Source organism: Leptidea sinapis, chromosome 33, assembly GCF_905404315.1.
Source record: "Leptidea sinapis chromosome 33, ilLepSina1.1, whole genome shotgun sequence".
NCBI lineage: Eukaryota > Metazoa > Arthropoda > Insecta > Lepidoptera > Pieridae > Leptidea > Leptidea sinapis.
This window is the reverse complement of record NC_066297.1, coordinates 9,332,464-9,476,642: the sequence shown is the minus strand read 5'-3', so window position 1 is coordinate 9,476,642 and position 144,179 is coordinate 9,332,464. Positions and strand designations below refer to the sequence as shown.

Sequence of the window (144,179 nt, the reverse complement as noted above, 5' to 3'; positions counted from 1 at the left end):
ACCTAAACAAATGTAATATCGATATGCAAAGTTCATTCCAAAATATAAAATCCTATTTGTGAATCACGAAGTGTGTACAAGTTCAATTATTACAATCATTGTTTCGTTTTTAGGGTTCCGTAGCCAAATGGCAATAAACGGAACCCTTATTGATTCGTCACGTCCGTATCCGTATGTCACAGCCAATTTTTTTTCGAAACTATAATAACTATACTGTTGAAAGTTGTTAATAAGATGTATTCTGTGATCCGCATTTAGATTTTCTGAATAGTTTCCGCGAGATACACTTCCAAAGTTGTAAAATGTGGTTCCCCCCCCCTAGAACTTCTAAAATAAGAGAATGATAAAACTAAAAAAAATACTATGTACATTATCATGCACACTATCACCGAAAATTGGTTTGAACGAGATCTAGTAAGTAGTTTGTTTTATGCGTCATAAATCGTATCAATTACTTAAGTGAAAAAAAAAATACGTTATTATTAAAACATTGATCAAAGTTACAACGAACTACAAGAACTTTTATACAATGTTACTTACTGCTACGGAACCCTTCATGGGGGAGTCCGACTCGCGCTTGGCCGCTTTTTTCCTGTTCTTGTAACAAAATAATTTAATAGCAGAACTGTCTAACTGTGCGTCGAAAAAAATTCTTATACAATTATTCACACAGAAAAAAATACATGCCCGTTTTGTATGGAGTGTGGTGATTTAAAACTTCTATGCCTTTCATAGAGTAACAACCTTTATATAAAGGATAAAAAATACCAGTGAATGTTATTTTTAAAATTAAATATAAAATTCATCGACCCAAAAAAAAAATATCGCAAAAAATTTGTTTTACTGATTTTTAATTTTTTTTTTTAACAACGCATAACATATTTCAGCAACACTTGTTGGTAAACGTCATGAAGCTACATCAGTTCGTAAAGAGGCTTTGACGTGGAGAGAAGAACTGATAAGAAACTCCCAGCACATCTTATGAATCAAAAATAACACAATTGCTTTTTAGGTGGCCTGCGCAGAATGAATTCAGTCAATGTGTTAATTTAACTTGTGCAAACTTCCTGAGATCAACCCATGGACGATGCATGTAGTCCATTGGTCAGTGACTCTGCTCGCTTCGTATCCCGGTGATACAAACATTTATATACACTTAAACCATATTATATCGCTTATCTGTACATTTACTAATTGCGCGACTTACTCCGTGTAAAATTTGTGTTCGCGCTCCATAGGAATAAATAAGAATTGTGTAAAATTTCATGAAGGTTGATCGAGTAATTAACGCGTGAAAACCTAACAAACAAACAAACTCACATCAAGTAAGAACGGTATATCGTTATTCAGTCATCTTTGGTTTGATACCGCTCCCAATTTATAAAATATGCTGTAACGCAAATACAAAGAAACTAATCTTGCCTCATTAAAACATATCAAACTTAAAAAATACCTTCAAATTAAACCTTCAAATGACGTCACTTATGACCTATAACAATATATAATGTGAAAACAGTGGGATGTTATTAATTGCAAAGAATATGTAATCACCAATAGTTCGGTCGACAATCTCATTAGTTTATGGTTACGCTGTTCGGTCAAAGGGTTAAAGGTTAGGTGTCATGTTACAATATTATGTTTACACGGTTATTGATGGCTAACAATGTGTTAGGAATGTTATAAAAAACTAAATAAAACTGGCACACTAACCAAATCTATATTTGTGCTTTAATTTATGGTGCGTTATTGAACCCGCGACCCCGGAGTTAACTACTGCATAGTTCTAACCCAAGGGGTGTTACCGATTAGCTAACCGTCCTTTAGTCAAAGTCAATTAAACTTTATTCAAATAGGCTTAAACTAAGCGCTTTCGAATCGTCAATAAACTATTTCAGTAATTTGAATTACTGAATAAATGATATGTTCGGAAAAATCCGCGCTTTTTTTTTCAATTTTAAGTAACTTTCTTCCATGTACTACAAAGCAGTGGAATGAGTTACCTTGTGCGGTGTTTCCGCGACGATACGGCATGGGTACGTAAGTTCCACTCAGTAAATCTTCTTAGTAAATAAAACAAACCCAAAAACGTCTTCTCAGACCTTTAAAATACAATTGTTATGTAGTATTCAATCATGTTGTATGTTACACAGTACAAAATGATTCCAAGTTTACCTTCTATCTTTAAAAGCATCATCAATCTCCTCTGTCAAAACATCTACATTATTTCAACTAAAGAATTTGCTCTGTTATGTCATTTCGCATAGCTTTCTTGTATAAATATTTCTTTGTGACCTCTTTACTACTGCTTAGTTGCTAAGCCAGTTAGGACTTGCTAATTTTAAGCCTGGTAGTTGTTATATAGACGACAGACGACTATTCTTTTGAAACATTAATTTTTAGCAACGATCACGTTTGAGTCACATTACCAAAATTATAAATTCCGATCATACAGAAATCTAAACCTTTTCTTTCATGTTATTATGCGCTGAAATTTGGCTTATGCTATATTCAAATGCTGCCAGTTTAATGTTATATAACGTGGTAAATATTATAATAACAATCGTACGGAAAAAAACATTTTTTATTTAAATAATAATAATAATACGGTTTTTCCGGGACGATACGACATGGGTATCTTCCAAAAAGCGCGAACACGTTCCCTTCGTGAATTTTTTGTCAAATTTTAGTTCAAAAAAGTCTTCGGTAATTTAATTTTTTTTTCATTTATTTTAGGGGAAATTAGGACCAATGAGCGTATGGGTCACCTGTTGTTAAGTCATAACCACCACCACCATTCTCTTGAAACACCAGACAAATTACAGGAGCGTTGCTAGCCTTTAACGAAGGTACCTATGTCGATTACTCCGGAAACACCGCACAAGGAAGCTGGTTCCACAGATTGGTTGAATGTGGAAGAAAGTTCCTTGAAAAACTGCACTTTGGAGGACGCACACGTACAGTGGGGATGAAATTGAAATGTGTGTCATGCGAAAGTGGAGGCGGCAGCAGGAATCAGGTCAAGCAGCTCTTTGGAAAACTCCCTGTGACAGATGCGGTAGAAAACACACATAGAAGTGACGTCTCTACTCAACGCCAAGTGATTGAGCCGTTCACAGAGCACTGGATCCCCGACAATTCAAGCAGCTCTGCGTTGCACGCAGTCAAATGTTCAAATGGTTCGAGTTGATATTGGGGTGCGCTAGACCAGGGATGACAGCAATACTCAAATTACCTTAGGAGACCAATAGATTAACGACGTCAGGGCCAATGGAATGCGGAAATAAACTATGGTTATCGTCTCTTTGTGCTATATATACAGCTATTATATTAATAAATACATCTTCTTAAATATTTTGCTCTTTTCCCGTTTCATCATCAACCAAACATGACTCTATTAACTTAGGCTGGAGTCATGAAATATTTGGTGCACTTAAGGCGACACTAAATGCCAGCGACCTTGTAACAAATCATCAATCCATGTAACAAAGCCAATATTTTCAAAATTCTTGGGTGGAAAACAGTTTATATGCTTACAATCCTCGTTATTCACTACTAATCTGTATAAATGAACCTACACAAAAAAGAACAAGCTACAAGGATAACTTTTCTGAGAGAAGTACCAAAAAAATGCGTCACGCCATGCCAAAAAACTTGTTTAACTTCAAAGAAAAGTGGTACTTCAAAAAGGATCGGCAGTGTTAACTATAACCAACAGCAAGCATTAGCAACCTACAAATAAGACTTAAGGATATATGTAACAGGATTAAGTAGTGTTCATAGCTCGAAATGCTATACTTTCACCACAAAACTTGTCTAGAAACACCATGTTTGCGTGTATCCTGCTTACTCTTCGCCTTAAGTCGTGATTCAACTTCAGTGACGCATTTGTCTTTTTGCCCTTTGAACTGAAATACAACAATGCTTGCACATTACTACTTCACAGCAGAAAAACGCACCGCCGTGGTACCCACCTAGCCGTTTACCTGTGTAAAAAGCCTCCCACTGGTCTTAAGTACACTAGTACCCTCGAAAAGATCAACACAGTCGATGTGGTATAGTACTGCTCCGGACAAATACTGCATAAATATTAAAATAAAATACTTTATAAAGGATTAAAACGCATTTTATTATAACTTTTTTTTACATTAGGTATTTGCGTACAAGTTATGTTTTTATTTTATTTATTTATATAACCCGACGTTTCATGACCTTTTCACGTTTTCAAGGAAACTGATACTTTGTGTAAAAATACTGTTACAATTACACGCGTTTTAATCCTTTAAAAAGTATTTTATTTAAATGTGTAACACTCGCGTTAATCATAGAAAATACTACTGCAGAAATTTATAAATAAATTAATAATACAAATAAAATTAATTATGCGGAAGCTCCGATACTTATTTCGCTACTGTCTCAAAACAGTACAGTGTACTAAACAATGCGAATGCAGCATTGTTTGTTTAAGATTCTGACCTTACCTTGACATGAATTAGTTGACTCATGTATCTGTAAATTATATGTCATAGCGCGGTAATGATTGAGATGTTAACAAAACCGATTATTCAAACCGATATCGATACAAAAAACCGATTACGAGTGAAAGGCGTGTCTTTTCTGTCTGTCTTCAATTGTATGATTGAGATATTAACGCTTATTTGGATAACAATACTTTCGTATTTATTGATCTTTCTTGACAGATGCTTTCAGTGAATTGCTTTTGTGTATTAATGGGCGTTGCTTTCAGATATCGACAGGAAATTTTCAAAATATAAGTATGTTGCTTTAAGAATAATAATAAATATATGAAAATATTATTTCCTCGGCCTCTACTGTAAATACTGTACAGTAAATTTTACAAACAAAATAGAGATTCTATAGATAATAATGAATGGTTAAAATATCTAAAATATGATGATACAGAAAAACTTATAAATGTACTAAACTAAAAATCAATTATTTTAGAGTTACTATTATATAATCAGAAAATACTAGCGCATAGACGTTCTGACAGCTCGAAAATGCGTGACTAATTTAATGTGTGCGTTAAACATTCAAAATACTAATAATGCCAAGCGTGGTTGACTGTTTACGACTTGTCAATCATAATCGGTTACAGTAACTTTAAAATATTCGTAAAAACATGTCTTTTGTGTCTCGCACACTTTGTTGGTATGTTTTTTATTTATTAAGGCTTACCAATTAGATAAATATCTACGAAAAAGATAAACAAAAGTTTTAATATTTACAGGTAGGTATATCTAAATTAAAGCTATTACATTACTAAACTGAAAACTAAAATCAATTCAAAAAAAATAAAAATAATGAATTAACTACTAATTAGGTACTTAGTTACTAATCTATATTTATTCTTTTTAATGCTAAGGACACCTATTTTTAAAAAAAGTAAATTTCCGAAAATATATCAGTTTTAGTTATTAGATCATCTAATTTAGATATTTTATTATAGTTTACATACATGAGTCGAATGCAAGACTTTAAGCCGTAGTTATTTCTATAAAATTTAATAAATATTGGGGAATAAATACCAGTACCAGTGCGAGGCTCCTTTGCACAGGATGCCGGCTAGATTATGGGTACCACAACGGCGCCCATTGCTGCCGTGAAGCAGTAATGTGTAAACATTACTGTTTTTCAGTCTGAAGGGCGCCCCAGCTAGTGAAATTACTGGGAAAATGAGACTTAACATCTTATATCTCAAGGTGACGCTCAGAATTTTTGGGTCTTTCAAGAATCCTGATCGGCACTGCATTGTAATGGGCAAACCGTATCAATTAACATCAGCTGAAAGTCCAGCTCGTCTCGTCCCTTATTTTCATAAAAATAACCTATTTGACATTAAGATTCTGGTACACAAATACAAAAATGTTGGAGAACATATAATGTTGTTTAAGAGGTCGTAAAGGAAAATCATCTGGGCGGCCTTTTAAGCTTAAGATTAAGATTATGATGGGATTACAAGATGTAATTACCATCCCTTAAATTTCCAGATATTATCGACATCGTGCGACATTACCAAATTAGTATGATCGGCAGAACGTGACTCAAAAACAATAAATAATAATGACTCAATCTTTATCCTAAACGTTCAAGGATCTATGAATACATTACACATATTATTGACTCATGACTTCTTCCAGTCCAATTTAAATACATTAATTGTTGCGAGACATTTCCGAAAATGATGAATATACGAGTATGCCGGAATTATTAAGTTTCTTTTACTCATGTGTCCTTTACTCATGACAATAATAATGTTAACACGAGGAAAAACAAACTTTTACCAGTGGGAGGCTCCTATGCACCGGATGCCGACTAGATTATGGGTACCACAACGGCGCCTAGTTCTGCCGTAAAGCAGTATTGTGTAAGCATTACTGTGTTTTGGTCTGAAGGGCACCGTAGCTAGTGAAATTATTGGGCAAATGATACTTGACAACTTATGTCTCAAGGTGACGAGCACAGTTGAAGTGCCGCTCAGAATTTTTGGGTTTTTCAATAATCCTGATTGGCACTGCATTGTAATGGACAAGGCGTATCAATTTACATCAGCTGAAAGTCCTACTCGTATCGTTCCTTTTTTTTTCATAAAAAATAAAAAAGAACTTGTTATGCCTACAACTCGGTTAAGTCGAGTTAGGAAGTCTTTTATTTGGCGATGTATATGCTTCTACAATATGATCCCAGTACAAAAGAAACGTGTTACGAAATTTAAAGGAATTGTTAAAAAACGTTTGTGTGGGAAAGGTTACTATAGCATAAACGATTTTCTTAATGGTACCACAGACTGGGAATGAACCGAACACCCTCAGGCTCTTTAATTATAAATGTTTTTTTTCGATATTACATTGTAATCCATGTTTTTTAAAAAAACCCCGCTGCTTCCTTGCGCCCGTTCTTCTCAGGTTCAATAAGTGATTTTGAATCCTATTTTGAATAATTTTGACGTTTAACATCAATCCTCTCGATTACTGGATTAATTTTGTGGGAGTAATTTCGTGAGAAGGGACGGAAATGTGTTACAGAAACCGGAAAAGTACGCGCTATTTGAATAGACCAATTAGCGTACGACGTGGCGGAGATGATTATGTGTGAGGTAGAGATGACTGTGATAATTATATGTGAGGTTGTGTGTGTATGCGTGTGTGAGATGAGAAAGAGAAATAGAAAAGCCGAATGCATCATCTGTGCATTTATCTACAGTTATACAGTGTTGTCCTGCCGCCAAATTACACCTTCGCACGACACGCCACAAGTTACGATATCTTCCCCACTATCTGGATGTGTGGCGCTGTGCGCTTTTCAAGGAGTTTTCTGCATGTACTACAAAGCTGTTGAATGAGCTTCCATATGCGGTGTTGTTGCGGGACGATACGACATGGGTACCTTCAAAAAAAGCGCGTACACCTTCCTTAAAGGCCAGCAACGCTTCTGTGATTCCTCTGGTGTTGCAAGAGTTTGTCCTCCTTTTTCCATAAAAAAAAAGGGAAAAAAATTAATATATATCTGATATATTTCTAAAGTATAATATCAGCATTTATTATTCCATAATTATGTATTCAATGAAAGATTTTTGAAAGGTGTGAAAGGCGATTCAATAATATAATTGGCCACTACTTATTTTTTTTTTAATTATCTCTAGTAGGCCTAATAGAGATAATTACAAAAAATAACGTAACATTAATGACATTTTAATAAATGGAAGGCACACAATCCTCTAATGTACAAGCATTGGTGTCTGGATGTGAAGAGTGTGGTAGCTTGTAAAATTTCTGGAATAATTGAGGTAATTGCGGCCAATACAGGGAGTATTGGCCGCAATTTCATTTCGTTCATTTAAAATTAGTCTTATGAAAAAAAAAAAACAGATACCTGTAGAATCAAACAGTGGGAACTTAGGCTATAATGGGCAGGTCGTATCAGGTCAAAGTTTTGATCATCTCGTCTTTTTTCCCATAAAAAAAATTGTCACATAAGCAGATACAGTTCCATTTCATGTATTAATTTTGTGTTTCTCTTATATCATCCAATTTGTAGTTACGACGTAGTGTTAACATTTATTGTAATATTCTTAAGACAAAAAAGCGTCAGATTAATAATTTACACTGAACTTGTAACGATGTATAAAAATAATGTTACCATTGTGTTGTCACAATTAATTTGTATTACATAATTATCATTTTGTAATTACAATATAATGAGCGGGTTACACGCAATTTATAAAAAAAATGGTATTTAATTGAGCCGGTAATTAGTTGGAAAATATTGCCGATGCTTCTAGATAAATATTGATTCTTTTGAATTTGTATAAATTTTGTAATTTGTGTAGTTATATCCGTGTTTTGTTGACCAACCATATTATTTGTGTATGAAAGATTTCAATACCTATAATCTAAATACAATAAAAATTATGCTATATCAAAAGTGGGTCAACGTTTATTTTGAGTTAACAGATTACAAATTTTATTTTCATATACAAAAATTGTCAGTAAGTATAAAGACAATAATTAATATGTGAAATATGTAATGCAAATAACAAATATGTACGAGTAGAACTTATTGGTTTTTTAAGCTAAATCTGCTCAACAACGTCGATCGAGTCCAACTATCCAACCTGATTCCTGCCGCCGAATTCCACCTTCGCACGACACGCCACAAGTTAGGATTTCATCCCCACCATCTGGATGTGTGGCGGTCCTCCACAGTGCGGTTTTCAAGGAGCTTTCTTCCTCGTACCACGACGCTGTGGAATGAGCTTCCGTGTGCGGTGTTTCCGGGACGATACGACATGGGTACCTTCAAGAAAAGCGCGTACACCTTCCTTAAAGGCCGGCAACGCTCTTGTGATTCCTCTGGTGTTGCAGGAGAGTGTGGGCGGCGGTGATCACTTAACACCAGGTGACCCGTACGCTCGTTTGTCCTCCTATTCCATAAAAAAAAAAACTATACGTTACTCATCCATAAATACCCCTTTAATAAGTACAAAACATATTGAAATAACACTTGGTAAACGTCATGAAGTTACATCAGTTCGTAATAGGGTTTTGACATGGGAAGATAAACTGAAACTCTCAGCCAATCTTTTAAATCACAGAATAACAAAATTGCTTTGAGCATTTTTGCTAAGCTTCGTTTACTAACGCCTTCCAAACACGACACATTTTGCATTGTACTTTGTAAATTACGTCTTATACATATATAGGTATATAGTACGAAACCTTTTTTCTGTTATTTCTTTTATTTCAAAAGTTTTGGAAGTAAGCACAAGGTCTTCGCTCAAGAATAGCTGTCATATTACTTTCTGACTGAAACAGTGCCAAATTCTCAAAAACCCTAGGAAATACCGCTATGAGTCAATGCGTAGTAAGAAGTCGTATTGCAAATGTAATAGAGGTCAAATTGCTTATTGAAGGTTGTAACTACGTCATCCCAGCCCGTTGTTTCAAATTACATCATATTATGAATTTAATAATGAAAGTCAAATTCAATATTAAATTTTGTCTGGTGACCAACTCATTATTATGAACAACAATATTTGCTAGCCCCGGTTTCACCATTGAACAAGAACGCGATTATAACACTTCAGTGTTAGTCACTAAGCTTACGTCTGTAAACGAGTGCACAGATTCTATTCAGATTTCAGCAACACAAACTAAACGTAGTTATATCCTAAACGCCTTTAAATGCTGTCTACCGAATATTGTACGTTCAACATAATATTTGATCGTGTTTAAGAGCTGTCACTGTCGTGACCATAATTATTAGAAATTGACATTTAACAATTTTGATTTCGTTCATTCGTATTGATGACAGTTTTGACAAGTATTTGATACATTTTATTCATTACTAGCAATGCTGCGTGGTTTCACTCGCTTGATACCGATCTCTAGGTAGTGGAAAGTCTTCTAAGTCGGACTATAGATTAATTTTTGTTGACATAAAAGATTTATTTCACTTAGTTATTATTTTATTATTGCATTAATTTCTTTCGATTGTCATTTTTATATTCGTTATATCTTTTGAATGGAATGTCCAATTTTAATAATTTAAAAAGTATTTTACAGGTATCAAAATATATTAAAGACAATAAAATATTAATTGGAGGTATAAGGATTAATACAAAGAAATGAATAATATGGTTTGATTATTGTCACTTTTTTTCTTTTCAAATGTAAAAAAAATAGATATGGTGGCATAACAACAGTATCAGACACCTGGTATCGCAGCCTTTTTTTTATAGATATTGATACGTTCTATAATACTGTTCAATATTTTTTTGTTCTATGATCAATAGTTTCCGCAGCGCACGCGATGACAAATTTTTTCACATTTTGAGTTTTTATGAATTTTTATTTAGGATCCATATTTTTTTTGAAAATGTAATATAGCCTGTGTCACTCAGTGAAGATGCAGCTTTTTAATGGTGAACGAATTTTTGAAATCGGTCCAGTAGATTTCGCGTGAAAACATTACAAACATACATTCCTACTACGGTTCCATTCGTTTCGAAGTTTCGTCCCGAACGTCATTGATATTTCGAATTACTAAACCTACTCTAATTTATTTACGTTCCGAACGAAAATATGACGATGACAGCTGTTTGTCGGAATTCTAACGTCCAATTTGACGAAACCCAAGATACCACTGGAATTATTAAAAATATTTCATTTTAAATTAAAATGAAAATATGTCATAGTTTTTGACTGAACCACAACCAATGGACGAGAATTAAATAAATTTAAATTATTTATATACAAGTTTTAAAATAATTTCTCTCCAATCGCTTAAAATATTTTAATGATATTTAAATTAACGTTATTCAACTAAATTATCCCGTATAATAATATTTTTATTGTTTGTATTTAATACCTTCCTTATTACAATATTGTTTTTCTTCAAAGTTAAATTGACGACGAATAAATTTTTGTAAGTATTTTTGTTTTATTACGCAAAAGATACAGTTTTACCTAATAATATTTTTGTTACAACATAACTATATGAGTTCTAAACATCATATGTATTAACACATTTAAAATATCAATCAGATACAAATTAATATTATAGGCAAAAAGTTTTATTGTTCAAATATAATTCCGAAATATGATGTCAAATCTTTGAGTATTTACCTTCTAGAGTTGCATAAATATTTCATACGAAATGATTAGGTATCGATACTGTATAAAAATTTAAACATGGTAATTAAAAAAAAATAAACAAAAAAACAACCGACTTGTAAAATACTATTCCAAAATAATAGATATAATATGCACTAAAAAGTATAAAAATAATTGCGTATATTTATACAATTTAATTAATAAATCTAATTCTAGTTACGATTTTTGTTATTTTTGGAATCGGTGTCCTCCTGCCGCGGCCCCGCTCTCGCCTCTCGCATCCTCACGACTCAAGCACATCTCACCTATAGTTACAAATCTATCTTGGCAGACACCGACCACGTTACAATGGGACTACATGGGAAGCACCAGCTTTCAAATAAAAAAAGAATATCAAAATCGGTTCACCCAGTCGAAAGTTTTGAGGTAATAAACGTAAAAAAAATACCGACGAATTGAGAACCTCCTCCTATTTTGAAGTCGGTTAAAAAGTAATATTATTTATACAACATTATGAAGTTGGGGCTATGAGATAAATAAAAATTACGACATACTTAAATATACTTAATAATACCTCATTTTATTACAATACTAGTGGACCCAACAGACGTTGTCCTGTACACATGTTTTAAATTTGAAAAATCGGTCCAGCCGTTAGGAGCAGTTCACTAACATACACATGAGCAGGAAAATTATATTATATGGGCGGAATTGAGAATCTAAACCAATCTCAAATTCACTGAAACAAACAAAAAAGTCATCAAAATCAGTCCAGCCGTTTAGGAGGTAGTTTAATTGTGAATCTAAACCATTTTCGAATCCACCTGAAGACACACACCAATCTCAAATTCACTGGAACACACAAAAATATCATCGAAATCGGTCCAGCCGTTTAGGAGGTAGTTCAGTGATATACACACGCACACAAGAATTATATATATAAAGATTAAATACAATGATGAAATCTGATTTGATTGACTAGGACCGGCCGATTGTGGTAGGGGTGAGGTTTTTATCATTAATTTCAACTAATGCTTTCATGACAGTTTGTCCGCGGTATCTAAGGCGCCAAACTTAAGCTCTGGTTCCCGAGAGGACACATTATATTATATTTTTATTTTATGAATATGTAAAGGAAAATACATATTTTTTTATATGCTAATATTGATATGTTATTTGGAGAAAAATTTTTACTTGCATCGTGGTTTCATAAAACACAAAAGTATTTTAATTATAAATTGTTAATCCTTATCTCAATTCCCTTAATGTTGAGTGTGTGCCCATTTCCTGATATCATATTTTTATTTTATGTTATTTTGTATGTATAATATATTTCATGTGCTATATGTCATGAATAAATACTTAAACATGTGCTATGTGTCATAATACTTATTTTTATATATATATAATACTTATTTTATATACATATCGGAATAAATACTTATTTTTACTTTACTTCACTGTACATTAAATTGGTGCATAAAATATGAGGTAACAAGCAAATGAAAAAAAATATTTAAAAGAGTCAAATTGAGAATTTCATCCTATTTTTGACAATGATTCTATCACAATTATAATTTATCATACATATATTAAAGAAATTTAGAAACCACAATGTAAAATGGCCCTGGCTCAATAAATGGCCGTATCTTTTCTCGTCGTTTACTTTAGTAGTTTGATTTTTGAAGTTTGATTTCACAACTTCAAGAAACTGAAGACTTGAGTACATCGTTTCAATTTCAACTCGATACCTTCACGCGTTCCCGAGATAAAGGGTCTTGACAGAAAGACGGGTGGCTGGACGGACATACAACAAAATGATTTTATAAGAGTTCTGTTTTCTCCTTATGAAGTACCAAACCCGAAAAATGATCGTCATGCTTTTAAACAAAACAACAGTACAGCAATACTTGACGCCGTCTTACATTCTAGCGCTCTACAAAGTCCGGCCTGGCCACATATGAAGTATTGCTGTCATCTCTGGTCTGGCTGAACCCAGTATCAGCTAGAACCATTTGACCGCATGCAACGCAGAGCAGCTCGAATAATATCGGAGACCCAGTGCTCTGTGAACGGCTAGATTACTTGCCGTTGCGTAGAGACGTCTCATCATTGTGTGTCTTCTACCGCATTTAACACGGGGAGTGTTCCAAAGACCTGTTTGACCTGATTCCTGCCGTCGTATTCTACCTTCGCACGACACGCCACAAATTAGAATATCATCCCCACCATCTGGATGTGTGGCATTCTTCCGCAGTGCGATAATTAAGGACCTTTCAACCACATGTAACCAAGCTGTGAAATGAGCTTTCTTGTGCCGTGTTTCCGCGGCGATAAGACATGAGTAATTTCAAAAATGTGCGTACTCCTTCCATAAAGGAGCGTTGCCCCTTCTGCGATTCCTCAATATGTGGGCGGCGGTAATCACTAGATCTTAAATCAGGTGATCCGTGCGCTCGTTTGTTCTCCTCACCCATAAAAAACATACACACTTCGATATCAGTACATTTTTAATATTCCATACCCGAACGGTAGTGGTAAAGACTGTCCTTCCCTTAGTTATAATAGTTATAATCTTATAAGGGAATATCACTACATCTTATAAGCCACAATTAGTCTTATTTAGTAATACGGCTTTACTCACGTTTTATCAGTGTTGGTACCGACTAGTTTCGGACCATTTGGAGGTCCTTCATCAGTGTAGTGGATTCGTGATAACGATTACTGAGGTAAGAGACTTAATTTATAGCGTTAGTTAACAATGTATCACCAAAGTTTTAACGATAAGTCTTTTTTTGAAACCAACTACTAGCTACTTTAGCGGATTTTCAAGTATAATGTGAGCGAACCCGAAGAGCGGAAACCTGCAATTTGCCCACTTGGAAGACTGCATATAATAGTTATCCTTTTTATGTACGTTGAAGCTTGCAATAAAACAGATAAAACGCATTCACTGAAGAGGTACAAATAGAAAGGGCGGTCACAGAAAAAATTTGTTTACGGGTGAGATTTTTATACAACTGAGCAACATTTTAACAAACAAAATGAGCGTATCTATGCTGAAAGCTCTAAGGAAGCTTCCCAATTATTCTACAGAGTGCAACGTGGGCACTATCCAACTTAAGTGATGGTTTGGTGGGGTTATTAGGTATGAAGGAGTGACTGAGCCATACTTTTGTGAAAAAAGTTTCAAAAATCAGCACGAGTGTATCAAGATAGCATTCTTTCGAAGTAAGTGAAGCTCCTTAACAATAACATGTTCAATAACCAGTGGAATGGTCCTTCTAGCAAGACTCGGCGCCGGGTCATAAAGCTTGGTCTATACAGTCTTGGTTGGAAACGAACGTTTCGGACTTCATAAGAGCTAAAGACTGGCAGTTGTCTAGCCCCGATCTTAATCCGCTGGATTATCGATAATTTGGAGTCCCTAAAACAATCCGTACGATTGGCAGTGAAGAATTTTTCCATGGAAAGAGTGCGTACTTCTATTGATAACTGGCCTCAACGTTTAAAGGACTGTATTGCAGCCAATGAATACTCCACTTCGAATAAGTTTTTAATATTTAAATTGTTTTATATTTATGTATTAAACTAACACACTGTAAACGTAATAAATGTTATTTGCGATAGAAAATTTCCTTTTTCTTGTTTCAGTATTTATGGAAAGACTAGGTATATAAAATGTGTAATATGTGCATTAACTGTACGGTTACGTCTTTATTATAAGTATATTTATAATGAACAAGGTCATTCAAGGTTGAGCGATTGGTGAATCAATCATCTTTTTATTGTAACTGTAAGTGACTAAACAACTAAGATATTCGTCTGATGATAATGCGGATAATGTTAGTAATTGTTTTCATACAGATATGTATGAACTTGCGTCGAGTTAACACGCATAGCATCTCCATTTGGTAGAATTCTCTAAGTGTCAAGGTAAATCTATATCCGTTATGGATGTTTCATTACCGTGTATGGCCTGAGGTGATTCCTATGTATTGTTGGTATTTTGTTCCGGGTTCATATGATATTTAATTAAATTGTAATTTCAGCTATTTTTATTTAGAATTGCTAAGAAGAGGATGCGTTTTACACAATAACATAATATACTTTCAAACTCGTTAATGGAACTCTGCTCATAAAATAACAACATTTGCCAAGACATGTAAAGATTTCCATTTATTTATATATGTAGTTGTGTAGTCTTAATGTATTGAAATATTTCATTTTTAATTTGAACCTTCTATTCTGATTAATTTATTCTGAATATGCACTTTCATGTCTAAGGCTCATGTCGCACCTACTCCCGTAACAGTTAGGAACAGTACTCTTGAAATTGTTAACGAGTACGTCTGCCTTGGACAAATAATCCGGTTGGGCAGGTCCAATTTCGGGAAAGAGGTCAATCAGATGGGAATCCAACTCGAATCCAACTCAGATGGGCAGCGATGGGAAGCTCCGTAAAATATTTTCGTCCAAAATACCACAGTGTCTGAAGACGGTTTGTAACCAGTGTTTGTTGCCAGTGATGACATACGGAACGCAGACGTGGTCGCTAACTATGGACCTTATGAGGAAGCTCATTGTCGCTCAGAGGGTATTGGAGAGGGCTATGCTCGAAGTTTTCCTGCGAGATCGAATCAGAAATGAGGAGATCCGTAGAAGAACCAAAGTTACCGACATAACCCAGATGGTTGCGAAACTGAAGTGGCAGTGTGCAGCGCACATAACTCGACGGACAGACGGACTGTTGGGGCAGTAAAGTCCTCGAATTGCGACCACGTACCGTAAGACGTAGTGTGAGTAGGCGCCCAGAATATGGACCGACGATATGGTCAAGATCGCCGCAATAGGTTGGATGAGGGCATCGCAGGACCGGTCGTCGTGGAGATCTTTGGGGAGGCCTTTGTCCAGCAGTGGACGTCTTCCAGCTATTTAAAAATGCACTTTTTAGAATAAATGATGCTTATGCTATCTCATCTCGGAAAGTGCTTTAATACCGTCGAGCCAACAGGGCCAAAATTGCGGTCTTTACATCGTACAAATTTGCGAGTGTAAAATTTGTATGCAAATTTATTAATTACGTTATTTATCGGATAGAAATATCTGCCAACTGTTAAGTAAGTGTAGATGAAGAAAGCAAGGAAAAAGTCTTGGCAGTTGACCAGGATCTGGCCGTTGATAGTGTAGTGTACAAGGCGCTTCTCACAAAACATCCATCATTTAGGCTTTTGTTGCAAGTCTTTTGTTGGGCGATGTATATGCTTCTACAATATGATCCCAATATGATCCTAAACAAATGTGTTACGAAGCTTAAAAGAATTGTTAAAAAACGTTTGGTTAATATTTCCATTGGTTTAGTTAAGCCTTCGTAGATTCAGATAATATGTGTCATCAGCGACAATTGCAGATGTATATTTACACATTCCAATCGATAGTTCTGGAACCCTTCCGAGCGTCAACATTCCGCATTCATAAAACGTAAGAATGTTGTTGACATAAAAATGGTAATCGAAATTCTGCAATAGTACAGTCATATAGACATTGTTTCATGATATTAATATGCCGGAAATTTGTTAGTTAAATTTATAAAAAAAACTCAAACATCTATAAAATATGTAATTTTCTTCGGTTTTTATTACACTTATATGTTTTTTGTTAACTGACTTAAAAAAAGGAGGAGGTTCTCAATTCATCGGTATGATTTTTTTTATGTTTGTTGCCTCAGAACTTTCGAATGGGTGAACCGATTTTGATTTTTGATTTATTGGATTTTGATAATTCTTTTCTTATATTTTTTTGTATTTTGCTTAATTTTCAATTGTATTTTATCAAATTGTGACTCTAATCTTTATTTTCTAGTTATTGTATTATTATGTCTATTCAACGAAAGCTGTTTACTTTCCGGTAATAAATAAATAAATAAGGACTTTTACTTGTTCACATAGTTTATTTTAGTTTGTTTAAGTTAAGAACGTAAACATAACAGAAAATGTGTTATAAATGACAGAACGACAACACTTCCCTACAGCCTCGCCTAGTATTGGAATTCTGGGTCTCGAGCGATTGCCATTTCCGTGGCCATCTGGAGAGCAAAGCCAAATTGGCTTCGAAGAAACTGGGCGTCATAAATAGACCACGGCAATACTTCAAGCCGGCCCACATTCTAGCGCTGTACAAAGCGCAGGTCCACATATAGAGTATTGCTGTTATCTCTGTTCTGGCGCACCCCAGTATCAGCTCGATCCATATGACCCCGTGCAATGCAGAGGAGCCCGAATTGTAGTATATAATGGGCTCGGTGTCTGTCTGTGGCTTAAGAAGTCAAGTCCGCTAATCATACCGACGCCAGAGGATTCACAGGAGCGTAGCTGATATGCAAGGGTAATAACAACACTTTTTTTTAAAGATTACTTTTTATAAAAAATATAGCTTTAGCAGGTAATCGGGGATCTACTCCCACTCAACACCTCAGGGAGGAGGGGTTAGCTGAAAAACAGCGCTGCATGGAAACATAAATCCATGTGAGGTGAAACTGAGCCTTTTCCTTCCGGCTCAATCAGCTGAATGTCCTGCTCGTCTCGTCCCTTATTTTTTCATAAAAAAAACTATGATGTTGACATTGGAATTGTTTAAGATGATACCGGACTGTACCAGTTTTAAAACAGTACATTCATTTCATTTCTATAAATAAACTTGGTAAACAACAAAGACGGTTAAAATATGCACATGAGTGAAGAATGAACTTGAAATTTTTATGTTATCTAGTAGATCGGATACACAATGAAGAACTGCGAAATAATTGCTGATATTAACATTTTACGTCTTAAAATATAATATTTACGTATTTTAAGTATTTAACTTAAATATTTAAATTTAAGATCTGTTTAGAAACTAATTCATATTTCGTTGGAAATTCGTTTAAATCAATCGAGAAATTCTCCTATTGATACTTTTCAAATTATTCTGAATACAAATAGAAATTAGATACAAGGCACAGCTGTAGCCATTTAAAAAAAAGTCGTTATTACTAAATAACATCATGCCGACATAAATAGAGCACGGCAATATTTCAAGCCGGTCCACATTCTAGCGCTCTACAAAGCGCAGTTCCAGCCACATATGAGTATTGCTGTCATCTCTGGTCTGGCGCATCCCAGTATCAGCTGGAACCATTTGAGCGCGTGCAACGCAGAGCAGCTCGAATTGTCGGGGACCCAGTTCTCTGTGAACAGCTGGATCAATTGGCGTTGCGTAGAGACATCGTTTCATTATGTGTCTTCTACCGCTTTTATCACGGGGAGTGTTCCGAAGAGTTGTTTCACCTGATTCCTGCCGCCTATTTCACAAGTTAGGATATCATCCCTACCATATGGATTTGTGGCGATCCTCCACAGTGCGATTTTCAAGGAGTTTTTTTCCACGTACTACAAAGCTCTGGAATGGGCTTCCTTGTGCGGTGTTTCCGGGACGGTACGACATGGGTACCTTCAAATAAAGCGCGTAAACCTTCCTTAAAGGCCGGCAACGCTCCTGTGATTCCTCTGGTGTGTGATCATTTAACACCAGGTGACATATATTCCTTGTTAAAAAATTGTCAAAGTAGTCTGAAATGAAAATCAATTATTGTAAATGTCATTTAGTTCTTGTTCTTTATATATCTTAGACAAGTGCTTTATTAACAATATTATTTTATCGATACTTTTTCATTTGTTTTTTTTATTTTTTTTTTCATTGTGCGTATCATAGTATATCAATGTACACATTCACGATAAAACTTAAAGGTGTTTTTTTTATATTTTAATATAGTTTGCTGTCAACATCTAAAAACGGCATGCATCATAATTTATTAATTGGTATTGACTCTATCAAGTTTTCAAACTAAAACGTTAAACTTACAAAAATATCCCATACTCTTTGGGAGATTTTCGGTCTAGGTCGACCTTTTTGGACAATTGTAGTAGGAACTTCAAGTATATACTAATCAAATCAAATCACATTTTACAATAGGGTTACCACCCTATTGTAAAAATTAATTAAATTTTTATTATTTTAAATATATTAATCATTAAATGGGTTGAAAATATGTGACGCCCTACAAAGACACAGCAATGTTTTACATAAAATAAATAAGTCTTGTACATTTTATACATTCTTATGATATTAAAAATACAAACAGCACCACTATTATTGTTAGTATCACTATTTATTTCTATATTATAACTAATTCTCACACTTAGTGTACCAATAATAACGAGAATATGATAAGCGTAAATAAATGAAGATTAAAGAAAGAAGAGTTTTGATGATGCGAAACAGAATGAATTACACTCTGCTCTACCATAATTTCGAATTCAGAAACTTGATGATAGTTTTCAGCCTGGTCTTTGCCTAGGAATTCTATAAAAAAATAGATTGAAATACGTAATAAAATCCCTTATAATATTTAATTATTATGAAAATTTAAAATCGCAATGAGAATAATCTTTTTGAAAGTGCCATTTACTGGGTGTTTTTTACCCTATCATTTCAGCCGGAAGACGTCCACTGCTGGACAAAGGCCTCCCCTAAAGATCACCAAGACGATTGGTACTGCTCTTGTTAATACCATATATAGCAACGGATAGTGTTTCTTATCCCTTCAAAACAACCGGACAACTGTTCCATATCTGAGCTACTAGACCTTCCGCACACACCAAGCAATTTATTACACAAATAATTCTGCAATGGTTCTAGAGTAAATGTAGATGTTACTCTAAGAAGATGAACTAAAACTCTACTTTTTAAAGTTGGTTAAAAAAGTGAATCAACTATAGGACAATATTTTCAATAAATACTTTCCAAGACAAGTCCATGAAAGTCAAAACACGTTTTGTCACAAAAAGCGCTTTAAAGCAACGTAAAGTTGCATACTTTAGTAAAACCCGGACCTAGCGTAGGAGCCGATTAGCATATTTTAACCTTTTTCGGTTCAAGCGCTTGTTGCTAGGAGATTAAGGCGTCTTTATTGCGAAAGTTGTCCTTTATATTTTTGTTTTTCTTTGTTGGTACCCAAAGTTGTCCCATTAAAATTCTTCACTATAATTGTGTGGGTTGGAATATCTATGAACTGTTTGTTTTTTCAATTGGACTAGCAATTGCAGATTATCTGATGCAAATATTTACAAACAGTCTCCGTCGAGTCTTAGACAAAAATTATGCCAAATATATTTTCAAGTCAATGTACAATTATAGGTAGTATACATAATAAGCTTGTACAGTGGGAGGCTCCTTTCCACAAGACGTCGGCTAGATTACGGCGCCTATTTCTGCCGTGAAGAAGTAATGTGTAAGCATTATTGTGTTTCGGTCTGAAGGGCGCCGTAGCTATTGAAATTACTGGGCAAATGAGACTTAACATCTTATGTCTCAAGGTGACGAGCAGAGTTGTAGTGCCGCTCAGAAAAATTGGGGTTTTTCAAGAATCAATAAGAAGTAATGGGCAGGGCGTATCAATTACCGTCAACTGAATGTCCTGCTCGTCTCGTCCCTAATTTACATAAAATAAAGTCTCTTTAATACTTTAGTGTGCGTGACAAGCAATGTCTTACACTCTGGATTTGCATTGCTTTGCTCAAAATAGAGGGTATATCTAAATTCAATTTTTTTCGACGTTAGTAGTATAGTCTATCTAGACGTATAAATGATCTAATATTGTAAGTGGAATAATTTATAAGCTATTGTGAAAAAAATTTTTAGTTAGTGTAATGTTTACATTTTTGAGAGTCTTCAGCATTAAAGCTGAAAGGGTAGCTGTACTGTTGTTTGTTTTGAGATAAATTAAAATTGTCGCTTTCATCTTACTGTCAAAACTATGTGGCTATCTTAATCTAATATATAAAATTCTCATGTCGCGGTGTTTGTAGTTAAACTCCTTCGAAACGGCTTGACCGATTCTCATGAAATTTTGAGTGCATATTGGGTAGGTCTGAGAAACAGACAACATCTATTTTTCATTCCAATATATGTTAAGGGTGGTCCACGCCAATTTTTTTTTTATTTGTTTGACATTTTTTTTAAATTTGTTTGATTATGAGTCAGCATTAAAAAATACATACAACTTAAAATTTTTACCCATCTACGATCAACAGTTACTTTTGTGTCGCGATTTTAATATCGGCAATACAACGTTTGCTGGGTCAACTAGTAATATATATATATATATTTCTTTTGTGCGTCTGTTGTAACTGAACTCCTCCTAAACGGCTGGACCGATTTAAATGAATCTTTCAGCGTGTCTTCAGGTGGATTCGAGAATGGTTTAGATTCACAATTGAACTACTTCCTAAACGGCTGGACCGATTTGATGATTTTTTTTGTGTGTTCCAGTGAATTTGAGATTGGTGTGTGTCTTCATGTGGATTCGAGAATGGTTTAGATTCACAATTGAACTACCTCCTAAACGGCTGGACCCATTTTGATGATATTTTTGTGTGTTCCAGTGAATTTGAGATTGGTTTACATTCTCAATTCCGTCCATATAATATAATTCTCCTGCTCATGTGTATGTTAGTGAACTCCTCCTAACGGCTGGACCGATTTTTCAAATTTAAGACGTGTGTACAGGACAACGTCTGTCGGGTCTACTAGTATATATATATATAATATGTCGTAGTCAAGAACGTCGAGCATATGAAGCGAGTACGATGATGATTTGGTATTCGTCTTAACTCGGGTGTCATCAGCGTGCGGTGCGAGAGCGGCCGCCAAGCAGGCATTCAAGGAACAACTATCGAGCGAGGCGGTTGTGTCGCACGCGCGTAACGGGAACACCACGTTCTTACTACTCTTAAGATTGTAACGTTTGTTGCTGATTACTACACGCTTTTTATTAGCTTCACCTGTATGTATGTTTGTTTGTAACCGACTTATTTGGGCGTGATTTTGACTTATCGTGGACTGATGACTATACATTAATTTGATAAAATTATTCCATTTATCAAATATCGAAAAAAAAAATAAGATTTTTGTTAATTGATATAATTTTCATCAATCGTCGCTAAGGCAGAAATTGATGTTAATTTTAAATTTCAACCAATGTCTTTAACCGATTTATTTAATATTAGGAAATTTTCGAATACCAAAGAGTATTTTTAATTCAACAATGCAAATAATAGTCTAAAATAACCAAACTAAAATGTAGCAAATATTTTCTATTTTTTATTTCGGTTTTCTATAAAAAGTGTGTTTTTTAGTTTTTTAACTACTGTTTAATACACCGTGTGTTTGTAAGAATGTTTTTTACTTGCTGTGGTGTAGAACGCCCACAATCACACGAGGCGAAGCCAAGTGTGATAATAGTATCACATGAGTGTTTTAATACCTAATTATCTATAGTTGCATACAAGACTTTATCTACACCCAGAATTTGAATCCTCTAAAAGATTCTGAAACAGTTTGCTTACTGCTAACATTAAAACAACTAGGCCTAGTAGTAACTTAATATCATCCATTACTAATTATATACAAATAAACTAAGTATTAATGAAATAATTATTTAGTACTAATTTACATTTTGTATAGTGCAATTATTAAAATTCACTTGAATATTTTCTTTTACAGTGTTTAAGATATCTGGCGGTGTGCTGTCAAAACTTGAATCGCTCAGATTTTGTAAACAAAACAATAAAAATATCGAAGAAAAATGGCGGGGATTCGAATTACCTACTTTTTTTTACGGCACGCGACGTTCTGGTAGTGTGGAACGCGCGTAAACGAAAATGTTCTTTTTTTGAAATTCATACAGATACCACGCATCGAGCAATAAGAATGTGGCTGTCTGTTAAAACTCTTTGCGCATGAAGGGATAAAAAAAAACATAGGAGTGTTGTTATGAAATTCAGTACAACATTACAACACTCATTTGGATGATGTAATGGTTATTAGGACATTGGGTGTTTTAATGTTGGCAATAAGCTAACTGTTTCAGAATCTTTAATAGAGGATTTAAAGCAGGGGTGTAGATAAATCACTTTTACCTAACTAATAAGTTGCTCAAAATGGTTCTTAAAAATACCAGCCTGTATATCTGAACCATAAAATATTCTAGTGTATATCCGACTTGACAGCCTGATAATTGGTGACTGTTGTCAGTGATGTTTGTGGTTTATTAATCAAAATACTAACAAGCTAATACCAAGCGTGGCTGACTGTTTACGACAAGTCAATCAAAATCTGTAACATTAAAATAGATTCGCTTAATATATCTATCTTATTGTCTTCATTAAAGATGTCCTTCTCTTTCATACACTTTGCTACTTACGTACGTTACTATTACTATTGTACGTCCTTGAGGTGTAGTATAAATAGAATATTGAAGAATAACAATGTTATGTTTTTAAAGCGATAACTCTCACTTCTAGGATTAGGCATAAAGGCATAAAGACAAGATTTTATAGCGAGGCGTTAGTCGAACTGTTAGCTCAGTTGGTTAGAGCACCGGCACGGAACGCCAGAGGTCGTTGGTTCGAGTCCCGCATCGTTCATAAAATTTTGATTTTCAAATTTTGTTTGTGTATTAATCCTAGAAGTGCGGGTTATCACTTTAAAAACATAACATATTGTTTAGATTTACAAGAGCGACATCTCAAGTCAATTTCCTAATATGCAAATATTGGGGTTGAGCAGGTTGTCAACTGTAAAGTAGATCCTGTAGATAAAGCCACAATCTGAGAGTTGAACAAAGCAAACAAGATTTTATAGCGAGGCTTTACTCGAACGGTTAGCTCAGTTGGTTAGAGCACCGCCACGAAACGCCGGAGGTCGTGGGTTTGAGTCCCGCATAATTCATAAAATTTTGTTTTTCAAATTGTATTTGTATATTGAAGAATGCTATAAAATAATTAGTATAATAAATCAAATTCTTAGTTTCTAACAACAAAAATCATAGGCCATACATTATATTATTATCTTAATACACAGAATAACTTGGTAATTACTCACACTAACTTGCCTGATTGCCTTCTTTTACCATAAATTGATTTTTTTTTGTACACACCTTTTTCATTGAATATCAAACGACTGTTAAAATTAAATTATTTATTTTCTTTTCTCATCAACATCTATCCACGATATATTAATAAATTAATTTATTTTATATTTACATAAAATTATAATTGGATATAATATAAAGAATTGATTAAAGACAAGATAAGAATAATCTACTAACTGCCGTTCCCAATGTACTATCTACAGATAGAGATAAATTACTACCTTCTACTGTCAGTAATTAGCTGTCAATAATCTGAAGCTGTCTCAATATACCCGATAAGTCATTCTTATAGCTTTATATTGGGACGCGTGAATTGCAATTTCCATACAAACTTCTATCGCTGGTAAGCTATACGTCGTCTCATTGACAGACAGCGTGCACGGACAAGGTGAGTTACCGTCGATAAGTTTATTATTGGGACAGTAAAGTCAACGATAGTTACGATTTTATCTCAAGTAAGAGATAGACTGAATATTGGGAACGGCCGTCAGTGACGGCCCCAAAATCGAATACGCACTCATAAATAAAATAAATAGACATATTTAAGTATTCATTATTTAGTAAGATCCAGACAGCATTCGGTTTGAGTAATATAATGTCATAATGTCCTCAACTATCTATTTTATGTTTCAATAAAATGCAAATGCAGATTGCTTTCTGCTAAACTTTGTGCCAGTGCAGCATTGATGCTTGCCTTGATGTAGTCAGAGAGATGTCGTATAAAATGTAGTTTATCTAAATAAATATTTAAATAAAACATTTTTTACAAACTTAGACGCATTTTAACAAGGATTAAAATGCGTCGAAGTTATAACTATGTTTTTACATTAGTTTTGCGTAAAAAAATATTTTTTATTATTATTTTAATTGTGTTACTATATAATTGTTAAACATTACATATTTTGACAAATAAAAATTATATGTTGTGTGTCTTCAATTATTTTCGAAGCGCATACTCAATAACAAGTTGTATCTGGATATTTTTGATACCTTGGGCTATATTGCAATTTTAGTAGTTCCGAATCCCATGTAAATTGCATATAATATAAATGGAATTACTTTCAAAGTCGATAAAGAAATTTTAGTTTATATATTACTAAAAATGAAATCTTTCTCTTATTAAAATCAAGTTCAGATTGATTGGGAGACCTAATTTCATGTCAAATTATATAATTGTAGATAATTAGAGATTTAATTTACTTAGTCCTAATGCCCGTTTATTGCCGTAAGTTTTGAATTAAAGGGCTTAGAAGATTGATATTTTACAGTTTGTGTAAAGTGATTGTACAATTTGATAATTTTTTAACAATTTTTGAGAATAATAGACTTGACAGGAGGATAAATGGAAAACGACGTGATCCATAAACGGTTCATTTTTACGTTTAATTGGACATTTAGTTATTTTTTCCATAATATAAACTACATATAAATTTATTTATATGATCTTACGATTAACGCACAACATTTTTTTGGTATCACTAAAATTTAAACGTCTCCTAAAGTCATGTTATTTTGTCATGATACCATCATATTGTAAAAGGTAGATAATTCATAAAGGTTATATATTTTATATACTAAATAGATTGGTATTGGTATTGGTAAAGGACTCCTGTTTCCGCAATTAGACCGCTTAATTGGGTCCATTTTGCGTGCAGTGTTGGCCAGTCATTCCAACCAGCCCAGCTCCTTCCAGAAGTTCAGAACACTCCTGGGGTGTTCGCAGACTTCCTGGAGCGACCTTGTATTTACTAAGGTTTGTGCCCGTTGGTTGGCCACCCCAGCACATTCCAGGATTACGTGAGTGACCGTTTCATCATCGGTTAGACAGCCCCTGCACTTAGGACTGTCCGTAACGCCGATTGTGAATAGGTGTTTGTTCAGTGATGTGACCCGTTAGGGTGCCGACCATAATTCGGATGTCATGTCTGTTTAGGCTAATAAGTCGACGTGTCAGTTTGGGCGATAGTGCAGGAATCGCCTCTTTCGACTGTCTGCAGCCTGAGACATTTGTCCATCGGGTTCCATGTAGGTTGTTGGTGAGAGAGCGTATCCATGACCGCATTTGGCGGAAGGGTAGCGGCAGGACTGGCCCTGGGCCAGCCACTTGCGTTTCCGACCCCCGCCTTGCAAGTTCATCCGCTGCATCGTTCCCCAACGAACCGCTGTGTCCTTTGATCCATTGCAGAGTTACCCAGTTGTTAGAGGCAGCTCGTTCTAAGGATCGGTGACACTCGTATATCAGCGCTGAGTTATAGGTGTTGCTCCCCAGCGCAGTCAGTACTGCCATACTATCGGATAGAATACGGATATAATATCCGTGTATTTTCCTTCTTAGTATCGCGTCTGCAGCTTCCTTGATGGCTATGCATTCGCATTGGAATATGGAGCTGTGTATGCCTAAGGGTATAGAGGTGTGTATATTCAGTTCCTGTGAGAAGATGCCAGCTCCAGTTCCGGCTGCCATTTTGGAGCCGTCTGTGTAAATTCTGAGTTCATTTACACCTGCCTGGTCTGCTCCCACTTCGAACAGTTGAATAAGGTAATTCTTTTGAAAGATGTGTGTTTTGGGTGTTCTATCACAGGGTGCCTCACAGAGTGGGAAATCCTTCCTTACTCTGTCCCAGAGGTTTCCTGTGAGGCAGTCGTCATTCTTGCATACACTCATCAGCTTCAGGCGGAGAACCGACATTGTCGCCTCATGTTGGATATGTATATCAAGCGGTGTGAGCCCTAGAATGGTTTCTAGGGCAGATGTTGGCGTAGTGCGCATGCAACCAGTTATGGCTGTGCAGGCCAGCCGTTGGAATCGCTGCAGCTTGGTTTGTACTGTTGTTAGCTCTGTCCTGGGCCACCAAGCTATTGCTCCGTAGGTGATAATTGTTCTAATAACTGTTGTATATAGCCATTTACATATCTTTGGAGCAAGACCCCAGGTTCTCCCTACGAGTCTTCTACACTGCCAAAATATTATACACGCTTTTTCCAGCTTGTGGTCTATGTGTTTATTCCAAAGCAGCTTACTGTCCAGTATGACCCCCAGGTATTTAACTTCTTTAGTAAGGCTTATCTCGGTATTGAACAACTTAGGTAATGTAAGATTGCCAAAATTGCGTTTGTTAGTGAAAAGTATTAGCTCAGTCTTTGATGGATTAGCGGTTAGCCGATGTTGTGTGCACCATTCCTCGATTATCTTAAAAGCAGATCTCATGAGATTACATAGGACATTCTCGAATGGACCTGTTGTTAGAATGGCGAGATCGTCCGCATAGCCTACTGTGTATAGTTTCTTTCTGTTTAGCTCCGCGATGAGCTCGTCCACCACAAGGTTCCAAAGGAGTGGTGAGAGTCTCCTTGTGGGCATCCAGTTGCCACCACATATCTTGTGCTGGTGTTCACAGTAAAACGTAACGCTCTGTGCCTCAACATGTTGTCTATCCACCCGGCAATTGTAGGATTGGACATTGTGTTCAGCTAGCGCTCGGCCTATGCTAGTAAAAGGAGTTTTGTCAAAGGCGCCTTCAATATCAATAAATGCACCTAAAGTTGATTGTTTACGTGATAGACCTTTACCTACAAGTGATGTTACGCAGTAAAGGGCAGATTCAGTTGATTTGCCTTGACTATAGGCATGGTGGTTGATGTGTAGTGGTTTGTGTAGGAGAGCATTTTCCCTAATATCCCTATCGCAAAGTCTTTCTAAAGTCTTCATCAGAAAGGATGTAAGACTGATTGGTCTGAACGATTTGGGATTCGTGTACTCTTGCCGGGCTTAGGGATAAATCCTACTTTCACCTCCCTTCATTAGAGTGGCACGTATCGGTGTGCTAGACAGGCCCTGTATATAGCTGTGAGATGCAGGGCCAGCACCCCGGTGTCTCCCCATTGTAGCAGCCCCGGAAAAATACCGTCAAGGCCACCTGTTTTAAATGGAAGAAAGCTATTGATTGCCCACATTACCTTATCTGTGTCTACCACCCTGTGAGCTGTAGTCCAATCCGTCTGATCCGGTGTACTACTCTGCGACGCCTCATTCCACGACTGGTTGTTGGTGATGCGGCAGCCAGGGAAGTGAGTTTTCAGGAGCAATTCGCAGGTCTCGGTGTCGCATTTGGTGTGCGTTCCGTCAGATTTTTTCAGGCAACCTAAGTCTCGCTCTGGGTCGCGTGAAAGTATGTTTTTAACTTTAGCCGCTTGATTAGTGGATTCTATACTGGTGCAGAAGCGTCTCCATCCTTCCCTCTTCCTATCGCGGATACGCTTCTTGAACCGGTACTGGGCTTGCTTGTACGCGTCCCAGTCGTCTGGTGCCCGGGTGTTCTTGGCTCTGTTGAACAGCTTCCTTACTTTGCCTCGCAGCCTTTCCAGCTCTGGACCCCACCACGCAGATCTGTTGCTTGAAATGGACTTTGTCGAAGTAAGAGGGCACGTCTGTTCATAGCTGTTGATTAATGCATGAGATAAGTCAGTTATATGTGTGTTAATACCCGCCGTGTCGTTGTATTCATACGGTATGGTGATGGACTGAAGCTCATTCCTCACCAATTTGCTGTACTTGGCGCGGTCCGTTTTGCGCGGATTGCGCCTTGGTAGGGCAAGTTTTATGTTTATGTGTAGGTTATACCTTATCCACCTATGGTCCGAGCATGAAAGTTCATCCGACACGTGCCAGTCGGTGATGTGTGTGGATACATGATCGGTTGCTAGCGTTAGGTCAATAACGGTTTGGGCTCGCGTTGTAACAAAGGTCGGCTCGGAGCCCCTGTTTAGTATATTAAGGTTGGTTGAAAAGAGAAAAGTAAGTAGATCCTCACCTCTTTTGTTGGTGTTCTGGCTGCCCCAGATGGTGTGATGCGCGTTGGAGTCTGCGGAGATGATGAGCTCGAGATCCTCTGTCTCGCAGTATGTCACCAGCGCAGAGAGCTCCGACGATGGTACTTCTTCGTCGCCTGGCATGTAGACCGATCCTAGGACCACACTTGGCAGGCCTAGGCGATCATCTGCTTGGAGCTTGACAGCGGTTAGATCTCTGGAACATAGCTCGTTTATAATGGTAGTCGTTACATGCTTTGGTGTGTAGATACATGAACGTGGTTTACCTTCGGTGGCAGTGTCCACTAGAATTTTGCCTCCGATGTTATTCAGACCACATATTTTGCCATGTCTAATCCACGGCTCTTGGATTAGGGCTATGGTCCCGGTGTTTTCCTCCAGCACCCTTCGCAGGTAAGCCGTTGCGGTTATAACTGTGCTGGAGGTTTGTTTGTAGAATTTTAAGGAGTGGAGGTGGATGGGTCTGGGCTGCCATTACTATGCGGCAGACTTTCCTCCAGCTCCTTTAATTGATGGTCTTCCCCGACTCCTTGCTGCCACCAGTCCTTGGAGTGCAGCTTGGTCTCTGTGGGAGCTCCACCCTCTTTAGGAGTGGTGTGTGATACTAAGTAGATAAACAAGCGAAAATAATAATTTTTATAAAATATCAGCTATACTTTAATTATGTAAGCTCTCGGACTACTTGTATTTGTTTCACATAACATAATATGATATAGAGTTACGGGTCACTAATTAAATGGGCCTAAATAACATAATTTAAAAAAAAAGTTCTGCATCACAGAAGTCCTCTAAAGTTATAAATAGGGTCAGCTGATGAAGTCTAACAGCTCCGAATTACATATTTTTGTTTATGTTTAAATTTAATCAGAGTCGGGCTGCTTAGGCTTAGATTACCTTTATAGATAATCGTTTCAATCTCATATTGATAGTGTCTGCGCTTGGCTAAGTTATATAATTTAAATTTACCCTATAGAACTCTTACAGAAATTAAATTTTACCCGCGACCTCTCGAGTTTTGTGCTCGGCGTGGCGGGTTCGAGTCACGCATCGTTCATGAATTTTGTTTTTAAATTTAAATTTAATTTTTCCCAGAAGTATCACTCTCAAAAAATAACAAATCTCTTAGGCTTATCTATATGGCATTAGCAGACTCAATAGTTAATTATTGCTTGAGTAGTTTCGGTCGTACTTATAACAGTTATATTAGAACATTTAGAACATTTACAAATTACAAGTTATAACTTTATAAACTATAGTACCGAACATATAAGAAAGAAATACAAAAACAACGAAATGGGTTTGTTCAAATTATCCAGAATTGTAAAAGTGTACGATGTGATAAAAAATTCTGTTATAATGGTAGAATAGAATAGAAGTTTTTTTTTCTTTATTTATTAAGGGGGCTTTTATGTCAGCTCCATTATAATCTAAGTACATTAACACTAAAACAAAAGAAAAATCTCCATGACGATTGGTCCTGCGCTGTCCATCCAACCTCGTATCGGAAGACGCAGTGTTAGCTCCCCACAAGATGGACTGACGATCTGGTCAGGATCGCTGGAACAAGTTGGAGGAGCCACCATATCGTGTGACGTAATTGACGGATGATTCCTAACTTGTATATACAAATAATTGTTACTTACAAAACTAAGTATTAAACTGCACGTTAAATGAAGAATTGTTAATAAAGCTTCTATAAAAATGATTATCAAGACCCTGTCTAGTCGATTTGGTCCATATTGTGTTATAAGACATCAATAATATCTGTTATATAAGTGGTGGTACCCCACCTTATGTTAACCGATCAGCAGCCAGTCACTAATTTGCATGCTAATAAATGAATTGGCTAAACATGACCAACACATGAAACCATAAGTAACACCTGTATACTTAACATGTTTGACGCAAATAAAAGATAAAGAACAAACGAGAACAGAACCTTTGTGACGTCAGAAGCTTTATGACATCATTTGCTAAAATCTAAAATACTAAAACACTAAATAATAATATGTTTACCAAAACCTTAAAAAATAATGTTAATAACTCGATACTTAGATCATTAATACGTCCAGATAGTCAATGGCAGCTGTGAAAGCGTCGAAATAAATTGAGTTTAGAATTAACCTCTATTTTGAGCAATCCACGCAAACTAACTCAAGGTGACATCGCGAGTGTAAGACGTAGCTTGTCACTCATCCTCCTCCTCCTCGCGTCGGTTTCCTCAGTGCTGAGGGTCGTGATCATCTCGACACAGTACTTTGTTGCGTATTATTTGCCGCCATCTGCCCCTGTCGGAAGCAGAGTGTAAAGCGTCGTGGACAGTGGTTTTAAGGGCAGTGCGAATCTGATCGGTCCATCGCATGGGGCTCCTTCCTCTTGTCTTGTCACTCATACTAAAGTATTAAGCCTGGCCTGTTTTTATCCAAACACGAAATTTATCCTAGATGGTTTATGGCTACTTATTTTTTTACTGTTTAATTTATTTCCTTTTAAAATTTGCCCAGCAAAGCGGACGGGAACGGCTAGTACCTAATAAAAATAAAATTGAATTAAAGAGACGTCACAGAAGAGAGATAGGACATCTGTGACCAACTGAGGCAACGATGCCCCCCCCCCCCTATCAATGACCCCCCGTGCCAAGAAACCATAAAATATATGACATAATTTATGAAGGCCCGTTATCTTAAAATGACCAAAAACAAGGTAGTTTAAAAATAATCATCAATACGAAATATATATTAGTTAAATAATAATAACACCAGGATCCATAATGTGAACATCCGGATTAAACTTGTTTTGCCTACTACTCGGTTAAATCGAGCTAGTAACTCCTTTGTTAAGCAATGTATATGCTTTACAATATGATCCCAAAAAATTAAAAAACATTTAATGTATTAATATTATATAATTAAATATTTTGAAATGGTAAAGGTTACTGTATCATAAATTACTTTCTCAGTGATACGACAGTTTGGGAATGGAGCGACCTCCCTCAGATTTTATATAAAAAAAATACCCGCTGAGTTTCTTAATATCTAAGTTTGAATAAATACACTATAGTTCTAATTTATGACAGTGCCAATTATTGCTTTACATTAAAAGCCTCCAAAAGATTATTCCAAATATTTCTGGCTTCATTTGGATGCTAGATCCTCTTTGATCTTTTTTTTGACTCTATAACGTTTTTAACAAGAAAAAGCAGGAAACTTATCCAATATGTTAACTCTACTTCAAAATAAAAAAATATTATCTATTGTACAACTTCTTCCAGATTGGTCCCGTTATTAAATAAAATTCTGACGATGGGACACGTAGTAGAAGTGAAACTTCAACGGACAAAGTTTAAAAACAAATATTTTAAAAATGAATATTATTTGCTAAAATTAAAAAAAAATATACACATAAAAATAATTTAAAAAATGTTTTGTTTAAAAAAATATTGCGAAGAAATATTACCAAACAAATACCTCATTTCTGATTCGATCTCGCAGGAAAACTCCGAGAATGGTTTTCTCATCAGGCCCAAACTAACAAACTTATTCAAAAAAATATTTTTTTAAACATACAATATGTTATCAAAACTGAACCTCCGTTCGCCTCGCCCGATGACACTTTTCGTAAAGCACTCGTCACGCATTCATCAGCTTGCTACAAGTTTAGCGTCTGTAAAGAAGTCTTACTTCAATAATACAGAATAGCGCTTTTCGGTTTTATGAATTTGTATATAAAGAGTATCAACTCTTATAGAAACGTCAAATGACCATAGACACTTTTCAGCGATATAATTTGACACAAGATTATGATGGTGACAAAGTTAAAGCCAAAAAACTTTATTCGAATAGGCATTATCTAAACGCTTTTGAATCGTCACTAGAAACATTTAATTTACGAGTAAATTACTGAATCTACCGTATGTTCCGAAAAGTAGAGCTCGTGAAAAGAACATACAAGAAACTAAACGGCCACACATATAAATTAATTAGTTATTTTATGCTGGCTGTAATATACATAACAAATTAGTTTGTAAGGTGTTGCGTCAAATATTTGATTCATGTTCAAAGTTGAAACATACATACATATAATCACGCCTCTTTCCCGTAGGGGTAGGCAGAGGCCACTTCATTCCACTTGCTAAGATCCTTCCTCTTACATTCAATGTAGCAAAGCGGCTCTCTATGGGCCGTTTTTCGCCCCCGCGAGTTGAAAAGCGTTTTAAAAATGACATATTTCATAAAAACTAATAAGAAATAAACTGTATAAAATATATAAATTATATATTGGATGCATCGATCATTAGAGCTTGAATTCATTGTAAATCAACAATAATGTTAGTTAGCTTAATACAATTATAAGCAGTAATTATTTTATAATACAAACAGAAAAACAACTAAGGGCCATTCCCAATATTCAGTCTATCTCCGGTTGCGGCCTACTTAAGATAAAAATCGTAACTATCGTTGAGTTTCCTGTCCCAATAAACTCATCGACGATAACTCACCTTATCCGTACACGATAGAAGATAGAATCTGTATGGAAATTGGAATTCACGCGTCCCAATATAAGGCGATAAGATTGACTTATCGGGTATATTGGGACAGCTTCAGATTACTGACAGTAGAATGTCGTAATTTATCTCTATCTGTATATAGTATATTGGTAACGGCCGTTAGACAGAATATGAAACTCTTGCTGCCCGACAACCGATTAAAATAGGTCAGGTTGATTACTCTAGTGTGCGTGACAAGCTACGTCTTGCACTCGCGATTTGTATGTAACGTTATGTTACTGTGCGTGCATTGCTCAGAATAGAGGTTAACAGTCAACCTCAATTTTTTCGACGTTTTCACAGCTGTCTATCTAGACGTATAAATGGTCTAAGTATAAAACTATAACTATCAGTAAACTAAAGTGTACTCTGTACAGGGCATACAACCAGGGGAAATGAAAAATGATCTAAAACTATAATGTACTGGTTTACAAGGAAGTGAGGGAGTAGAACCAACCACAAGTAGATGGGTTTGATGAGCAGTCAAGATTGGTTAGTGACAGTGGAAAATGGGCACAGTTGGAGGAGGTCATTGTCCAAAGAGGCAAAGACACGAAGCAGTAATGTGTAAGTATTATTGTGTTTCCGTCTGAAGCCCTTCAGACCATAGCTAGTGAAATTACTGGGCAAACGAGACTTAACATCTCATGTCTAAAGGTGACGAGCGCAATTGTAGTGCCGCTCAGAATTTTTGGGTTTTCAAGAATCCTGAGTGGCACTGTATTGTAATGGACAGGGCGTATCAATTGCTATCACCTGAACGCCCTGCTGGTCTCGTCCCTTTTTGTCATAAAAAAAAGGTTTTTGAAGATCTTTTTAACAAAGCATCATCCTCAGATTTTACGATTTTTTACTATTACGAAACCTATGTTGCAAATCTGTCAAAATGAATGATGGAAAGTCAGAATGAATGATGTTATGAGTACAAAAATAGGGTACTTTCAGTTGACCTAGAACACCAGAGCTTAGCAAAAAGCAAGGTCACAAAACATACATAGCATATGTTTTACTACAGCAAAATTTACATATGCATTTTAGAATCAAACCTGCTATAATTCGATGTATGGCGGGATATTTTCTTAAATTCTTAGTTAACTTTACAGTTTAATGCATTTTTTTACAACCCTTGAAATTTTTGCTGAAAGGGAATCATATTATTGGTAGATACTAATACTATACGGGGTATATAGATAAGTGGGATAGCAGGCTCAGTATTAAATTGTCATTAAGCGCTTAAATCGCTGTAAGGTCAAAAGTGTGTTTCATAAACGTTTCTATATAAGAATGAGTATGCGAGAGCTTTGGTTATTGAACGAGCATCTTCGGTAGTGACTCGATGCGACGTCACAAAACTGTTAAATAACCGCCATAGTCTGTGGACAGAGTCAGTGTTGTGTTGTGTGTGCTGTTTGACAGATCGCGGCAGCCATTTTGTGAGTTTTAAATTTTCCCGCTTATTTTTGTGTTTTATTGCAGGCAATGAATTTAGTGGCTTTAAACAAATATTAATATTTATAATAGTAGTTGTTGTTCAATTTAATATAAATAATATATTAATTATGCTTTTCAAAATATGTTTTAGTTGAATGTAAAATTTACTGGAAAATAATTTCAAATACGCAATCGATGTTGACGCAAAAAATTTGGCATTTTATAAAAAAAATGTTTTGATTTATAAAAAAAAAGAACAAACATGCTCTAATTGACTAAAATATTATAAATCTGATTAAAACCACTTAAACTCCGATAAGCTTTGATAACTTTTTAATTTTAAGTATCTCGGTATAAAGGTTTGAAATAATTAAATATTGGAGTATTTTATAATAAAAATATGGTATTTATTTTGTTTATCTCTCACTTTTCATGCCTACAATAACCGAATTTTGACAGAATTTAACATGGAAAAAGATTAAAGTATGGGGATGAATAAAGTCTACATTTTGCTGAGCTGATTCCACCCACCGAAATCCACCATGACTTACTTGGATATCATCCATACCAACTGGATATGCGATATTTCTCCACTGTGTGGTTTTCAAGGAACCACGTACAACCAATGTGTGGAATGGGGTTCCCAGCGAATTTTTCCTGGACAGTTCCACATATAACATAGGTACCTTCAAAATAAAGTACGTTTACCTTCCTAAAAGGCCAGCAACGCTCCTCTTTCCTTTCATAAAAAACATCCCATGAAACGATATTAGGTAAGAAACTTACTAAAATCTTGAAATGCACAGTGAAGACATTATGTGTTTACAAAGGGTAACTGGTCAAACGTAGCAAACTTGTTGTCAATTTCTTTGTTATTATAGGACTTATAGGTGATCGTAAATATTTGATAGACTATTAGGTTTTATTATACCCTTTAAATTCAAGTTTTCAGAAATACATAATATAAAATATTACAAGGTCAAACCGCTTCGCTCCCGTTGATGTCTCTTACTAATAGAACATACTCCGAGTAAGAAATATGTTTTTGAAGTGAAAACTTCGATAGCGGCGTTGAGCACATTTCTTGGGATGGGTATAAAATGTTAAACTCGCGTCAGGACACGTGGCCTGATCGAAAATTCGTAAGACAGTCGTTGAAATTATGCATGAAATTTGATTTTTCTGATAGATAAACTTTTTAATGTAAAATAATTGTAATGGTTCTGAATCATTAAATTTTTTATGAAATATAAATTGTATATTTTGTGTGTGTACTGATAAATAAAGCAATTCGTGAGAAAATATTTTCTGGTCATTTCATAATATTCTTAAGAATTAAATGCACAACGTTAATGTTCAAGTTTTCACTTATTTCACTCCCGTAGTGCAACCCGTTATTTTTTTTCTTTTCGGCCTAAGTTTAATGTGTTAGAAATGTCTCAATAATAATTTCTAAAAGAACTACGTTCTTCACGAAAAGTAAGGGCTTAAAATGATGATGAAACATTCCTAAAAAACGTAATTTAAAAAAAAATACGCTTAAAAAGTTAAAAAAAAAATATTATGGAGAGTTCGTTTTATTGCGACTAAAATCCACTGGATTATTTAAAGAACAATTTTGATTATTTTTCTCTCTGCATCTACCGCAATTTACTCGTATCACGGGGAGTGCTCAGAGGAGCTGGGTTGATTCCAGCGGCTAAATTCGACCACAGGGCATTACGTCACAATGCTAAACATCACCCGCATTATGTTGACGCCTGGCTTTAGCTGCACGTTTCAATTACTAGCTGCAGTTTTTCGCACCGATACTACGTAGAGGCCTTTAAGCTTAGGCTGAGATATATAGAGCGTACTTAGACTATATTCAGACTTTACTTAAGTAAAACTTAGCTGAGTGTAAGCTTAGCATAATCTTTGATTTCGTTTTTATAGTCATTTGACAGCTAAAATTATGCTGAACTTTAGCTAAGACACGCCAATGCAAAGATCATGTTCATGATTTGTCACTCTCGGCTAAGTTCTACGTAAATAAAGTCTCAGCAAAGTCTAAGTCAGCTATCTGAGCCTTAGAGTATACTCCTAACTCAAAGGATAGCATCTCTTTAACCCTGATGTTGCGGATGTCCATGGGCGGTTGCGTAATAAGTAAGTAAAAATTGTAATTTAGTTTGAAATAATAGTAGTAATTACATTTTCACGACGAAGTATAATCCGGCTAAGTTTGTAAGCGAACAGTTGCTTAAAACGTAGTGGATTGTCGTGATGTCTTTACAAGATTATAGCCGTCATCAGTCAATGACTGCACGTTTCATACAATCGAGAGAATTGCTTTTTTCTTAGAGAGTTTCGCTAGGCTGACCCCTACGAGTAGTAGTAAATTTTAAAGATTGAGTGATAAAGATATAGGCGATCATTCCCCATGTAATTCAAATTAATCCGATTGTTTGTATTACCAAAGGTAACAGTTGAAAAATTACAATAAATTAACATCTTCAATATAGATTTAGATTTAAAAATAAATGACCACAAAACATAAGAAGCATTTAACACTATTAGATCTCATTTTATTGCAAATTCTTATGATTATATTTGTGTGAAACTTATTTTTAGAAAATGACTAAAGCGTATTGAATGTGTTTCGCTGTGTTGCGTGTAGATGTCGCTTCGTTATGTCTTCAACAGAACTTATCATGGGAAGTGTTACAATTTATTAATAAGAGATATTTTCAAAAAAATTCAAATTATAATTCAGTCAACAGCCAAACTGTTCAAAATTTGTTTAATTGTTGCTTATTTTAAATTCATTTGAATTAATATCCTAATATTTTTATTCAAAATAGGATGTAATATAACTTATTGAAAGTAAGCACTACCCACCCATTCGAAATAAGATGTCTCAGACCTGAGAATAACGGGCGCATGAAACTCAGCAGGCCTCTTCTTTTTATAAAAAAATTGGTAACAATGTAAAATCGGACAATAAAATTTATTATTTAATGAGGGGGCAGAGAGGGGAGCCTGGGGGCAGTCACTCCATTCCCAATCTGTGGTATCGTTAAGAAAATCATTTCTGTTATAGTAACAGGACGCTTTTAAACAATTCTTTTGAATTTCGTAATACATTTGTTTTGATCATTTTTTGGGATCATGTTGTAGAAGCATATACATCGCTTTATATTAGCTTGACCTGTAATTATGTGTGTAATCTTTGGACACGGCTGTCATTAACTTTAAAATGTCGGATTGAATTGAAAGTTATCTAAGACCGATGATAATACAACAAGCAGTGCGTTCCATATTTTTAAGCATGGTATGTAACAGAATCTTTTAAGGCGCGGTCATACCTCAATATCCACAAAAATTGGTTTCTTAGAGAGTCGATTACAACATAACGCAATGAAAATATTCGCACGCAAATAATACATTACATAAAGAAAAAGACAAAGAAAAATTTGAACCGAGTAGAATATTTATATATAATTTGAAATATATAATAAGAAATTTGGAAGTTGCTTCCTAAAAATAAACTTTGGAGTTAAGAGTCTCTGAATTTACAGCGATAAAAACATTCTTTTGTTAAAGAATAGAATAGAATTAGTATTTTTCTAAAACTTAAACCGAACAATTATTCAATTTAATATGTATATTTTGAATCAACATAAGAAAACCAGAAAAATAAATGCCCATTTGCAGCTTAGCCACATGATCAACACAAATATTGTACTATTGGTTGTAGCCCTTACAATCCCAGTGAGTCCACGCCTTAACGTGATTTCCTATCCCTTAAAAACTTTGCACACGGGTCAAGGACTGATGTCAATTTAATGTTAGTCACATTACCTGTATCTGCCTTTTATTTAGATCATTCTTTGGAAGACTCAGGTTTATGTTTTTACCACAGAAAAAATCCATTTGCCGTATCATCGCCCTTCGAGAACGCTTCCTAATCTTCACCTACTTGGCACTTGGCAAATGATTTTATTTTAAAACTTTTAAGGTTTAATTTTATATAGTTCATACGTATAGATAGACTGTGATAGCTGTGAACACGTCTAAAAAAATAGCGGACAACTGTTAACCTCTATTTTCAGCAATGAACACATACTAGTGACTGATGTATCGCGAGTTCAAGACGTAGCTGCCATACTAAAGCAATAAGCACAAGCCTGGCCTGCTGTCGTTGCCTAACAGCATAAGGCTCTACCTAGACGTATAAATTATATAAGGTTTTAATATCTAATATACATATATATATATATATATATATATATATAAAACTCTCATGTCGCGGTGTTTGTGGTTAAACTCCTTCGAAACGGTTTGACCGACTCTCATGAAATTTTGAGTGCATATTGGGTAGGTCTGAGAATCGGACAACATCTATTTTTCATCCCCCTAAATGTTAAGGGTGCTCCACGCTATTTTTTTTTTTTGACATTTTATTTAAATTTGTTTAATTATGAATCAGCATTACAAATACATACAACTTCAAATTTTCACCCATCTACGACCAACAGTTACTTTTGTATCACGATTTTAATATCGGCAATACAACGTTTGCTGGATCAGCTAGTATATAATCTAAAATCCTATAAGGCGCTTTCCTTTGAAGTGGGCAAATGGGACTTAACACGTCTCAAGGTGACGACTGACGAGTGCAATTGTAGTTCCGCTCAATTTTGGGTTTTTCCAGAATCCTGAGCGGCACTGCATTGTAATGGGCAAGGCGTCTATCAATTACCATTAGCTGAACTACTTATTTGCAAGGCTTGTTGAAATTCGGAAAACTTCAAAATTATCATTTGTATTGACAGTGTTGTAAACATTTTGCATATTCTTGGTTAATTCTCTTGTATAACTTTATACCAAGCCTATTTGTAAGGCTGTATGAGTAAGAGTATTATAATATACTAGCTGACCCGATAGACGTTATTCTGTATATAATAAATAAAATAATGTTTTTATATGAATTTGTCAATAATATATCATAACATGAAAATTACATCGTAAAATATGCACCCTGCTGTCGTAATGAAATTGTTTCACAGCAGAACTGTCAAACCGTGCGTCAATAAATTCTCTCATAGAAATTATGTATGGACACATCAAAGGAAAGACAAATTTGTTGTTTTTATTTAATTTAGCAGCATTGTCCTATTTATTCGCCTTTTAAACCTTCTCTGGACTTCCACAAATAATTCAAGACCAAAATTAGCCAAATCGGTCCAGCCGTTCTCGAGTTTTAGCGAGACTTACGAACAGCAATTCATTTTTATATATATAGATATATATTATTAGGTACAATTGTACAGAACCCCTGGTGTCAACTCGCTCTTAACTTTTTGTATAAGACATGTGATATTTTAAATTTTTTGTCAAAATAAGTCTCCACGGCCAGAACAATGATTCACAGCAAACAGAAGTTGTTTGTTGAGGTTTTGGTTACGAAAGAAATGACGCTATCAGCCGGATACAAGAATATGCAAATTACGGAATCTTGGGAAAACCCTGTATTGGACGGTTTTATATTTGATCTGAATACAAAATTCATCTTATTTATAAACTATGAGTATTACTTCGCCGTGCGTATCTAACAAGTTATATATTATATATCCTATTCTAAATTTATACAAAGAAACGCAGATCAAATTTTAGTTTAAATGAAACATAATATATTGACCGAGCTGATTTTAAAATATAAAGATAATATAATCGAAAATAACTGACGTCACCAACAATTTAACAAAAGTCGCATGATGGGGGAAGCTTACGGAAGAATTTAATCGTTAATGCTGCCTAAATCATCTAAGCAGTCAGTAAATTAACATATTTACAGCTCAGTAATTTTACATTGCTGCTTATTGATCAAGAATATTTTATACAACTGGAGTAAATGCGGCAATGTATAGTTAAAGCAGTGAAAATATATTATGTTGTAATTTGTAGAATGTTCCATAGTTCGGCTTTGTTTTTATATGACGTGATTTGACTATATATGTTCTATACATTGGAATCAATGACAAAAGTTGTTCATTTGATAATAAATATAAAGCCCTTGAGAAGAGTTGCATGTTTTGAGAATAATTTGAAATACAAGTATACGATGAAATAACATCACCTACTCGTATCATCAAGTAACACGTATTGATGATTCGATAGTACATTTAGAATTCGCTTTGTTCACTATAGAAGTTCATTAACGGCCGTTTTCAATAACGTATCTCTAGTTACGGATACATTGCTGTCACCGTTTAGTGACAAGATTATCTATCCATAGTTATGTCCAATATAGTTATAGTCTAATGCTTAATGTCGATAGGTTATTGATATGTAAGTAAGCGTAAAAGGATAGATTTGTCTACCTCTAGTAAGTTAAAGTAAGGATAGATGGGATATTGAAAACGGCCGATAGTCCAATGCTTTATGTCGATAGGTTATTGAAATGTAAGTAAGCGTAAAAGGATAGATTTATCTTACCTTTAGTAAGTTAAACTAAGGATATATTAGGTTAGGATTATGTTAATGAAAACGGCCGTTAATGGGCTAGACTCTAGAGTAATATCTACGATCAAGTAACATTATCTGACGTCAAGTGTGGCTTGAAACATATCCATTCCAGTTGACCACTGACCTTATACGTAGCTTGAAACATTAAACTCATAACTATAATATTTACTTATTATAATTTTTGTCTATTTTTACGTTTTTTAGTGCCCATCATGTATGGATTGAATCTTTAAATATTCTATTTAATAATGATATCTAAACGATAAATCTGATATCATTTATAGCATCGGAAAAAAAGAAATTTTTTATTTGACTTACATTTCAACATTGAACTCAAATGTAGGCAATACAGAGACTTTTACTCTTCGACCCTGTTGTTTTAATGATACTGTAATATTAGGATCGTCTTAATGAAGGTGAAAGTCATTTAAGTCGAAATGTATTTGACCGCCATCAGGATATTTAAATTATTAATTTGATTACATCGAAATTTTATTACAAAAAAAAGCCTGCTGAGTTTGTTGCGCCCGTTGTTACCAGCTCTGAGGTACTCATTTCCGAATAGGTAGTAGTTTTGAGTTTCAATAAATGAATGAATGAATAAAACATTTGAATTAGAGTTTTACAATACAATAAGTAGTCTAGTATTCGTCACGTGTATTCATAATCAAGTTTGCCACGAGCGCTGCCAAAGAGGTCGCGCTTACATATGTGTGAACTTTCAAAATTTTGTCAGTTACGAAATTATTAAAACAAGATGCGTTAAATGTGTGACACAAAATTGATGTCACATAAGGACGATATTGGCTGGATTTCGAAAATTTTTAGTCTATATCGAGATACCTAATAGCATTATAGTAACATTGCAGTACATTTTTAACTTTTAAAGTGTTTTTTTATGACAATAAGGAACGAGACGAGCAGGACGTTCAGCTGATGATAATTTCTACGGACTGCCCATAATAATGCAGTGTCGCTCAGATTTCTTGAAAAACTCAAAAATTCTGAGCGGCACTACAACTGCGCTGGTTACATTGAGACATTTTCCCAGTAGTTTCACTAGCTACGGTGCCCTTCACACCGAAACACAGCAATGCTTACACATTACTACTTCAAGGCAGAAATAGGCGCCGTTGTGGTACCCATAACCTAGCCGGCATTCTTTGCAAAGGAGCCTGGTGATAAACGATACCACTGACAAAAAAATGTACTGAATTTCTGTTGACTTTTAAAATAACTACACTTGTAATAAATAACCTTTAACACCATATTTGAGATAAGTATTCCTAAAATTATTTGTAAAAGGTACATCGCAAGTAGCTGATGTTCATATTATAATGAATTACGCTGTGCTTAAGATCATATTACTTAACACTGAGTGTACAGAGTTAAGCAAATAGCATCAAGGTCGATAAAAAGATTTTAAACTTTATCATAATGAACTATGTATATCTATACATACATACAATCACGCTTGTATTCCAAAAGGTTAGACAGAGATTTTGCACTTTTATATGCCACGAACTTGACTCCTCCTTATCGCGTCGTTATCCTCATTGCTGAGGGTCGTGATTTCTCTAAGGGTTCAACTTTTTGACAGAAGTTGTGTGTGTCTTTCGCTACGTGCAGTTCGTCATGAAGTCCGGTATCCAGAGATGTGCTGATTTGGTCGGACCATCTTATAGGGCTGCGACCTCTGGGGCGTTGTCCGTCTACCTTCCCAGTAACCATCAGATGTTCGAGGTTGTGATCTAACATTCTACGATCTTGCCATACTTGCCTTTTTCTTCTTCACACGAGCGGTTCCGCTACTCGACGTCATATGCGCATATATTTAGCGTGCGACTTGATGAGATACCAGGCGCCCAGGATTAGGGATATATCGAGGCAAATGAGGTCGTACAAGGTGAGCTTGAAGTTGACGATGTCGGAGCGTGCGTCTCGTGAACAGGATGTGGTGACTTTTTAAAAGTTACATTATTATTATTATTATTCTATTTTTAAGTAAGCCCGACGTTTCGAGAAAATAATAATAAAAATGTAAATTTTACACAAAATCTCATGTAGAAACACGGTTACACGCGATTTAATCCTTTAAAAAGAGTTTTATTTAAATGTATAACATTAGCGTCAATCAAAGAAAAACCTATGCTTATAATAAAATGAAATGTTTGTATATACCTATTTCTTACATAAGCCACGTCGTATGTTAGTAACAAAAAATATTATACATGGCTAACACTAGTAATAACAACAAAAATATTTCAACAGCAAATACGGGTAGTAATTAGGTTACATTATCTCTGGCCCTAACGTCAATGACGTCACATCGTCGCTTTGTTACGGTGTGCAAAACAATCATTACTACGATATTATTATTAATAAATGAACTACAATTAATTTCTTCTGTATTATTGATTGAAGTAAAGGTATTGTGATGCTGATTATAATAACAGAAACTACATAACAATACAAGTCAAAACAGTAAAAACTTCAAAAAACAAAGCAGTGATAGCACGAAATTATCACGACATGTTTTAAAACGGTAATGAAATTGCAAACCGTACTGACATAACAGGACAGTGCGAGGAGGTGAGAGGGGTACTTGCTTCACGTTCCAACGATAATGTGGGCCTGAAATAATATAATGATAGTTCTAAGTGAGCTTTTGTAAGTAACCTTCAGTCTTTTAGAAAGAAAGAAAGATTCATTAATAATCGGTGATTGGTGTCTCGTTCACCTTGATACAAATATAATGCAAATTAATAGAAATGGAACAAATATTTTACAACATTTCTTGCTTCAGCTATTGCCTAACTCTAAAGAATTTATCATAAACTAGCTGTTGCCCGCGACGTGCTCCGCGTAGAAGCTATAAGCAGACACATACAATATCTGCATTATTTAGCTTGATAATATTTACTAACGGCCGTTGCCAATATTCGATCTGTCTCTTACTTGAGATAAAAATTGTAACTATCGTTGACTTTTCTATCCCAATAAACTTATCGACGGTATCATATCACCTTATACGTGCACGCTGTCTGTCAATGGGACGACGTATAGCTCACCAGCGATATAAAGTTTGTATGGACATTGCAATTCACGCGTCCCAATGTAAGGCGATAAGAATGACTTATCGGGTATACCTATTGGGACAGCTTCAGATTTTTGACAGCTAATTACTGACAGGAGAAGGTAGTAATTTATCTCTATCTGTAGATAGTATATTGGGAACAGCCGTTAGCCTATATTATATCGTCCCTATTTTTCTGTCTCTGTATTCATGTAAAATTTTTATTAAATCTATTCGGTACTTTTTTACCTGCACATCTTTTTTTCTGGGGTCAGTCCCTCATGTCTGAGGATCCTGGTCAGTATTAAGGTTGCATCTAGAGCAGATGATCTGCCTGCACCGGTTTCTGTCTAGCGCGTCTGTTACATCAGTGGAGAATTTGGTTGTCGATTCTTTAATTTGGCCAACCCACTTTGTTGGAGAATTTGCTTTGGGTATTTCCAACCCTAATTATTTTTTACCAACTTTCTTCGCCTCTGCGCATTGTCTGGCCAAAATATGAGAGAATATGTTGATGTATATGGTGGACAATCGAGTTTTTATTCGGAGCTGGTTCTGGATCGACGCATTGGTTCGTATGACCGTCCAATATATTCTTAACATTCGCTTTGAACACATCTCGAATACATCAATCCTTTGCCTTTCTCGTCCAAAGATTGTACCTGGACATAAATACAAGCAAACCGTCAACGGACAAACAGACAAAAATTCTTTAAAGTACTTTTCTGACTTTGACATTCTTTAAAAAAACATTCAATATTTATACATTGTTACGATTTCATTATAATGTGTAAAATAATCCGCCGCTATCAGGTTGTACTTTTTCTTTCTAACTTACAAACTAACGCGTTTAGTCCTATTGTGTCCTATTTACATAAAAAAAACAACAGTAGTATAATTAAAATTCGCACATTAAACTCGCATAAAATCCCACAAAATGTATTGATGCTTCTATAAAACTTTTATTGAGTTTTAAACTCTTGAGTTACTGGCCTTGTGAAAGGTAAACAGGTTCAAACCAGTTTTAAAGAAGATTCATTTAAATAATTATTGATTTGACTTTTACTTAGTATTGCGAAGGAGTTTACTACTTTTTACGATGGGTTTGCATATGGATATATTACTCTGTTGGTGAGTAATATCTGCCAGTGTAATATCTTCTTTGTTTCTATTGATACAGTAGATAAAATTGAGGTTTACAACTGGAACCAAAATCACCCACATAAAAATAAATCTCAAGCCTCGAAAAAATTTAGTTTTCGACACTACATGTAAATGAAAGTACTGCTGATAACGTATATACTGACGGTAACATACCAGTGCCGGATAAAAATTTATCTGTTATCGAGTTTTCTTCGTCCTTTATTGCCCCGCCTAGTACCGGAATATAAGGTCATGAGATTTCTAGGACAGTCAAACTCAAATTGGCTTCGAATAAACTGAATGTCATAAATAGAGCGAGGTAATACTTCAAGCCAGCCCACATTCTAGCTTTACAAAGCGCAGGTCTGGCTCAGTATTATCATGTCAGCTCTTATCTAAATATGAACCATTTGACCCCATGTAACACATGCCTGTCGGAATTGCCGAGGATCTAATGCTCTGAGAATGGCTAGATTACGAGGAGAGACTCAAAGAGGTGTTTGTCGTGATTCCTGCCACAAATCTTCACCCCACGATATGCCCCAGATTTGAATATTATGCTCCTCACCTGGCGGCGTGAATATCATCTCCACAGTGCGGTTATCAAGGAAATTTCCAGCACGTATAACCAACCTGTGGAATGAGCTTCCTCTTCCTGTGATTCCTCTGATGTTTCAGCCATGATCACTAAACATCAGTTGACCCGTTCAATCGGCTTTCCACATCTTCCAGCCACAATAAAATAGAAAATGTAATATGTAAGTATTTGCTCATATGATTTACAAATCTAGGCGGGGATGATAGGCCCTATTTTTCAGATATATTATACAAGGCGCAGGGAATGTTCTAAGTACAATCTAAGTGCCTCAATAAGGCTACTGGTGACCCAAGCGCTGGCAGCTATTTCGGGCAGCCTAGCTATCCAATGCAAAAATACTGCCAGTATTCTTGGCACACCAATAGTGATAGTTTTAGCTTAAACTTACACTTTAAAAACATGCAAACAAATTGTTAACTTCATATAATCACATAGAATGAATGAATAATAAAAACTATTTTTTGTTTTTATTACTCATTCATTCATTTGTTTGAAAATGTATCGTATAACTATTACATAAATATATAGATACTTTATCTAATTATTTTTGTAGTTGTTTAATCTTACATTTTTCTCCTCTTTTGTGCGTAAAGCTAACACGTGTTTATTTATATCATATACTATGTTTATTTATTGTCTATTGTCAAGTTAGAAATAAAATCACCTACACCTTTAGATACATTTGTTTATACCGAGATCGAATCAGAAATGAGGAGATCCGTAGGAGAACCAAAGTCACCGATATTAGCTCGATGGTTGCAAAACTAAAGTGGCAGTGCACATAGCTCAACGGACAGATAGCCGTTGGGGCAGTAAAGTCCTCTCGAAATCGGGTCGTTGGTAGGCCCCCCATAAGATGGACCGACCATCTGGTCAAGATCGCCGGAATACGTTGGATGAGGGCAGCGCAGGACCGATCGTCGTGGAAATCATGGAGGGAGTTCTTTGCTTTTTTTTTTGGACGTCTTCCGGTTGATATGATAATGATGATATATATCCTATATATATGTAAATTAATCGCCTTTGTCAAATTATGAATAAAATCTCCTACATCTTTAAGTTACTTGCAAAAGATCGCTGAGTACCGATAAGGTCTCCTAATTGCTACCATAACTATTTTATATACAATTGTAACATTATTTTAGTGAAATATGGAATTTTAGAGTTATAAGTATAGTTCTATTTTGAATAAAAATGGCAGACTTCTATTTCCTTTACTCAAATACTTTGAATGTCACAAATTATTAAGCTCTGTATTATGTTAGTCACAGTTCAAAAGGCGCGTAGGCTGAAGGTTATTGAAAGTGAAGCGATGACATAAGAAGTCAGTAAGCTGATAGGTGGGCGGTGGCTCCAAATTAACACTACAAAAGGCGAAATATTTGTGTAGCAAATAGCCTCGATAGCTAGTTTGAAATAGGTTGTTTGAACTACGGACAAATAATCCTTGATTCTTTCAATTTATACTTCTTTAGGAGCGTTACACAAAAATGCATAAAAATACATGCTAATTCGACACCCTGACGTTAGCTAGACCATTTGTGACATACTTCAGCTACTTATAGATGAAAATTTAGTAAACTTCAATATGTATAAACAACAAAAAAAGAAAAATAAAATTTCTAATTGGACAAAAATAATTTAATTATATCTAAAATAAGCATTATTTAATTGAAATACGCGGTATAATAATAGTTTGTTCTTTTGACATTTATTAAATAGCACGAGGAATAATTTTTAGTGATATTTTTTTGGTTATGTTAAAGAAGTATAACACACACAATTAAAAAAAGGTTTAAGGGCCAGCTGATAGCATTTCAAATGTATTCTAAGACCGAAATCATATTGAAGATGCGTGAATAGAAAAGAAAAGAAATATATTTATTAACTACATAAATTGTGACAGTGACACACAAAACTTGGTAGTCATTAAGCTACATCAGTTCGAAAAGGGACTTACGACATCTAACAACAACAAAAAACGAAAATATGAACTTGGAACCTGAAACAAATCATCTAATCCCGATAACTTTTGACTGACTGTATTATAATATATACTAGCCGTTTCCACCCACTTCACTGGGCGAATTTTAAAAGAAAATAAATTAAATTTTATTCATCTTATTACAAATATAATAAAAAAAGTACCCATAAACCATTTAGGATATATATATATATATATATATATATATATATATATATATATATATATATATATAAATTTCGCATCAAATGGACCACCAAACTACCAGTTTCATGTCGATACGATCAGTTGATTAGGCGTGATTGAGCCTCAAACAAATATCATTATTATTATATTATATATTTAGAAAGCACACAGACGACGTTGGTAATTTAATCTTCATCAACCACCATAGGTTCAGACATATAATATATCGTTAGAAAGTTATTGATAATAAAAGCTTAAAATTGAGTTTGGATTTCTAAGTGATAGAGGGCAAAAGCTATTTAGGTTCAAACATTTCACGAGTAACATTGAAAATGAGGATTGTTCACTAGAACTTGACAATCTTATAGAATTTGTACATCTAGATAGATGCTGTAAAGAAAACCCATGAAAACAGGCCAGGTTTACTACTATAGTGTGCGTGACAAGCTATATCTTACACTCGCGATCTGTGTGTCACATTGTGTTAGTCTGGATTAATTGCTTTAAATAGAGGTTTACTGTCAACCTCAATTTTGTTCTGCCACAGTCTATCGAGACGTACTGGTCCAGAATGTATTGAGAGGCAATCGTTAAAATGAAAATAATTTAATAAAGTCATACTGAACTTTTTGCAGTTTTAGGAACAGTACTCTCTTCAAGAAGCTCCGTAAAATCTTTTCGTCCCAAATAGCACAGTGTCTGAAGACGATGGTTTTTAACCAGTGTATGTTGCCAGACATTCGGAAAGCACACGTAGTCGATAACTATGGACTTGTGAGTTACCTTATGGTCGCTCAGAGGCTTTGCTCGGACTGTCCCTGCGAGGTGGAATCAGAAATGAGGAAATTCGTAGAAGAACTAATGTCACCGACAAAGCCCTGATGGTTGCGAAACAGAAGTGGCAATGAGTGGGGCACATTAGCTCGACGGACAGATGGTCGTTAGGGCAATAAAGTCCTCGAATGGCGACCACGTACCGGGAGACGTAGTGTTGGTAGGCCCCCCACATAATGGACCGACGATCTGGTCAAGATTGCCGGATACGTTGGATGAAGGCAGCGCAGGACCGATTGTCGTGGAGATCTTTGAGGGAGGCCTTTGTCCAGCAGTGGACGTCTTCGGGCTGAAATGAATCAATTTGCACTGCTTTCCATTAAAATGTTGACGGCTTCCTTTGATGGCCGACTAGAACATGTAAGGTTACAATATAAGGCCTATATTTTCACAAGCGAGACGTAACATATTATGTAATGCCTCAAGAATTTGTATATTTGTCTTGACACTTACAGAGGTCGAAGTTAATGAATCTGATAAATATTACGGCAAAATATCAATGCATTTTGTTTTCAAATCAAATTGTTTTGAAATAAATTAAACTAGGCTTAAGTAAGTTTTTTTTGTTATTTGATCACCGCCGCCCACATACAACAACACCAGAGGAATCAACAATCGACACCACATAAGTAAGCTTTATTTATGAACGAGGAATCACAGGAGACTTGCGAATAATACCTTGGTCGTACGTGTAAGAAAAGTAGGTGAAAACCGTACTGTAGAGGACTCTTATTATGTTGAATGTAATTTATAAAACGCACAATATCAACATTCTGTTATATCATCTTTGAATCCGGACGTATATTTTAATATTCATGTTACATTTTAATTTTATCTATGCAGAGATTTTTGCGTTTTGCCCGGACATACATACAGACAAACGGACAAGCAGACAAAACTAGTATTAAGTACTTTTTTGTATTCAGTATTGTTTGTAGAACACACAGAAAGTATTGTTCTATAAAGAATAAAAAATAAATTATTGTATTTTTTTTAATTTCTATAAAAAATAAACTCTTTCATCGGAAAGATGTAGAGTATTATCATGAGAGATGTTCTTTCTCTGTCTCAGTTTTACAGGAACTTAAGTCATACCATTTGTGTAGTATCTATGGATTACTAACGCAAATATGCACCAGAAGCCTTCGAAGCCTACGCTCAGCCTTATTTGGATATACCTATTAACATATATCTGACTCATTCTAAGTTATAGGTTATCGTTAATTTTAACGGTTGATATTTAAGGATTGCTTTTGAGACAATGATTTATTTTAACCCTGAAAGTTGGGCTAAGAATAATAGAATACTAAGCAATAAAGAAAATAATCCGAGATTCGCGAAAACACAATACAGTTTGTAAAAAAAAAATACCAGTCGGAGTCTCCTTTGCACAGGATGCCAGCATTTGTATATTTTGGTCTGAAGGGCGCGTAGTTAGTGAGATTACTGGGCAAATGAGACTTAACATCCTTTGTCTCAAGGTGACGAGCGCAATTTTAGTGCCGCTCAGTATTTTTGGGTTTTTCGAGAATCCTGAGCGGCACTGCATTGTAATGGGCAGGGCGAATCAATTGCCATCAGCTGAACATCCTGCTTGTCTCGTCCCTTATTATCATAAAAAAAAAAAACTAAATTTTGTCAATAATTATTTCACTATTCGTTTGCTCTAAGGATTTTGAGTTAAATTCATTTAAATTTGATTTTTAACAGATATTTTTATGATTTGATATAAAAATATCTTTCATAGTTCAAATGTGAATATGTTTCATGCAAAAATAAATAAATTCTTCAATGATATTCTAATGTAAATATAGAGAACAGAATAACTCAATGTCACCAATCATTTGTTTCATTTAGATTTCTTTTGTAAATTTTACATACCTGTACTTAGTTTAAAAAATCCTTATAGGATTAAAATGCGTGTGATTATACCTTATTTGTACATTGATGGTGCAAAGCACGTGGAACTAAATATATACTGTATTTGCTGTTAATGTATGTAATAATTATTACACTGTATGTGATTTCTTAACAGAAGCCTTAGATAATTTATATGTTTAGCTAGCGCCTCTAGGCAACGCATAACAAAAGACCAAGTTTATTGCTTTAGTGTGCATGACAGCTACGTCCTACATATACTACATATCGCGATACGTCGGTCACTTTGTTTTAATGTGCATGCGTTGCTAAAAATAGTGTAGTAAAAATAGTGTTGAGTTTTTCGATGTGTTAATTTATTTTAATGTGCATAAATTATCGAAGACAGGGTATTTTATTTATTGAGTTATACTGAGAAAACTACTGAACTTATCGGAATAATACTTATTTCATAAGATGCGGCGTGTTTCGGAGAAGTTTTTAGTATGTAACTTACTAGCTGCCCGGACAGACTCCATCCTATGAAAAGTTCGTAGACTGCAATACTTTATAAAGTTGATGATACTCATTCTAATGTTTTCCCGGCCGGTACTCCCGGGACCGCCGCAACCGCTATGTCCCTGCATTTTAAATCTGTGATATCTTATACTTATTTGGATAAAGTTTCATGTTGTATTGCTTAAAATGTCGAAGAAAGTAAAGGATAATAAAATTATGTCTCGTAAAAAGTAAAAGATAAAGTTATTCCTAAGAGATAGACAATATTCAATCGAGGACTTTTTTTAAACCTTATTGGGATGTACAATACTGTAGTTACATTATTAAGATTTATCTCGTAGAGTTCAGAGAGCGTTTGCAATGTAAGCGCAAAAAAAATATGTTCATTTACGATATGACATTAGAAAACTCTACAATAATTATCAGTGTTTCTCTACTATATTATGTATGTATTAGACATAATATAACCCTTCCCCTTGGATCACTATATCTATTGAAAAAAGTCTCATCAAAATTTAAAAAGTCTCATTTAAAGATCTAAGCATACATACAGACAGACAACGGGAGGCGACTTTGTTTTATTTTATTGTAATAATATGTAGTGATGCGGATTATTTGTCCGGACCCTATATTTTATTACTTAGAAATATCTATATATTAACAATGAATTATAATCAAATAGACAACATCTCTTAAAATCCTTATCGAATATGAAAAAGAAACCCTTGTATCAATTGGTCAAGTTAAAACATCTTTTAACTCAATGTTGTAAAGTTCAAATTGGACTCGCAAATATAATTGACAATCAAAACTCGTCTCTATGTCATTATGATAACGCCGAATCATGTGTTAAACTTTGCCAATATAGCCTTGAACTATTGGTTTAAGAATACACTGAGATTTTTTAAGTAACCTCCAATTTTGTTTGACTCAAACAAGTTTACAATTCATTTGAATTAACACAAAGGACATTTCCATACAAATAAATAATATCTAATTGCCTTTAAGTATTCATTAAAATATATTTTATGACAGACAAAAAAATCCAATATTCATATCGAATAGTTTTATTTTTATAGCCTGTGGCTTCTATTATAACAGAAATCATTATGATTATACAATATTTATAACTATGACTTGATTCGAAAATATATTATATAACCCTCTTATAGGTGTATCAGTAATTATTTTATTCATAATAAGGTATAATATGAATATAATATGCAATTATTGGGGTTGAGCCGGTTATCAACTGTAAAGTACATCCTGTAGATGGAGCCACAACCTGAGAGTTGAACAAGACATACCAAGATCTACGAACGATACGTCACTCGAACGTTTGGCACAGTGGAAGAGTGCTCGGACTGATATGAATATAAATAATATGAAGTCATAATAATATTATTATATATTTAAATTGTTAATACACATTATTTTCTATATGTCACTTCTTAACTGTCACTTTCATGTTACATGATATTTTATGACATTTAAAATGTCAGTGATCTTGGTCATAGGGTCGGGTGACCAGGGCGGACGAGTCATATTTTAGGGTTTAAAGTATAATTATTAATAGTAATTGGTAACTTAAAAATTTGACAATCACCTATGTAATTTTCTGTATGTAAATATAATTTGCCTTTCTTCATTTTTGGAAACAAAAATTATGTTATTTTGAGTAATACTAACCGAACGTTTAAGTTTAAAGTGAATAGGTATTCGGATGTCAATTGAATATTTTTAGTAACAACTATAAATTATTATTTTAAATTTGCTAGTTGTACTAATTTAGAGAAAAGCAGTTATAAATAGAGTAAATTTTCGGTATTCAAATCCAATTCATGTCTTAAAATGTACGAAAAAATATAATAGCTTAAAACAACTTCTTTCGATTAGGAAATAAAAACAATAATTTATTTATTATTAGTTTTACCGCAACAACTTTGGAATCTGAGTTAACTAGAATAAGAGAACAGCATTTGATTTTTATATTTTTTTATATACTTATTTGTATTTTCATCTAAATTCTAAAAGAAAAATTTCTAATATTGACTAATGTAATATTTTTGCTTGTTTCAGAAAAATGAAGCCACTGCTTTTGTCAGTGGTAGCGATAAGCTTTTTCCTGGCTATCCAGGCACACCCAGAAAACATTGAAGATGTTAAAGAATTACCTCAAACCAAAGAACCAGTAGTCGAAGCTGAAGAATCAGATCCCCAGGCGAGGGTTGAAAGATGCACCAACTGTGGCTCACTCAATCTTAAGCTTAAGTCTCCCAGAGATGTACTTGCATCTTTGCAGAACTACCCAGGGGCTGAAGTGCACACACAACAGTCCTTCGAAGGATGTTCATCAGAAAAAGGCTGTGCTGGTATCAAAGTAAAAGATGGACGAGTTATCGAGAAATACGGGAATGCAGATAGTTTCAAAGCCGCAGAAGCTTCTGATAGTAATAATGAATTTAATTTCATCACAGCTGCTTCCTTAGCTAATAAAGCACTTGCTGGACTAGGTGATAGTCCATTCTGGTGGATGAACCAAGAATCACCATTCAAAGGCTCTGGAGGTAACTTCCAGAAATTCAGCAAATCCAGTTCCAGTTTTTCTAGCAGTGGTGCTGTGGGAGGTGCCGGTGCGATCGATGGCTCTTTGAATCTAGGTGGTAATCCATTCCTAAACGGAGACTTTGCTAAAGGTTTCGCTGGATCTAACCTAGCTGGAAATGATAAATCATCTTCATCCTTCCAATCATCATCTTTCCAATCGTCTTACTCATCAGGAAATGGAGAGATGGATCTTTCTAAGAATCCGTTCCTGAATGGTGATTTCAAAGTTGGACAGAGTGCTCAAGGTGGTTTTGGAGCCCAAGCTGGGCTAAGTAGCTATGGAGCTCAGAGTGGATCTGTATTCGGTTCAAACTCCAATAGCTTCTCTGGTTACTCAGGATCCTCCCCACGCCCATTTTCAGCTGGTTCTGGAGTGAATCTTATCCAGAACGGACAGAAAGCGAGTGCATTTGACTTTGATCAGCAACAAACACAGCAAAACATTGATGAGCTGTTCCAAGGAAGTGGAAACGTCCAGGAAGTGACTGGTGGTGAGCTGCAGCAGACCTGCGCTGGCCAGGGATACGTGTGTGTGCCAAAAGCTCAGTGCAACAATGGAGTAGTCAACTCGAACGGAGCTAACCTGCTTCAGGCGAGAACTAAGGTAAGAGAATTATTAATTTCTTGATTGGTTGTTTATTTTTTAAACTGATATAATGAAAATTATCATCAGTTGTAGCAAAAATTTGATCGTAAAATTCAATTCACTTTAAAATGACGAGCCATATAGACCAGTGGTTAGTGACCCAAACAACTGTATTCCTGGATTTATATATGTTGATATATATATATATTGTATTAAATATATGAGGTCGAGCATAGTAGTACAGGCTTTGCCTAGTTTGGGGCAAGATAATTTATATTCAAGTGTGTCGACTTATATTACTATAAAGAAATACATTAACACAGGTTCTATAATATACATATAATTTAAAGTCTCATTACATATCTGTTGTTACATCACCGATATTTTGACTGCAACCTCTCCTATTCACTATTCATTTGTATTTACTATTGTAAGGTTGACCTTATGATGTTAAATCATTAATTAACTAACGTGTTACTTCTCGAGAACCACAGAACACTTGTAACAGTTATAAGATATTTAAATTTAATTATATTACAAATAATATCCAATGTTGTATGATGGTCGACAGTATATATACAAAACGATACCGCAATGAAATCAAATAGAATTATTTAAGTCAAATTCTTTTTTTATATTAAGGCCACGTCGAGGCAGCGATACGTAATTCTTAAATAAATGTTTCGTTGGTTCACTTTTTTGTTTTTTCTTCTCGTTTCGTCGTTAATCTTTAGTTACGTAAGTTATAAAGGAATGCTTGAGGATTCGTTGTATAATTCATGCAATTTAAAAACATCGTAGGAGTAGTTTTTCAGAAGAAATAGATTCCGAAGTTATTTCTATAATATACTTAGTTCAGCGTAATTTTGTTTGTTTTTCACAAAATCACACTTATAGGTTATAGTTTATTAGATAAATAATTATTATTTTCATCTCTATAATGTTATTGTGAAGTGTTTAGTCGAGAAATTATCATTTAATATATATTTGTACGAATAATTTAAACTTTGTGTTTTTTTTAATAATAGCAAACTGTTATCGATACACTCTACCGACCTTCCAAATTCACGGTGTAATAAATAAATAATCAAAGTAACAGAGGTCACATTCTGAGATGTCATAATCAAGTGTGAAAAGGTCTTGTAGGTTTGTGTTTCTCTTTGTTGCGACAAAGACTATATCAATATTGGAAACATAACGTACAAGTCTATTTATCTCTATATATTGTTATCCAACATAAGAAATCCAAGAAAGTAAATTAATTATTTAATCAAATGCAATCTAATAACCAGAGGGTAAAGATGGATACTTACGTATAAAATATAACTAACTAAAAAAAAACTTAAATAATGCCCAAATACTTACGCATATTCTGAAATATAAATTTAAAAAGGCTTCAATTATTAATTACTACATATTTATTTATTTAAAAATAATTAAAATAGATATATTATATTTTGTACAACCTCGAAGTTTATAAATATTACTGTAAAAATATCGTAATTATTTTTAAACATTCAATATAGGATCATCAATCATGAAAATTCAACATCAAATCAAAGTCAAAAATGACACTTTTAATGCATTTGAACAACTATTTCAACGTAGGTATTAGCGAAATGACATTTGTATACTTGTATCTACCTACCTACATCCTTACAGTGGTCAAAATGTATTACATTACTGTTACGACACGAGTTATGTCAACAAGCCTGGTGAGCGTTGACCCGGTCATCTTTTATTCAATCACTAACAATGACATTGTTTGAAACTAGGCAATATTGTGGCTTTTGAAGTATTCAATATGGACTGATGTAGTTGTGAATAAATAAAATGCAGTCAAAACGTCTTAGGGTTTCTATGAATTATTAATGTGAAACCACACAATTGCTTTATACTAACTTATGTTACGTTTGAGTATTTTTTTGAATTACTTTGCACAGATTGTGTATATGAATAAATCCTTAAATAATAAAACTCTGAATATTGTTTTAAAAGTGTGGCAATGACGTATTGTTCCTCATAGCTCCTCGTTCTCATCAAAGTTTCCCGAGGGTGACAAATGATTAATGTACAGCTTTGACATTCATAAGAGTAATTTTTGACCTACCTGAATGACTATATTAGTATAGATACATCATTGACAACTATGTCTATGCATGTTATTGTTTCTCTATATACATTTGTCATTTCTCTGCTCTGTGGCGTGATACCGTTAATGTGGGAGTCGCATAACCGATTTTTAAACAAAACTGGAAGGCACAGTTTTGATACTTTTGTCACAAATTTTATAAATCAGATCATAGGGTGTTAAATCAGAAATATTCAGTGTTCCGTACATAATAAGTAAATTACTATTTTTTATTAATTTGTCAATAATATTTCATAACATCAAGAATTATTTCGTAAAATATGGTCAGGCCTGTTGTTATAATGAAATTGTTTCACAGCAGAACTGTCAAACCGTGCGTCAATAAATTCTCTCAAAGAAAATATGTCCATACAAAACAAATATTGAAAATAAAAATAATTATGAGTCCCAAATCGAAATAAAAACTATCCTATCTCTCAAGTTGGAGCAAACTGCACTCCATGAAGTAATTCCCATTTAAATCCGTTCATTAGTTAAGGAGTCCATTGAGGACAAACATTGTGACACGAGATTTATATATATTATTAAGATTAATACTTTTTAGGGTCCGAGCATATGATAACGAACAGATTAAATACTAACTAAAATATATTTCCGTAAAACAATTACGTTTTATAACCCAGAGAACAACGAATATGAAAATTATTCAATAACATTAATAACAGTATTACCGACCCCTTAAATAACAATTTGTCGTAATAGTGAAAGTTCAACGTGTTTTTTTTGGATATGGCAACTCGCGTGGAGACGTTAATAAAATATAATGAAACGGAAATGTTTTCGCCCTCATTCAGAGTTCCTTATCGTTAAGGTTCAAATGGGTTCTATCAGCATATTATTTTACATATATTATTATAATACAAAAGCCCGCCATTTATTTTTTGTCTAGCAGCCTAACTAATAACCTCAAAACATATTATTATCATGCGTTTGTGCTGTTGTACTCTAAGTTATTAATAAAGAAGGTTTGTTATTTCTAAGTGATTTTCCTCACTTTTGGGATTAAGTATACAAATGTATACTGTACCAAAATTTATGGACGATCCGGGACTCGGACCCGCGCCTCCATAGCCAACATTCCGCATGATGCATGATTCGTAAATGTTGGTTTTAGCCACCAACGTTGGTAAGAGCGCTGGGACGTAGCTCGAGAGGCGCGGTTAAGAAAATATGCGACATTCAATTGATTCATCATCAACAGATTGATGACAGACGCAACGTTAATACAATCATAGTACTAGAATATAGTAGCGTACCTCTGTCAGGTTGTCGGTATGCCCGATGATGAGGAAAATAGTTAATGTAACATTTGCAGATAGCTGGTTGCTATGGGTAACTGGTTGTCGATTATTATTTAACAAGTTGCCCGTGCAGACTTCGTTCTGTCAAAAATTAAAACTAAAAATTAAATAAACATAATGTCACTTCCGAGTGACCCCGTTATTTATAGCTCAACAATAAACGACAAAAACACAATAATAAGTTATCTATTTCGTAGACTACAATGCTTTATAAACTTGATGATACTCAGTCTAAAGCTTTCCCTGCCGGTACTGTTATTAAATCTGTAATATTTTCGAAAATATTCATTTAAATTACATTCTGTAAAAGGCCATATTGATCTATATTAAAACAAAAATGTTTTTAAGATACTTAATTGGGTGAGGATTAATGCTGTTTAGCTTAAAAACTCGTAAAAAGTACAGGATAAAGTTATCCCTAAGAGATAGACATAATATAACATCGTGGACTTTTTTGTAAACCTCATTAAGATGTACAAAAACTGTACTACATTATTTTGATCTATCTCGTAGAGTTCAGCCAACGTTTGCAATGTAAGCGCAAAGAAAATATATTCATTTACGACATCATATTAGAAACCTTTAAAATTATCCGTATTTCTCTACTATATTGTGCATGTTTTATACATATAACCCTTTCTCTTGAATCACTTTATCCATTAAGAACATCCACGAATCAGAACGGGGGTAAATTTTCGGAGTTCGGATTAAAAAGGTCACGCGTGGCGAGTGTAGGTACTTGCTGCTTTATTACAATTGGCTCTGTACCGACTTCAAAGATATCAATATGTAGCACATACAAATAATAATATTTCATTAATATTAATCGTATTGGTTTGCATGTGAGATGTATTAAAGTAAACCATTACTAAGTTATTTTATACTTTTTGATTTTTGAAGTTGGTTTTATAAAAAGTATTTTTTTATTATTTTACGTTATCTTAGAAGTTTGAATTTTTGCACATCTTCAAGAGACTATAAACTTGAATATATTTTATTAATTTCAACTGGATACCAACACCCGTTACCGAGATAAAGGGTCTTGACAGACAGACGGACAGTTGAGGTACGGAACCCTAAAAGTATTTCTAAAGTGTATTTTAAACACGGAATCATTGGTGTTTGCTGCCGTTTATTATCAGGTTTATCAACACGGCTGCACCTGGTGGCGTCCGTCCATATAGCGAAACTTATTTTTAAGGCTTCTTATTTTTAAGAGAAATCGCTATGCAAATAAGGCGAAGGCTTAATCAAACGTCTTTATCTTGAAATATCGGCTCACATATGGCAACTTATACTCAGGATATATTATAACGTGCCCAATGCTGTAAGTTATTGCTTATTTTAAGTGTCTTACATAAGAAGCAGATATTTTAGTCGTCATTCCTTACAAAATAAGTCTAGAATGCTTTAAAGGCTTTTTGAGAAGATTAGTATTGTACGTATTAGCCTGTTCATAGCTGTTACCCGCGACTTCGTCCATTTCCGCATTTAGTTGTGTGGAATGGTCATTTTTAGGTTTAAGTTTTTTCTATTTTATTGCTTTATTACAACTTTGTACTTAGCAGTAAGTATTTTTGCGAAAACGTTGTAAAAAAGGGATTGAGAAACATAACTAAAATAACAGATGTTTATGCGGGGGTGAGAAACCAAGGTAGTAAGCAAGAGCTCCCTAACTACCGATCGATGTACGACAAACCTCTGACATTTAACTCTGTAATTTTTTAAATAAACACCAGTTAAGTCTGAACCGCCCCGTGATTCCTTAATTATAGCATCATAATAAATATTAGTATCCTATCCCACAATATCCGACACTACAGTTGTAACCATATTAATTTTTGTTCCAAATTACAATGCCATATTCATATAAAGGGTGTAATCGTTATGTGTTACCAGACGATTATTCTATGTATATATGTATCTGTATAGCCGAGTGGTTAGCGATCCTACCTTCTAAGCTAGAGGTCCCGGGTTCGAATCCCGGTAGGTGCAAGCATTTATATGATGAATATGGATGTTTGTTTCCGAGTCATGGATGTTTAAATGTATTTATGTATGTTTAAGTAAGTATATTGTATTAAATATATCATTGTCTTGTAACCCATAACACAGGCTATATATGCTTAACTTGGGGCCAGATAATTTGTGTAAAAAGTGTGTCAATATAACTATAACAGATATCAATCAACTTTAAATATCGAAAGTAGGTACGTTACCTAAATAGTAAAATGACATCAATAACTTATTAGAAATCAAATGAGAAGTATCCAAAATTAGGTATTATACACTCCCATACATATAGTATGAGATTAGTAGAAAGGCCATTTTATCGCACAACAATGTCGTAACTTCGAACATCTACTTTAAACACCAAATTTTATATTTACTAAGATTAAAATATTACTCGATGAAAAGGTAGTTTTATTACTTTGTGAGTTTAATAAATAGTATCATTTAATATCAGTAAATAAGCTAAAATAACCTTTTGAAATAAGAAAACTAAAACCTTTCCACTAATCCTATACTCAGTGAATGGGAGTGTTTAATATCAAAATTTTGGATACTCTTGCGATTATTCTGGGTTGACTTATAAACAGGTTACCCTTAAGTTTTTGATCACATTTTGTATATTTTCGTATATTAACATTTTCCTATACAAAGATGAGCAAAATTGTATAGATTTAACTAACTAAAAAATCTCTTTATTCATGTAGATCAAGGAAATGACACTTTTATTTTTCTTTTTACCAGTTACCAAGATATACGAAATCCTAACAAAAATATCAATTAAAATCAATAATATTTTTGATGCCGACCGTACAATGTCAGCAACAATAAATCGGTATTTAAGTATATTTCATAATATCTGACACTTGGAACTGTTAACGGCTCTTAGCATTCATTTGTTTTTCCAGTTATCAATCAGTTTCGGCAATTATTGAAAATAAGTGTTTCTAATTGGTTGCGATTTTGAATAAATGTTTTATAAAACGATTAAATATGCGCATTCATCTGCATGCTGATTTTAATGGTAGAGCAAACGAGATTAGGACTGGGATTGTCACTAGGAACCACTGTAGGTTACTTATTTATTTATTGGTAACACCATAGATTTATTACAATTTATACGTCTAGATAGAGTCTTTTGCTGTTATACAACCGATAAAAACAAGCCAGCAATATAAGTTTAGTGTGCGTGAAGCTACGTCCATTCTTGCCTAAGCAACTGAATAGAAAAAACAACTCAAAGTCGATAATCGAACATTGCACATTTTTTAAAGAAGGTACCCACCATGTAAAAAAACTTTCACACAAAAATCTCAAATTATGACAAAACCATTACAATAAAATACATATACCCTATAATCCCATATAAATCACCATTCCATATTCATGGTTTCTGTATAGCCATAGATAATTTATACGTTTAGGTACAGTCTCTTGCTGTTAGACAACCGATAAAAACAGGCCAGGAATATTACTTTAGTGTGCGTGATAAGCTACGTCTTACACTCGCGATTGAGTTATTGTGTGTGAATTGTTCAAAATAGAGGTTAGTTCTAAACTCAATTTTTAATCTAGAATATAGTTATCTTATGAATTAATATAGTTTTTATTTTTAAGATTTTTCAAGAATGCTAAGCGGCACTGCATTGTAATGGACAGGGCGTATCAATTACCATCAGCTGAATGTCCTGCTCGTCTACGAGTTCTCGTAGTTCCTTATTTTCATAAAAAATATTTTTTTCCGATTGTCAAGCAGCCTTGAAAATCTTTTGGTTTATTCTCAGATATAACTTAAATCCCAGTTTATTTATAAGTCAGTTAGATTATTATGGAAAAATAATTGCAAAAAGGGTTCTATTTGTTATGTTAAATTAGATTAACTTTTGTGTTTTTCGTCAACGTAGCTATTAATATGGATATATTATTAATACGGGTATGGGGATCCATACCCGTTAAAAGTAGTTATTGAGAATAAGATTAAACAAATTATATTTCTACAATAGCTTAAACCACGGAAGTGCTAAAATTATTTAATTATGTATCAACTAAAGAAATAACAATGGATAGGTAGGTAATATTAATTCACACGCGATTTAAACTATGTTTGACATGAAACTGTTTTTTTTATATAGAATATTATACTAACGTCATTTAGATTAAGTGGGAACTTTAAATACAAATTTTGCGTTAAAATTTTTAAAAACTACTCGATTATTTTATATAAAAGGGGCAAGAGCAAGCCTGATGGGAAATAAGGAGGAAATAGATGATAAAAATGTATGGATACTGAGGAAACTGTTAAAGGAGGAGAAAACTTGACGAGTTTCTTGCCGGTTCTTCTCAGATCTAGGCCTCCTGGTAAACTCTTGAACCGAATCCATCAAAATTGACTTTCATAAGTGTACAAATAGTACCTACATGAATAAGGAATTTTCATCTGATTCCAACCCGCCATTGGACATACCGAATATCAGGTGTGAAGTTATGCGTTGCCGGCCTCCTGCCACCTAATTTTACCTTTACACGACGGGCTACAAAATCTGGTGGTGTGGCATTCCTACACAGTGCGGTTTTGAAGGAGCTTTCTTCTACGTACTACAAAGCTGTGGAATGATATTCCTTGTGTGGTGTTTCCGGGACAATACGACATGGGTACCTTCATAAAAAGCATGTACCTACACCTACACCTTTGCAAAAGACTGGCGATGCTCCTGTGATTCCTTCGGTGTTGCAAGAGAATGTTGGCGGCGTTAATCATCTTTTTCACTTTACATGTTTGTTTTCCTCTTCCATAGTGGATTAAAAGTATTTTATATCTAACTTAATAATGTTAAATAATATAATGCGAGTTGGCTGTCTGAAAATTCAACCGGAATTAAAACCCAATTATCACAACGTAATGAATTGACCTACAGTAGACAACCTGACAGTCCTAAGCGCGACCAATATTGATTTTTGCCCACAGTCTCCTGCATCATCAAAGGAGTCACACAAGTGTTATTAGTGTGTCCGTACGCCTCGTATATTCCAATCTGTTTTGTGAACGGCTGTACATTTTATTTTATTTATTTATTTATTCGAACCACCAGTGATAATTACATTAATTCACGCGACAATAACAACATTCAACGGTACGTAGACGTGGTCGCTAACTATGGGCCTTATGGTCGCTCAGAGGACAATAAAGAGGGCTATGCTCGGAGTTTCCGTCAGAATCAGAAATGAGGAGATCCGTAGGAGAACCAAAGTTACCGACATAGTCCAAATGATCGCGAAGCTGAAGTGGCAGTGGGCAGGGCACATAGTTCGACGGACAGATGGCCGTTGGGGCAGTAAAATCCTCGAATGGCGACTACGTACCAGAAGTCGCAGTGTTGGTAGGCCCCCAACAAGATGGACCGACGATCTGGTCAAGATCGCCGGAATACGTTGGATGAGGACAGCGCAGGACCGATCGTCGTGGAAATATTTGGGGGAGGCTTTTGTCCAGCAGTGGACGTCAGCTGATGATGATGATAATGAAGCAGCAATACAATATTTAATCTAAACTTAATTCTCAATCTTTTAAGGCAGATACAGCATGCAATTATTATGAAGCTTACAAATATTTATATGATGTTATTAAATGAAGTACTTATACATAATTTAAAAACGCATGTAAACGCACACTTAATACCGAAAAATAACCACATTGGAATAGTTCTAAGTCGCTATATTTAAATAAGTAAAATGCATTTTGTTAATATTACAAATTAGAGAATGTTTTTGTGATCAAATCGTGAAGTTTTTTAGCGACTCACGCCGAGACAGAGTTGTATGTTAAACCCACTTTGTATTTATTACGCATATGGATACCTATAGGTCTTTACGCACGCACAGAACTTTCAACCTACCGACTCCTAGAACCAATATTGGGTTTCGCGCGCCTCTTCACAGAATGTGTTCATCATTGGATTCTCACATTAATGTCGACCTGTTTTCGCACTCCTCTACTGCTTCATTTAAGACTAAGTTAAAACAACAATTACTGTCCTTATCTTAAACCTTGTATCTTTATTCATTATTATATCCCTGTCTGTGTCTTTATTTATATAATACTGTGTATTCGCCTAAATATTCTATTGTTTACTTATCCTATCGTTCTGTTGTCATGTATGTAAAATTGTATTCTTTTGTGTTCTCAGTGAAACTGTTCTAGGATATATCTAATATTGTAATTTGTATATTTATTTAACTTTATTTGTACTATAGTGATGTATCTGTTTGTTTCCTTAATAAATAAATAAATATACTAAATTTACGTACGGTTTTCACCGGAAAATGATATAATTTATACTTACGCATAGATTTCAATAATTTATTTAATAAGGTCAAAATGACACGTTTGTCACACACATACAGTCAAAGATTTACAACCAACTCGGAAATGTTGATCTGAGAAAAAGTGGCAAGAAACTCATTGCCACTCTTTTTAATCAATATTATTAAGTACATTTTTCAGCATTTTACCTACATTTTATTTTATATAACGTGTGTAAAGTGCACCAAAATTACACAAACGTGTTGGCTTAGCTACTTGTGTAAATAAAAAAAGAGAAAAAGAGGTTATTAATCTTACAAAAAAAAAAAACGTTTTACACTCAAATATTTTTAACAGCGTCGGTTATTTTTTATTGAAAATTAGAATTTATACATTCGAAAACATATGCCTCAGAGCTGTGAAGAATGTGCCTGGCTTAAGTCCTACGATTGCTTTTAACACTTATATTAGCATGGAGTACTTGTCAAAAGATAGTGTATTCAATACATTGAATAGAATTGACACTGATAGATGAATTCTTGTCTATATAGCACATCGCATTATGCAAAGATCTCAAAATTAGCTAAGTCTGTATTGTGCAAACGTAATGTATTTATGTACCTAGATGTAATTTAGTATCTATATATCTAAAAATTTTGATATCGCAATAAAAAACTTCAACTGTTACTAGAGATAAATTTAAATTAAATCCATTCAAAATTTGATAAGTTTGAATATCCATAAAATTCTTTTTCTTTTTCATTTTTAGTAGTATTTCGTCGCTGTACGCGCGCACCGTACTAAATTCAAACTCATGTTTTTCCGAAACGCGTATAGAAATAGCGCATATAACTTCAAAAAATAACTCAATAACCGAGCATGCCACAATAAAAAAAACATTTAGTGGAAAATTAAGCGGATTTTTGAAGTAAAACTTCTTTAGGCGTGACTTGGGGGTAACTCAGAATATTTTTCTGACGGAAGTAACGTTAGTACTTCCGGCAGAAAAAAGTCAATTAAAGCAATTTTTAACCATTATAATTTAATGATTAAAAATTGTAGTCAGCTTTGTAGAACGTGGAAGAAAGCTTCTTGTAAATCGCACTGTGGTGGACCGCCACACATCCAGATGGTGGGGATGATATCCTAACTTGTGGCGTTCGTACGAAGGTGGAATTCGGCGGCAGGAATCAGGTGTAACAGCTCTTCGGAACACTCCTCATGATAAATACGGTAGAGAACACACAATGAAGCGATGTCTCTACGCAACGCCAAGTGATCCAGCCGTTCCCAATTCAAGACAATTCGAGCTGCTCTACGTTGCACGTGGTCAAATGGATCGAGCTGATACTGGGGTACGCCAGACCAGAGATGACAGCAATACTCCATATGTGGCCGGACCTGCGCTTTGTACAGCGCTAGAATGTGGGCCGGCTTGAAGTATTGCCGTGCTCTATTTACGACGCCCAGTTTCTTCGAAGCCAATTTGGCTTTGCTCTCCAGATGGCCGCGGAATTGGCAATCGCTCGAGATATCGAGATCCAGAATTCCGATACTAGGCGAGGATGTAAGAGAAGTGTTGTCGAAGAGCGGTGATACGACAAATTTTGTACAGTATCTGACATTATGTTGTAAAAGCATATATATCGCCCTATAAAAGCTCGACTCTACCGAGTAGTAGGCATAATAAGTTTATGTATGTTCCTCGTGCTAACATTATGATTGTTCTAGTTACTAGTTATCTATTCCGTCAAGACATTCAATTTTATAAGTACAAATGTAACAATAAGTGGTCAGATGTAAAGTCTCCCAGAAATCGATTAAAGTGTCGCAAAAAAATATTGACAATGATCCAATTATCTACACAATTGTCTTCCCAAGATTTAGACGCACGATGTTCTTACAATTGTGCTCTTATGCAACTGATCATTACAATAATGGCAATCGTGGGATTTTAATCGAATGATAGAAGGTTCTATTGTAAATAAATACACCTCTTCAATCAGTGTTATTAATTAAGGAATTATCTGCATGTTAATTAATCTGTGTTTATTATAACAAGAAAAATATCTACATTCTAGCTTCGAGATCCTTCTTTAAGCGCGTTATGAAAAAATGATGAGAGTGAAATTTTAAGATGCGAGCGCATCACTGTAACACAACATTTGCTACATTCGTTATTTTTTTTGTTTCTTCGTCCATTATTAGGATAGGCAAATGGTTCAAGCCCGTACAGCCGTATTCGTTATTTAATAATTAATTGTCAAAGCCATCGTTGCTAGATTTTTACAATATTGTTCTTTCTACAAACGTAGAATAGCACGAGGAATAAATAATTTTTTTAAAGATTTTTGCTTTGTTAGGCCAAAGAAGAATAACTTCTTGAGTGCATACATAAGTATACACACACTTTTTTATTGGAGAACAAATGAGATAAATTACCTCTAATACAAGTGTTAGAAATAGAAATATATTTATCTGTCATAGGGAGTCCTGAAGCTACATCAGTTCGTAAAGGGGCCGCAACATAGGGAGAAGAACTGATGAGAAACTCCCAACCCATCTTTTAAATCCAATGACGTTCTATGTACATCACTGTTCATTGTTTAAATCATATAACAACTTAGCCTACCTAATATATTATATAATTTTTGCGGCTGAACTAGACAAGAACTGTGCATCATTATCGTTCATATAATCTGCTGGAGTATTAAAATCAGTCTTCTCTGTCAAAGAAGCTTTAATATATTTCTTTACTTTGTGCTCAGTAAGTCCTAGTATACTGTGGTATTTTATTGTAAAATCGAATACCAAGAATAATGAAGGAGCCCGTTACTCTAGGTAACTTAATAACTAATTTATTAATTCAAATTTTCTTGAATTCAGTAATTTTTTTCTAGCATACATTATATTCATACAAATATATTTTGTTAGGGAAGGGTTGGGATGTTCATCAACTTAGATATTTCCCAAAGCGATGAAACTGTTTCCTCTGATACTTTGTACTCTTAATCAGCCCTTTTCCAGAACATTCCCGCGTTGATTCAAAATTTTTACGAAATACATACCTTCATAAGATAAGACAAAGCATGTTGCTGGAAAAGTTATTTATTCAAATCACATAAATGAGGTTTATAAAAATCATATATGTAGAAACTGAAGTAATTATCTTAAATAATTAATTAGCGCCATCAAATTAAAACATTATATTTCATATCTAGCAACCCTATTTGATAAATGGTAAACGCTGTTACAAGTCGTATTTACATAAACATTTATACGCAACATTAATCCTCCGTAAACCGGAATTTACATTATGATAAGCACTGAGGATTATCAATCAATGGTTTTTAAATGCTGCCGTGTTGCAATTGCCGCCAAGCGCCATCTTGGTTGGCAAAGGTTCTTCTTAAACAGCCAATACTTGTTCACGCAAGTTCTTTATGGTCAATCATTATATTTTTATATATTACTAGCTGATACCCGCAACTTCGTCCGCGTATACACATGAATAAGCACGTAGTACTTATAAATATCTTTATTTCTTAAAACTTTATTAACTTTATATTAAATAAAGACATCGCCATATTTTATCAATTTACATAAAAATAATTTGATAGATAGTCAACAACTGTAAGTAATCCACCAACTATAGTTACATAAAATTAAGTTTATTTTTTACCTCCTGAGAAAGTTAGAAAGATATAAAAATTCTAATTAGTTATTCACTTTTAAACTATTATTTTTATTTGATTTCTGAACGACGGGGGACACATCAAAGGAAAATCAAAACTGTTATTTTTATGTAATTCCGAGCATTTTTCGTATTCATTCAACCTTCCCTGGACTTCCACAATTAATTTAAGACCTAAATTAGCCAAATCGGTCCAGCCATTCTCGAGTTTTAGCGAGACTAACGAACAGCAATTCATTTTTATATATATAGAAGATGTCCGTGACAATATTTATAAAACAATGAATTAAAATTATTTGTTTTTAATTTCAGTAATGAGAAACGTTCAAAAATACAAATAAATAAAAATATTTTAAACACATGTATTATACAACGCTATAAAGAGATTTATTACCGATTAAGTGCGATGTCGTTCATTATTTGTAAGTATCTTTTATTTGTATTCATACAAATATTAATTTGTATTCATACAAATATTAATTTGTATAGTTTCTCAGAGTTTCCCTGCAAGATCGAATCAGAAATGAGAACCTTGACCATAGGAGAACCAAAGTTACGGACATAGTCCATATGATTGCGAAACTGAAGTGGCAGTGGGCAGGGCACATAGTTCGACGGACGGATGGCCGTTGGGGCAGTAAAGTCCTCGAATGGCGACCACGTACCGGAAGACTCTATAGGCTCCCTACAAGATGAATCTACGACCTGGCCTTTCGACGGGAGGCCTTTGTCCAGGAGTGGACGTCTTCCGGCTGTTGAAGAAGAAGAAATATTAATTTGTTTATAGTTTATAACAAAATAAAATCAAATGACCATTTAATGATAACAATATGGTTTATAAGCAGTTGCGTATTTTATCCATAATAATTTTTGTTAACATTTTACACCCCTCCAAATTAGGTATCTACCTACTCTATAAAAATTCGAACGATACGCATTCTTTGTTAAATAATATTCACAAGGATTATACTAATTACATCTTTCCCAAGACAACTCTATCAAAATTATGAGATGGTTATTATTGAATTATAAGCAACATCATTACCGCCGAAGATCTTAAATCAAAACGAAACGTCTTACTAAGTAAAATTTATCGACACGCCGCCATGTTGATTTATTTGACAAGTCGCCATTTTGTAATACGGCTCTCTAGGTTGTTTGCAAAGGTAAACATTGCTTTATTGACATGTAAAATTAGTTAATTGACGGACGATACTTGCTGAAAGATTTATAATAGCTAAATACATATGAGTTAGCTGATAAAATATATTATGTGTTTTAAAATATAAAATAAAAGTTTATGACATAATATTTAAATATAAAAGACGTTTATATGTGGTAAAGGTTACAATAACCTAGATGACTTAATGATACCACAGATTGGGAATGTAGCGACCCCCCCTGAAAATGCCTGACATTTTAAAATATATACATGATAGATATATTATGTATTATATAAAATATTAAATTTAAATGTAACAAAACTTTATAAAAAAGGAAGAAGTCCTCTGAGTTTCTCAGGTCTGAGGCATAAATTTTCGAATAAGTGGTACTGTTTGACGGTCAATAAGTAATTTATAGTCCTATTTGGAATAAAAATATTTGAATGTTAATTTATATTTTTGCAAATATAAACTAAAACTCATATTTTGATAGATTGAGAAGAAACGATAACAGTGTTGTAATTTTGTCATTGCTATAAACTAATGATAATCTAGATCCCGTCCAATTGTTACGATAGTGATATCTAGTGATAGTGTGATAGTGTAGATGAGAAGATTTACAGCGAAACCTTTTTTTTAAGAAAAAGCTTTAAATTTATTTAAACATTGGTCAAACATCAGCTGGGACTTTATTACGAAAGTGCACTAACAAAACAAGTTTCTATACTAACATAATTTGTGCGTGATTCTTATTGCATAGGTGCTAACAATCGCTACATAACATAGTAGATATTGCAGCAGAAATTATGTTATAATTCTATTTCGAGTCCCAAACTAAGGGTAAAACACAGTTTTTGCATTCAATTATTGTAAACGGTATTTCGCATGCCACTGGAATTTATTTGTTAGGAATTATAGCTTGCGCTCGTATTTTAATGCGTGTTAAATTTTGTGTCGCACTCTAGAATTATCGTAGGTACTTTTATATACATTTCTGTGTTATGTTTAAGTATCTATAGTAGTGAGAGATCTTTAAAATGTAACTCACATTTACCATTTTACAATATTAATTTGGATATACACGTTATGAAGGCAAATTAAACTCAAAAACTTAGATAATTTATAGGTCTAGATAGAACTGTTACAGCTGTGAACACGTCGACAAAAATAACGGCGAATGGTTAAGCTCTATTTTCAGCAACGCACGCAGACCAAAACAAAATGACTAACAAATCGCAGTGTCGAGAGATGTAAGACGTACTCGTATATATGAAATGATCAGGAAACGTCGGGTTAACTAAAATAATAATAAAAATGTAACTTTAACGTAAAATCTAATGTAAAAACACAGTTACAATTACACGCGTTTATACCTTTATAAAAGTGTTTTATTTAAATGTGTAACACTCACGTTAATCAAACTAAACTATTGATTTTTTTTCAGTGTAACTGTTAAATAATTTTATCTGATGGATATACAGCTCTTATCCATTTCATCGAGTGAAATAATCAGCGAATGTTAATTAAAATACGTTTAAAACCGATTACAGCGCGTAATCGTGACCCGGCGCTCATTAATGAACTTTCAAACCTGAAGCTAGACATTGACAGATGGACGTGTTGAACATCGAACTGGTGTCAACCGTTTAACCAATAAGTACTGTCGCATTCAAAATACAATTTGATTACATTGATTTACGGCCGTTTTCAATAACGTTTCTCTAGTTACCGATACGTTGCTGTCAACGTTTAATGACAAGATCTTATCTATCCATAGTTATAGTCCAATGCTTTATGTCGATAGGTTATTGAAATGTAAGTAAGCGTAAAAGGATAGATTTATCTAACTCTAGTAAGTTAAACTAAGGATAGATAGGTTATTGAAAACGGCCGTTAAAGGTTTTATTGTATGACCTTAGAATAGTTCATAACAATTAATCAGTAATAAGTTTTTTTTATATTTATTTTGTATAAATTATGAAGAAAATTTAATCAAGTATGCGAAAAGGTTCCCTGACCATCATAAATGATAAAATTACTACCTATAATCCAAATATGTAACTTATCTTTTTATTTCCATTAATTTTGTACCATTATAATCCTAACTTTATTACACATGGGGCATTAATTGGTTATGACATCATTAAGTAAGCATAAATAACAAAAACTTTCATTAATAATAGGTTTACAAACAGGGTTACATTTCGATTTTGTTGTATATTAAGGAGATACGCTGCTATCTTATTTAGCTCAAGTGAGAGAAGATCTAATTAAATATATTAATAACACCACACCACCACCACACTAACTATTTCCTTCAGAATAGAGTTAGGTCAATAAGAAATTGTTGGTAAAAAAAATAATTAAGATTGATAATCACACTAAAGCTTAATAAATCCCCTAATTTGGTAGTAGTTCGAGTAACATTTCAATTCATCCCTTGATGCAAGTGAACAAATGTAACACTAGTCGACTAATATGTATCAGGTTACCCGGACGCATATATTGCATAGAAACATTTAGATACAAATTTTAAATGAAACCCCAATCTGATATATTACAGAGTTTTTTAATTTATTAAAAACAAACATTGTAATATGTTAACTATAATTTATGATAACTAAAACCAACCTGCATAAATAAATGGTATAAAAAATAAAATTTACGCGTTATCTTCTCGTCTGTACTCGAGTTAACAAGTCCACGCAAATGTGTGTCAGCATTTGACCTCTTGCACCCTGCCGATGAAAAATGAACCCTAGCTAACATCAATTTAAGTTGATATTACACCAACAAGAATATTTCGTCACAGTACTTTAAGGATTGCACACGTATTTTGGAAATAAAAATTAATTGATACAGCTATGGTAAGATTTTGTAGTTAGACGCGTATGGGAATCATTTTATATTTGCCTAGAACATTGGGTGTTAGATTTTTACCAAGTCTAGAATTAATCTAATTTTCTCTAAAGGAAGGATTAGGGTAGGCTTCAAAAATATCAGTTAGCCACAGTTGTTTGACCGGAAGTGTGGAATTTTAAACCGCTAAAAACCTTACCTCTCTACAGTACCTGCTATCTGCTATCTGAAGCTCTTCACCTCAATACCTCCATATCTTTTACCTCCCATTTCTTCACCAGCAGGTATTCCCTAATAAACCCCGTCATTACAGTCTAGCTTTCAATCGATAATGATGGTTTGGATAATGTTAATTTAGAAAAACATTTTTTCTTTTTTGTTACAGAAACAATACTGCAACTTGGGCTCAGAAATCTGCTGCAGACTAGAAGTATCCTCCATCGGAGTATCCAACACCCAGGGATCTCTTGGCATCGGAGGAGCCACTTTCGCTGGTCAAGGAAACCTCTTCCAATCCAACTCGTTCGGGGCATCCCAAACTGGCCAAACTACATTAGGAAAACCGACCACGAGCCAAACGAACTTTATCGATACCGACTCTTTCACAGCTGGAAGTGAGAATGCTGGTGTTTACCGGCCTGGGTCTGTTGGTTTAAGACCAGGTATCCCATATCTACCACCTGTCGATAACACTAACAGTGGAACAGTCATATCAAGCACTGCAGTCCCGAAACCCATTATTGTTACGACTCCAAGACCCTATGTGACTCCCAAGCCCACTTATCTACCACCTGTGACCTCTACTTCAGCACCAGGATACTTGCCCCCAGTTGCTGAGCAGACAATCAACAGAGAGACCATAGTTCCACCAAATCCCCCACCGAAATACGACGAGGGTCAGATCATCCTTGATGAGACTAGAAATCCGAGGCCAAGACCTCGACCAACACCGAAGGAAGTTGCAAGTAAGTATATTAAAATTAAAATGAGAAAAAAAAACATCAGCAGCAAGACTCACATGACAGTAGCTGTACATGAGTTTGATGAGTTATATAGAGATTCATAAGTGAAACCCGATGAAAGATGGTTCTGTTACCCCATCGGATTATTCATAATTGAATTTGCAAAAAATATTTCGGACGTGATCCATATTATGATCAATTACGCAGATGAATTATTGTTAACAGTGTTTTACGTAAAAACGAATATAAGTAAATTACAATTATGACTACATTTATCAGAAATATTTGATAGAACATACTATAACAAGTCAGCTTCAAGCGACACGTTGATGATTACTGAGCCGATACGTCATTTTTCACTCTGATTGGTGTTTCAATTAACAACTTATTAATCTTAATGTTCATATCAAAGTTGGATGTTTAAGTAACTTTTGTTTTTTTGTTTGTTGAAAACAAAAAAAAAACTATTTTAAGGACCGAACTTAATTGTTCCGGAAAGTCTAGCTAGATGCTCTTTTCACTTCAAAAATTGAATCTAAATTGCTTAAGTGAGTGCAATATGCGACAAAAATCAGGACCGTATGTGGTGGTCGTTGTTGTCTGTTTGCCTGGGAGACAGGTGTGACTATTATATATCATATTATGTTCTAACATGTGTCTTTTTGCCATACCTAGATGACATTCCTGCCGGATGTGCCGCTGCTTTGAAATGTACACCAATTGAGTTCTGCACAGCTGAAGGTGTTATCTCTAATACTTCTGTGATCCTCACCAGAGACCAGGATGCATACAGAGTTCCGCTTACTGTGAGTTATTATTTTCTATTATATAAAGAGCAATAAAGTTGAGCAAATGCTAATGGTTTTATAATCAAAATACTATGGAGCTAATTCCAAGCGTGGGTGACTGATGACCTGTTAATCAAATTTGGTTACAGTAAAATACAGTCGCTAAACTTTTCTATCTTCCTGTATCATCTCTCGCTGTTAGAATTTTTCTTCTCTCTTGGACGCTTGGTTTTCTCAGCCACACTATCACGCATGCCACAATACAAGTAATAGAACAATTTCGTAACTCAGCGGTCTCCTTTAAATTTATACCTGGGCGAAGGCCTAGGGTTGGTACATACAAAAAAATTGAAACGCGGACGGCGCAGCGCAGCTAATTCAACTCGGACAGCGACCAGTCTGGGTGGCGCACGGCGTGGCATTCAATAGTATTATCCTCCCAAGACTGCTTCTCGGTCGTGTAAATTGTGTGTATGTGTGCGTGCGTCGATTTAGGCTCTCTATTATGAAGTTAAAGTACTATTCTATTCCTGTATTGTGCGCATGCTAGCTACTCGCTCTAAAACATTAACATTATTTGTAAATTTAGTTTCCCAAGTGGGTACACATTAAACTATTGCAATCAATTTTCTGAATTGGGAGAATATGCCTAGTATCTATATTACATATAGTAACGTATTTATTAACTTATTTACTTTAGCCTTTACCAACAATTATATAATCTCCAACAGGATTGCAAGGACTTAGAAACTGGTCGTATTGGAAAGTGCTGCCGTGACCCATACTATACCGACCCCTGGCCAACGAACCAACTTGGAAAATGGGTTCCTGGAGTGTTTGGTGGCAACGACGGTAAATACGTCCCAGATAGCAGAGGTAGCGCTAACAACGCTGTGCCAGTTACTCCTCCCTCCACTGGTTCTGTACTTTTTGGAAACTTCAGGTGATTAGAATTTTACCTAAGAAACTTTTACTTTCATTATCATCATCATATCAGCCGGAAGACGTCCGGTGATGGACAAAAGCCTCCTCCAAAGTTCTCCATGATGATTGGTCCTCCACTACCCTCATCCAACGTATTCCGGCGATCTTGATCAGATCATCGGTACATATTATGGGGGGCCTTCCAACACTGCGTCTTCCGGTACATGATCGCCCTTTACAGCCCCAACGGCCATCTGTCAGTCGAATTATGTGCCCTACCCACTGCCACTTCAGTTTCGAAATTTGGGCAGTATCGGTGTCTTTGGTTCTCCTACGGAACTCCTCATATCTGATTCAATCTCTGTAATTCTTTTTTGTTATAAAATAAGAAAACAAGTTATCGTACGAGTCACCTACTGATGAGTGATAACCTCTTGCTCTCTTGCAACACTCGAGGAAAACATGTGACAAGAAAATTTATTGAAATGTATATGTATCATACAAATGCAAAACAAAAAGTATTTGATTTTGGTGTCGTTTATGAACATGTTCGTTGATATTTCACACTTACCAATTTAATAGTTAATGATATTTAACATACTAATAAAACGGAGTTCACAAAATGGCTAGTCAGATTTAGCATATCAATTTCTGAAATGTTTAGATAATTATTTAACCAAAAGCACCTAGTTAACTTCAAACGTTTATTTTACCTTATTTTTTCATTTAAAAAACAAATTACAATGTTTTTAAATTATTTTGATAGGACTACAGCCAAACCAACTATACCAACCTTCGTAACTAGTCCAACATCACAAAGGTTCCCAACAACAATAGCACCTACATACAGCAAGCCTACCCCTGGAATAAAGCAATTCACTAAAGGAGGAAAAGGACAAATCGGTGTTGGTGGTCAAGGACAATACGGCCAATTTGGTCAAGGACAAGTAGGAATTGGTAGCCAAGGTCAATATAGTCAGTTTGGCCAAGGACAATACGCTCAAGGTGGGCAGGGACAAATTGCTGTAGGAGGACAAGGAGAATATACTCAAGTTGGAAAAGGACAAATTGGAGTGGTTGGTCAAGGCCAATACACCAAAGTTGGACAGGGACAAATAGCAGTTGGTGGGCAAGGAGAATACGCACAAGTTGGTAAGGGACAAATTGGTGTTGCAAACCAAGGACAGTTTACCCAAGTCGGCCAAGGACAAATTGGTGTTGGCGGACAGGGCCAGTACACTAAGGTTGGACAAGGGCAAATTGCAGTTGGAGGGCAAGGTGAATACACTGAAGTTGGGCAAGGACAAATTGGTGTTGGAAGCCAAGGACAGTTTACTAAAGTTGGTCAAGGACAAGTTGGTGTTGGCGGTCAGGGCCAATACACCAAAGTTGGCCAGGGACAAATTGGTGTTGCTGGGCAAGGCGAATATACACAAGTTGGTCAAGGACAAATTGCTGTTGGTGGACAAGGACAGTACGCTCAAGTTGGAAAAGGTCAAATAGGAGTCATTGGAACAGGTACGTAAATGTATCCGGGTTCTTTTGTGACGTCTAAACGACATCCTGTTGAGTCAAATGTTAAAACAATTATGGTCATAATTGCAACCATTCTTGATGAGTCTTTATATGAAGGGGCGACTTTATTGTGTGTCATAAGATAATTCCTATTACATTATAATTACGTTAGCATCATTATGTTTTATATTTTTACAAATTAATTCAATTAAAATGTCGGAAGCAATTGAATTACTAATGGTTATATGTATATGTAACGTTAAAGTTGTACGTGAAATTGTCAACATATCTTTTGTTTTCAGTTCTGCTTAGTAAAATATTTTATAACTCATCTTAATTATCAAATATTGTTGACGATGTATCATTTAGCATTATTTTCTCACTGAAATACAAACAAAGGTTACCGAATGAAAATAGGAAAGATAGAAACTTTGGTGGATAAGTTTCCGTTAAATGTGTGAATAAATTCTCGTACCTCGTCGAGTACTCTTACGTACGTTCTTCTTTAGACTAAGACGAGATTTGCTAGAAGATGACGATAAATAAACTTTAAATGTTAACTTCATGAGTGAAAGTTAGTCAAGATTTTTTACTAAGGTGTTTGGCGTCACTAATTTTTCAACTGAATACTACTTTAGCCCCACTGAGCACTTTATTTTTTGGGTATTTGATGATTTAAACTCACTCACTTTGATGAAATTTTCTGCTCTATCATGTGGTTTTAGCGCACAACATTTTGTATGAAATAGAAGTATAAACAATACCTTGCAATTCAAATTCGAATATTTTTATTGAATTTAGGTTATGATATCTCTTTTTGCACATCAAAACCTATTCGAAAATTTATGCATTAACACCTAAGGGAGCAAGAAACTCAGCGGGTTTCTTCTTTTTATTTTATAAATTTCGTTATACTAAAATTTATAATTTAAATTGCCTGATCGTTCGGTCGCTCGATTCCCAATCTGTGGTATCATTAGGAAATTGATAAATGTTGCAGTAACCTTTACCATAATAGCAGAAGAATCACAGACGTGATGCCAGCTTTTAAAATGATTGAAATTATTAAATTTTGTTTTAATAAAATAATGATTTTAGGACAAATTGGATCTGGTTCCCAAGTCAACACTGCAGTCTCCAAGGGGCAATTCGGTCAAGGGGCAATCGTGTCTCAGGGTCAAGGAACGCTAGTGAGCACTGGCGAGGGTCAACTAGTCACACAGGGTCAAGGTACATTGGTCAACCAGGGTGTTGGTCAAGTTGTAACGCAAGGAAAAGGACAGTTTGGTATTGGCGGTGGACAAATTGAAACTCAAGGACAGGTATGTTTTAAGTAGTTGCATAATATTATTGATTAAATTCAAGAAGAAGCAATTATCTATACGTGCCATTTAATAGATAAGCTAAGGTTAAGGGCTTCTTCATAGCTCATGGTATTCAATTTTACAATAAAATACAAGAAGTAGTACTACGACTCACTGAGCACAAATTGAAGAAATATATTAAAACTTCTTTGACAAAGACTTACTATAGTATAGTAGATTATTATATAGAAGATAAAGATGCATGGTTCATGTCTGATTCTGTTCCGCTTAAGTTGTAAAATATTATAGAAAGTAGGCTAATTTATTAAATGATTTAAATGGGCTGGAAGTTTCTTATCAGTTCTTCTCCCATGGCAAAGCCCATTTAAGAACTGATGTAGCTTCATGACGTTTACCAAGCGTTGTTGCAAGTTTTTCTTACCGGAAAGGTAAGTAAAAATACTGCCATCCATGGACATCAGTTATAGGTCCGCCTTTAGGTCACGAGATGTGTTGTTAGTATTTAAGTCGGGAGTATGCTCTATCATATTGGTTCGGGAATACAGCTGCTTCCTGATGATTCCATAAGTGCTTGTGGGAGGCAAAAAGTATCAGATAGAATACTTTGTTGTGGAATGCCAGACATCAGTGTTTTGTGGGTGGAATATCACATTTTGACTTAAAGTGGTGGTGAAAATACAAGACAAATTAGATGTGGCCCATGATTTTACTGCGTTCCTACATTGCTTATAATAAATCAGATTATATTTTCGTGGAGAATTTGTATTAAGATAATAATGCGTATATAGTTCAGCAATTAGTTCTCGTTGGGCAGCAAAATCTGTTATTTTGCCTTATTTGTAACTATGAACCATGAGGACAAAAGCATGCTATAGTATGTGATCCGACGCAGTTTTTTTATACAGTTGTCCTAGGCGGTGTCACTCTCATCTTATACATTTTTGCCATTAAATACTTAATAGGCAAATAATGGTAGCACAATTTTTAAGATACAGATAGGTAATCCTATCTGAATCTAAAGAAATATATACCAGTTATGGACCCTAGCTCAGACGCAATTAAAATTATTATTTAAATTCCCTAATAGGGTGTGAAGACACAATTTGGACAAGGCCAGATCGTTAGTCAAGGACAAGGAGCATTTGTCACCCAAGGAACTGGTCAAACTGTCTCACAAGAGTTTGGTACCGGCATCAGACAGGGCCAAGGATTCGCTGTGAAACAGGGCGGTGGGTTCGGAGTGGAGAATGAGTACGGAGAGTCAGTTCAAAGAGTCTTCCTGCAGAGATACAATGGGAATGGACAGTGTGGAGTATTGAATGTAAGTTGTATTGATTAGTTTTATTATTATAATATTTTAGCTTATTAAGCTATAATATTTTTTATGTTATATAAACAGGACCGGATCTATACGTGTAGTTTCTAGCCTGGGGCCCCGTAAATGCAAAGGAACTTGTGGACCCATATATAACAAGTACAATGATCTATCCTCGATAGTGCCTAAAAATCGTACTTCTCAGATATTGTCAAATTTTTTACATTGAAAAATAATTTTGAGTTGCTTACAGAACTAAATCTAGATATCTTTCATGATTGAAAAGATGTTTCAAGCATATAAATTTGAATTACAATAAAACTGTTAACAGTTTACCACATTGACATCGGTACTATATTTATAGTACCGATGTCAATGTGTGTATGGTCTAAGGTACTGATTTTCATTACATATGACAATTGAGTGAGCGCAGGGTACTTCATTTATATGACATATAAATTGTCAAAACAACTGTTGCTTGGTCCAGCACTTGTACAATATACAATGTCTCAAGCAAAGTATGAAATCAGGTAAACAATTAAATCTTTTGATAAGCTAATTTTTGATTTGCTAGTAATGACTTTTCAAGAAAACCAAAAAAGTTTAACCACAGAGTAGCGATGGATACTAACGTATGTTTACTAAATAACAAGAACGTCAATTAGATGACATACTTAAAATTAACCGTAATCTTAAACTGACTGAAGGCTAACAGAACATATTAACATTTCATAGAGTTACAAAATTTTCTAATGATGACACTCTTGCGAAAGGCTCCGTCGAAAATGATAAGGTAGAGGTCATTTTGCAACTTGAATTTGTATTCCCGGGCAAGCAGCTTGATTTACAGTGTCGAATTGCCCTCGAAGACATCTAAATGCCATTGACATTGTGACAGGTTATATACCTGTCAAATTATTTCATCATGGTTAATGCGGTAGCCACTGTTAATTAATAATGGATTGTCTTATGTTTGCTTTGTTTTTTAAATAATACCAAAAGAATGTGGAAGCAAGCCAAGTAGTTATTAAATTTTTTTTTTTAAAGAAAAACGTTAGTCGTCATCTTCCTTAATCTACGAGAGACAGATATATATATATGCATATTTATTGCAGCAGAAAAATTAAATTCCCCACCACAAATCAAAATATTTTAAATATTTTCATATTATTTATTTCTTGTTCTTCTTTTAAGGAAGCATAACAAACACATCACACTAACTGAACAATATAAGAAGTCATACAAGATATAATTAATATAAATGCGTGCTTACAAATCTTTCACAGATACAATAATAAAAAAAAGAAAAATCAAAGTGGTACATAGTCACCCATGCAAACATTTACAAGAATAACATCTAACATCTCATTACAAAAAATAACACGTTGCACTCCGGGAGTGCCGGCAGAAGTGAAAACTTGAACATTAGCGTTGTGCATTTTTGAATATTTTGGAATGGTTAGGGAATAATTTCGCACTAATTGCTTTATTTTATCAGTATAAATGTACTAGCAAAAGCAATATAGTGGTGTAATACAATATTCATTTTTTGCGCTATCGTACACCAAAATGACAATTGATATTACATACAATATTAAACACTTCAGAATTATTACAATTATTTTACATTAAAAAGTCCATAATTTCAACGACTGTCTTACGAATTTTCGATCAGGTCACGTGTCCTTACGCGAGTTTAACATTTTATACCCATCCCAAAAGTTCTCAACGCCGCTAAAGAAATTATAACTTTAAAAATTTATGAACTCATCTTTTATAAAAAAAGGATTGTGTGGTTTTAAACCACGGTAAAAGTGAAACTCTTTTCCACATTATAGACATTTAACTAAAAATTTTTGGAATAATATTCCATTAAGGGTATGAAAATCGCTTTATCAATCTTAAATTTATGCTTGGAAAATTGGAATGACAATGGGAAATAATAAAAGTTGACTAAATCTCCAACTAAATGAGAAATAGTCTATGCACTACACGGTCAGCTGCTGCTAACTATAGGCGCTGCCCGACCGTCACGCGACATGCAACACACAGACGAAAAAGTTTGAGACGATGTAATAAAAGTTTCACTTTAAAAATCATAAATAAAAACTTTGTGTATATCTATTACGATATAGACGATTGAAATCTTGTGTGAAATCCTTTAAAGTCAGTCAAACATTGAAATCCTTCTTAAGTCACACTCCGCCATTTAATTTAAATACATTTAAGGTCATGTCGTGATAAATGACAGCTAATAGATTTATCGTAATACTTAAATAATTCAGATATTTCTATAGATTCGCTAGAAAGGCCACGCATAGATGCATATCTTGTGCATCAAAGAATGACAGAAGATAAATCACTTTGAATACAACACTCCCAGTTATAATCCAAGCCTGATCTTTCATAAAATCTTAAACTATTGAAGTAAAAATCCGCTTTGGGCACCTTTTGGTAGGGGAAAATCTTATAGGGTTCGCGTCACCGACAAGCTAATGACTAACACACGAGAAATGGGTGAAATTTCATGAGTTCGCGTCACCGAATTGCTTATTGCGTATTGTGCAACATTAGTGCTGTGTATATCTTATAAGTGAAATTGAATGGATTCAGTGAAATGTTCAACGTGTATATACTGTGCATTGTAGAAATATTGATTTTGTTTGATTAAGATATTATTGTAAATAAGTTTTAAAAATAATTTCAAATGAATAATTTAATTATTTTTAACTATTATGAAATATCAAATTTTAATACGAAAACTTCTAGTTTTCACTTCTATCGGCACTTTCTACAACTACCCACCATTTTTTATCTACTAAGGTTGATCTACCTTTGAGATAATTTCTCAAGTATTTTTTTGCATCACCAACGTCCAACGCGCAAGTAACCAACGCGGCTAATGAAGTTTTCACTTCAATAATTATAGTAGTAGTAGTAGAACTAGCTGCGTGCGTAGTATTCATAAGAAGAAGTACCACACTTATCTGTAATACAAAAGTACTTTTACTGGTTTAATTTCGATATGAAGAGACTAACAGCCGTTCCCAATATTCAGTCTAGCTCTTACTTGAGTTAAAAATCGTTGACTTTTCTGTCCCAATAAACTTATCGACGGTAACTCACCTTATCCGTACACGCTGTCTGTCAATGGGACGACGTATACCTTACCAGCGATAGAAGTTTGTATGGAAATTGCAATTCACACGTCCCAAAATAAGGCGATAAGAATGACTTATCGGGTATAATGGGACTGCTTCAGATAATTGACAACCAATCACTGACAGTAGAAGTTAGTAATTTATCTCTATCTGTAGATAGTATTTTGGGAACTACAGGCCGATAGGCGGCCATTATGAGAATTGTCATCGTCTGTGACAGATCAGTTTGTGTCTCAATAAAATATTTTAAAAATGCCGTCGTGCGTTGTGAATAAGTGTAAAAACGATACTATATAAGTATTTGTGGCCATATATGATTATTTAAGGGAGAAAAAATTTTGTAACTAGTATCCCCTGTAACCGCACACACACTAGCATAACGGTGCTTCACTTGCTAATATCACGGCGCAGAGACCTTCTTTTTTTACTCGTCTGTGGCTCATACTAGCGAATTCTATAGAGGTTATGATAATCATAATGCTAACACGAGGAACAAATATAAACTTGTAATGACCAAATTCGGCTAATCGAGTTAGCAAGTCTTGTTGGGCGAAGTATTTGCTTTTACAAAAGGATCCCAAAATATATACTACATACATATGTTGTAAAATAAAAAATAAGGCAAAGGTCACTTTGACATAAAATACTTTTTACACAGACTATTTAATTAATGGAATTTAAAAAAAAAAAAAATTGGCGAGTGTAGGTACATTTGGCTTGGCACCGACTTAAAACAAAACAGGTAGCACATACAAATAATAGTATTTTATTAATATTATAGGTACTTATATTAAATTAAAGTTTTATTTATTTGATACTTTTCAGTTTATGAAGTCGGTTTTTTTAAAGTAGTTTTTTTTTATGTTTTACTTTTTATTGTCAGTTTATAATTAATTATAATATATAATCAACCTGAATGAAAACTCCTAAAAAACCGTACACAAAAAACAATTATATCATCGAGGTAAACAAAAATTTTAATAAAATGAAAACTACTGGGCCTAACTAACTATGTCAAATTTTTATGGGACCAAATGGCATCTATTCTGCATCGAACTAAAGTTACGTAAATCGGATCATAAATCTCAGAGTAATCGGTGTACATAAAAAAAATATTGATCGAATTGATAACCTCCTCCTTTGTGAAGTCGGTTAAAAAAGCATTTTTTATTAGTAACTGTTACCATTTCATTAGACAGTATTTTTATGCAAATTTGAACCTGTTAAGAATTATATATGGCCATATATATTATTTTTATCGATGGTACAGCAAAACTTATGTAGCAAATTTTTCCAGCCTCAAAGACCGTACGGAAACCGTAACGACCTGGAGGTAGACTTCGCTGAGATCCCCTGGCAAGCGATGGTGCTCCTGCAGACCAACAGAAGCCTGCTATGTGGTGGTGTGATTACCAGACCTGATGTGGTGGTGACTTCTGCGGCTTGTGTTGAGGGGTAAGAGTTATGTTTACTTCGCTTAGTTTAGATATGGCTTAATCAGGCTGGCTTATATCATATACCAGTGGGAAACTCCTTTGCACAGGATACCAGATAGATTATGGGTACCACAACTTTTCCTACCGTGAAGCAGTAATGTGTAAGCATTATTGTGTTTCGGTCCGAAGGGTACCGTAGCTAGTGAAATTACTGGGCAAGTGAGACTTAACATCTTGTCTCAAGGTGACGAGCGCAATTGTGGGGCCGATCAGATTTTTTGGTTTTCCAATAATCCTGAGCGGCAATATCAGTCGGCATCGGCGTATCAATTATTATCAGCTGAACCGTCCTGCTCGTCTCGTCCTTTTTTGTTATAAAAAAACAGGCCTATTCGCTACTATTAAAACATAAGTGGGTGTAAATTATTATTATATATATTTCGCTAACTTAGTTTCTGAAAGTATTTGCTCTCTAATAGATTCAGGCGGGATTATAAGGTTTACTAGATTTCTTTTGAAAAGCTTTCGTTTATCTTGCCGTATTAGCAGTATATAATGTGAATCAAATATTTTAACTGAGTATTGAATCTATTTGAATGACAATTTTTATGATTAATTTGAGCTCCTTTTCTTTTGGTCACCTTGGTAAGTGATCACCAAAGCCCATACTCTCTTGTAGCACCAGAGGAATCACAAGATCGTTGCCGACCTTTGTCGAAAAAAAGAGTCTACGAAGTCTTCTTCGTAAACCGAAAACACATTGATACGTGGCGGGCGAGGAGCTCGAACCAGGGGCTCTGTCGTGGGAACCAAAGTTTCTATCTATTACGAACAAAACATCATATACATAATATAGTTTGCCACCATAACATGGCTACTGACCTCAAGGCTTCTATTATTATTAGAATTTTAGTTGACCTGCATGATATAGGTATTAAAAAGCCTTTACTGTAATGAACAGGTTTTTTCAAGAATTTTTTAAGAGTTCGTAGAATACCGGGACATAGGCAATTCTATTCTAAATAAATTTATTTACTTGAATTTCATGAAATTTATTTTTATTTTTCGAGTTTTTATAACAACTTGTGTCGAGATAGGGGAGATAAAATAATTGAGCCGAAACGTGAATTTCGCAATTCAAGACTATTTCGACATTTACTCGGGACATTTATGAAAGGTGACTGAACACTATATTGTCTGTTTATAATATCATAATAACAGCGTTTTCTAAATCCTTATAAATGTTAAACGATAGCTTTAGCGAAACATTTCAAAAATCACCAATCACTTGCTGACGTCACTCAGAAGCTAATATTTTGAGATTCGATTCCAACGCGCGGCGGAAATGGGGACTGGCCACCATCTTATTCAGATTCAGGCATACACTTTAAATCATTAATAAAAAATTACTGACAGCAAACTCACAATTGCTTACTGACATAACTCAGTCGATAAAATGACAATGTTCCGTCCCGCATGCGGTGAAAATTCGCCACCTTAGTGATAGGGTGGTGACGTCAGGTTCAGGCATACGCTTCCAAAACCACAATTAAAAAAATTACTGATACAAAACTCACGATTATTTGCTAGCGGAACGGAGACGTTCATGTGAAAAGGTTCCGTTCACGCGGGGTTATCGAGTGAATTTCCATAGGTCAACAAATGCTATAACGTCGATACTAATAAGTCTTTTAACTTTCAGCTTAGACGCAAAGAACGTGCTCATCAAAGGCGGTGAATATAAACTGGGAATCGACGATGAACCTCTGCCGTTCCAAATAGTCCAAGTGAAGACCATTCTCCGTCATCCATTCTACAAGCGAGGCAGCTATCTATACGATGCCGCCATCTTGGTTCTGACAGAGAATCTGCGATTGGCCAAGAACATTCAGCCTATATGTCTCCCCAGCGCTTCTGATAGTTTGGACGCGTTTTACAACGGAGCGGGTGAATGCATCGTCACTGGATGGGGAAAGATTGTCTTGCAAGGTAAGTTTCTTAGCTCTTTGAGGAGATTTTTTCCAATTTCAAATGCAACATCATATCTTATCGGCAAGTCCGTTTTGTAAATAAAAAAAGTGTTAAACAAGACTTTTTCCTTAATAATTTGATATAGGAATATCTGAATGCTTTTGTAAGACAAAGTATAATTTATTTTATAGTTTTGTCTTGCGTAATTGAGTGATGTTCAGGAAAAACCCATTGGGTATATTTTATATAAATTGCAACTATGTTTCGCGATCTTTTTGTCATTCAAATGGACAAATTTCACACAAAACTGAACCCCGACCTCCAAAACCGTGTCAACAAGTTAATTTTTGACCTCATAGTAACAAGTGTTGCTACAGCGATCGATTTGCAATTAATTTATTCAAATTAATTCAAAACTTATGCCAACTTGCGAAATATCTACATAAGCTTAGTTGTAACTAAGCAAAAACAGGTTTTTATGGTCGGCTTTATTTATATACTAACTTATGCCGGCAGTTGCGCCTGTTTAAGCGTCTGGGATAACTAGCGGTACTCAGACGCAGGCCTTATGAGAAAGCTCATGGTCGCTCAGACAGAGGGCAGTGGATAGAGCTATGCTCTGAGTTTCCCAGCAAAATCGAATCAGAAAAGGGCATATCAGGCAAGCTCTATCTGTGACTATCAATTGTTACTATGGGAGTGAATCTCAAATCGTTGTATGGTAAAAGTTATAGCTAAAATAAATCTATAAGAAATATAAAAAAAAAAAAAATATTTTCCTCTATTACTTAAAAGACAATAACTTATTCAAGTGTTTGGTGATCTCAAAAGGCTAAAATTAAGGAAATAAAGTTTAATATTGATAATAATAGTTTATTACATAGATATATATATACATAGTCTTTCAAACGAACAATAACAGTTTATGGGTTGTCCACTATCACATCATTCAGAAACTCTGCTAGCCCGTTTAAAAACTGATGCCTCGCAAAACCCCGTACCATATTATTGAAGTTACAAGGGCACAACTGCCTACAGTCCTACGGCCAATTGAACACGTACAGTAATAATGACAGATTGCGTTTATGACAATTTCTTCCCTGTTTATGAAGAAGCTTGATGATTTCTGTTAATATTTAATATAACCATGTTTGTGCAAAATACTGTATGTAAAAGATAAAACGAGTAAAAAATATCAAAGGAAAACTTGTTGACTAGTCTGAATTTTAATTTTTTTCCCGAAGTCTCTGTTGTGGGGCCTCTTTCATGTAGGCTCCGGGACTGTAGCCCCGGTTGCCCTCCTCAAAATCTGGCCCTGTCAATCACAAACGAATTTGAAAAAAGTTGATAAAATTATTATGCTGATGAATTCATAACAATAATAATATACATTATAATATATTGACACACCGCACACCCTCCTTAAAGGCCAGCAACGCTCCTGTGATTCCTCTGGTGTTGCAAGAGAGTATGGGCGGCGGTGATCACTTAACAACAGGTGACCCGTACGCTCGTTTGTCCTCCTATTCCATAAAAAAAAAAAAAACACACTCTTACACAAATTATCTTGCCCCAAACCAGGCATAGCCTGTACTATGGGTACAAGACAACGATAAAGTATTTTATTATTATATTATACTAGCTGACCCAGCAAACGTTGTTCTGTACATAATAAATAAAGTACTGTTTTTGATGAATTTGTCAATAATTTCATTTCATTGTAACATAATATGCTCCTTGTTGTTATAATGAAATTGTTTCACAGCAGAACTGTCAAACCGTGCGTCAATAAATTCTCTCACAGAAAATATGTCCATACAAAACAAATATTGGAAATAAAAATTATTATGGGTCCCAAATCGAAATAAAAACTATCCTATCTCTCAAGTTGGACCAAACTGCACTCCATGAAGTAATCCCCATTTAAATTCGTTCATTAGTTTAGGAGTCCATCGCGGACAAACAACGTGTCACGTAATTTATATATATATATATTAAGATTATATATACTTAATACGATACACAAATACTAAGATACGAATTTTATGCTTTTGCTAATAATATTTTTGCAGCCTTGCCTTAACAAATGTAATAATATACATACATAAATATTTATGAACCTCCAGGTCTTTGTTAAGTAGATTTTAGTGCATAAAGTGTACTTTATCTTTAATGTATGACTGTATGTGTTCTGAAAATTGAAAAAAAAAAAGGATACATATTATACAAATCATATTAATGTTAAACCCAGGAATATCTCGTCGGCTAAATTAAATGTGGCAGCACAATACAACAATAATTATTGTTTTCAACACACGTAAAGTGAGCCTTATTACATCGTTCTTAGGGTCATAAATCAAACTATAACACATGTCCATAATAATATTACACACTAGTGCATAATGGAATTATCACTACAAAGTTAAGTTAGTACCTAACTGCAAATCATATCAAAGTAAACAGAGTATTTTCATTTTAACCGGGTAATACAATTTTTACAACATAGAGGTTTCCATTCATGTACATTTTTGAAATTACTAAATGTGTCCCTGATTAAGAAGAAAAATCATTTATTACTATCAATTAATTTAAAATTCACAATAATTGTTATGAAATATATGCATTTTATCACTAATTTTTAATTATTACTTTGAAGTAGGCTGAATGGCTATATGTAATAAATCAGTTTACATTTGGTGCGTGCAAAAAAAAAAAAAAAAAAAATACATGTTTGTTTATTTCTCGTAAGTGTGTTGAAGAAGTGCGTATGAAACTCGTGACCAACTTGCTCAATAGAAATTCAGCTTATTAACAATTACTGCAACCCACAGTATCGTGTATAATGAACAACCTAGGTCCCTTATATCGTAATATAATATATAAAATTGTCATGCGGTGTTTGTAGTTAAACTCCTTCGAAACGGCTTGAGCGATTCGAAGGCTTAATTCGATTAAATTCGACCCCTTAATGTTAAGGGTACTCCAGTCCACCCCTAATTATTTATTTTTATTTTTTAGATAAATTTATTTTTTTATGATACAACTTTAAAAAATACAAACAACTTCAAATTTTCACCCGTCTACGATAAACACCTATTTTTCTATCGCGATTTTTATATTATTCTGTTACATCCACAGATCCGCAGTAGGGTTGCAAGATGGCAATGGATATTTTTATTTATTACTTCATATGGCAATGCAACGTTTGCTGGGTCAGCCAGTATACTAAAAAAATCCAATAATAATGAACAGTAATACGATACTAGTTGTAAGTACACATTGCATATTACTTACACTCCAAGCGTGCTCACCTTTTCCTAGAGGTCAGTCTGTGACCCATTCGCTTGTGACATAAAAAACCACATTCCATCGCATCTGACCGCGGAATCAACGTTTCAATAACTGCAACATTATCAACCAACTTTAAAGAAAGGTTCTCAACTCGATTGTATGTTTTCGAAGTGAAAACTTCTTTAGTAGCGTTGGACACTTTTTGGTATAGCAATTCTTTTGGGTTCGCGTCACCAACATGCTCACGCACGCGATAAATAAATAATAAAAAAAAAATATATATATAGTAACATACTTTTAGATCGTGAAATCTCGTGAGTTCATGTCACCGAAATGCTTATTGCAGTATATCTGTAGCTACCTTGGCTCTACCTTCCTCGTAATAACATTATTATTATCACAGTTTTTAGAAAATTCAGGCCTTGATATGTATATACATTCAAACGTGAACGACAATAACTACCGCCCATTGGAAATAGTCCCTCAGACCTGAGAAGAACTGGTGCAAGAAACTCAGCGGGCTCTTTTTTCATAAGAATATGTTTACAATGTAAAATCGTACCATATACATTTATAATTAAAGAGCCTGAGCTCCATTCCCAGCCTGTGGGATCATTGAGAAAACAATTTACGTTATATTATAGCATAAATTATTAAATCTTTACCACACAAACGTTTTTAACAATTCTTTTAAATCATGTTGTAAAAGCATATACATCGCCTAATAAAAGGCTTACTAACTCGACCTAACCGAATAGTAGGCATAACAACATTATCAAGAACATATTGTGATGTTCTAATGATTGATATGTTTCAATTCTTTGACGATAAACAACTTCATAACAACAGGGACGAGTAAAAAAAGAAGGACCCCTCGCCGTGATATTAGCAAGTGAAGGACCGTTATGCTAGTGTGTGTGCGGTTACGGGGTATACTAGTTACACAATTTTTTCTCCCTTAAATAGACCAGGGTCGATAATTTTTGAAACCAAACTAAATTACAGTAGGATGAAACCCATTGGTAAAGGACGAGAATATAACAAAAATTAAGGGAAAAATAAATTACGGGCGATCTGAGGTCGGGAAGTGGAAAACGGGGGGTGTTTTAGGGTAAAAAACGGTTTATCTCGATTTCCGGCAAAACTACAAGACCTATGGCAAAAAGTTGATTCGCAAAGTTGTAGGTAATAAAGGGATCTACAACTTTTGTAATTACACTTTTTTCACATAACCTCAAAATTTAGGTGAAAAATTCAAAAAATCAAGTTTTTGGTTTTTTATTTATATCTTATTCAAAAAAAAAATTTTTTTCTACGAAATTTGGTAAAAAACTTACCTCTTATGTCCCAAATACACTGTAATTTATTTGATTTAAAATATTTATTTTTTCGCCTTATTTTCACTTAATATCAAAAAAGCACCATAATTTTCAATCGAAAATTCTGACGTCAAAGTATCATCTTTTTTCAAAAAGTTTGGGGGCTTTTTGTTCGTTGAAATATCTACTTTCTGATGGCCGCCTATCGGCCTGTAGTAGTGTAAGTGTGTGCGTGAGACTATGTATTTAAATGTTAATCGGCTTGTTTTGGTGCTACACTGTTATGTAAAGTGACACGGAGTCCTTATTTTTTACTAGTCCGTGCATAACAATAGTAAAATATATTTAAATTAAGAGACGTCAGATTTGGCTTGTTACAATAAACACATGTTTAAGGCGTGTCGAAATAAAATAACATAAGCTTACCGAACACATATTTAATCAGTTTTAAATATTGTTTTGTTAACATCCGGGTCGTTTTAACAATGTTACGTAGGCCAAATATGTACTCTATCGATTAAACAGTATAAATATAAGCTTACGTTTATTAAAGCTTTTTGATACATTGAAATAAAATACATTTCAATTGATTAGAACGCGTATAGTTGAGGGTGTATTTTACATTAAGTTTTTGTGTAATTTGTTACATTTTTAATATTTATTATTTAATCTGATGTTTCGTGGCCATGGTCACGGTTTTAATGGGGACTTTTCAGGCACAGAACTCAGTATTACACGCGTTTTAATCCTTTAAAAAGTATTTTATTTACATAAATGTATAACCTGATAATCACAGCAAATACTATATTCCTAATAATTTATATAGTTACTATAAAAAATGTTTGTTTTTGTTTAATGCGGTAATCACTGGATCTATCAAACGGGTTAACTAATTATTTTTGTATATTATGATACCCAAATTCATAAGAAATAGTATGATATATCTAGCAAAGCTTCTTAGACAAAGAAGTTTTACTTTAATATTGTAGATTATATATAAAGGATAATGATGGATGGTTCTTGTCTGGTTCTACGCAGGCCAACTAAAATTTTATAATATTATATTAAGTACGCTAAGTTGTTATATGATTTAAAAGATGGTAGATCGCAAGTCATAAACAGACAGCCAAGCTAAGGAGCTGATACCAAAGCTCCTTAGTATTTTTATATAATAATAAGGGACGAAACATACAGGACGTTCAGGTGATGGTATACAATTGCGCTTGTCATCTTGAAATATAAGATGTTAAGTCTCATTTGCCCAGTAATTTCACTAGCTACGGCGCCCTTCAGTCCAAAACACAATAATGCTTACACATTACTGCTTCACGGCAAAAATAAGCGCCGTTGTTGTACCCATAATCTAGCCGGCATCGCTAACGCACACATTTACATATATGAGTCACACATAATTGGTCTGTCAGATCGTTTATACGATATTTTAATCTGAAAGGAAGTATTTAGTGACAAAATTTTTATAAAACTTATGCCTAATTGCCAAGCAACGCTAAAGAATAACAAAAATACTGACGAAGGCATAATTTATATAATACACAATTGAAACTTAATACCTTTGTGATATTAATTTGGATATAGTTTTAATTTTATTACTTATACACAAATTAATTTACGATTTAAGAGCTTTATCTCACGAAAGAATTTTTGAACTCATTTAAATATTCATTCTATTTTAATTAATTAATCTGAGTAATATAAATTTAAATTATAAAAAACTTATCTCAATAATTTGCAATGCTAAATTTTAAGTAATAACTTAAGGCTTTATGGAAAATATAACAATTGAGTTCACTTTAAAACGAAATAATTCTTTATAAATGTGCTCTTTTGCCTGTACCCACGGTATAAAAGCATATACATATTTGTATTACTTATATAGTTAATACGTATTAATGGTTAATTTATTAATTAATTTCAGTAATAAATATAATAATTTATACTAGATCGAGCCTCTTGCTGCTAAAAAACCGATGTAAACAGGCCCAGGCTTATTACTTTAGTGTGCGTGACAAGCTATGTCTAACACTCGCGATACATATGTCACCTTGTCCTTGTGAGCGTGCATTGCTCAAAATAGAGGTTAACAGTCGACCTCATTTTTTCATGACGTTTTCACAGCTGTCACATTCTATCTGAGCAGAAATCTAAGAGCGTTGCCGACCTTATAAAGCGTCGAATAACGGTACATATGATTTTGAAAACCGAAAACACATTAGTATGTGGCGTGCGAGGATCGAACCGGGGACTCAGTGGTGAGAGTCAACGATCCTATCTATAATGCCACCGACGCTTTGTATATTCCTAAACTTTCGACCCCTAAAATACATGAAACAAGTATCTATGTACGCACGTAAGAAGTTATTTTTCTTTAGCGTAATAAAACCAAAATCCTTAAGAAAATTATTCCTCGTGCTATTTTAGGTTTGTAGAAAAAACAATATTGCAATAAAGAAGGTATTAAATACAACCAATGAATATATTATTCTGTGTGTGTAAATAAATATCATTAAACTATTTTTATACAAGTGGAGAAAAAAAAATATAAATTTTAAAAGTTGTGTATAAATTCAAATTATATATTAAATTTATTTTATTCTCACTCACTGGTTTTGGTTCAGTAGACATATGAATTACAAGAGGCTTGGTAGCTAAAATATGATACAATGGTCTAATTGACCAACTAACGTCGGGGTGTCGAATTTGCGTGACGGTGTGCGCGCATCGTAATAATTCACTCTGATAGCTTTTTCCGAACGCACCAAAATAAGTATTACTTCAAAAATTACAATTTACAAGATTGGATTTCGATCATTTATCGTGTAAAACGACAAGTACTACAGTACTCATAACACATTTCTTTTAATATATTAATATTTTCGGACAGAGAACTGTGTGTCTGGTGAGCTAGTAACAATATGCACTCAGTGACATGCCGCAGATGTTCCAAATATATTAATTGGTGGCTCGTTTATAAATAAACAAAACGAAGAAAGCTGGGAGAGTCTTTTTGCGGGTCAATGCCGATCTTGTAGCGTCAGCATAAACAATACGCAATGTAATTACAATTAATTTTTTGTGTTTGAATAATTTCAATCAAATATGTAATAAAAAAGTAAACTATGTCAGTAATATAAGTATATATGTGTTAAATATTTATATTATGAGTAATACAATTATTTTTTCTTTACAAAAGAATCAAGCAATAGTAATAATAATTACTATACCTATTATAATTAATTAATTAATTAATTAACATTATGAAAATACACAGCGAAGTGTTTCTATAAAGATTACTTAGAAGCAGGTTACCCTAAAACTTAACGCTGAATCGATGAATCCGATCCATTAAAATTTTGTCATTATAAATGACATAGCAATTGGATATTTTCTCAAAGTCAAAGTTCTTTTTTTGCAAGAAATATTTGTAGCTAAAGCTGTTACAAATTCAAGACCCGGCATTTCTCCCCCGCTGTTTCACTGAAATTCAATTCTAAAATTGGTGATTGTTAATTTATTAGGATTATCTTTTCTGTGGCGTTTTTGATAGTGGGACTGGATTATTTTAATCACCATTATGGTGATTAAAACAATGTGTTGTGAGCAGACTTCTTAAAGCTGGTTTTCCAAACGGTCATTCAAGAAAGCAACAACATTTCAATAAATATGTAAAATAATTCATTATAATTAATGACATAGCAACTGGATATTTTCTCAAAGTCAAAGTTCTTTTTTTGCAAGAAATATTTATAGCTTTAAATATTACAAATTCAAGACCAGCATATCTCCCCCGCTGTTTCACTGAAATCTTAATTCTAAACTTGGTGACTGCAAAATATTACGCATTATCTTTTTTGGGGCGTTTCGTGAGTGGGAATTGGATTATTTTAATCACCATCATGGTGATTAAAGAATGTGTTGTGAGCAGACTTCTTAAAGCTGGTTTTCCAAACGGTCATTCAAGAAAGCAACAACATTTCAATAAATATGTAAAATAATTCCATGACGATATCGGACTCCGAATAACAATTTATAGTCTTGTAAACTATTCGAAATCACATAAAATACATATGTTAATATCTTTTAAATACATTAGGTAAGCCTGATAAATGTAAATAAGTTTTAATATATTCTATTAAATTTGATACAAGCCAAATTTTTACAAAATTTTTGCACTGGAGCACTTACAAATTTATCTACTTAGCTTTATCTTATTGTTATAGTGAAAGTTAGTACGTTTAAGAGATTTTAACTTATATGAGTGGCATTTATTACTGTAACTTATGCATACTTTAATATTTTTGTAATCTTTAAGGGATATTAAAATTCTTAGAAACTAGTTGATCTGGTCCTATTCCTTTCAATATGCATATTATGTCCCATCCTATAGTTATAATGCTGGGAGCATTAATCGGAATTAGGTCGCTTCATTGCGATTCTTCTCCCACTTTTACTTCTTTGAGTCTTCCAAAGCTGTTACCCGAAATATTGCTGCCGAATTCCACCATACATTTAACGTCACAAACTGTCCTGTGTATAGAGAGTATGTTGTAGTAAACAATAAATCTGGCGACCCTTTATCCTCTTATTCTATATAAAATAGTTTGTAAAAGACCACGTCCAGTTCTTCTCTTCCTTATACCTACCTGAAGCATAAATGAACTAAATTAATAAAAACGTTGTCATGATAGAAAGTATAACTTCATCAAGGCGATGTAAATAATACGAAATACAGATATTTTTGTTTTGGATTTAAAAAGTAATATTTTAGAATTTATAGTATATTCAAGTTGTACGTAGAATTATATATATATATATATTGCTCTGAACTCTCGCGCTCCCAACTCCAGCCGATGTTACCCGAGCTTGGGTTATTTTGTTTGCAAAGTTTGACAGCTCAGTATCATTCACTATCCATATTAAAGTCCTTAAAGAGCGCATAAAGCAGTATTAACTTCAAAAGTTATTCAATATCTTTATAAATATGACAGAGTCGTCAATTTTGTTAATAATAATTGACTAAAAGGTCGTAAATCGTATTTGACGTTTACAAATGATCAAAATACCTCACCTCTGTGCCAATTACAGTGAATTTTATTGGACTTGTCATAATATTAACATTGAATATTAATTAATATTTGACAACAAACATCTTCGTATTCATATTTTTAAAGTATTTGTTCATTAGAAGACCACGATTAAGATATTTCCTTGTTAAATAAGAATTTGTATCATGATTAGTTTTACGATACTTTAAATACAAATTTGAAATGTTAATATTACATGGATAGATTGAATATGATATATTAAATTTAAATTCAAATATTATTATTCAGAATAGGATATGAAATCACTTATTGAAAGTCGAAAAAACTACCACCCATTCCATAATGAATGCCTCAGGCCTGAGATGAATGGGCGCAACAAACTCAGCGGGCTTTTTTTCATCAAAAAATATGTTTACAAAGTAATATTGTATAATTGAACTTATTATTTAATAGTCTGAGGGCGGTCACTCCATTCCCAATCAGTGGTATCATTAAGAAAGTCATTTATGCTATAGTAACCTTTACCACACAAACTTGAAACTTGTAACTTAAAATTGAAAATTTGTTGACATTCTCTAACATTTTCCAGAAGACTCGGCACCAAATTGTACAAACATTAGTATAAAACGAGCCAATATAACTGATATATATATATTTATCAGCGAGTATGGATACTATGCGTAAACTGAGATTTATAGTCGATTTATATCCTTTTCACTTTGATTGCGAGAAATTTAAATTTAAAATTGTTATTTGATTTTTTATTCTCCATTATTCTATATGCTTTTGCATACTAATCTGATAAAGTGAGGTAACTTATGTAAATGTAATATAATGTCCTTATATAAAAGACTTTCCAACGGTCTGATTGCAATCGCTATTGTCCATTAACATTAATCAAAATCTACGCGGCTGAAGTCGAAATCAGCCATTTGTATTATATATCCTTACTCGTAACTTTACTTATCTCGCAGTTCTGGTTCGGTTCATATTCTTATAAGCCTATATATATTCTTACTCTACTCTATAACTACACCTTTACTCAATTTCATCAAAATCGCTTTAGTTATCTGCCATAAAAACCACACCATAAAAAGTATTTTAGAGAAATCTCATTTGTAACAAATATCTTTATTTATTTATTAATAGATTAAACTATTAAATGTATGTATTGTACTATTAAATCTGTGTATCTATCGTGTTTTTTCTCTTATTATTATTCATTTTTCAGTTTTATACATATAATCCATTATGCAACCAACACAGGCACTATCAAATACTTTTTTTTTTAATTTCTCTGATTATGTTAATCATTGTTCATTTTTTTCTTTATTATTGTAAACACTGCTGTTCCTTCCATTAGGTAAACTGTGGTAGACTATAATTGGCTATGTTTTTGTATTTAGTTATAAGTGATTATTTTGTATTAAGCTTTTGTCAAGCCCAATAAAATAAAATATAAAAATAACCAAAAATACACTCCCTCTGCTCTCTTGCTCTAAATGTATGAATTACTAGAATGTATCATGTATTTGAAATTACGTTACTAGTCTCTGAATACGTGTCGAGATATTTATAACGAGTTGAAGAGATACTGTAATTTTTTTGCATTAAAATTAACATTTAATTTTTAATAAATCAAATTAACTATTTTATCTTTCAAATTAGATTTAAACACAAAAAAATTCGTAACAATTCAGCGAGAAGTGATGTCATGTATGATAAATATGCTTTAAACCAGTCTGTACGTCCGTTCAAGGTCACCGTTTCAAGTTCCCGGGCTATCGTCAAATTTGCATACAAACATACAAGATGAATAAATTTAATCTTCACCATATACGCAATGATTTAAGATTCGGTGAATCTATTCTTACGATTTTTAAACGTATATTTATCATTGCTTTTTACTTTTATGTTTTAGATATGATAATTTTGCCCACGCTGGAAAATATTATTAATGTCTGTTTAAATCAGCTCTGATAAGATCAAAGGTAAATTTTAAATTAAAACTTAGGTTATCCTTATAGTTTTGGGTAATGTTGTGTTGAATTTGGTTAAGATAAAATTATTTTATTAAATCGCTTGGCTTAAGTTTGAGCGAGCATATTGTTAGCTATAAGTCATTAAATTGAAAGACCTGGAGTTAAATTAAGAGAGATGCTCAGGACCGATCGCGATGGAGATGCACTGTGGATACCCTCTGCCCCAGCTAGGGAATACAGGAATTTAATGAAGTCATTCATCAATTGAAACGACTATTTTTAATTAAAGACTTGTATTTGTTGAATCTAATTTTAAAGCATTTATAAGGCATTTCTTACACAAGTTTAGAGATATAATACCGATTTACTGAGTTACCTTTAGAAGGTATTTATCGATACATAGGACTATTTTGTATTTTGTGTACTTGTTTTATGCAAATATATAATTTTAAAATCTGCAGAAATTAAGAAAAAAATCCAATACTTTTATTTGAAATAGGATTTTAAAATCACTTAACCTATCTGAGAAAAATTAACTCATGCTTTGACGAGTAATTGGTTAGTTTTATATAAAATCTTTATATAGTTATTTGTGTATGTGATATTTTCAACTTTGCTAGCTAAAAACTTTAAAAAAAATTTACATATTTTCATAGTCCTTTGCCTATACATATCTCGTAAATATAAAGTTTTTTGATAATAAGACTGTAGGTTCCGATTATTTCTATGTTCATCTTTAGGTAGTAATCATGCAAATAAAAAAAAATACAAAATAATAAGTCTATTAATGCGTAGAAATCTTTAAAATTTGTTATTATTATAATTTATACAATGATTATGCAAAGATTTAAAAGCTAAAATTATTCAATATTTAATATTGACCCTGTCAATCAAAAATTACACTATTCCAAATTATCATATCAGAAAATAAATAATTTATCAGTTTATTTTGCTATCCGTACTTCGACCGGTTTGACCAACATTGTTGCAATCACAATTGCATAACTCAATTTTTTAATTGACTATAGGTTTGATCTTAGGATTAAAGCTATACTTTAAAAGCAATACATATTTTTCAATTAACATATAATTTATTAGTGTTCGCTTTAATTATCATTTTGACGTTAAATTTATTGTAGGTACGAACCGTCGCTTTTTATCTTCCATGAACTTGAGCACACCTATCTACTTTTTTTTAAAAGGACAACCATGATCATCATTATCATCAGCCGGAAGACTTCCACTACTGGGCAAAGGCCTTTCCCAAAGATTTCCACGAGGATCAGTCCTGCGCTGCCCTCATCCAACGTATTCCGGCGATCTTGACCAGATCGTTGGTCCATCTTGTGGGGGGCCTACCAACACTGCGTCTTTCGGTACGTGGTCGCCATTCGAGGACTTTACTGCCCCAGAGGCCATCTGTTAGTCGAACTATGTGCACTGCTTACTGCCACTTCAGTTTCGCAATCATTTGGGCTATGCCGGTGAATTTGGATCGGATCTCCTCATTTTTGATGATGTCCCTATATTATACTTTGCAGCTAAAAGTGCATGCACCTTGCAGACGAATAGTGTTTGTATGTCGCGATACGTACAAGGCTCACATCGTTTTTCAAATGTAAGCCTATATTGTAATCAAATGAAAGTGATTTTGATAATTTTAGAATAATCTAGAATAATTATTCTAAGGCTCTGATTGATAAGGCATATTGGAAATGATCGAAACAATTCTAGATTGATTCAGATTCCAGAATAATTGAGAAAGCTCTAAAATACATGCCTCAGTTTGTTAGATGATTTAAGTTAAAAATATCTACTTAGTAGTAAGATATTAATTAAAAAAAAAGTTAGATCAATAAATTAATAACAAAAGAGAAAATATGTCTTTTATATGAAGAAAATGTGATGTAAGTTGTTATAGATTAAAAAAACTATACGATTAAAAATTACCTAGTGAACTGGTATGCACAGCTAGCATGCTTTATTATGCATACATTTGACACAAGCTGTTAATGATACACATAAAATATAATAATCAATTCAATAATTATTGCCAACAAATTTTCTAAATTATTAAATTTGACACTGCGAAGGTCCTATTAACATATTCTCGCCAAATTCTTACATAAGGTCACGTGCAGCCCACACTAACGACAATGAAGTTATTTATTCTAAAATGTTAACAGTACACTTGCAATTTGTTGCATAGTGTGAAGCCAATTTAAAAGCAAACGACAAGGCTTCGTGTAATGAACCCTCACGATAGTATGCTAAAAATGACGGTGACATTCTTAATGACCATGTCAACACTTGGATAACTGCTTGGTTAGAGAACGTGGTAAATAAGCCTTCTATAATTAAATCTTAATTAATATTTTAGTAGACAAAGTCAACAACTACTAGTTTTAATAATTCTTTCACCTAATTACTATTTCAGCAAATGACACATTATTGAAAAATAATTTTTTTTAGCCCCTAATGTGAATATGAATTCGAAAACCCAAAACACATTGGTACCTGGCCTGCCATGAACTATTCATTATAACCTTCTATACAATCTGCTAAGCTATTGTAAGCCTTCTTTGTCAAGGAAGCATTAATATTATATTTCTTAAATGTATGCTGAGTGTGTCCAAGTACAGTGCCTGGTATTTTATTGATAATTTAAAATACCAAGACCTACGAAGGAGTACTTAACCCTAGCTAACCTATTAAACGGCACGTAAAGTTTATTCTTCCTTCTTTAATTGAATGAATTCAAATCAAGAAGTTAAACCCATAGACTCCTCATAAAGGGTTGACACTGATCTTATATAAAACCAAAGCAGCCAGTGCCTTATTAACGATAAGTTGTAAGTATAATCTGACCAATTAGCATTTATGACGCCCGCTAACTTCGGATGGTTGATTGCATCGTTTGCATTGCGAGATTTGGCTGCTTCAGATACAGAACCCTAGAAAATCTCCTAGATTACTTCTAACTTAACTTAACCAGACTGTCATGATAGGCTTTTACGGTTTCTCTTACTATTTTGATTATTAATATTTAATATATAGTGATTTTGTTTTGAATGTGTTTTTCTATCTATTCTTCTATTACTATCTAAACTTTACGGTCCTACAAATAAACTTGGTATGAAGATATACCTGAGAATAAATAAGAATATTAAAAATGTTGACTACATCGTTGACAAAATTGTCAATACAATGATAATTCTGAAGTTTTCCGAATGTCAAGCAGCCTTGCAAATAAACGCGGGAAACGTTATACGTCCGAATAAACCAATGATGAGCATAATTATGTCTATTTGTAAACATTTTGCATATTCTTGGTTTATTCTCTTGTATAACTTTTTACCAAGTTTAGTTGTCAGACAGCTAAAGACTGTCGAAATTGACAAATGGCCATCTAATGAACTAAAGTAAGGCCAATTTAATTAAGAGATCCTAAATTACGAAACGCAATCAGAAGTCAAAAGCGATTAAGTATTACGAGAAATTAATTGATTATTAAATATTTGTTGGACCATTAGGCTAGGTCACCAAGGATGTGCAAGAACATCTTTAAAATAAACTTTTAGTAGGTCATCCTTTATCTATTACAAAATTCATTCTCTACCAGCGTACGATAAAATGAACATTATATTGAGTGTAGGGGCATAATTATCTTACAAAAATATGTGTACCAGAGTACACAGGTAAGAAGTGGAACTATATTTCTTCTTTCTTCTTCTTCTTTAGCCGTTCTCAACCTCTAAGGTGTAGGCCTCCTTCAGTTTATGCCATCTTTTCCGGTCTTGAGCAGTTTCCAACCACTTTGTTCCAGCCAATCTTTTGGTATCGTCGTACCAACGCATCTGCGGTCTTCCTCTCGGGCGTTTCTCACCCCACGGTCTCCATTCTATCACTGCCTTGCACCACGAGCCATGCTTGCGGGCGACATGGCCATTCCACTCCCATTTCAATTTCGCAACACGTTTGGTTACATCGCTCACTTTGCTTTGCTCTCTGACCCATTCGTTTCTTTCACGGTCTCTCAGTGTAACTCCTACCCAGTTTTCTCTCAATTGCCATTTGAGCCACCTGAAGTTTGTGGAGGATCTCCTTAGTAAAAACCCAAGTCTCAGCCCCATGCGTGAGCACTGGCAAGATGCACTGGTCGTGAATACGAGCTTTTTGGTCGGCACTGATTTTCATGTTAAACGCGAACTTGAGTTTGGAGTAAGCTCCCACGAGAGTCTTATGCGCCTGTCAATTTCTTTGGCCTGATTGTCCTTTCCCATTACGACCTCTTGACCAAGATACACATACTTTTCCACTTTTTCGATGAAAGTGCCATTATCGCTGATGTTTGGGGTACTATTTAGTATGTTGGTCATGATCTTGGTTTTGTCGAGGTTCATTTGTAAACCACACTGCTCAGATGCTTGATTGAGATCCTGTATCATAGCTACTGGAAATATATTTATGACATACCATTTTTTTTATTTTTTGCAACTTCACAGAAATTGGGTAGATAAGGCTAAAGAAAAATTATCTATTCAAATTAATACAAGTAGTATATTGATAACAGTTAATCTTGTAGACTTGTAATAACCAACTCATCTAGCTCATTTGGTTAGAGCACTGGCACGAAACGCCAGAGGTCGTGGGTTCGGGTCTCGCATCGTTCATAAAATTTTGTGTTTCAAATTTTATTTGTGTATTAATCCTATAAGTGAGGGTTATCACTTTAAAAACATAAAAAATTGATTAAAAAATATGTACGTATACACATTTTTATCTTATAATTGTGTTTTGTGTTAATTTTAAAATAAGTGTTAAAATAAAAACAAACTAAATATTATTATTATTTTAACTAATATATTATTCTTTACGACACTATACTGAACACGGAATGAACTTTGCAGCCTAGCGAAACTCTCTAAGAAAAAAGTCATTGATAGATTAACAGATGACGGTTATAATCTTGTAAAATCGGAGATAGTCGATATCCATAACCATTTTAGCAACTGTGCGCTTTCAAACTTAGCCGGATAATACTTCGTCGCCATATTGTAATTAGGTACTATTTCAAACTTATGTTAAAACTGAATTTAAATTTTTATGTAGCCAGTATTACGTAGTAATTACATCTTCTTTGGAACTTAAAAACAGAGAAAAAAAAACAACACGGCGCGGTATCGAAAATCGCATTATCAAATAACAGCGGATATTATTTATGTAGGTATGTGTGATATCACTTGAGGACAGGCGCATGTTTCAGGATCTCTCTTTCCTTCTCAACATTGATAAAGACGTATTTCCTACAACCTGGTTAATTCCCTGGTTCTTATATTGTTATAAATCTTGTTAATCACCATGATTGATGCCGTTAGTATTTGTATTCATGTATATATATATATAAACATATCGTATTAAATATATCGTTATCTTGCAACACATAGCACAGGCTATGCCTATTTTGGGGCAAAATAATTTGTGTAAGTGTGTCAATATTATTAAAATAGAAAAAAAAGTATTACTCGCCTCGTCATTTAACTTCACCACTCGCAGTGGAGTTTTTCCTTTCTACAAAGCAATCTCAGCTATTAAATACAAGTTTATTGCAATATCTAATGTTTCTAGGAAACATGCTTAAGACTGCGTTGTAAAATCATACGTATGTATGATAATTTGCATGAATTCAGTCACTTAAGAACATTCCGAGGATTTTATGTATGTACATAGTAATGACAAAGTTGTGACACTTAACTAAGCCCCGTTTTCACCAATGACACTTCAAACTGAGTTTAATAAAACTCAGTTTTATGTAAACGAGTTCAAATGTCAGTCTTAATCTCGATGAAACACAAAGTGATTTGACCAATACTTTTGATCGTGTTCACGTAAACTGAGTTTACATGTCATAAACAATAGAATGTATGAAATACCTGTCAAAACTGTCATCGGTAAGTATGAACAAAATCAAAATTGTTATATGTCAATGTTTCTTTTACGATAGTGATAGCTCTTGTCCGCGATCTAATAATGTTGAAACTCCCAAATTCGGCGGGAAGAATTTAAGTTTTTAATCGCGTTTAGGAATTAACTGCGTTTAGTTTGTGTTGGTGAAATCCAAACAGAATCTGTACACTCGTTTATAGACTTAAGCTGAGTTCAAAGTATTCTAATCGCGTTCTTCTTCAATTGTGAAATCAAGGCTAAGTGGTTAGAATATTATGGATAAATATTTGAATTGTTAAGTTTTGTTAGTCTGCAAGCAGAATGCAAAACCCGCCCGTCAGCACGACCTAGATTTAGGGGTTAAAAATGTCCTCCAACAAGGAATCGGCCCAAGCTAAATTCGCGAATGATCGACCGGCTTAGTTTGTGATGTGACACCCTGCTGAGAACTACCAGTACACGAGGCATCCTCAGGAGCCTCGCCGAACTTTAGAACGAGCGATCAACAAATCAAATCTAGCCGAATAAATACTTAGGATATTTAATTGTATTAAAATAATTATGGATTTCTGCCAACTAACGGCAAATTGAATAAATTTTCTTTGCTTAGTGATTTGCAGAAAAATCTCTCTTGCTATTGCATATAATAATCCTCTCAAATTTTTAATATAATTTAATTAACCATTCCCATACATGTCAAGGGTATTCCCAATGTATTTCACACGCAACCTACCTACATAATACACTATACAAGTCAATTTATCTCTGATTTGAATACTATGTGAATTAACGTGTGCTAAAACAGAAAGATTATTCATGTATAATCTGCATTTGTTTAAAAGTGGTTAATTGATGTAAGATTATATTTATGGCACACTTACCTACAAAATAAAACTATACAAACCGTGCACATACTGTTTTGTGTATAAAGGGCCTACTAAATAATCTAACAAAACAATGATTGAAGACTCATCTGAAATCAATGTTTTTTACCAGTAGAAGGCTATTTTGCACAAGATGCCGGCTGGATTATGGGTGTCACAACTGCGCGTTTTTCTGCCGTGAAGCAGTAATATGTAAGCATTATTGTGTTTCGGTCTGAAAAGCGCCGTAGCTAAGGAAATTACTGGGCAAATCAAACTTAACATACTGAGTCTCAAGGTGAATAGCGCCATCGTAGTGCCGCTCAGAATATAGGGTGTATCAATTACTATCAGATGAACGTCCTACTATATACTAAATGAACAAGAAATTAATGATAAATTCATTATTTAAATTAAATTCATTGTTTGGACAATCTATAATTTGTAGTAGTAGTTTGTCTATTTATGAGGCAAACTTAAGATTTTTAATGTAGTGTGCTTCGAGAAAAAGATGGTATAGCCTTGTTGTTCGCTTGTTTTTGCTCGACTTAAATTTATCAGAATTGAAAAGCCAAAATCTGGCCAAATTACAATTTTTTACCAAAAATAATTATGTATAGCAAAATCAAATCCTTTCCAAAGTGTGTTCCTTGACTTGTCCATAGGATTCTTATTAAGATACGTTTTTTTATCTGCAGCTCATCTCGAAGGTAGCATCATGCACAGCGTGAACGTATCTCTCATCAACCCTGGAGAGTGCCAGGCCAAGCTGGCTTCGGACTATCCTCATCTTCTTGAGCAGTACAGCGAAGACAGCTGTGTTTGTGGACAGCCCACCAATCCCATCAATAACATCTGCAAGGTAATCTATAACACTGTTTCTATTACATACTTTATAGTTCATAAATCACTGTATTTGTTGGGTGCGATTACTAATAATGTGTAAGCATTATTGTGTTTCGGTTTAAAGGGCGCCGTAGTTGTAATTACTAGGTAAATGAGACTAAACATGTTATGTCTCAAAGCGACGATCTCAATTGTAATGCCGCTCAGAGTTATTGGAATTTTTAAGAATCCTGAGCGGCACTGCATTGTAACGGGCAGGGCGTATCAATTACTATCAGCTGAACTTCCTGCTCGTCTCGTCCCTTATTGTCGTAAAAAAAGCTTTTGTGCGCCTTAACTAAATGCAGCTACGGAAATCTATTTCACACTAATTTCTTTTCCAGGTTGACATCGGAAGTGCCCTAGCCTGCACAACCGGTGATGGACACTATGTGATGCGTGGAGTATACTCCTGGGACTCAGGTAAATCCTCTCAAAATTATTCTGTGTGGGTAGCACTTTAAGTGTTAGATTAGCTTTGTGGGCCAGTGAGGATTAATATAATATATCTCAAGTAGACAAGCTTAGGTGCCTGTCAGGATTCTATGTTTTTAAATCCCAAGAAAGCTGCACTTTTATATGTGTTTTACGACGCATGATCAGTTACGATAGATGAACATCTTGGTCTTTTTACGATAAAAGAATGCACCTTAGTTTGCTTCAATACAATTACCATATTTACCTATTTTATCTCATGCTTTTGTGGTAGTCATTGGCAAAAGTTTTTTGCACAAAGCCTAAGTTAATAACCTATAAAACCATAATTTACATCATAATATAAGGTGAGAAAAATAGCTATGTTCATAAGATTGAGTTAGCTAGACTCTGTGGAGAACTGGAAATAAGATGTTAATTGTAGTGTTAACGTTTAATAAGTGAATTAGAATCTTATTTTGAATAAGAATTTATGAATTTTAATATCATTTAATATATTTTTTCTATTTTACCAGGATGTCAAATTGGTAATCAAATTGCTTCGTTCTACAAGTTCGACCTGGAGTGGTACGAATGGGCTATTGGACTGATCGAGAGCGTTCGTTTTGCCCAATTCAGCCAGGTATCCTCTGGAAGTTTCACAGGAATCAACTCTGGAATCAAGACAGGACAGTTCGGCAGCGGTGTGAAAACGCAGTTCACACAAGGAATTAAGGGAGGAAAAGTTAATACCGGATCTGGTAGCGTAAACGGGTTTGCTGTGTCAGGGAAAGGACAGTATGGATTGGGACAAGGCGTTTTGGCAGGACAAAGTGGACAGGGAAGTCTAGGATTCAATGGTTTTGCTGTATCTGGTAAAGGCCAATTTGGACAAGGTGTAGCAGGTCAATTCGGACAAGGCACGACTAGCCAATTTGGACAGGGTCTTACAGGCCAGTTTGGACAAGGTGCGACTGGCCAATTTGGACAAGGCACGACAGGCCAATTTGGACAGGGCGTAACAGGCAAATTTGGACAAGGTGTTACAGGCCAGTTCTCTACAGGCCAGCTAAGCCAATTTGCTTCTAAATTCAACCAAGGACAGGTCCTCGGCGGCGATTTCAACACCCAAATAAAATCACCAATCACCAACTCGTACAGTGCAACCTATTCCGAAAAGAAGGTGTTCCAAACCGAGCCAAAAATCGTCACATTCACAACCAAGCCAGAAATCGTTACTTTTACAACCAAGCCCGAATATTTCACTTACACAACCAAGCCCAAAATAGTGACGTATACGACCAAACCCAAAATTATAACCTACACGACCAAACCACAGATCATCACATATGAAACTTCTGGAAGCGGCACAAACCCTCAATACGTCGCTCCTGGTGTCAACTTTAAACCAAATTTCTCTGAAATCGTCGGAGCTCACCAGCACACCGCTAAATGCAAGTGCCTCGAGAACAAGTAAGGCAGCCCCTAGTGCCATATTCCCCCATAATTCAGTACAAATAACTCCAGTTCCTAGCGAGTTACCGAAATTTTTGATAATATTATTCGATCGAACACATCTATTTATGTTAACCGAACTGTAAATAGGTAGGTTTACTTATATTTAATTATTTCATATAAGATATGTTATATTATGTATCGGCTTTAGAATTTAAACTGCCACTAAAATTTATATAAGTATTTTTTGAATTCGCATTAGACTTTTGACCACTTTGGCACGAGTGCCGAAATGGTTGACTCTCTAATAATTGGTTGTAGAATTATTATTAATAAGATTTTTTTATATAAAACTTTACATAAAAAGTATAAAGTCAATATATTGTTATTGATACGATTTCTTATTGTAAAATTAGTAATAAATCGATGTACTTCAATTATTTTGTTGTTTTATTTTAACCTGTTATCAAAAATAGATTAGATTAGATTACGACTTAGGCCCGATTTCCCCGATGCCACTTAAAACTGAGTTTAAGAAAACACGTAAGTATCCATCCCTACTCTGTGATAAAACTCAGTTTTAGTTAAACTAGTTCAAATATGAGTTTAGATCTCGATTAAAGAGCGATTCCACCAATACTCGATACATAAAGTGAGTTCATCAAAACTGAGTTAACAAGTCTGAACAAAAGAATGTATCAAATAACTGTCAAATAAGTCATCGATAAGCATGAAACAAATTAAAATTCTTATATTATGTTAACGTTTCTGTTACAATAACGATATAGACAACCAAAACAAAGTCACCGACTTTGCCCAAATGATTACGAAACTGAAGTGGCCGTCGGCATGGCACATAGCTCGACGGACAGAATACAGCTGTTGGGGCAGTAATGTCCTGGAATGGTGACCACGCAGCCGAAGACGCAGTGTTGGTAGAGGCCCCAAACAAGATTGACTGATGATCTGGCCAAGATCGCAGGAAAACGTTGGATGATTGATGGGGCCAGTTAAAGGAATAGGACCAAGAGTGTCGCTTAGATATAAATTTAAAGATTTTATAATTATGACTGTTTTTAACCAATAAATGCACATGAAAATTTTGTGTATGTTCATAAAAATGGCAATTAATTTCAAAATATGAAAAACATATTAATATTAATACTAAAAACAAAAATTGTTAATGACCACTTTTAGACTATGTAAGTCATTCATCGGCAATTGCGTTACATTTAAAAAAAAAGACATTGTTGAGTACGAAAGGGTCGGTTTGCCGGCCCGCTTTCATCGTAATTTGTATGAAGGGATATTTGGGATAGCGAATGCAAGAAGAAAAAACAGATTTATCGCAAAATCATTTTATTGTACACTTCTGAGCATTAATTTACTATTGTATTAATTGAAGCATTGCAACGGCGGTAATTACAGCGTTTGAGCTATCATTTAATTGACATTACGACCACGACAGTTTCGTCACATACTGGCACAAAAAATGCAACTAGTTTCTCTTAAATATACTAACACACAAATATATAATCTACAGCATAATAAATTATTCTACAAAAATATTTCGTCTGTCAATACATTGGGAAGGCAAGCATGATAAAATCAATTACGATGCCTCGTTTACATTGGCTTAGCACTTAACTCTTGCAGTATGTCAAACCGGCAAAGCCTGGCCACGCTTAAAGTAGTTTAGCTCAGTCTAGATCAAAGTTTCTCAACCTTATTTTGCTCACCGCCCACTTTGAGAATGTTTTTTTCTAGAGTATTTTCGTGTATTTTTTTGCCTTTTTAGACTATATTTTTTAATCTACCCACGCCCCATCTGCGCCATCTCAATGTCCCCTTATTTTCTCTGGGTCTTCTACTGCCCCCCCGAAAATCTCAAACGCCCACAAGGGCGCGTTATCGCCCACGTTGAGAACCTATGATCTAGATAGAACTTGCTATACAGCCGATGAAAACAGCCCAGGTTTATTAGTTTAGCTGGCGCAACAAGCTACGTCTTACACTCGCGATTTGTTTGTCACTTTAGACATAGAGGTAAACTGACAATCTCTTAATTTTATCGACGTTTTTACAGCTCTCATAGTCTATCTATACGTATAAATGATCTATGCCTATATCAAATACAATTTTATACAAAAGAATTCCACCGTTTACACCCAGAATAGGTAACAGTATATTGGTACAGAAAAATACTACTAAACAAGCACTTGGTAGATACTGCAAGTACTAAGCTCGTGTAAACACTGCATAAGATGCTACGACTTGCATATATATTATATTTAATACGAATGACGTTCTATACATATAGACAAATCGAAAATATGGAACATGCCAAAAATTACACCTTAATAAACTTCGACTGCTACGAGTATGTCTATACATTGCCGCATTTACTCCAGTTGTTTAAAATATTCTTGGTCAATAAGCAGCAATGAAAAACATTTATTGAGTTCAAGTCACAGTTGTCGAATTTAGGACCCGATTCGGACAGTGACAGTTGACATATGGCCAAAGAGCAAAAGTATGCTTACATTGTCTATAAGCATACTTTTGCCGTTCCACTATCAGACAGCCAATGACAATGTCCTTATAAGTATATAGAACGTCATTGATTTTTACAATTAGTTTTTGAAAAATACGTAACAACTCACCATATTTTTATTACATCATTAATAACATCATCAATAATTATAATTAACTTATATTATTGAAAATATTTTGTACATTTTGATTTGTAAACAGCGCCCGAATTACACCACTAGTCTAATTATCAAAAAAGGTGAAGCTACGTAGAGTGAGAAGTTATCAGATTGTTAATACGCATCAATTTTTTTAATACTGAAGAGACACAGAAATAATTTAAGCAAAAATTTTTTTTATAATTTATTCAAAGTCAAAAATTATGGACAAAATACTTAATAACAACCTAAAAATACTGCGTACTGTTGTATGGTGCGTACAGACTAGTGTCGTAAAGATCGCCGCAAATTATCATGAAAGGTAATACAAGTGGGAGGCTCCTTTGCTGATGCCGGGGTAGCACAATGTCAGCTATTTCTGCCGTGAAGCAGTAATGTGTAAGCATTACTGTGTTTCGATCTGAAGGGCGCCGTGTGTATGTTTCAAGGTGATAAGCGCAGTTGTAGTGCCGCTCAGAATTTTTGGGTCTTTCAAGAATCCTCAGCGGCACAGCATTGAAATGGGCAGGTTGTATCAATTAACATCGTCTCGTCCCTTATTTTTACATAAAAAATAAACACACTTTGGTAACAATTTCTCATAGTTTGGACGTCTTGCGCAAAACGAGCATTTCACGTGCACGTTACGAGCATTACAAGCCACGCGCGGCGCGACCCGTGATTTGTCGGTTTTTCGAACGAACATAAAGAGGCGCGTTCGCGGCTGAATGGCGGAGACGGACGTATGCGAGATGTTCGTAGTGAATGCGCGGTATGAACGAGCTATGCGTCCACGCTTGCAGCGAACATGCAATGAAAGGTAGTATGTTACATTTCATGTTACTTTTCAAATCAAATCAAAATCACTTTATTCATGTCGGTCACGTAAATGAGACTTATGAATGTCAAAAAAAATATTTATTTTCTTATTGAATCTACTGCTACTTCGTAAAGGGTTGAGCTAATGAGAAGTAGAAAGAAACTCATTGCCACTCTTTTCAATCATGATTTAGATTTTCATCGTTTTACAAATCATTTAAATTACAATAGAATATGTAAAGCTTCACCAGTCTGTACGCACCTTTAGTAATGAAAATGTATCAATATTGGAACCTTACCAACATCAAGATTGCCTAGCGATTTATAAATAACATTGTGAATGGTATTAAAATCATTCAATAATTTGCAATATTCGCTAGATAATTTTTGACAATGCCTTTTTTTTTAAATTACACTAATGGTAGCCGTTGAACCAGTTTTTTTGGCAATTTTAAAATAGCGGTGTATAAACGCTATTTTGGGTTAATATAATGCAAAAATATACGTAAAATTTAAAAAATAATTACCATTGCAACGTAGTTGTAACAAAATAAAACAATACAAATGTCAAAGAATCACACATTCCATTTACAATTATTCTTAGAGTGACGGGCGCAGTGCGATGTGTGTGATCGTAGCCAATGCCATGGATACTTCTTGGCTGATGGCTAAGATTTCACCAATGATACTTTAAACTGAGTTTAATAAGACTCAATTATACGTTAACAAGTACAAATTCCAGTCTTGATCTCAATTAAACACAAAGCGATCTCACCAATACCTTTTGAGCTTGTTCACGTAAACTGAGTTTACATCTAATAAAAATAGAATGTATCAAATACCTGTCAAAACTATCATCGAATAAGTGTGATAAAATCAAATTTGTTACATGTCAATGTTTTTATTATGATAACGACAGTGACAGCTATTGAACGTCCAGAACTCGTCGGTCAGCATTTAAACACGTTCAGGATATAACTACGTTTAGTTTGTGTTGCTGAAATCGGAACTTTAAACTCCATTACAAGCGTAAGTTCTACTTCGCTGGTGAAATCTGGGCTAAGCAAAGAAATAATGATTAATGTTCTTTAAACAGTCTACACCATGACCAGCGCGCGAAACTATGCCAAGTATACTGGATGCGGTCTATATATATAACTAACTACCCGTTACTCAATGAGGATAAGTCTAAATCTCCAGGGTTTATACTTAAATACAGTTAAGGCCTTTATTAAAAAGTTCTATCTTTTACATTACTTAACATTATTACTGGACACATTTGTACAACATCGATTGCAAATATATTAGTCATCGACATACAAACTTACAAAATATCGCATTGATATAATAATTATACCAATATTTCTTATGAAAGCACTTAATAAGTCACACGAACCATTTAGAACCCAAAAAGGTTCACGACAAATACAACTACATAAATGTATTTAAAAAGGTTTATTACCTCTGTGATGTACTTCATTGGCTACTTATAACAAATCCCCCGGCACAGTCCTTCACTAATCGCGAATGCGATTCGCGGAAACTGTTTTACCGACTACCCTCCGATAGACAAACGTTTGGGAATGATTTTACCGGTTAATTAAGGTTAAAATCTATTATACATTCAGAGTGTAAAAGTTATGGGAGCTATTTTATAACCCCAATTAACCGGTTAATTCATGGAATTATTTTATGTGAAGTGTTTGTCCGGGACAAGGTCAGGTTAATGCTTCACTACGGTTAAACCGCCTTGGGTGGTAACAATTTAATTTTGTGACTCAATGAATACAAACGGTCGCTATTAAAACAAAAAGAAAAATACTAAAATGGACTCATTTCTGATGTAGATCTAAACAATGTTGGTCTTGGTTGGATTCGGTCAATCTAAAACAATATCCCTATTTAGGTAAGTACATGTCACTTTCTGTTACGGTAATCAAGAATTACTAGTCAATTGACAACAAATATTTCGTCGTTTGACCAATAGTCAATAAACTCGCTAGACATCGACAAACAAATCTCACCGCGAGTCGTGCGGTAAAAAAGTATCGCGGAGCAACATGTGCACTTTGCGTGAAACTAAACCTTAACACACAGCAATAAGGTTTATTTAATTTAAATACTTTTGACATTGCAATAATTTTGTATGAAATGCCGTGTAGTGGAAGGGTTAAGCTATTTTCAAACAGACAGCGAAGCGAATCGGTTCGCATTTATGTTTGACAATACCATAAAGAGTATTTTATTTAAATGTTACACATTTACTCGCTTTAATCAAAGAGAAACCTTTAAACGATCGGCTATACCCTCTCGGCATTAAGGTTTTACCTCGTTTAGCTAACCTTGACTCAACTTACAAACTTCTTAGAATACTAACAGTCATACAAAAATAGGACATTCTATAATACATACACCATTACATGAACCTATTAAATTATTTTTACTAAAATACTGTTTAAGTGATGAAGCCGCGCAATTATTACTAAATTTCAAATTGAACTTTTGGGAAAATTTACATAAACATAATAATAATAAACTTCAGTAATAATTTTGTTTTTCATTTTAATTCTTCATTGAAAGTATTTTATATACAAAGTTTGAAATGTGTAATAATTGTTTTTATCGTGTTAAGCGAAGGATATAATAAATTATTTTATTTGACATAGTAAAGACTTCTCTACGGGCTCTGTGGTAGCATATAAGTTTGTTTAAACGAGCTTATTTATAGAACTATCAATAAGATTTTAAATATGTTTTTAGTTATCATATCTATTTTCTTAAGGAAATCAATTTAGCAATAAGTTTTCGCTAGTCAATAATTCGTAAAGAAGAAAATACATAATCATTTCGTCTAAAATCTATACCAATAACCGTCTTTCCTTTGGTTATACTGCGAAAACTACTAAACCAATCGGAATAATACTTATACTATAAGATGCAGCGTGTTTCGGAGAAGGTTTTAGCATATAACTTATGGTGATTGTTTATCCGTAACCTATTTTTTATTGACTTACAAATACCTACTGTAACTAATTCTAGTATGCTTCATAAGATACATAACAGCTTTAAGGGTAAATGTATACACTTTTATAATAAAGTCCCAGCCACTGTTCAAGCATTATCTATAAATAAATCTAAATGTTTTATTAAAAAATGGCTCGTCGTTAATCCTCCTACTCCACAGCTGAATATCTAAGTGATCTCCGACAGCCAAGGTTTAGATTATGATTATTTTATAGCAATAGCAATGACAGTGCAATATTGTATATTTAATTAAAAAGAGCGCAAAAAAAAAATGTTGTGAGAAATTCTTGCGTCGCTTCTTCGCTCTCAGAGCGCAATTTGTTTCCGAAGCGGTAGTAGTATCCAGTATATAAGAAATGACATCAAAAATAATTCTAAAGGAATCAATTTTGAGAAAATAGATGCCTTTTATGCATATATTACTATTCGTGATACAAATAATTCATGCAATGAGCGGTCGCGGGGTTCTTAATATAATTAAAACATCGATTGTCGGTCAGTATTATATATGTAGGTAGGTATAACATAATATTGGTAAGATGGTGAGTATTCTGTACGAACACTGACACAAGTCATTACGTGGACAATTGGTTTCGAATCGAATTTTCTAGAACACTCGCGAAGCGAGCGCTGAACCGAATGGAACTCTACAAACGTGTGCCGTAGACTAAATATTATTTTTCATTGTGTGCGGTAGCTTGTTGAATAATATTAAAAATACTAAGCACGTATTTCATGCGTGGCTAATTGACAATAATTAAAAGCGATTACAGAAATAAGTTACTAAGGTAGAGGTCCCGGGTTTGAATCCTGGTAGGTGCAATCATTTATATGATGAATATGGATGTTTGTTTCCGAGTCATGTATGTTTATATGTATTTATGTTTGTTTAAGTAAGTATATTGTATTAAATATATCGTTGTCTTGTACCCATAGTACATGTTAGTTTGGGGCAAAGTAATTTGTGTAAAAGGGTGTCAGTGTCAGTATAAATAAAACAAGATTAACTTTCCTTTACTATCTTGCATCTCTGAAGGAGATCTCTCTTGTCTCTCACACGCTATGTTTCTGTATACACTAGTATATTATAACTGTATGATTTGCTCTGTGTTGGGGTATAAACTATTGCCGAGTGGTTAAGCGTTTCCAACTATTTTGAATGAATGAAGAACATACAAGAAACTCAACGAACAATCATCAAATAAAATAGTCTACTTGATTGGAAAGAGTGGCCGTCGAGTTTCTTGTATGTTCTTCTCACGAGCTCTACTTTTTCCGAACATCTGGTAGATTCAATAATTTAAAAGAAATATTTATAATGACGATTCAAAAGTGCTTAGTTTAAGCCTAATTGAATTAATACAAAAATAAAATTTGAAATACAAAATTTTATGACAACAGTTGGCAGAGCACTGGCACGAAATGCCAGAGGTCGTGGGTTCGAGTTTCGTATCGTCCATAAAATTTTGTTTTTGAAATTTTATTTGTGTATTAAACCTAGAAGTGAGGGTTATAACTTTAAAAACATAACTACTTGAATTAAGTTAAATTAACTTTGACTTTGAAGGATGCCCTTAACAACCAACTAACTATCTATACTACTACATCACAGAGCCCATTAACTTAATAAGTACATTTTGTGATGTGCACGTTAGCAATGTGATGAACTTATCACCACACGGACCGCCAGGCAAGTTTCTTCATCAAGCACCGACTTTGTTCCGTCTCTTGTTGAGAAGTGAATTATTACTTTGCTCTAAGGCCTTAATTTGGACCTGAAAAAAAAAAATCGGAATTATTTAATATAAACCTAAAAATATACATTTCATTATCAAATAAAAAACTTCATGAAGGACTAAAACGTGCTCTGGAAAGGTCACGAAACGTCAGGTTAACTAAAATACATTTACGCAAAATCCAATGTAAAAACACAGTTACAATCACACGCGTTTTAATCTTTTAAAAAGTGTTTTATTTAAATGTGTAACACTCGCGTTCATCAAAGAAAATACTTAAAATTACGTTGAAATTTTTTTATGGAAGAGGAAACAAACGAGGGTACGGTTCACCTGGTGTCAAGTGATCACCGCCGCCCACATTCTCCTGCGACACCAGAGGAATTACAGAAGCTTTACCGAACATTAGAAGGGTGTACTCGCTCTTTTGAAGGTAAGGAAGGAAGTTTTTTAAAAGGGACGAGACGAGCAGGACGTTCAACTGATAGTTATGGATACGCCCTGCCTATCATAATGTAGTGCCGTTCAGGATTCTTGAAAAAGCCAAAAATTCTGAGCGGCACTACAAAGCCAGACTAGTAATTGTTGATAATGTCTGTGTTTTAAGCTGTCATCACAATGATCCTGAAGTTTGATCATTTTTTTTTTAAGTGATCACCGTCGCCCACAATCTCTTGCAACACCGGAGGAAACACAGGAGCGTTGCCGGCCTTTATAGAAGGTGTACGCGCTTTTTTTGAAGGTACCCATGTCGTATCGTCCCGGAAACACCGCACGAGGAAGTTCATTCCACAGCTTCGTAGTACGTGTAAGAAAGCTCCTTGAAAACCGCACTGTGGAGGACCGCCACACATCCAGATGGTGGGGATGATATCCTAACTTGTGGCGTGCCGTGCGAAGGTGGAATTCGGCGGCAGGAATCAGGTTAAAGTGCTCTTCGGAACACTCCCCGTGATAAATGCGGTAGAAGACACTCAATGAAGCGACGTCTCTACGCAACGCCAAGTGATCTAGCCGTTCACAGAGCGCTGGGTCCCCGACAATTCGAGCTGCTCTGCGTTGCACGCGGACAAATGGATCGAGCTGATACTGGGGTGCGCCAGACCAGAGATGACAGCAATACTCCATGTGTGGCCGGACCTGCGCTTTGTACAGTACTAGAATGTGGGCCGGCTTGTAGTATTGCCGTGCTCTATACGATATCATCCCCACCATCTGGACGTGTGGCGTCCACAGTGCGGTTTTCAAGGAACTTGGAGTCCAGTGAGGGAGGCTCCTTTGCACAGGATGCCGGCTAGATTATGAGTCTCACAACGGCGCCTATTTCTGCCGTCAAGCAGTAATGTGTAAGCATTACTGTGTTTGGGTCTGAAGGGCGCCGTAGCTAGCGAAATTACTGGGCAAATGAGACTTAACATCTTATGTCTCAAGGTGACGAGCGCAGCTGTAGTGCTGCTCAGAATTTTCCTGATCGTCTCGTCCCTTACAGTAGTAAAAAATAAACCTGTCGTACCTGGTCGTAGTCAACTCTCATGGTGGCGAGCGAGCGAGTCATCTCGTCCTGAACCTCGGCCCACGCTTCACCGGTGTCTCGCAGAACTGAGTGAGTGTAGAGCGGCGTCTGAGGAACTTGTGTGTACTGGCGAACCCACGGACTGGACATCACCTGGTCACGATTACACATTATGACTAAGGTTGGGTGGGATCATATTAGATGTTAATATTAAGGTTTAAGGCGCAGAGTGAATAGGATTGTACAACCAGCGCTACAATATTTGTGTTGATCAAAGTTAGCTAAGCTGCAAATGGGCATTTATTTTACTGGTTATCTTTTGTTTATTCAAAATTTACATATTAAATTGAATAGGTTTAAGTTTTAGAAAAGTACATTTCCTATTTAATTCTTTAAAAAAAAAGAATGTTGTTATCTCTGAAAATTCAGAGATTTTTGACTCCAAAGTATATTTCTGGGAAGCAACTTCTAAATTTTTTATTGGATATTTCAAATTATATAGAAATAATTTATTCGGTTCAACATTTTCTTTAAGTCCTTCTTTGTGCACTGTATTTTTGCGTCGGAATATTTTCTTTGTGTTATGTTGTAATCGATCCAAGAAACCAATTTTTGTGGAAATTGAGGTAGGTATCGCGCCTTAAGTAAAATTAAACCTTAATAGTAACGCTTACTTTAACATAGACTACGGAATGTGTTGCACCATCGTATTCCTTGATACATACATTAACAATCGCTTTAACCGGCGAAGATTGGACGGTTATGGTTAAAGCTATGACGTCATGTAAATTTTTTAAATTGTTAAATGGTGCAACACATTTTTTTGCTTAACCGGTACTTTAACATGTTTGTTATTGCTGTTACAAGTTAGTTGATGCAACCTACGGTAGTTTTCCAAATACAGAGCATAATACGACTCAGTGCTGCACAACGCTGAATTATGCTGATGCTTAAAAGGTTTTTTAGTTTACGAATACACCAGCAGAGTGCCCTAAGTTCAGTATTGAAAAAAAAATATATATATTATAATTATTATTAAATTATTATAATAATATTCATAGAGTTGTATACTCCATGAATATTATTTTTACAACCTTCATTAATGTATAAATAAAGTGGTATAAAATAATAAGTGGTTGAAAACTATTTATCGTTATTTTAAGTAATTTGGATTTTGATAGTTTTATTATCATTGTTTCATGTTTTGAGTAACAAATCGTACCTTCGTCCATACTTATATTTATTTTTTAACACAGTCTGAATTAAAATGCGGTCAAAACACAACCGAACGAAAACTCTGCCTAATATACGCGTAGGCAGAGTTTTGCTTCAGACAATTTTGAGCGTGACTGTCAGTCTAGTTGATTATTCAATTTTCACGTCAGAATAAAGCACCGCTGCTGTACGCCGTTAGGAAGGTTAGCATCCTGTGAGACGAAAGACACTTATGAATGACACTTATAAATGTCAAAAAAACATTTATTCTCTTATTGAATCTACTGCTAGTTTAAAGTATTGAGCTAATGAAAAGAAGTAGCAAGAAACTCATTGCCACTCTTATAAATCAAGACTTACACTTTCATTGTTTTACAAATCATTTTAATTACAATTTAATATGTAAAGTGATGCAACAATCATACTCAAACGTCAAATAGTCATTGCCTAACGGCCATTCCCAATATTCAGCCTATCTCCGGTTGTAGCCTACTTGAGATAAAAATTGTAACAATCGTTGACTTTTCCGTCCCAATAAACTTATCGACGTCATCTTATCCGTACACGCTGTCTGTCAATGGGATGACATATATGTGAACGGCTGGATCACTTGGTGTTGCGTAGAGACGTCGCTTCATTGTGTGTCTTCTACCGCATTTATCACGGGGAGTGTTCCGAAGAGCTGTTTTACCTAATTCCTGCCGCCGAATTCCACCTTCGCACGACACGCCACAAGTTAGGATATCATCCTCACCATCTGGATGTGTGGCGGTCCTCCACAGTGCGGTTTTCAAGGAGCTTTCTTCCACGTACTACAAAGCTGTGGAATGAACTTCCTTGTGCGGTGTTTCCGGGACGGCCGTATCGTACCTTTATGGGTACCTTCAAAAAAAGCGCGTACACCTTCCTTAAAGGCCGGCAACGCTCCTGTGATTCCTCTGGTGTTGCAAGAGAGTATGGGCGGCGGTGATCACTTAACAACAGGTGACCCGTACGCTCGTTTGTCCTCCTATTCCATAAAAAAAATATAGTATAGTATAGCTAACCAGGGTTAAAAGTTTGTATGGAAATTGCAACAGTGAACTGGCGAAGAATGACTTATCGGGATTATTGGGACAGCTTATAACAGTAGAAGGTAGTAATTTCTCTCTATCTCGATAGTATATTGGGAACGGCCGTTACACGAGTAAGTCAATAAAGTAAATGTCAAATAATACAAAAGAAAAGTTATTGAGTACAGTATCTACATCATCCGCACATCCAATGGGAAATATAAGGTTAATAAGTGACGAATGTATATAGGGTACCTGGTGAATGGTTAGTCGTTTGGCCGGATCTACTGACAGCATACCACGGATAAGATTCTTCGCCTCCGTCGAGACATTGGACCATTCCGGCTCTGGGAAATCGTACTGCCCCAGCCTTATACGCTGAAAACATCGAAAATTTTAATTACTCTTTAAGAATTTTTATGTCATAGAAGCAAAATCTTAAAGAAACATTCATAAAAGTGTTTATTATATTATTTCACTTCTCATGCTCTGAAATATTTGTGCACGATATAGGCTGCACAAAATCGATTTTTGTGCACAAGTGCATTAACGTATCTACTCATAGATGTATCTATATTAAGGCAAAGATAATGAGCCATACAGCCAAACACAATAGAAAGTTCAGAGATAGAATTTGTTATTTTATAATATTTACTTTAATTTATTTGCTTCATGTGTTTTTTAAGACATAAAAGATATTAAAATTAAAATACGGTAGGTTATTTCATTAATTAAAAAATATAAATTACAAATTTAATTGAATAGTAGGCTGTATAGGTCTGGAGCCCAAGCCTAATATCAATGTCGTAAGATTTAAAAAAAAGCGGCGGGAAACAGGTCTTGTTTTTTCGTGCGTTTATTAATTTCTTCAAATTTGCTAAAATTGTTAAAAATGTCCATGTTATACTACTGTTTTATTTCCTCGCAATCGAATTGAAAAGCAGAGTTTATAACTCGTCCTCAAAACCATTTTATCCTCAACATTACTATCAGTTATCTATCTATTATTTTAAAAGTCTCGGATAAGAATGATTCGTTTTGTGCACTCGTTGTAAAATCTACTATTATTTAAATTGTCACTACATATTATAAAACAAAGGCGTTCGCAATAAACATACAAAACTACTGCAACGGTTTTCATGTTGTTTTCACCAATGGATAGCGTGGTTCTCAAGGAAGGTTTTAGTGTATGATTTAATATAAATAATAAATATATTTGTTTATTTCTTTAATAAAAAGTACTTAACAACTAGGGGCAGGTGTCTCCCGTTAAGCTTATCGCCTGTGTTGGGAGTCACCACTCTTTAACCTTTATTTATAACAGCTATTTGTAAAAGTTCTACTATTATACTATACATTACTACTTTCAAATTCAAATATTTTTATTCAAAATAGGATGTGACTTATTGAAAGTCAAAAACTACCACCCGTTCCAAAACGAATGCCTCAGACCTAAGAAGAACGGGCGCAACAAACTCAGCTGCTTTTATTTTTTCGAAAAAATATGTTCACAAAGTAATATTGTACAATTAAACTTATTATTTAATAGTCTGAGGGCGGTCGCTCCATTCCCAATCTGTGGTATCATTAAGAAAGTCATTTATAATTTATAAAAATACACATGATACTATTTATAAAATAGACATGATCAGAGAAGGGGGAAGGGGGAAGAAGGGAAATGTGTGTGTGTGTGTGTGTGTGTAAATGTGGGTATGGGTGGTTTAGTGGAATTTTGTATTTTATTTAAGTCTATAGTTTTCTATAGACTTTTGTCTGAGACGGCATATGTCAGTCTCTCATATGTCATCTCTCATATGTCATCTCTTAAGGATAACTAACTATATTAATTTTAATAATTAATTGTCAACTATAAAGCAGTTTTAGTTTAATTTTTAACTCATTGACTTTAATTATTTCCGATGGTTTAAGACTACATTATTCCCGAATACTTACATCATTCTTTTTCTATTGACAGAACTGCGTCTGTCGGGTCAGCTGGTATTATATATTTTTTATAGACATTCTTATTATAAGCCTATATTCAACAATCTAAGTAAGTTAAGTTTATTGTGAAAATTATTAAATTACAAAAACTTAATTATTAAGAATTAAATCTAGATCTAGAGAAGTATTTATTTTAGATATTAACTCTAAAATAAATATTTTTTATTTAATTGACATCGGTATATCCATGGTACATAATAATATACTCAGCAGGTATGTAGTTATGTAATATGTTATGTCATTAAGTTTTGTTTATTTTTGTAATAGTTAAATATCATTAACTACTTATATACAATAATTTTTTGTAATTATATTTGTGTATGTTCTTAATCTAACAGCATGTATATATTTGTTTTAGGTATAATAAAATAAAACTTGTTTTCAATCTTTAGCACCGATTAAAATTATAAAACAAATAAGTACTCTAAACAATTTGTTATGTTTTTAAAGTGATAACCCTCACTTCTAAGATTAAAACACAAATAAAATTTGTAAAACAAAATTTTATGATCGATGTTGGACTCGAACCCACGATCTCCGGCGTTCCGTGCCGGTGCTCTAACCAACTGAGCCAACCGTTCGAGTATAAATACTTTAAGCTTAGTGGTCTACTTTAACATGACATCGGCTAACTTGTGGCATACCGTCCACAGAAGCCACAGTAGGAAGAATAGAATAGAATTCTAGTCTTACTTTAACTAAGGCGACACTAAATGCCAGCGACCTTGAGCGATATGAGTTCACTGCTGCCGGCCCGCCATCTATGTAACAAAGCCAATATTTTCAAAATTCTTGCGCACAAAACAGTTTATATGCTTACAATCCTCGTTATTCACTACTAATCTGAATAAATGAACCTACACAAAAAAGTACAAGCTATAAGAATAACTTTTATGAGAGAAGTACCAAAAAAATGTGTCACGCCATGCCAAAAAACTTGTTTAACTTCAAAGAAAAGTGGTAGTTCAAAAAGGCTCGTTAGTGTTAACTATAACCAACAGCAAGCATTAGCAACCTACAAATAAGACTTAAGGATATGTGTAACAGGATTAAATAGTGTTCATAGCTCGAAATGCTATACTTTCACCACAAAACTTGTCTAAGAACACCATGTTTGCGTGTTTTCTGCTTACTCTACGCCTTAAAGACATTAAATACTAATTCATCTTACCTTTTTCATACCAGGCGATATCGCAAGTCCATGATTGGAGTAAAACGGTGGGAAACCACACAAAAGTATATACATTACGACACCGAGCGACCAAACATCACAAGACTTGTCATATTTCTCCGGACCCAGCACCTGAAATACGGAAAAGCTTATATCATTTGTACGTCTAGATAGACTAGGCATAAAAGGCATTTATTTTCTCAAAATTGATTCCTTTAGAATTCTTTTTGATGTCATTTCTAATAACTACTAGATAGTACTACCGCTTCGGAAACAAATGGCGCTCTGAGACAGAAGAAGCGGCGCAGGAAACTCTCCCAGCATTCTTTTTTTGCGCTCTTTTCAATAAAAATATACAATATTGTACAGTCATTTATATCGCTATAAAATAATCAGAATCTAGTCCCAGGCTATCCGATAAAGCGAATCTATTGATACTGTGACCGATTTTGATCGTCAAGTCGTAAACAGTCAGCCACGCTTGGCATTAGATCCTAAGTATTTTAAATATTAAACCATTTGCAAATGCACACATTGATAAATCAAAAGTGGTCACGAATTATCAGACTGTCAGGACGTCTATACGATAGTACATTAAAGTTTATAGTAAAATTATAACATTTAGACTAAAATATTAAAGTTTGGCAGTAGTTTCATAGTATTTAAGCCACTAGCCAACGCACACATCGACAAGTCAAAACTAGTCACACATATTATCGGGCTGTCAGGTCTTTTTTATTAAAATTACGAGACGAGCTGGACGTTCAGCTGATGGTAATTGATACGCCCTGTCCATTACAATGCAGAGCCGCTCCGGATTCTTGTAAAGCCCAAAAATTCTGAGCGGCACTACAATTGCGCTCGTCACCTTGAGACATAAGATATTAAGTCTTATTTGCCCAGTAATTTCACTAGCTACGGCGCCCATCAGACCGAAACACAATATTACTGCTTCACGGCAGAAATAAGCGCCGTCGTGGTACCTATAATCTAGCTGGCATCCTGTGCAAAGGAGCCTCCCACTGGTAAGGTCAAGTACGTTCTAAGTTTGTGGCCAGCAGGAGTAGAAGAAACTGCCACATACCTCCGGAGCGACGTAATAGGGGGTATAGCATGGTGTTTGCAAGCTGTCAGCTTGGGTCAGCGTCTCCTTGGCGAAGCCAAAGTCTGTAAGCTTGAGCAACGCGTTTGGAGCCGCGCTGGTGTACAGGAGGTTCTCCGGTTTGATGTCGCGGTGAGCGATGTTCGAATCGTGCAGGTGACGGACGGCGACACATATTGAGTGCATTATCTGTAAAGAGTAAATTATTTATGACAAAGTGCCTAAACAGCTGTTTCACCTGATTCCTACCACCATCATCCTAACAACCTGGTGAAAAAATATAAGTAAATACTGGTAAAACCTAACAATGTGTTGAAGTTGATACCATACAGTATTCCTGTCACCGAATTTTACCTTTGCATGACAGGCTACGATATCATGTCCACCATCCATCACCGGCTGTGTGGCGTTCTAAGCGGTGGCTGGGTGCGGTTTCTAAGGAAATGTCTCCCATGCACAAGCAAGCTGTGGAAAGAAGCTTTCTTGTACAGTGTTCCCAGGAATATGGGATATTCTAAAAGGCCGGCAGCGCTCCTCTGTTGTTGCAGGAGAGTGTTGTCGGCGGTGATCACTTAGCATCTGGTGATCCGTACGATTGTTTGTCCTCCTCTACCATAAAAAAGTGCAGCATGAAGATATTAGATAAAAGTCATTTTGAAATAAGGCCAATATCATAATTATCTGTGTCCGTTTTGCTATTTATTGTTGGAAATGCTTGAGTACCAACAGCAAAAAGTGCTTTAAACGGTTAAATCATAAAGGACACAAAAGAGGCCCTAGTATATAAATCCATCAACGAAAAAAAATAAAACAGTCTGGACACAGAATATTACCCTTAAATTCAGTTCCCCACATTTAGTTATGATTGATTTTGGTGGAAGAAATGGCCGACGAAGAAACCCTGATGTTTGAGTTTTAGTCGGAGCTGCAGATTGTCCTTATCGCACCGATTATTGTCTCACCCGCGCCACGTGAGCACGACGGTATACTGTTTTACAATACTTACTTAATCTGAAAATGCTTCAGCTAATGTTTCCTAATACCAAAGAAGACTATTTTTTTTCCTACGTCAGAGATCTTTCTCTTTGAGAAGGGCTTTTGTCCTCTATCCCCGAGCAGACAGAGGACTGCCCACGAACTCCAGAGGGTGCAAGGTGTGTGCGTCGAAGCTAAATCCCGGAACCCGCAAACCGAGACACGAGTCGATCGAAAACTCGTACTGACCGCTCTGAGCACAACAACCTCTAATGGAGGTACAATTAGAGCGGCTCTACCACCACCACCGCTTTACTGTGTAGAAACGCACTTCAATAGTTATGTATAAAATATATAATTTGGAAAGATAAATGACGAGAGGGTGGAGGTATCTATATAAGGCGATAGATATAGTTAATATCTATATATCTATATATGTCTTACTGGCGTCAGTATCCCACCGGATACTTCATAGGGAGTGCCGCTTTCGCCTCTCTTCACAAGAGAAGGTCGCTTTCGATGAAGGCTTAGAGGGCACCTGCCCAAAGGAAAACCCCAGGTGGTGCTTAGTGGGTAGGCACCTAGGTTTTATGTGAGTACCACATAACGGCTGCGTTGGTATGCATGAGTATTTACCACCTCCCTCCAGTCGTTACCCCGGAGGGTAGACCTCTATCTTTGTTTGGGAGCAAAAAAAAGGCGTCGGTACACATTCGCTTCAACGGTTGACGAGTTAGTGCGTTACTCTATCCAATTTTTGTTCGAATATGTAATTTTCACTGTGTCATTATTCTTAGAAGCTATTAAGAATAATAATTATTTTATATTAAATTTTTCAGTTTAATTATTTAAATATTACATTGGTGGTGAATTTTTGGTAGGTAATATTAAAATTTGTTAAGTATAAAAAAATTCAGTATAAATGATACAGTATATTATACAATTGTAATTAACTGTGTATAATATTCGATAAGTCTTATTTAACACACACAAAATACGGTGCTCACCGGCACAATACACATAATAGAACAGTAGCGTAACTCAGCGGTCTCCTTGAAATTTATACCTACGTAGCGCTAGGGTTGGTACATACAAAGCGACCAGTCCCAACGACGTACGGCGTGGCACTCAATAGTTATGTCTCCCCAAGATTGCTAAGCGGCCGTGTAAATAGTGTGTATGTGTGGGTGACTGGATTCGTGCGCTCTAGTATGAAGTTAAAGTATTCTTCTATTACTGTATTGTGACAACGGCGCGCTGAAGAGTTTGACAATTGTCTGAAGAAATTTTGGCTTTAAAAAGCGCTTAAAAGCCAACGCTGATGCCAGAGTATGGAGGGAGTGATCACTCATCACTATGTGCCCCGTACACTTGTTAGTCCTCCTCTATCTAAAACACTCACCTCCGCCGCTTGTCTCTCGGTGAAGGCTCCTTCCCGGTTGTCCTGGATCCTCTGGAACAGCTCCCCGCCATCCATGCACTCCATAACCACCAGGAGGCATCTCTTCCCACCATATGTATTGTCATATACATCTATAATCTGTAAGTAAGAAGAGAAACGAGTTGATTTTCATTTACTATTTTCTTTATTACAGTCACGAATCTACTTCCAGCTACTGCTAAAAAAAACAAACAAGACAGAGAAGGCTTACTATAGTATAGCCGATTATATAGAGGATAATGATGCATAGTTCTGGTCTGGTTCTGCACAGGCCACCTAAAATTGATGATTTAAAAGATGGGCTGGGAGTTTCTTATCAGTTCTTCACCCCATATCAAAGCCCATTTACAAGCTTTAGTTGCTTTACAACGTTTACCAAGTGCTGTTGCAATATGATTGGTTATTGTCACTCCCTTAAAATGCATTTATTTCTTAATACGTAATGTAATCTTAATAGGGACTTTCCCGGTCCTGTCTATCGTCAACTCGAAAATGGTCAAAGAACATGTTGTTCCATCCAAACCGCCTATTAACGACAAGCATGTGTGTCTATCTACCTATATCTAGAATCATATAGAATCTCCATTATATGCGCGAGGTTTCTATCGCAATGTTTTTTTTACTATTACAATTTATGAGTAGGTACAGTATGAAGTATGTAGTACATTATCAACGGTCAAAGTTCGGGTAAAATTTGTGCAATAAGGCAAATATTTGCTTCGATACCGTGGTGTCCCGCTGAAATATAGCCCTTAAATGCAAAACCGATTCAAACTACTATAAACAACATTAATTTCAGGTCGCCTTAACCTCGTCCCAGTTTGTATTCGAGTTAATAAATAATAAATTTTCAAAGAAATGTGGGAGGGTTATAACATAACAAAAGACATTGTTAAGCCATTGTAAGATCTATGAATAGATTATGGGAAATTGACGTAAGGTTTCGTTGACATTACCTGATAATTAACAATAGGATTATTGGATTGTCCGGCTTGATATGAAGCATTCGGTCAAGGCAAGGTGGAGAAATCCATGACAGACTAAGCTATAGATGGTGAGGATAAAAGTACAGATATCGCACGAGTTGAATGCAGAGTTCGGGAATACGATAGTGCTGTGACCTAATTATAATTGATGACTATAATAATGAGTGTGCCAATAAATTTAAACAATGCTTCAAGTTTACCATTGTAACCTAAAAATTAAATCCCAATCTATATATATAAAAATGAATTGCTGTTCGTTAGTCTCGCTAAAACTCGAGAACGGCTGGACCGATTTGGCAAATTCTTGGCAAAAATTTTCAAAAAAAAGGTCTTGAATTATTTGTAGAAGTCCAGAGAAGGTTTAAAAGGTGAATAAATAGGAAAATGCTGCTAAATTAAATAAAAACAACAAATTTGTTTTTCCTTTGATGTGTCCATACATAATTTCTATGAGAGAATTTATTGACGCACGGTTTGACAGTTCTGCTGTGAAACAATTTCATTACGACAGCAGGGTGCATATTTTACGAAGTAATTTTTGATGTTATGATATATTATTGACAAATTCATATAATAACATTATTTTATTTATTATATGCAGAACAACGTCTGTCGGGTCAGCTATTTTTAATAAAAAAACTTGTTTTTTTTAGAACGAAACCTGAGTGAACTGGATCAGTCACTATTAAAATCAACAAAATAACACGGGATCGCAACTTTAGTATTAACGCGATAACACGGTAATCGACGACTACGGCACATCACTACACTGTAGCCGCGCGAGGCGAGACGTGTGGAAAGCGGGGGGAGATGCTGCCGCTCTTTACCCGAGGCGTATGATACATAGCTAATTACTGACAGTAGAAGGTAGTAATCTATCTTTATCTGTAGATTTCCCGTCTCAAACCGTAAGAAAAGCCGTTTTTTAAAAATAAAATTTATAATGTTCCGTAACAAATGCGGTAGAAGACCCACAATGAAGCGACGTCGCTACGCAACGCCAGGTGATCGAGCCGTTCACAGAACAGCGAATCCTCGACAATTCGAGCAGCTCTCGTTTCACGCGGTAAAGGGTTCGAGCTGGTACTGGGGGTGCGCCAGACCAGAGATTACAGCAGTAGGCTCCATGTGTAGCCGTAATTCTATGAATACTGTAGCTTACCTCGACAATATGCATACAACCGCTAGCCCTCCAGTGCAGGTCCACTTCACGCCTGGCTTTTGGACTATCGTGTAGTACCTTCAATGCTCTCCGTGTGTTAGTTCTCTTTTCCTTACATTCGACCACCTGAAAATTTTAAAATTTTGCTTTATATTAAAATATTAAAGCAGGAAATATTAATCGTAGAGCTCCCATTTTGACCGGAGGATGATAAAATAAAGTTATAGTGTGGGTACCGTAACGTTTGAGTATGCCTCATGTGATGGCAGCTAAGAATGTGACATAACACTAAAAGATGTAAGTTGAAGGAAAGTTAAAAAAAAAAAATTCATTGTTTTATCTTGGTAAAGTCCCGGACCATTGCGGTAAGTACTTAAAATCATTTTGAAGGTGTGGCGTTCGAAACCCGATAATATTTACAAAAATGTCTACAGAAAGTTTAAAGATTATTATTTTTATGGTAATATATTATTACTCAAACCTTCCTCGAGAACCACGCTATCCGTTGATGAAAACAGCATGAAAATCGATGCAGTAGTTTTTGAATTAAGGTGCGGACAGACTACGATTGTAAATGCTACAACCGACCCTACAATATTTGTCTTGATCATGTGGCTAAGATGCAAATATGGCATTTATTTTACGGTTTTCTTTTGTTTATTCAAAATTTACGTATTAAATTGAAAAATTGTTCGGTTGAAGTTTTAGAAAAGTACTAATTCTATTAAATTCTTTAAAAAAAGAATGTTGCTATAGTTGAAAATACGGAGTTTTTTGACTCCAAAATTTATTTTTGGGAAGCAACTTCCAAATTTTTTATTGGATATTTCAAATTATATATAAATATTCTATCCGGTTAACAATTTTCTTTACGTCGTTCTTTGCGCATTGTATTTTTTGCGTCGGGATACTTTGATTGCGTTATGTTGTAATTGACTCTCTTAGAAACCAATTTTTGTGGATATTGAGGTATGACCGCGCCTTAACAAAAGACAGACCGACAGGCGGCGAAGTACTATTTTTTTTAATATGTAGTGATAAATAATAATAGAGCTATCCTTCGAGCGACCCTCATCATACAGCTCGATATGTGTGTTCTAAACTTGTAAAACGCAGTAACGTTAAAACATAAAACTGTTTACAATCAACAATGTTAACTTTCAAGAACACGTCAGTCTGCTACTTCTCAAAACTGAACTCGTAAAATATGTAATATCTCAAAATTATTACTTGTGGGAAACGAGGAAAATGAATGCCATTTAGCACTATCAGTATAAAGTATAGACTTCATATATATAGTGTAGCAGCGTATAGCGGTCAGGCATTTTCGGGCTGTCAGGTAGAAGAACAATTTTAGGGTTAGCTTGTGGTTTAAGGCGACACTAAAAGCCAGAAACCTTGAGCGATATTGAAGAGCCACCCACCCGTCATCTATGTTACAAAGTAGTAAAACACAGCAAACGCCATAGGTAGGTGAAAACTTATAATACAATACGCAGGCTAATAAGTGAAGGTAGACAGACACTCTGCATGTGCAAGTAAGCCTTAGCAACGTGGCAGTTTGCGCATCATCGCTTGCAAAGCAAAGTGAAGCGCCTGATAATATTTACGAGCAAAATTCTTACGTGGAAAAACATAACATTTTAACAGGCGCAAACACTGCAATACAACTAATATAGGGACCGAGCGTCTAGACTGTCACGCCAACTGAAAAGTGAAAGGTGCGCGTGAAATGATGAGCACCAAAAACGTTACTATGCCATTTGATGAGTAGGTTTTACTCTCCATATTTTTCTCATACCGGGCGCCTTATATGAAAATCGATTCTTAAGGTAAACTCCAATAAACTCCAAAAATAAAATATTCTTGGTACACTTCCACGTGATTGTAGTATTTGTTTGAATAAATAAATTTTTAGTCAGTAACAGTAAAGATAGATTCGCTTTCCTTTTCTATCTTGCTGTATCTCCGTTAGAGATGTTCTTCTCTCTCGCTTTGACTGTCTATAGACTCTATACCATAGACCAAGTATAGTAACTAGACTAATTGATAGCTTCCGTCTCACTCACACGAGAAAAAGAAAAACTGATGCGAGTCTTATGTAAAGAAATGAGATAGAGTGATTAGATTTTTTGTTTCGTCATGCATGCCGGTTTTTTCACCTAACCTCACAGCACTGCACAGATATTTTGTTTACTTTTATTTGAGTCTATAAAGCTATTATTGAAACGTGTGAAATATCCACAATCTATTCAACATCAGTGACAATTTTAAGTAGAATCGAAGGAAATATGGTGCGATGTTGTGTTTTACGATGTAAAAGTGGTAGTGAAAGAACATATATAAATTATGTACATAAATTATGTATATAAATTATGTACCTATATATATAGGATACTAGCGGACCCAGCAAACGTTGTATTGCCGATATTGAAATCGCGATACAAAAGTAACTGTTGATCGTAGATGGGTGAAAATTTGAAGTTGTATGTATTTTTTAATGCTGACTCATAATAAAAAAAAATAAAAAAAAATTGGCGTGGACCACCCTTAACATTTATGGGGATTAAAAATAGATGTTGTCCGATTCTCAGACCTACCCAATATGCACTGAAAATTTCATGAGAATCAAGCCGTTTCGAAGGAGTTTAACTACAAACACCGCGACATGAGAATTTTATATATTAGATTATCTGTCTCATGTTGGCCACGCAAACCGATGTCTAGTTACTATACTTGGTCTATGCTTTATACGGTAAGGTGTAGTGCGAGGCAGAAATTCAGCGAAAAGAATCATGTCAAACAGTTCTTCGGAGCACTCCCCGTAATAAACGTGCTCACCTAAAATGGCTCTACAGCAGGTAAAGGTTATAATATTATGTATATATATATTAGAGATGAAACGGATATCCGGTAACTATCCGGTATCCAGCCTATCCGGCGGCCTTAACACTATCCGGCCGAATACCGGATAACTACCTACTATTCGGCCGGATAGGCATCAGGCCGAATTAAAAAAAATCTGTATAAAAAAATATATTTTTAAGTAATTATTTGCTTTATTTAGTTAGTTTTAGTATCACTTAGGAAATATAATTAGTTTTAGTTGTAAATTTTTAATCACACCATAGTAAATGAATGTAATAGAAAAAAAATAATTAATTAGTACTCATACTGCACTAAAGGCAAATTATGGTGGATAAATACTAATTTCTCTACATTGAGAGGTTGCTAACTTCGCTCATTAACGAAAATAACCGAATCTAACCGAGTCTACTCGATAGTTCGCGCCCCGCCTACGCAAGTCTGTGTTTGTGTGTGCGATACACCAAACGGCTAAGTTCCGCCGGATATTCGGCTATTCGGCCATATGGTTGGCCGAATATCCGGTATTCGGCCAAACTGCTATCCGTTTCATCTCTAATATATATACAATAGGTAATATTTAAACAGATTTGTGTAATACAGTTGTCAAGGACAGGCACTATTCCGTACAAAAACCTTCAAATACGTCGTCTCACATCGATTATTAGATAGCGCGATAACACACTATATACATCCCTGTCATACTTATCGGTACGAAAGGAGACAGCCAACCTTTGTCGTTTATGTCTTAATGATAGATTGTGTTAGTAAAGAAAAAAAAAGGTTGCGGTAATATCATAACATGGGTCACGGGTGATTTCCATGTTGATTACGAGCGGAAAAATCGTTTTCATTTCTCATACTCGGAAAGTTATGTTGTTTTGATCTGATTATTGGGTGGAAAATGCTGTTTCCCTCCAAAGAGAGGGAAAAACTCATACAAATTACTTCACACCTAAGGGCCGGAATGAACTTTAAAAATAGAACTGCTGTGAAGAGTTCTATGTAAAAAAGAACTAATTAGAAAAAATGCTGGGGCCATGTGACTTTCTAAACAGGCAGTGTGAACTAAGCGCAAACTTCGGAATAAGCCGCAAAAATTACGCGGTAAGTTCCATATTTGAAATTTAAAAAGTCGACATAAATTGGCGGGATACCAATCAGTGCTACGATAAACAACTAGTTTTATTTTCACATATTCAAAATGAAAAGTAGAGTGTTTAACTCGGGTAAAAGTATCAATTCCTATTCGGACAATAGCCGTCTAAATACCTCGGGAATTGATTCTTTCGACCCTCGGTTAACAATCTACTATTTAAAAGTATCAGATACAATTATTTTAGTCTTTTAAATCACTTATAATTAAACCAATAATTAAGTAAACCAGTTCTCAAATCTCCCCACAGTTCGAGATCAGTTTTCAAATACCAACTATAAATCTATCCAAGACCCAAACATAAAACTAACTACATATTACTATTTGAGAAAAAAGAAAATTAATTAATTAAATTAATTGTACATGACAATAACTTAAACACCAACCTAAACCATATGAAATATATCTCTGACTAAACATAACAAGCAATAGGCGGCCTTATCGCTTAAGAGCGATTTCTTCCAGGCAACCTGTAGTGAAATAGTTCTAGTTGATCAGATAACAGTAGGTGGTGTTGTCGAAGAAACGAACTAATGCATTTGTCACAGTTATAAATAATAATTAAGGAGCATTACAAATACAAATATTTTATTTTGTCTTAAAAGAAAACAAAACAAAATATAGATCTTTGTATATGCCAGAGAAAGCTAAAGGAGCACATATACGGGTCACCAGATGGTAAGTGATCACCAGAGAAATACATTATAACCTTATAGTATGCTCAATTAAAAACAGAATCAATAAATTATACAATTTTGGATACAATACGACCCAGCTTCCGCAATATAAAGTTATATAGCTGGCCGCTGCGGGCTGGGGTCGCTGAACGTTATTACGTCACTACACCACGCTCACACAGCAGCGCGCGATGTATGATGTCACGTGGGTTTTGTACTAAATTATCGTATTTTCAAAACTACTTGCCAACTTTTATAAAAACTAGTGCATTTATAGGCATATACAGTAAATATTATGTACTTATAAAGCTTCTAAAGTAAATAGTACAAGATCCCACCGCTCCACTCTGCAGGTGTGTTTTTTTGATAAAACTAATTTTAAATGAACGTTTAGAGAGTATCCAACTAATACGTCATTAGCGATAGTATGCCTAAAAAATTGGCCGTAATTACCTGTAATTAATGTTAGTACTTAACTTTTTGATATAAATTATAACTATGTATATGTTTTTATAAATAAATTTTAAAGGAATATGTAAAGAAATTGATAAAAATATGGTTGCCAGCTCTCAGTCAGCCGCAACATTAGGTTTGCCAGGTGTAAACAGATATAATATTGTTGAGTATGAAGTCACCTGTTTTCTTTTTATTTTAATACAAAATTGATGTGTTGCGAGTTAAAGAATAGCTGAGGTTGCCATGTCATCCCTACGTGATCACGTTCGGAACACATAAATCCGCAAGAGAACGGGATGGGCGGGCCATATTTGTCGTAGGTCCGATGGAAGATGGGGTAAAAAGTTGTTGGAGTGGAGACCACGAAAGGGGTTCAGGAATATTGGGAGACAGCCAGCAAGATGGACGGATGATTTGATGCGATCGGCTGGGAAGGACTGGATGCGGAAAACTCTGGACCGCACAAAATGGTCAAAGAGACCTTTACACAGCATTGGGTAGATCAAGGTTAAAGAAGAGGTTGCCATTATGTCAATAAACGATTCCAGTTCCAGATAAGTATGAGCGCAAGAGAAAAGATGCACGTATTGTTACGTCTGAGCCCTGATGTATGGAAGACCCAACGAAACATAAAAAAAGTAGAAGGCATCTTGTACTCCCATATCAATGTGTGAAAACCGATAGAGAAATTCCATGTCAATTCACAGGAAAACATATTAGGAATTGCTTTTGAAGTTATAATATAATAAAAGTTCGTTAAATTCTGTACAAATAAGAACAAATTGTATTTGTTCTTATTTGTGGGATGTTGTTGGCATACAAAAGATAACGGAAAAAGGGTGCGGGTACTTAAGCCTTCGACCGCCGACGTGATAGTAAAGTGTGCAGAATTTTTGTTTTTTTTTTCGAAGTTTTAACCAATATTTGGTAAGTTGCTATTTTTATAATACATCTAGACTTTTTTTTCGCGTGTAGTTGCGTGCTTCATCGCGGTCTCTTTTGATTCGTGCCCGAAAAAACAAGTCACTGATCGGCGTGATCACTATGATGAGTTAAACTTTAGTGCATATGCTGTTAGAAAGATTAGACAGCTAAAAAATTGTGTTTCTTATCTATTTTTATAGCATCATGTCATAGTTTCATTTCCATCAGAATTTCATTTCCATAAATTAATAATTAGTTGTATATTGTATTTAGGATTATAAATGAAATTGATATATACGGATTTATTAAGATATATTTTCAAATTATTTATGTCAAGCCATTGTATTAATTTATTTATAGTGTTATTAATTTCAAGCTCATGATTATTGATGCAGTTATTATTTTTTTCAGACGCTATAACGATTGTGATATCATCAGCAAATAACACACATTGATGTTTGGTTATGTTAATAATGTCATTTATATATAGTAAGAATAGGATAGGGCCCAGCACACTTCCTTGTGGAACGCCACATTTATTGTTATTGTATTCGAACAATACCACCATAAACGACCATATCTCCATTGTCATCTATTTTATCAATAACAACACATTGTTGCCTGTTGCTAAGATATGATGCTATCCACTGAAGTGTAGGACCCCTGATACCGATTATATCAAGCTTATCTAGTAGCAGATCGTGGGAGACTAAGTCGAAGGAATTCGAGATATATAAAAGATAGTCCTACTGTTAGATTGCTATTATTAATACTTGTAACTATAGCCTTTACAAGAGTGAATACCCCTAATGAAGTGGACTTATTTTTTGAAAGCCAAACTGTTCGTTGCTAATTATATGAAATTTTTCGCAATAGTCGGTTAATCTTCTGTACATGCACTTTTCATATATCTTAGACCGTATGGCTATCAAAGTTATTGGACGATAATTATTAATATTACATTTTTCACCTTTTTTAAATAATGGCTTGACTATTGAATTTTTCAGAGCGTCAGGAAAAGTGCCCGGCTCAAATGATGTATTTATTAAATGTGTTAAAATATCAGTCAATTGATTAGCACACTCTTTAATAATTTTGGTGTTGATTTCATCATAGCCTAAAGAATTGGAGTTTGTCAAAGACATTATTTCTCGTCTAACCTCGTTTTCTGTCATGGGTTTTAGGAACATTGAGTTTACATGGGCACCAATATTACGTGATTTTTTGATACTTTTTTGTGTTGTTTGTTGTAGTGATTATTAAAGGTAGTAGCAATATCAACGGGTTTTGTTATTGTGTTGTTAACTATAATTTTCTCTGTTTTCTTTGCAATTTGTTTCTCGTATTTCATTTTTCATTACTGCCCATGTGGCTCTACATGAATTATCATGTGTGTTTATATACTTAATGTGTGTTTATAAACTTTTTTGAATTCACTATACATTTTTTTAGAATATTAGAATATGTCTTATTTCTATTTTATTACTAGTATTTTTATTTTTATAGTATATACATCTTAGTTTGCGTTTATTTAAACAACTTTTTTTAAGCCTTGACTTATCCAGTTTTATTTTTATTTTTACTTTCACTTTTGGGAAGCAAAGATTGTAAAATAGACATAATAGTTCAAGAAACTCACTGAATGCATTTGCGTCATCTTGCATAGATATATGCGACCAGGATAAATTGTTTAAGCATTCCCTGAACTTGCGAAAATTGTCCAAATTATAATCTCTTTTATAAATAAAATATGTAGTACTTTTTTGGCGTCTTTTCATTAACTGAAAAGCTTAACATTTGGGCTGTGTCATGGTCAGAGAGATAAAGCGGCATGACTGATGCGTTAGCATTTGGAATATTGCAAAGAATATGATCTATGCAAGATGACTTACGAGTAGGTACGTCTATGTGAATTTCCATGTTAAAATTGTGGGTTATGTCTCGTAAATGATTAGTAATATTGCCTTTTTTTAGCGTGTTTATATTTGATAATCGGCGACTAGAAACGAATAAGCCCTCCTCCGATCGTGCTCGCGTGTGATCGCCGATTGTGAAGAGGCGCCATTAGACTTGTATCAAAGTGCAAACACTGTCTGTTGATAGTTAGCGATATCAAACGTTATCTAAAGCTACTCGTGTATGGCGTTAGGTATATTTGTATTCATAATTATTATTATCTTACATAGTGTGAAGCAACATTTTGATTTTTTGTGTGACTGCATGTTTATTTTACCGACTTAAAATCTTGCTTTACCAATAGAAATCTACATTAATATTGGGTAATATTTTTTATGGAAGAGGAGGACAAACGAGTATAGGGGTCAGGTGTAAAGTGATCACCGCTGCCCATATTCTCTTGCAACACCAGAGGAATCACAGGAGCATTGCCGGCATTTTAGAAAGGTTTTTTTGAAGGCACTAACGCACAAGAAATAAAAATGTCTCAAAAATTTTAAACCTAAACCTAGAGGCAAAACTTGTGTAAATTGGCGTGACGCCTGTCGTTTAAATTGTAGCCTGTTCAATATGTTATGTTTTTAAAGTGGTAACCCTCACTTCTAGGATTAATACACAAATAAAATTTGAAAAACAAAATTTTATGAAGCCACAACCTGAGAGTAGAACAAAGCAAACAGAATTTTATAACGAGACGGTACTCGAACGGTTAGCTCAGTTGGTGAGAGCACCGGCACGGAACGCCGGAGGTCGTGGGTTCGAGTCCCGCATCGTTCATAAAATTTTGTTTTTCAAATTTTATTTGTGTTGTAGCCTGTTTGTATGTAAATATAAGCAATGCTTGCCCTATGTAGGTAAGTGTCGCTGGTCTACATCTAGCAATTTATGATTGACAGAAATATGAATAAAGAAAGAAAATTATTCGTTTCTTCAACCTTATTACTCTTAGGCTGGGTTGTACCGACTAACTTTAGCAATAACAAACACGTTAGAGTTACCGGTTTAAAGATAATGTGTGTAACCGCCGGTAATCTACGCCGGTTAAAGCTATTGTTAATGTTAAATAGCGACCTGTCTATAAAAGTTTAAATACACGAGTCATAAATATATTTAATACTGGTACCTTGACCTATCATTAGATTTACCCAACATTTCACTGAATCATTACTTTATCGTTAAAATTCCCCGATGAATCATTAACGATTTGATTAGCGACGTCATTATCACAGACTTACGGCCTTACAAATAAAATTGACGTTAAGTTAAACCTGAGAATAAACCAAGAATATGCAAAATGTTTACACATAGACATTCTGTTTATGATTGGTTAATTCAAAGGTATAACGTTTCCCGCGTTTATTTGCAAGGCTGCTTGACATTCGGAAAACTTCAGAATTATCATTGTATTGACAGTGTTGTCAACGATATAGTCAACATTCATGCATATTCTTGGATTATTCTCAGGTATAATTTTATGGTAAGTTTATTTCACGGAACAGAAAAAAACTAGTGGAAGTGGCATGTGGGCGTTACCCTGTCGCCACTACTGTGTACAAATGTACCTACTCGAGGCTCAAGTGAGACCAGTCATTTGATGTCAAGTCAACAATCTTTTAAAAAAATACAAATATGCCGTATTGTGCCATTTTTGAGTGTAGAAATCATAGCCGCAATAAAGATATGTCCAACAAAGCGATTTCCTACCATCGGTTATCATAATTTGCCGATTTAAATTCAATTAATATTTTTTATGTGTTGTGAAAAATATACAATTAAAAATGAATACTACGACGTATGATTTATTTAGCTTTACGTGTATGATGTAACTGATGTTAGAAAATTTCATGTAAACGATAAAAATATTTTGGTGCATGCATGTCCATATCGATATAATTTTATCGAAATAAATTTTATTCAAGATTTGCTCTTTTCCATGCATCATGCGGTAAGGGTGTAAGTAAGCATTATGGTTGTGGTAATTGTGTACAAGAGAGACTACGACGACTTCAAATTAATACTTTTAATTGTCTCTTAGGTACAGTCAATATTTATTTAAAGATTCTAGTTAAACTAAATAAGCGTTAATTTTTAAATATAGACAAACATTTTTTTTTATTAATATTTGGCATACATTGATGTTCCAACGATAAGGTTCAGTCAAGGAGTGGAGTAGAAGAAAAACCTTATCACATTTTTTTGAATGAAAATAAGGGACGAGGCGAGCAGGACTTTCAGCTGATGGTAATTGATGCCCATTACAATGCAGTGCCGCTTAGGATTGTTGAAAAACTCAAAAATTCTAAGTGGCACTACAATTGCGGTCGTCACCTTGACACATAAGATATCAAGTCTGATTTGCCCAGTTTTTTCACCACTACCAACTAAATATGTACAGCTCTATAGAGAGTTACTCATTTGGTGTCCGTTTGGTTGCACAACCAATTTGGTGGCGCGACCAGTACGAACGCGTCTTAACTCTGGTGTCTAGTTTGGTGGCTTACGGACACCACGGTGGCGCGACTGGTTGTGCAACAAAACGGACACTAGATGAGTAACTCCCTATGAAGCTGTATATATGTTGTTGGTAGCGGCGAGAGACGTCGGGAGACGAAAAATTATCAAAATCTATACTGGACTGGTACACAAATTACAAAAGAAGGAAGCGAGGTAGGCCTACAAGGAGATGGGTTGACGAAATAAAGGCCACAGCAGTATATGATCAAGATTGGCTGATTTGCGTGATTTTTTATGTTATAGTGTTAGTAAGTTTTTGTGCGTCATGTACTCGAATGAAGAGTATTTTAGCATGCTCAGGGCGAAATAATTGTAACTACGTCGCAGCTCGTAGGGATTACGAACAAAGTTATGCACTTGACAGTTCCGCTTGGTTTGGAGTTGCCTTCTCGTAATGATTTCCAGCGTCTGCACATACGCCAGTACGCTACGGACAGCGCCCACGAAAAATTTTCGGGCGCCGTTTGAGAGTATCTCCAAGAAGAGTACGAGGGATCCGGCAAGAATGTGTCGCCGCGGTCTTCCGTCCTCACTCTCGATTTTTAACATTTGAGGTCAAGTAAAAGAATACGTGTCTCGAAAAATTTGTGACACTGAGGAGGAAACAAGAGCCCGGATCGTTACAGTATTCGATACAATGAAGACTGACACGACGGTGTTAAAACAAAGTCGTGAAACGTTGCACTAAATGTATTGGAGTCAGTGGCGGTCACGTCAAGCAGAACCTGCGGGTGGTAAGAGACGCTGATCAAGTGGATATAATAATGAATTAAGTATTTAGTAATACAACATTTTCGTTCTTTGTCGCCCCCCGCCCGCCCCTAAATGAAATGGGTGTGTGGGCAGGGAAAAATGAGAATGTCCGCAGACAGTGTCCAAACTGTTATAATTAGGTACGTTATTACTCTTTTTTTTCACATTTCTCTTAAATTTGATTATTTCCTGAAAATTTATATTTTAATATGTATTCACTACTTTATACCAACATACGCCTTAAGATATAGTACAGGTTTTTTTTACATCTTGTATAATATATATGTTTGAAAATTATGAAATTTTAATTAAGTACTAACTTTAATTTTTATATTAATTATTTTATAATGTCGCAATTGCAGCGCCACACTGTATAGTCATTAAAATAATATGATTTCGAGTGCCATTGGAACTGACCAAAAACAAAACATACATACAGAGACTATTTATCATCACACAGCGTATTTAAACTCGCGAACAGTATTTATTATCTCAAAGTAAACATATCAATAGAATACTATTCCATCCGCTCATATTAATACGAGGAATCCCACGTCAAAATTCCACAACAATAATGACGTCACTGATTGCAATAAATAACGCAATCGCGTCACTGTTAACGTAGGTAGATTGTTTATTTGGTATTTTTTTTATGGAATAGGAGGACAAATGAGCGTACGGGTCATCTGGTATTAAGTGATCACCGCCACCCACATTCTCTTGCAACACCAGAGGAATCACAAGAGTGTTGCCGGCCTTTAGGTATATTTGTAACTTCCTTATTATACAAAGGAAAACAAAACTGGTTAAACAACAGTAAACTTAAGCAGCCATTTTTCCATACAAATGATCTAAATTGTTTTCTTCTTCCATTTTTAACCTAATTTGAACAATGATGATTATCATCACCCCTACACCCGGAACCCTATTTAATTATTTACTTTCATAGATTTAGTTAGCTAGTATTATAGAATTATTTAAGAAAATAATGTTAATAATACTGCAAGGTTACTGTATTTTATGTTACTGTATACTACAATAATTACTATTGTTAATACATTTAAGTGGAAAATGTATTGGTGTAAACTGTAAGTTTTCTGAATAAAATACAATATATCAACATTATCTCTGTCTTTCAGTTTTTGTCATGCTTCTTCCAGAGTGCCTACTTCAAACAGTGCATAAAACGGCTTAACACTTTAGTCTACAAGCAGAAGTCTATTTACTATAAGCGAGAAAACTTAGAGCAGTCCAAAAAATAATACTTCCTTCCGATTAAATTTACATAATTACTTATATTGGTTAACTTTCGAAGGAGGAAATTGCTGAGAATGAAACTCAGAATTTTTTGTCAGAGCTTTTCCGACTTGATGATTTATTCCAATTGTCTTGATTAAATTCTAGTTACCATTGTGATAATTATTGTACTGTGTGCTATCAAACATTGTCTTTTCTATACCTTCAGAGTGGAAATTGTCCTCTAATTGAATGAGTCAAAGCATGGTATTATGACTCCAATGTGCTTCAAACAAGCAGCTATATAATAATAAGGTTCTTTTACTTATTACTTTTTATCTCTGTTATTTTAAACATCAGAAAGTACTTTTTACTAAATACACATGAATTTTTCATACTACTTATCCCTGAAGAACTTTTCTGGCAATTCCGATTAATCTCCAAAACAACTGGAGGAGGTGACATGAATTTAACTGGTAAATTGCTTGTGTTATAAGATAAACTTGGCAATTTTCATTTTAAAATGTAATTAGGACTAGAGCTTTGAAAATCTAAAGCAATGGAACAAGGCAAATGGCTGGGAAAAAAGCAGGGAAGTTTCTTCGGATTTTATAATAGTGCCATTTTGTTTGGTGACTATAGGTTTCTTTCAGTGAGCTAGTGTGGCATCCAAATATCAGCCTCTTTTGTGTACCAAGCATATTTTAAAATGGATCAAAAGTTAAAACTGTTTTGTGGTGAAATCCCAGTTCTTTAGCTATGTTGTAACTCTTTATATGCCGATCTTACTCCACATGCTGAAACCTACTTTGGGCTCCACTTAAAAGGCATTTATTTTCTCAGAATTGCTTCGTTTAAAATTATTTTTGATGTCATTTCTAATATACTAGATACTACTACTTCTTCGGAAATAAATGGCGCTCTGAGAGAGAAAGAAGTCGTGCAAGAAACTCTCCCAGCATTCTTTTTTTGCACTCTTTTTTTGTCCCAGGCTGTCTGATCACTTAGATATTCAGCTGTGGAGTAATAGGATTTATGACAGAGCCATTTTTTAATAAAATATTTAAATTTATTTATAGATAATGCCTGAACAGTGGCTGGGACTTTATTATAAATGTGTATACATTTACCCTTATAGCTATTATGTATCAAATCAAATCAAAATCAGTTTATTCAAGTAGGTCACGAAAATGACACTTATGAATGTCAAAAGAAATAAAATATTTTTCTTATATCTTCTTATGAATTAGTTACAAGCAATCCCTTATTTCTAGTGTTATACTTACACAACATTGCATACACAAATGTCACAATTTTTTTCTCAGCTTATATTGCAATTTATCTTTTTGTACTAAGATTTTAATCGGTTGTATAATAATGAAATGTGTTAATTAAAACTCTGTGGAAGGTGTTGCCCAGGCTTCCATATGAGTTAACCCTACTAGTGTAAAACTGAAAGTGAAGATAGTTCAGCACACACATTCACAAGAGCATGTTTTCACATAGATTAATGTGTTGCTCCCTTGGCGACATATCCCAAAAAAACTTAACAATCACCTCAACTACAAAAGTATGTGATACTAAACCCAGGAGAATTTCAACCCTAAGGTCAAATAAGAGTTTTAGAACTTCCCATGGCAATGGCTGTAAGGCTTTATTATAATTTACCTCCAAACTCCTCAATTCAAGATTATTACCTCTACAGTTATCTCTATGTTCTCTTATATGAGACTCCCCAGAACCACAGAAGGTTCCGGGGCCTATGAAGACACTCCACCTTAAAAAGCCAGTTAGCTATCTGCTCACCTTCTAAGCCTTTTTGCCCCAGTACCAATGCCAGAGTAATTTTGATGACATACAGGCTGTTCTGTTTTTTTCAATATTCCCACACTAACTGTGAGGTTAAAGTATAATTAATGCCATGAGAGCATCAGACATTATACAGTACCTAATGTTGTTTGACTGACAGTTACTGTCTAGGTACAATCCTACTTCAATTATTCATAATTAATAACTTCTATTTTAATAACCCTATATCTTATAAAATATACAAAACAAAACACCATAAGCATCTACGGGAATTAATTATTACTAAGAAAAATTACACAATATAAAAATTGCTAGTATTTTGAACACAGAAATTGAAGATTTTTTGTTGACATTGAATCATAGCAATTAACGAGTGTCACAGGAGAGATAAAAAATATGTAGTTGGCGAGGTATATTTTTGAACTTTACGTCATTTCAATGTGTAAACAAAATAGGCCTGAGTCAGCATGTTAACTGGATACTATCTACATGAAATTACGTTTTAAGTACCTTTCCATTGATCCCAAGTCCAAGGACTGTGTTTGAGATATCGTAGTCATCAGTAATCGGAGTTGTTTTTGGAGTTCTTGTATTCATATTGAATAGCTCACACACACAATTACAAATACGAATTTTAATGTTAAGAATCTTAAAGTTTACACTATTTCACTCACAACACTGATCAATTCTTCTCAGGTTCAATATTACTTTATCAGCAAGGTAAACACGAACTTCGTGATGTCGTACGTAAACGTAAGAGACGATTATCAATTTATCAGTTAATTTCCTTGAAATACACAATCTTATGTAGGTAATAGGTATAGCGAACAACAAGTAGAAAATACAGCTACTGAAGTCTGAAGCCAACTAAAAGACACTTGACAGTTGACAGTTTACGTTTCACATTCAGATGCTGAAAAAACCGACATTTCCCATTCACATTGAAAATTGACAGTCACTGAATGACATACGTAAAGTTTGACAGTAAATGTCAAAAGTAATAAGAATTCAATTAATAGTCGCTGTCTATCAACTTACTTAGTATGTAATAAAATAGAAAGAGCCGACACGTCCTGCAATAAATTTTAAAACGTTCAAAACCTAGCTGTTAATTTCCTTAAAACTATATAATATCATACTATTATAATTATTATTCTAATGTCTTGGAAATATAGTCTAATCTCATAAGGATAACATAACCATTTCAATACTTTAAAATTTGGCAATTATAAAGCGGGTAATGTAAAAGCTGTTTACACAAATACGATATTAATTCTTATCATTTTATTACATCATATCATAAAATCGTTCATTTCCAATAGCATTAGGAAATAGAATAGGTACATAATCTCCAAATACTACGGTTTATCATTTTATTTTCTATTGACAGAAGAGTGTCGGAATCCATGACAAAGTAACGAAACTCTTCGATTCTTAGGAGCAAATTAACGACACTCGGCTGAATCCTGTTTATGCTATCCGGATATTTAAGTCATCTACCTTAACATAGTCAATATAATAAATAGGTCAAGTAATTGTCGTAGTCGAATATGATGATCAATGGGACTCCTTAACGACGTACAGTAAGGATGCGATCTGTGGCAGAATTTCTTACTGTCTGTAATCAAATTGCAAAGCGCTTACGTTCATTTCTGCATTGAAAAATTTAGTATAACTACACATATTCAGACAAATTGCTAGTTAGTGTACTTCAAATTCACTAAAAATAAAAAATATTTCAACAAAAAAAAAAAAAACAACCGACTTCAAAAACAATAGATATAATAATGTGCACTAAATAGTATGAAAATAATTGCGTATTTTTATACAATCTAATTAATTAATCTAATTCTCAATCATACCTGTCTAATCGATCTCAGGCAGTGATAGTAGGTGGGTACAGATCGGATTTTGTGAAAATTCGATCAGGTATTCCACAGGGATCTCACCTGGGACCATTGCTTTACAACGCATATATTT

At 34.6% G+C, this 144,179-nt stretch overlaps 2 protein-coding genes across 2 annotated transcripts; one reads left to right on the top strand and one right to left on the bottom strand.

Moving 5' to 3' along the window:
- The first annotated feature begins 34,812 nt into the window (after positions 1 to 34,812).
- LOC126974696 (uncharacterized) lies at positions 34,813 to 107,403 on the top strand. The gene is made up of 13 exons (XM_050822269.1): positions 34,813 to 34,971; positions 53,756 to 54,887; positions 72,734 to 73,313; positions 73,986 to 74,116; positions 74,830 to 75,041; positions 75,789 to 76,540; positions 77,636 to 77,859; positions 78,950 to 79,183; positions 83,636 to 83,793; positions 85,477 to 85,763; positions 104,908 to 105,071; positions 105,439 to 105,517; positions 106,045 to 107,403. The coding sequence occupies exons 2-13, from the start codon at positions 53,760 to 53,762 to the stop codon at positions 106,983 to 106,985; spliced, it is 4,890 nt and encodes a 1,629-aa protein (XP_050678226.1). The 5' UTR covers positions 34,813 to 34,971; positions 53,756 to 53,759; the 3' UTR covers positions 106,986 to 107,403.
- A 902-nt stretch (positions 107,404 to 108,305) lies between these two features.
- Positions 108,306 to 143,047, bottom strand: LOC126974732 (MAP kinase-activated protein kinase 2). Its single transcript, XM_050822340.1, has 8 exons — positions 142,710 to 143,047; positions 127,854 to 127,979; positions 125,667 to 125,804; positions 123,272 to 123,478; positions 122,188 to 122,319; positions 119,268 to 119,390; positions 116,746 to 116,898; positions 108,306 to 115,271 (listed from the first exon to the last, which is right to left on the bottom strand). The coding sequence occupies exons 1-8, from the start codon at positions 142,794 to 142,796 to the stop codon at positions 115,200 to 115,202; spliced, it is 1,038 nt and encodes a 345-aa protein (XP_050678297.1). The 5' UTR covers positions 142,797 to 143,047; the 3' UTR covers positions 108,306 to 115,199.
- Between the last annotated feature and the right edge of the window lie 1,132 nt (positions 143,048 to 144,179).

Bases quoted from the DNA above. Each gene is read 5' to 3' on its own strand.
- LOC126974696 (XM_050822269.1), top strand. From the start codon at position 53,760: ATGAAGCCACTGCTTTTGTCAGTGGTAGCGATAAGCTTTTTCCTGGCT. The intron at 73,314-73,985 runs GTAAGTATATTA...TGCCATACCTAG, and splicing joins AACACCGAAGGAAGTTGCAA to ATGACATTCCTGCCGGATGT. The intron at 75,042-75,788 runs GTGATTAGAATT...TTATTTTGATAG, and splicing joins GTACTTTTTGGAAACTTCAG to GACTACAGCCAAACCAACTA.
- LOC126974732 (XM_050822340.1), bottom strand. From the start codon at position 142,796: ATGAATACAAGAACTCCAAAAACAACTCCGATTACTGATGACTACGAT. The intron at 123,479-125,666 runs GTGAGTGTTTTA...TACTCTTTACAG, and splicing joins CCGAGAGACAAGCGGCGGAG to ATAATGCACTCAATATGTGT. The intron at 115,272-116,745 runs GTACGACAGGTT...TTTTTTTTTCAG, and splicing joins TGAGAGTTGACTACGACCAG to GTCCAAATTAAGGCCTTAGA.